This window comes from Malus domestica, chromosome 01 (assembly GCF_042453785.1).
Source record: "Malus domestica chromosome 01, GDT2T_hap1".
Classification (NCBI taxonomy): Eukaryota; Viridiplantae; Streptophyta; class Magnoliopsida; order Rosales; family Rosaceae; genus Malus; species Malus domestica.
The window spans coordinates 30140270-30275510 of NC_091661.1; the positions used below are offsets into that span (position 1 = coordinate 30140270).

At 37.9% G+C, this 135241-nt stretch overlaps 25 protein-coding genes, 1 long non-coding RNA gene and 1 pseudogene across 33 annotated transcripts in view; 14 read left to right on the plus strand and 13 right to left on the minus strand.

Annotated features, from left to right (window-relative positions):
• Window positions 1-9183: 9183 nt before the first annotated feature.
• On the plus strand, window positions 9184-11837 carry LOC103443044 (scarecrow-like protein 8). Its single transcript, XM_008381834.4, has one exon. It carries the CDS (start codon window positions 9685-9687, stop codon window positions 11626-11628), a length of 1944 nt encoding a protein of 647 aa, XP_008380056.1. The 5' UTR covers window positions 9184-9684; the 3' UTR covers window positions 11629-11837.
• Window positions 11838-16958: 5121 nt separating this feature from the next.
• LOC139195205 (uncharacterized) lies at window positions 16959-17754 on the plus strand. Its single transcript, XR_011579843.1, has 3 exons — window positions 16959-17123; window positions 17216-17289; window positions 17557-17754. It is a non-coding gene; the product is annotated as an uncharacterized lncRNA (long non-coding RNA).
• A 2861-nt stretch (window positions 17755-20615) lies between these two features.
• LOC103443018 (uncharacterized) lies at window positions 20616-27136 on the plus strand. 3 transcript variants are annotated; one of them, XM_008381810.4, is made up of 5 exons: window positions 20616-21988; window positions 22160-22251; window positions 22409-22731; window positions 22910-25437; window positions 25519-27136. In XM_008381810.4, exons 3-5 carry the CDS (start codon window positions 22540-22542, stop codon window positions 26741-26743), a joined length of 3945 nt encoding a protein of 1314 aa, XP_008380032.1. In that variant the 5' UTR covers window positions 20616-21988; window positions 22160-22251; window positions 22409-22539; the 3' UTR covers window positions 26744-27136. The 3 variants fall into 3 exon arrangements, with proteins under 3 accessions (XP_008380032.1, XP_008380026.1, XP_008380038.1); XM_008381804.4 differs by having other exon boundaries at window positions 20616-20977; XM_008381816.4 differs by lacking the exon at window positions 22160-22251 and having other exon boundaries at window positions 20616-20977.
• Window positions 27137-27421: 285 nt separating this feature from the next.
• LOC103445229 (ferric reduction oxidase 2-like) lies at window positions 27422-28749 on the minus strand (annotated as a pseudogene).
• Window positions 28750-29269: 520 nt separating this feature from the next.
• On the minus strand, window positions 29270-33874 carry LOC103445220 (ferric reduction oxidase 4-like). The gene is made up of 7 exons (XM_029104026.2): window positions 33545-33874; window positions 33327-33432; window positions 33046-33243; window positions 32691-32925; window positions 31107-31434; window positions 29725-30651; window positions 29270-29615 (listed from the first exon to the last, which is right to left on the minus strand). Exons 1-7 carry the CDS (start codon window positions 33702-33704, stop codon window positions 29476-29478), a joined length of 2094 nt encoding a protein of 697 aa, XP_028959859.1. The 5' UTR covers window positions 33705-33874; the 3' UTR covers window positions 29270-29475.
• An 818-nt stretch (window positions 33875-34692) lies between these two features.
• Window positions 34693-37643, minus strand: LOC103406560 (uncharacterized). Its single transcript, XM_070820365.1, has 7 exons — window positions 37360-37643; window positions 37196-37298; window positions 36501-36727; window positions 36267-36377; window positions 35683-35838; window positions 35324-35565; window positions 34693-35194 (listed from the first exon to the last, which is right to left on the minus strand). The coding sequence occupies exons 1-7, from the start codon at window positions 37598-37600 to the stop codon at window positions 34871-34873; spliced, it is 1404 nt and encodes a 467-aa protein (XP_070676466.1). The 5' UTR covers window positions 37601-37643; the 3' UTR covers window positions 34693-34870.
• Window positions 37644-38160: 517 nt separating this feature from the next.
• Window positions 38161-40789, minus strand: LOC103406559 (uncharacterized). Its single transcript, XM_008345546.4, has 6 exons — window positions 40364-40789; window positions 40020-40249; window positions 39377-39487; window positions 39124-39279; window positions 38730-38971; window positions 38161-38649 (listed from the first exon to the last, which is right to left on the minus strand). Exons 1-6 carry the CDS (start codon window positions 40660-40662, stop codon window positions 38326-38328), a joined length of 1362 nt encoding a protein of 453 aa, XP_008343768.1. The 5' UTR covers window positions 40663-40789; the 3' UTR covers window positions 38161-38325.
• Window positions 40790-42722: 1933 nt separating this feature from the next.
• LOC103443110 (uncharacterized) lies at window positions 42723-44711 on the minus strand. Of its 2 annotated transcripts, none has more exons than XM_008381897.4 (5): window positions 44570-44711; window positions 44280-44399; window positions 43487-43560; window positions 43266-43392; window positions 42723-43188 (listed from the first exon to the last, which is right to left on the minus strand). In XM_008381897.4, exons 2-5 carry the CDS (start codon window positions 44280-44282, stop codon window positions 42907-42909), a joined length of 486 nt encoding a protein of 161 aa, XP_008380119.1. In that variant the 5' UTR covers window positions 44283-44399; window positions 44570-44711; the 3' UTR covers window positions 42723-42906. The 2 variants fall into 2 exon arrangements, with proteins under 2 accessions (XP_008380119.1, XP_008380125.1); XM_008381903.4 differs by having other exon boundaries at window positions 44280-44391; window positions 44570-44710.
• A 3221-nt stretch (window positions 44712-47932) lies between these two features.
• Window positions 47933-50755, plus strand: LOC103443100 (probable receptor-like protein kinase At5g24010). Its single transcript, XM_008381888.4, has one exon. The coding sequence runs from the start codon at window positions 48020-48022 to the stop codon at window positions 50480-50482; it is 2463 nt and encodes an 820-aa protein (XP_008380110.3). The 5' UTR covers window positions 47933-48019; the 3' UTR covers window positions 50483-50755.
• Window positions 50756-52857: 2102 nt separating this feature from the next.
• Window positions 52858-55407, plus strand: LOC103443092 (deSI-like protein At4g17486). The gene is made up of 4 exons (XM_008381879.4): window positions 52858-53326; window positions 53818-54079; window positions 54346-54413; window positions 54949-55407. The coding sequence occupies exons 1-4, from the start codon at window positions 53192-53194 to the stop codon at window positions 55228-55230; spliced, it is 747 nt and encodes a 248-aa protein (XP_008380101.1). The 5' UTR covers window positions 52858-53191; the 3' UTR covers window positions 55231-55407.
• Window positions 55408-56087: 680 nt separating this feature from the next.
• On the minus strand, window positions 56088-58815 carry LOC103443071 (uncharacterized). Its single transcript, XM_008381860.4, has 2 exons — window positions 58527-58815; window positions 56088-57435 (listed from the first exon to the last, which is right to left on the minus strand). The coding sequence occupies exon 2, from the start codon at window positions 57019-57021 to the stop codon at window positions 56377-56379; it is 645 nt and encodes a 214-aa protein (XP_008380082.1). The 5' UTR covers window positions 57022-57435; window positions 58527-58815; the 3' UTR covers window positions 56088-56376.
• Window positions 58816-60253: 1438 nt separating this feature from the next.
• On the plus strand, window positions 60254-61869 carry LOC103443054 (septum site-determining protein minD homolog, chloroplastic-like). Its single transcript, XM_008381843.4, has one exon. It carries the CDS (start codon window positions 60617-60619, stop codon window positions 61613-61615), a length of 999 nt encoding a protein of 332 aa, XP_008380065.2. The 5' UTR covers window positions 60254-60616; the 3' UTR covers window positions 61616-61869.
• An 86-nt stretch (window positions 61870-61955) lies between these two features.
• LOC103443061 (uncharacterized) lies at window positions 61956-66732 on the minus strand. Of its 2 annotated transcripts, XM_070820394.1 has the most exons (13): window positions 66376-66732; window positions 66021-66226; window positions 65423-65493; window positions 64929-65017; window positions 64642-64692; window positions 64123-64295; window positions 63605-63770; window positions 63396-63470; window positions 62945-63195; window positions 62781-62850; window positions 62611-62706; window positions 62354-62432; window positions 61956-62238 (listed from the first exon to the last, which is right to left on the minus strand). In XM_070820394.1, exons 1-13 carry the CDS (start codon window positions 66676-66678, stop codon window positions 62156-62158), a joined length of 1713 nt encoding a protein of 570 aa, XP_070676495.1. In that variant the 5' UTR covers window positions 66679-66732; the 3' UTR covers window positions 61956-62155. The 2 variants fall into 2 exon arrangements, with proteins under 2 accessions (XP_070676495.1, XP_070676503.1); XM_070820402.1 differs by lacking the exons at window positions 61956-62238; window positions 62354-62432 and having other exon boundaries at window positions 62781-62839.
• A 5754-nt stretch (window positions 66733-72486) lies between these two features.
• LOC103406562 (beta-carotene hydroxylase 2, chloroplastic) lies at window positions 72487-75059 on the minus strand. The gene is made up of 7 exons (XM_008345547.4): window positions 74455-75059; window positions 74272-74331; window positions 73865-73936; window positions 73556-73690; window positions 73329-73454; window positions 72911-72967; window positions 72487-72741 (listed from the first exon to the last, which is right to left on the minus strand). The coding sequence occupies exons 1-7, from the start codon at window positions 74851-74853 to the stop codon at window positions 72655-72657; spliced, it is 936 nt and encodes a 311-aa protein (XP_008343769.2). The 5' UTR covers window positions 74854-75059; the 3' UTR covers window positions 72487-72654.
• A 2818-nt stretch (window positions 75060-77877) lies between these two features.
• LOC103443124 (probable polygalacturonase) lies at window positions 77878-80792 on the plus strand. The gene is made up of 5 exons (XM_008381910.4): window positions 77878-77966; window positions 78378-78701; window positions 78910-79205; window positions 79707-79777; window positions 80012-80792. The coding sequence occupies exons 1-5, from the start codon at window positions 77946-77948 to the stop codon at window positions 80722-80724; spliced, it is 1425 nt and encodes a 474-aa protein (XP_008380132.2). The 5' UTR covers window positions 77878-77945; the 3' UTR covers window positions 80725-80792.
• Window positions 80793-81033: 241 nt separating this feature from the next.
• On the minus strand, window positions 81034-83068 carry LOC103445249 (probable serine/threonine-protein kinase At1g01540). The gene is made up of 6 exons (XM_070813253.1): window positions 82411-83068; window positions 82241-82342; window positions 82043-82165; window positions 81775-81964; window positions 81238-81457; window positions 81034-81092 (listed from the first exon to the last, which is right to left on the minus strand). Exons 1-6 carry the CDS (start codon window positions 82980-82982, stop codon window positions 81034-81036), a joined length of 1266 nt encoding a protein of 421 aa, XP_070669354.1. The 5' UTR covers window positions 82983-83068.
• Window positions 83069-83973: 905 nt separating this feature from the next.
• Window positions 83974-86811, minus strand: LOC103443133 (glutaminyl-peptide cyclotransferase). Its single transcript, XM_008381921.4, has 11 exons — window positions 86412-86811; window positions 86260-86316; window positions 86133-86168; window positions 85874-85938; window positions 85646-85709; window positions 85293-85410; window positions 85050-85147; window positions 84761-84831; window positions 84604-84631; window positions 84354-84408; window positions 83974-84233 (listed from the first exon to the last, which is right to left on the minus strand). Exons 1-11 carry the CDS (start codon window positions 86688-86690, stop codon window positions 84121-84123), a joined length of 984 nt encoding a protein of 327 aa, XP_008380143.2. The 5' UTR covers window positions 86691-86811; the 3' UTR covers window positions 83974-84120.
• A 1085-nt stretch (window positions 86812-87896) lies between these two features.
• On the plus strand, window positions 87897-91154 carry LOC103443172 (heat shock protein 83-like). Its single transcript, XM_008381972.4, has 4 exons — window positions 87897-88211; window positions 88548-88689; window positions 88995-89275; window positions 89364-91154. Exons 1-4 carry the CDS (start codon window positions 88074-88076, stop codon window positions 90912-90914), a joined length of 2112 nt encoding a protein of 703 aa, XP_008380194.2. The 5' UTR covers window positions 87897-88073; the 3' UTR covers window positions 90915-91154.
• A 1835-nt stretch (window positions 91155-92989) lies between these two features.
• LOC103443163 (uncharacterized) lies at window positions 92990-97314 on the plus strand. 2 transcript variants are annotated; one of them, XM_070820418.1, is made up of 10 exons: window positions 92990-93011; window positions 93251-93443; window positions 93737-93835; window positions 93946-93995; window positions 94164-94303; window positions 94476-94584; window positions 94748-95031; window positions 95118-95196; window positions 95350-96741; window positions 96873-97314. In XM_070820418.1, exons 2-10 carry the CDS (start codon window positions 93355-93357, stop codon window positions 96986-96988), a joined length of 2358 nt encoding a protein of 785 aa, XP_070676519.1. In that variant the 5' UTR covers window positions 92990-93011; window positions 93251-93354; the 3' UTR covers window positions 96989-97314. The 2 variants fall into 2 exon arrangements, with proteins under 2 accessions (XP_070676519.1, XP_070676523.1); XM_070820422.1 differs by lacking the exon at window positions 92990-93011 and having other exon boundaries at window positions 93224-93443; window positions 94751-95031.
• Window positions 97315-97399: 85 nt separating this feature from the next.
• Window positions 97400-101420, minus strand: MYBR12 (protein REVEILLE 6-like). 2 transcript variants are annotated; one of them, XM_070811507.1, is made up of 8 exons: window positions 100468-101420; window positions 99689-99746; window positions 99404-99527; window positions 99148-99318; window positions 98932-99048; window positions 98268-98377; window positions 98034-98093; window positions 97400-97892 (listed from the first exon to the last, which is right to left on the minus strand). In XM_070811507.1, exons 1-8 carry the CDS (start codon window positions 100695-100697, stop codon window positions 97794-97796), a joined length of 969 nt encoding a protein of 322 aa, XP_070667608.1. In that variant the 5' UTR covers window positions 100698-101420; the 3' UTR covers window positions 97400-97793. The 2 variants fall into 2 exon arrangements, with proteins under 2 accessions (XP_070667608.1, NP_001281009.1); NM_001294080.1 differs by having other exon boundaries at window positions 98932-99039; window positions 100468-100720.
• Window positions 101421-104450: 3030 nt separating this feature from the next.
• LOC103406563 (heavy metal-associated isoprenylated plant protein 39-like) lies at window positions 104451-105951 on the plus strand. Its single transcript, XM_008345548.4, has 3 exons — window positions 104451-104986; window positions 105187-105262; window positions 105425-105951. Exons 1-3 carry the CDS (start codon window positions 104981-104983, stop codon window positions 105721-105723), a joined length of 381 nt encoding a protein of 126 aa, XP_008343770.1. The 5' UTR covers window positions 104451-104980; the 3' UTR covers window positions 105724-105951.
• Window positions 105952-111854: 5903 nt separating this feature from the next.
• On the plus strand, window positions 111855-113081 carry LOC103443180 (heavy metal-associated isoprenylated plant protein 39-like). The gene is made up of 3 exons (XM_008381983.4): window positions 111855-112050; window positions 112306-112381; window positions 112562-113081. The coding sequence occupies exons 1-3, from the start codon at window positions 112045-112047 to the stop codon at window positions 112858-112860; spliced, it is 381 nt and encodes a 126-aa protein (XP_008380205.2). The 5' UTR covers window positions 111855-112044; the 3' UTR covers window positions 112861-113081.
• A 2290-nt stretch (window positions 113082-115371) lies between these two features.
• On the plus strand, window positions 115372-116604 carry LOC103426485 (heavy metal-associated isoprenylated plant protein 39-like). Its single transcript, XM_070820427.1, has 3 exons — window positions 115372-115571; window positions 115815-115890; window positions 116071-116604. Exons 1-3 carry the CDS (start codon window positions 115566-115568, stop codon window positions 116367-116369), a joined length of 381 nt encoding a protein of 126 aa, XP_070676528.1. The 5' UTR covers window positions 115372-115565; the 3' UTR covers window positions 116370-116604.
• Window positions 116605-120101: 3497 nt separating this feature from the next.
• LOC103426484 (uncharacterized protein PAM68-like) lies at window positions 120102-120927 on the minus strand. The gene has a single exon (XM_008364563.4). It carries the CDS (start codon window positions 120888-120890, stop codon window positions 120336-120338), a length of 555 nt encoding a protein of 184 aa, XP_008362785.1. The 5' UTR covers window positions 120891-120927; the 3' UTR covers window positions 120102-120335.
• A 3881-nt stretch (window positions 120928-124808) lies between these two features.
• Window positions 124809-127764, minus strand: LOC103445268 (DUF21 domain-containing protein At5g52790-like). The gene is made up of 13 exons (XM_029106803.2): window positions 127482-127764; window positions 127319-127395; window positions 127144-127227; window positions 126914-127027; window positions 126694-126780; window positions 126465-126604; window positions 126271-126358; window positions 126097-126170; window positions 125811-125944; window positions 125512-125720; window positions 125364-125410; window positions 125008-125206; window positions 124809-124865 (listed from the first exon to the last, which is right to left on the minus strand). The coding sequence occupies exons 1-13, from the start codon at window positions 127660-127662 to the stop codon at window positions 124809-124811; spliced, it is 1491 nt and encodes a 496-aa protein (XP_028962636.1). The 5' UTR covers window positions 127663-127764.
• A 1824-nt stretch (window positions 127765-129588) lies between these two features.
• Window positions 129589-132991, plus strand: LOC103445258 (uncharacterized protein At3g49140-like). Of its 2 annotated transcripts, none has more exons than XM_029104078.2 (11): window positions 129589-129820; window positions 129944-130028; window positions 130144-130366; window positions 130511-130613; window positions 130711-130778; window positions 130898-131056; window positions 131141-131260; window positions 131497-131838; window positions 131929-132081; window positions 132409-132504; window positions 132629-132991. In XM_029104078.2, exons 1-11 carry the CDS (start codon window positions 129742-129744, stop codon window positions 132662-132664), a joined length of 1464 nt encoding a protein of 487 aa, XP_028959911.1. In that variant the 5' UTR covers window positions 129589-129741; the 3' UTR covers window positions 132665-132991. The 2 variants fall into 2 exon arrangements, with proteins under 2 accessions (XP_028959911.1, XP_028959909.1); XM_029104076.2 differs by having other exon boundaries at window positions 132708-132991.
• Window positions 132992-134632: 1641 nt separating this feature from the next.
• LOC103417906 (uncharacterized) overlaps window positions 134633-135241 on the plus strand; it is a 1196-nt gene continuing 587 nt past the window's right edge. Inside the window, exon 1 of the mRNA XM_017327463.2 lies at window positions 134633-135241. This exon is cut by the window's right edge and continues 357 nt beyond it. Coding sequence (XP_017182952.2) covers window positions 134633-135241 — 609 coding nt within the window.

A 135241-nucleotide genomic window follows, 5' to 3' on the forward strand; every position in this document is an offset into this window, starting at 1 on the left:
CACATAACTGATACTTCTTGCATGAAACGCTTTAAGTGCTTTTGGAACTCATATTTTTTTTTTAAATGCTTTCAATCATTTAAAATATATCCAAATGAGCCCTAAAATACCTTGTGTTATCGTGAATGCTAATTTATATGACACGAATGTAATGTTGTAGTGCCCAATACTACTCATACAATTACAATATAAGAATTTTTTAACTTAACACTTCTACTATTAGTACGAAATGTCACATGTCACAGTAAACTTCATTTGCCGCTATGTGGCGTCCAGAGTCACTAATACGAAGATGAGAGAAAACCTTTTCTACTTAAAATTATATTGCCACGAATTATGATGAGTGATTCCTTCTCTGTTAGCTCTACCAACTCCTAAACAGACAGCTTTCCCTAATAAAGTAGTCGAGTGTGCGATTACGGTTTTGACCTCGAAATATAATTAATTATTGTTGTAGGTGGAGGTGGTGGGTGCACCGGAAAGAAACGAAGTTGCAAAGGAATTTGGTAAATTTAGATAGAGGTGTGCTATCCACACACTTTATTTTATTTTTCACACATTCTTTGATAATTTATGTCCATTAGATCTTATTCAATTCATTCGATCTGACCACCGAAAATTAAAAATGTGTGTAAGAAGTAAAATGGGATATGTGAATATCACACCCCATTTGGATACTTTGTAGAGTTCGTTTTTCTCAACCTCCTAACCAAGTTTACCGTTATTCTCCATTAAAAATCATGTCACGTGTCTTTTTAATTAATCATGGTTAATCAAGGCGTTTATACATTCTTACAGTTTTTTGCTCTGGTGAAAGCATGAATACAGTTTTACAAAAAAATCATAAACTCTTAATTCAACGTTCATATGATTTTAGATTTAGATAATTTTTTGTATACATGATCTTTGAAAGAGTACTCAAAAGATAAACAGTTCGAATCGGTAAAATACATTACAAAATAGGGAGACTATATTCACACATCCCAAATTACTTATCTCACATTCTTTTAATTTTTTAATATTTTTCTATCAAGTTTGGTGGTGTGTAGAAAATATTAAAAAATTTATAAAGTGTGAGAAAAGTAATTTGAGATGTGTGAATATAATCTCTACGAAATAAGCCCTACAAAAAATCTGGACAAAATTGTGTCAAAAAAGTGGTGCCACGATCCGGTTCTTATATTTGTATGATAACTATGGTTAATTAAAATGACACATATCATGATTTTAGAGGAAGGATAACGATTAGTTTGTGTTAGGGAGGAAGCAAAAACTGACTTTATTTAGAAAGTGCTTCTTGGTCACAAAATTAGATGGATCTGGCTTCTCTGCCCTCCCATTTCTCATACACTCTCATCCTCTCCTATTTATATGGCTACAGTTAAGCCACTTCAACATTTTATACTATTACTTTTTGTCTTATTATCTCTATAAAAAAATCAATATAAAATGTTAACATAACTTAACCGTGATCGCAAAAAATAAAAAAAGATTGAAGTATGGAAAGTGGAAGGGCAGAGAGGCTGGGTCCAAATTAGATTCGAGAATACACATGGTACAAGGAGGTTGAGTGAGGCAAGGGACGAGTGGCACACATGTTGTGTGCTTGACACGTGTCGAGTTCTAGAGGCATTTGGTTTTTGTAGCATAGATTCTTTAGTTGCTCACCAAATTCTCATGCATTTTGCTCCACACGAAACCCTCCTTTGAAACATCAAGTAGTTGGTGGTATGAGTATAACTAGTCAAAATTTTCACATTGCATCAATTGCACACTATCCAAATTAATTAAAAACACAAAGAGGACATTTCACAATAGTATGGTAAATATTTTACAAAGTTTTTTTCAGCATTACAGTCACGAGTCTCTTTATATGAGAAAGATCTCTAATTACCAATTTGCACTACCACAGGAAGCCTCCTCTAGTCCCAATAATTTACTCTTGTTATAACATGCGAATATACCATGGCATTTCGACTTTCTCTTTTCCCCATATTACATGTGGGTTAGTAAGATTAGATGACAATGTTATTTCCCTAATAAAAAATCTTCCATATTTACATGATTTTGGTGCAAAAAATTAATGGGAAGAGAAATCCGAACTTCAGACTCTTCTAACACACACAAAAAAAACAAGATACGACTAAAACAAGAGATGGTTGCTACTTCATGAGTTTGTGTGACATAGTCGAAACTAAAATGGCTAACAATGTAGTTATGTTCTAAAACTTCCATTTTTCAATTAATGACATGTGTAATTATTATTATATTTGCAAAAAATATCAATGAAATTCATTGAAAAAAAAAATTAGATTTCATTATAAAATAATTAACCAACAATATAAAAAGTAACTCAATTACTTTTAAGCAGGTGCAAAATCCCATTTTTTTCTTGATGTGAGATTCATAATCTCAAAAATCTTGTACAAGAATTACTCAACATAGGATGGTCACTAAAAGTCCACCATGAAAAAGCATAGTTGACCAACATCTTACCCCTTCCAAGCATGAGGGATCAGTTTTGTAATTTTCGTTGTGTACAAGATAGTTGGTGATTAGAGGTTGAAACTTGAAAGGGTGGTGGCGGAGTGACTGGGATTAATTAGTGGTCAAATACTTTTCGTTCTAATTAAGAAATTGAATTAAACATGACCAGACGAAAACAGGAATCTAGCAAAATATTAATTAAAATTCGGATCAAATTGTATGATTATTTTTTTAATGAAAAGATACTCAAAATTTAAATTTAATTAGCTTTGTATTTAAGCCAAATTAACAAGTTTAGATAGGGATTCTTTTCTGACTTTCTTTTTTCTTTTTGTTTTTTTATCTTCTGATTATGAGATCGAGACTCAGAGCGAAATGGATAAAAGAAAATCTAAGAATACATGGAAAGAGACTCTTAAGGAAAGATATAGAGTACCTAGAGCTAACGAAATGTTTGACACAAAACCGAACGCAATGGCGATATATAATTCATATAGTCGACTCTCACTTAATGAGATAAAGCATTATTTTTGTTGGTTTTTTTGTTTTTCATTCTCCTTTTTGGGTGGGGGGGGGGAATAATTGAAGGCTTTAGCATTATTGTAAAACAAATGTAAGAAAAGAAAAACAAAATGTGGACCTTATTGATAATTTATCAGCATCCTATGTGAGGTAATAGGAGAAGTATTTTATACCATATTGGTACCAAGTTAGGTAGAAATTAAAGTTGTATGTGTCAATTGATTTATCTTTAAAATAAATGAGTTCAGCAAGCTTAGGCTTAGTGGAGTCTTCAGTACTCCAGATTACCAGGTAATTTGGTTTTATATGTATTTGATTAACAAGTAAGCAAACATAATATTTTTTTTTCTTTTTTAATTTAATCATTGATCGTTCATTTTTTCGTACTACTAACTACTAAGTAATCTGGACTATTGAAGAAAAATTGTAATTACATTCGTTGGAGCAAATATGTTTTTCATTATGCATTCAAGTTTAGATATTTTCTCTTGCTAATTTCGACAACAGTCAATAATTAAATTGGAATATTTTTAATTTTTATTTATATAGTCATAAATAGTTATTGTGGTAGGATTTTACTATATGCAGTGAGACCTTGAGTATGTTGCAACCACTGATGCTCTGATGGACGTATATTAAAATTGGGTACCAACAAATTTATGGTGAACGTCTCCCTCCTCTTTATTCACTAAAATCCACTTTGTCAGTTATACAATCAATATGTCTATAGACAACATGATGGAAATTATTAGTTTCTCTCTGCTTGTTCCTTGTTCTCTTTGGGCTTTGCCCTGTTAATATATATCTTTATTTAACAAAAAAAAGAAGAAATTATTACTAATTTTTATTCTTCATTTTTTCATAACCGTTCATTATCTTTATTATCACCTAAAGATCATATATACAAACAAATATTCATTTGGAATATCGTTTAGTTATCTATACGTGTTAAACCTGTGAACAATTTTGATAATAAATAACATTCTCATGATAAACAGTCCATTTGTTTTATGCATATGAATGACTAAAAAATCTCAAAATTGAATAACTTTTTAGCATATATGATCTTTAAATGATGTTAAAGAGAATGAATTGAATTTAGAATTATAATCGTATTAGACTTCGGCTATTAAAGTAAATGCTCTAATTAACTGAGTTACAAGCTCATCTCAAATGAACGATATTTATTCAAAATTTTTGATAATACATTAATGAACGATGTTTATAAGACACGAAGACATGATAGATAAACAACAAAAAAAAGGCAAAAACGAACAGGGACAAATATACTCAAACAATTAAAAATGGACATTGGAAAATTTTGCATAATATGTATCCAAATACATGCATCTCAAAACAACTAAACTCTGAACCTAATTGATAAGTCTAAATCATGACCGCAAAATTGAAGCAGTGTCGCGATAAGCTTATATTATAAAACACTGCATGATGTCCTTGTCCAAAGACATATCCTTTGAGAATATAATGCTTCATTTGTTTTTTATTTTAATTTTTAATTTTTTTAATATTTTATATTTTGCGAAAGAGTGGGTGGGTTTAGGAAAGCATGAAATGAATATAGCAATCTTCATGTTAAAGATATTAGATTTGCAATTTAGTAGCATATATATATATATATATACAGATTGCTTAAGAGAAGGTATCCCTATTTTTTGAAAAAAATGGGGATTAGGTATGGGGCCCACTTCACATCGAATTTCAACGATCCTAACCGTTTATTTTGTTAGTCTCGATTTATAGATCATCCTTGCAAAAATTCAATTCAATCCGAAACCGTTTGCCTATTTAATTATTAAGATCAAATTTCATTTTTTCTTATATAACAAAGTATTCGTTCATTTCCTTGAACCCAATTAGATGTCTTAAACATTTCCGATTTAGCTAATATTTTGCAAGGATGATCTATGAATCGAGACTAACAAAATAGACTGTTCGGATCGTTGAAATTCGATGTGGAGTGGGCCCCACACCTAATCCCCATTTTTTTCAAAAAATGGGGATCCCTTCCCTTAAGCAATATATATATATATATATATATATATATATCACATCCATTCACATCTTCCGGATCCTTCTTCGTTAAAATCCAAGTCGGTGTTGTGGCTTCTTCGGAGCTGGTTATCGGCAAAAGCGTTAATGTCTTCGAAGTTGGCAACATCGTAGTAGTCGTTGACGCCATACTTCAACTCGTTGTTTTGAAATTGCGCCATTTTTTTACTGCAAAAGAACTCACAAATTAAATGAAATCCACAACGAACATTGAATCAAAACCCACTGTGAGAGAAAATAGCGAAGGAATTACCTAGTATTGGGCGAAGAATTCAGTTGGGCGAGTGAGATCCCGAGGATCCAAATGGATTGGATTCGGAGAGCAGTGGTAGATCCAGGAAATAATATTAGGAGGATTAGTAAGAATAGCGTGTGCAGCGCACAAATTTTTTTTACCAGAAATAGCATGTATATCGCTATTTCATCGAGCTTTAGTAGGCCTAAAGTCATTTGGAAAGACATATTGCACTTCTGTTAATGTATGCAAGGGGCAGCACCCAAGGTATCCATGGACATTCACTAAGTCTTGGTAGGCCTGAAGTCAGTTGGAGGACATGTATGAAGCCAACTCTAATTTTCAAAAGGGTAGCACCTAAGGTATCCATGGACATTTACCAAAGTTCCGAGGGTCAGCACCTAAGGTATCCATGGACATTCATTGAAAATCGGAGGGTCAGCTAACCCTCCTGCCCCTCAATGCATCCGCCACTACCGGAGAGGATCATATTCCCTATATATATAATACATACATATATATATATTCTTAAATATGGCATATTTCAAGTTAAAGCTCCTCTTCAAAGAGTGTATATAGTAGAATTGGAAGGGATAACATTAATAATCACCAATCTACCATGTCTCACTTTATAATTTTGTTCCCAAGCAAATATCCATTTTTGGGGTCCCATATAAATAATTGAGTAATATATGCTTGTGTTACCCAAAACAAGTTGGATTATGTAAGAAAATTTTGGATGATGTAATGATGAACCATGAGTTGATTCTCACATCAATTAGGTAAAATGATATCTCATTCAACAAGCGACATATATTATCTCAGAAAAAAAATAAAAAAAATGAGAAAAATGTATGAAATGACTCGTTCCAGAAAACGAATAAGAAAATATTTTGACATGAGCTTTATATTCTACTTATTCACTTGCATTTGAGAGTAAAAACCCAAATACCGTGGGTCGGAAAGAAGTGGCTAACATATATGTTTACGTAGAAAACGGTTGAATTTTTATGCTTTTTCATGATTCATTTGAATTTTTACTAAAGATTTGTTCTAAAAAGATTTTCGTCGGAAACTCTTTCAGCCATTTTAAAAACACTTTTAAACGATTTTCTAAAATAGTTTAATTTTAAGTTCAAGGAGCAATACATAAGTTTAGGACTTATCAAACAGGTTATTTATTTGCTTGTAACTCCCCAAAAATATTAATTACACGTACAACATTACTATGCGCTTAATTTGAACATAATTTGAATGTTATGAGTGGCCACACACATGCAATGGATATTCATGTACCTAATATATAAACCAAATTATTCTAGGTTCGGTTCACCATCATAAAGTTGTAACTACAAGAACTTGGCCAAACCCATCCATGATGGTGGGTCATGAAACTTCATTTCTTTAACACACTATAATATATTCGGAAAATTTATATAAACATAAACCATCATTTCATCAGGTAACAAGTTGTGTGACAATTATAATGTAACAACCAAATTACTAAATTTTTAATTTTTTAGCGATTTGGAGCAGGAAAATCCATAAAATTTAATGTCAATTTTGCATTAAGATGTTAAAATAAGTCTTGAATACTTACTAGGGGTACACTTTGGGCGGGTTGGTCAACCCAATTGTAACTCAACATTACTAATTCGGTTTGAGTTGGGTTCAGGTACATATTTAAATTGGGCTTGGACTTACTCGTGTTGGATTCGGATTTGCCCAATTTTATTAAGTTCAATCTTGTAAAACATTATTTTGTAAGATAAATCTCAAATTTTGAACGTAGTAATGTCAAAATTATTTAAAATTTAAATTTACACGTCACAACCATTCATCTTCAAATGAAGATCAAACAATGAATTTCAAGCATAGCCCTCTTAAACTTGTATATAGCTTATGTATTATGAAGTGGGACACGTAATATGTGCATGAACAATTCGAGTTAGAAATCGGGTTAAGTTTGGGTTGACATGGGTTGGTAAAACATCAACCCAATAATTAATCGGGTTGAGATCGGGTTGGATTTGGGCCCTTTTTTACTTCATTTTAACGCACCCAATCAATTAGGTTTGAAATCAGATTGAACATGCACATTTTCAGTTTTTTTTTTTTTTTGGGGTAAAATGCACAAATTCAGGTTGAATGAACTCAAATTGCACTCTTAATGCTAACTGCATTCTTCATACCTTAACTGACTATTACTATTTAAAATTGTTATTCATCTCATTCAAGTATTGTAGCCATATAATTGACATGCCGAAGCATTTAGATATAAGCGATAGAAGAAGAAGAATCGAACTCAAAACTTCAAATGCAAAGATCAAACCAGCTCTTAATCATCTACTTTGTCAGTTACACAACCCCTTGTGACTTTATGTTCAAGCTTAAAAGAGTTGGAGCAGCTGTATATTTTAGCAAGAGATGATGTTCGTCGGATTCTGTTTTTGAGGATCTCAGAGATCTTCCAATCACATCTGTTTATCGTGCATTATGTGATCAATTTTCATTAGATATTGTTTATATTCAATTTTAAATACAAAATTTACAATGATTTATGATCATATGATATACGATGAACGAATATAGTTTAAGGATTATCGGAATCCTCGTAAAGAGTATCCGGCGAGGATCTTCCTCTGTGTTGGCAATATATCGTTCTGTTTTTATTAATTAAAAAAGTCTAATAATGTCAGAGACAAAAAATTCTAATGGTTGGGGGTTGGCGACGTAGACAAAATTCAGGTTAAATCACCACATTCATACGTAAACCCCTGCTACAGAAACCGACGCGTGTCCGTAAACCCGCCAAGAGTCAACCGGGAATCGTCCGTCACGACAAACCAGCAAGCAGAATTTCGAATCTGCGAACTAGCACAGCGTGAATTCTCCAGTGACGGGGGCGGTCACTTAACGCAGCCTCACAGCTCAACGCCATTCGCCACACGTGGTTGGGGGGGTCGCTTCCGTGGTGTTCTGGATTTGGATTTCGGGGCTCCGGTCGAAGGCCTTTTGGAATACTTCGTAACTGTCGTGTCAAATGATCACTGCCGAATAAAGATCATCTTATTCACTCAATCGAAATACACAACCCCCACCTCGCCAGGCAGAGTGTGAGGGCACGCTCCTCAAATTCCCCCTTTACAATTTGGAATATTTTGTCCATTTTTCATTAATCGAAGGACCAATTTGTGACTTTGCAACGATAATTTACTTTTTTAGGATTGAAAAAAATATAGAGGAATTTCATCATCCTTATCATCATCGTGTGATTTATCGTCGTCAGGAACTGTTATGATTACCATTTAACTACTATTTTGATCAAATTATTCTAATCATTAATAAACTTTTTTTTCCTCAAATGTGGTAATATCTACTCATAATTTTATGTATTTTTCGTTAAAAAAGAGTTAAATTTCAATAAAGACCAAGTATAAAAGTATAAAATAACATTAAGGAAGGATGACAAACAAATAATTTTAATGACAATAATATGACTTTATGGAATGAAAATTTGGTTAGAATATGAGTAAACATGTCGACATCTGAGAAATTAGTCATTTACAATAGCCAAGAGGGAAATTAGGTAGAAATCGACTGTGGATGACAAGTTCTTGGAGGAAATAGAGGAACTACATATAAAATAAAATAAATGACAATAAGAACATAATAAAATATAGTGTGTTCGAGTAGAAATAAGTGTAAGTTTAGAGATCATTTAATAACCATTTAGTTTTTAATTTTCATATTTTTTAAAACTAAAATCTTGTTTGGTAGCCATTTAGTTTTCAATTTAAAAAAATAAATATACTAAAAGCCAAAAAGTGAAAAGTCAAGGCCAAATTTTAAAAACTCAAAGAAAGCAATTCAGAGTTTTTGGTACGTGCATCCACGCTCCCTTCAATCTCGTGCGGGTCCTCTGATTGTAAATTCAAAACGGAAAGTATGAGGTGCGCGTGGAAGAGTACATCTACGCGTAATGAACACCGTCCATCGTCACAGATCGAGCCCCAAAAGAAAATCCAACGGCCGGAATTGGATGGCGTACATACTCGCGTGGACGCATTTCGGAAGTTCAGATTTAAAAACGAAAAGGAGACAAATAAAAAACCAAAAACCAGGACGAAAAGCAACTCACTTTCTCTCTCCTCTCACTTTCTCTCTCTAGAGTTGGAATCTGCCCGAGTTGTAATCAATTTCATCGCAATTACAAATGAATTCAAGGCGATAGAGAGAGAGAAGAGAGAAGAGAGAGAGAGAGAGAAACCGAAACTGTCTCTTCTTCTCCTTCCATGCGTTTCTTCAAAACCCACCACTTTTAGCCTTTTTCCCTTCCTCGCTCTCAGAAACCCAGACAGGAAACAAAAATGCAATCGGGCGGTTACAACGACGGAAGAGGCAGCGGCGTTCCTGACTTCTACCCAAACGGCCGATCCATCTCCATCGCCGCAGCCATGAACGGCCACAACCCATCTCAGAACAATCCCTACCACCGATCCCAGCTCCCCGGCCTGTTCCTCGACCCCACAGCATCTCAGATCGCTCGCCAAACACAATTCCAACCCCAAACCCAAAACCCAGCAGCCGGTCTCATTGGAAAGCGGACGCTGGCGGAGTTCCAAGCCCAGCAGCAGAACCACTACAACCTCCACCAGAATCCGAGCCAAAATCTCTATCTACGTTCCCTAAAGCCAAGAACTTTCCAGCACTCCTCTCCGATTTCGCCGTTATCTCCGATAGACTTCTCATCTGGGTCATCAATTTCAGGCTCCGAGTCTTTGTTTTCGTCCACCTCGATTTTGCCTCATCAGCGATTCGGGTTGCCTATGCTTCAGCAGCCCCGCCCTCAGCCCATTAACCAGCCAGCACCACCGGCGATGTCGTATGTTAACAATCTGGTTCCCAACAATCGGGTTCAGAACAACCCGGTTCAGACCCGAGGTGTGGACTCCGAGAAGATGTTTAGCAACAGGCTGCAAGAGTTGGAGAAACAGCTTCTCGACGATAACGACGAGGACGACGAAGGCGACGCTGTTTCTGTCATTACTAAAACCAACAGCGAGTGGTCCGAGACGATACAGAATCTGATGGGTACGGCGGCTCCGAGTCAGAACCAGAAGCCCATTTCGCCGTCGCCTACTTCGTCGTCGTCTTCCTCGTCCTCTGTGGCGTCTCCTGCTACCTCCACGTGTTCCAAGCAGTCACTCATGGAAGCCGCGACGGCTATTTCTGATGGGAAATCCGAGGCCGCGGTGGAGATCCTCACCCGGATGACTCCGACCCAGGTCGCGAATCCTAGACCCAGTTCAGAACAAAGGCTTCTGGAGTTCATGGGTTTAGCTTTGAAGTCTCGGGTCAACCCGATTGATAACCCGCCACCGATAGCGGAGCTTTTTAGGCAGGAGCATACCGGGTCGACTCAGTCGCTTTACGAGTTATCTCCGTGTTTCAGACTCGGATTTACGGCCGCTAACCTCGCAATCCTAGAAGCGACCATGACGGACCAATCAGCGACCAGTAAGGTTCATGTGATTGACTTCGACATAGGGCAGGGTGGTCAGTACGTGCATCTTTTCCACGCGCTCGTCGCGCGTCAGAATGGCAGGCCCGCTGTCGTGAAGATCACCACCGTCGCGGATAATGGTGGGGAGGAGAGGCTGAGAATGGTCCATCAGAAACTGAGTCAAGCCGCCCAGCGACTCGGGGTCCGTCTGGAATTCAACGTAGCGAGCCAGAAAATCGGCGACCTGAACCGGGAATCGCTGGGTTGCGAACCGGACGAGCCGATCGCCGTAAATTTGGCTTTCAAACTGTACAGCATGCCGGACGAGAGCGTGTCCACGGACAACCCCCGCGACGAGCTCCTGCGGCGCGTGAAGGGACTGGCGCCGCGTGTGGTGACGCTGGTGGAGCAGGAGCTCAACACCAACACCGCACCCTTCATGGCGCGCGTAAACGAGTGCTGCGCGTACTACGGGGCCCTGCTGGAGTCGATCGAGGCGACGGTGCCGAGGGAGAACCCGGAGCGAGTCAAGGCGGAGGAGGCGCTGAGTCGGAAGGTAGCGAACTCGGTTGCTTGCGAAGGGAGGGATCGCGTGGAAAGGTGTGAAGTGTTTGGGAAGTGGCGGGCCCGCATGGGGATGGCGGGGTTCGAGTTGAGGCCCATGGGCCCAAACGTGACCGAGTCGTTGAAAAATCGACTGGTGTCGGGAAACCGAGTCAACTCGGGGTTCACGGTTAAAGAAGAGAATGGAGGGGTTTGTTTTGGTTGGATAAGCCGCACTCTCACCGTCGCATCCGCTTGGCGTTAACTTCACTCATTTTTCTTTTATTTTTTTATTTTTGTTTTTATTTAATTTTAATTTCTGGCTAATTGTTATAAAAAATACTTTATTTTCTGATTATTATGTAGGCTTTCCTGAGAAAATGGAAAGGGGAAAAATGCTGCCAAAAGGAGAAAAAGGCCCCACCAAAACGAAAATCAAATAAAAATTTGAGAAGTGTTTGGATTCCATGAAAATTCTTGTGCCCACAGCATTTGTGATACTGGTTTTTTTTTTCTTTTTCTTTTTCCGTAAAAAAAAGAATAAGTTGTGGTCTCACGGCAGCTTATTCTCACATAAACATTTCAGACTTTTTTTACCATTGTTGTGTGATTCATCGGTATCAAGAATCGAACTTAAGATCCGTCGTGTAGAATACGAGCTTGAAATTCGTTTACAATCATTGAGCCACATGTGATGGTACATTTATGGTTCTCGTTTGGTTTCGAGTTTTTGGTTTTGGGCATGTGCGAGTTTCGAATTCTGGTATTTGGTATATTGTAGTTAAGATAATGGTATTCCAGACTAATTATGCAGTCTCAAAAAAGAAACTCAAAACGTAAGGCGTTTGAGTTATTGAGGAATGAGTCTGGCCTTGCTTTGCTACCAACTACCAACCATGGATGCGATGGCTCCACTTATGTATTTTTCCTTTTGTTTTTTTATTGGATATTGTGTGCTTTAGGAAAACCTAGTTATTTGTTCACGGACGTGTCGGTTTCCTATTGGATACTAGGAGAGCACAAATGTGGTATGGCAAGGAAGTTCTTGACGTGCGTTATTCACCTTGTACTCTAAGATTTTGCTATGCAATTGCTTACGTTGTAAACAATGTTACGTGTGTTTTGTTCATACCATAAAAATCTCTTGGAGCTATGTGATTTATTCTTGATTTGTTTAAGAGTTTGTTTGGATGTGCTTTTAAAGTGATTGAAAACGTTTTTGATGAAAATATTTTTTGAACCAATCATTATTTAAAATGCAAGTAAATCACGGGAAAACACTTAATTGATTTTTTTTTTGCAGAAAACACTTCAGGTATCTTTGAAACAAAAAAACATTCATCTAAAAACGCTTTCAGTCATTTTAAAAACACTTCCAAACGAGTCTATATATATATTGGTAAAAAATATGTCGCTCGTGAATTGGTTGGGGAGGATTTGAGGATCTTTTGGTATTAAATTAGAAGATGGCATGAAACGGAGATTATGTATGATTTATATTATTTATAGTCCAATAGGAAATGGTTTAATTGATTTTTAATATCACATGATTTCTATTGTTATTAATTATTAAAGAAAATAAAAATATCACTTTTGTGATATATTGTTTTAATAAATACCTTAAATAAAGAATGGGTTCCAACGGTTATGTCAAATTAAAATTAGGGAATTTTATCGAAAAACTCCGGTACTATTCACTTTAACGAAAAATCACATTTTTACATAAAAAATCAATCCTTATACTATTCATTTTACTCTTTATTTTGTCTTTATCGTTAAAACTCAAAGGTTTTAAGCCCCTTTTCATTAGTTTTTCTTTAAAATTAATTAAGATGTGATTTGTGCGATTAAATGTATCTTGTTTGTGCGCGTATGCATGGAATAAGACTTGGCTGCTGAAATTTCAGCAGGAGGTAATCAAAACTTGGACACATGTTCACTTGGGTTTGGCTGTAAGCAGGACCTCCTGCTAAAATTTTCAACAGCGAAGTACCCTCTGTATGCATGGGTGGAGCTCACTGCCATTGATTCTATTGGCGGAAGTATATTGGAACCAAGGTAGTTTCAGGATCACTTGGAATTTGAAAAATATACATGTGAAATTCTTTCAAGAATTCTTCAAATGTTGATACTCATCAAGTATTCGATGAAATGCCTCAGCGAATAAATTGAAAATATTTTGTGTTTCATGCTCAGTTTTCATTAAAAAAAAACTCAGAACTTTAACGCTAGAATTCCTAATATTCGAATTCTAAAACTGCCAATGTGGATGTGTTTTTAAATGTTTATGGATTCAGTAAATAATATGTCTCTCGTGCCGATTGGGTAGTACCACGTCACCTTTTTTTATTGTCACGTCATATGTCATCATTCCCTCAAGACTATCTTTCTCAAACTTGTTCTTTAATTTATTTTTACTTCGTATTTGAAGAATTTTGTTGCAACTTGCCAATGCCAATATATTTCTGCCCCAAAACAATGAGATATTTTTCAATGTAAAGAATACGAACTGATACACAAAGTGTAATAGTATAATTGATTGAAAACTTGAAAAAAAATTCAACCAATTATATTATGACACTTAGTATATCAGGTCATTCGTATTTGAAGAATTTTGTTGCAACTTGCCAATATATTTCTGCCTCAAAACAATGAGATATTTTTCAATGTAAAGAATACGAATTGATACATAAAGTGTAATAGTATAGTTGATTGAAAACTTGAAAAAAAATTCAACCAATTATATTATGACACTTAGTATATCAAGTCGTGTTAACAACGCATGAGAAAAAATATCCAAAACAAGTGTCTTTTTCACACAAGGTGCTCACTATACACACTTGTTTTTTAGTTGTTGGCAATCCATTTAAAGCTAATATCATAATTATGGGATGTTGATAATTAAATACACATTTATAGAAAGGAGGAGGAATTGATAAGGTTGGCGATGTCGTATACGGAGAGTGCATGAGTTGCTGGCTACTTGCTAGATGATGCTGATGCTGCTACAGAGAATTACTCATTTTATCCTAATTAATTTCGGAACGTCGGCAACTTTCTCACTCGAAGATTTTTATCTTGTAATGTTGCTTGATTGCGGAATTGTGTAATATATAGGTCACTCTTTAGCCAACTTTGTAAAAAGAAAAAAAAAATACATTAATAATTGTGAAAAAAGTTGAGATTTCACTATAAAAATTGACAATTTGGAGAGTAACTTAATTTCTTATAAGCCTTTCTAAGGTTTCCCCTTTCACCGATGTAAGACTCTTTTACCTTCACATCCTCACACACCACCACCTCACGTGTGACTCATTTTCAAGCCTAACATGAGGACAACACAAACCAAGTGAAGTGGAGCACGTGTGGCTGTTAGGCTTCTCACATGGGACAACCTGCTCTGATATTATGAAAAGGTTGAAGTTCTACTATAAAACCAATTGATAATTTGGAGAATAACTCAACCTCTTATAAGCCTTTGTAAGATTTCTCCTTTCACCGGTGTGAGATTCTTTTATCTTTATATTCTCACAAATCGTTTAACCATTTGATTAACATTGTTAAAATTTCAACATTCAAGTAAGCAACATAGCTCGTTAATTTATTCGATGACAGTCGGATTGCCTAAAGATTTCAAATTTAACCAAGAAAGTAAAGAATTCAAATAATGTACAACACTGCAAGATAAGAATGAAACCCAAGAAAGTAAGATGAAAGTATATCTGGTATTGTATTGTATGGGTAAAAGTAGAAAAAAGAAGAAGAAAATTAATAGCATTCATAAAGAAATAAATATAGGTGTGGGAGGGAAGCATTGAATTACCATTTTAAATGAGGAAAACTAATGAAAATGATATGAAAATTTTGAGTTTTAACGATAAAAACAAAATAAAAGATCAAGTAAATAGTACTATGATTGATTTTTTTAAATAAAAATATGAATTTTTGTTAAAATAAATAATACTAAATTTTTTTCGTTAAAGTACAATTTTAAATTGAGGTAAGGAAGAAAATAAAAAGGTAATAATGATATGAGAAGTGCTGGATTTGATGGGTTGAATTATCACTCACTTGTTGTGTCACCCAAAAGTGAGGTTGAATTAAAACCCTATTCACTGCTATCTCATTGCAAAAACGGAACCCACCAGCAGCAGCAGCAGTGGTGGCAGCTCCCCTTGAAGTCAAAATATCTTTTTTGTTTGGCAAAAATATTAAAAATATAAATTCTTTTCCACAAAACATACTTTTCAGGCAATTATTGGACTTCAACCTTTTTTCTTACACAAGGGGCAGAGGAAGACGAGATAAATAGATAAAGGCTTAAGAGCTAAAGGGATTGAGGAAGATGTGGAAATAAACTCTAAGAAAAAACTTTGAGTACTTAGATCTAACGGAAGATTATGCATAAAATTGAATACATTGACATTTAAGGATTTCATAGAATGACCTCATTTAGTGGGATAAGGCTTTATTGTTGTTGTTGTTAAAGATAGATCACCCAATATTTGAAACTTCTCAATATCATCGATATTTTTTATGGAAATATCGAAAAAATTAGAAAAAAGTCATAGGAAGGGGGTTGAAGTCTTAAACTTCATCCCATATCAGAAAAATTCTTAAATTTCAACTAAAATAAATATATTTGGTTGATAGTTCCAACATATTGGTTAATTATCAATAAACTGACATGATATTCTCCAAAATTTCATTTTAAATTTCCACGATTTTAAACAAATTTCTATAATTTCCATTGAAGACAATCGATATTGATATATTGATCGATATTTCCACAAATTTGTATATCAATATTTCCACCGATACCTATATTTTAAACATTGAGGTTACCCAAAAAACTAGCTCAAAGACTCATTACATAAAAGTTTTAGTCCTATGACTCTCATCATATCATCAAATAATCGAGTTTCCATCCAATCAAAATGATTCTCAAAATAATAGTACTTAACATCCATATTATATTGGACTTCAACCCTTGTCAAACAGAAGCTGCCAAGTTTTCTAAGGGGCTTCGGTTGGATGAGTTAAGAAACAAGGCCCAATCGACCTTAACACTAACGCCTTGGACTTGGACCCTAACTACAAATTCAATAGTGCATCCTCTCGCATCCCACCTTGGACTTGGACCTAAAAGCTTAAATTCCGAGTTTTTTTTTTGATAAATTTGGAATGCTGCAGTTTATACCTTACTCGTTTGCAGGGAAAGAAGCTAGCCATGTTGGAATTAGCACTTGTGACCACAGGAGGAGGAAGGAGCTCGAACAGAAACGTGTCGTATGTATTTCCATCAGTAACTGTTGTCTCGCATTATTTGTATTTGATTGTATATGTTATTGAGTACATATGATCTAAGGTGTTAGCTTTGATTGTTGCACTTGTTGAGGCTCCAGCAGGTTCGAGGCACGAGCGAAACCATGGTCAATCACATCTTCCCCTTATGGTAAACCAGGTACCGCACTTGCTTTGATATTTTCATTTGAGTAATTTTTTGTATAAGCTTTGGTCTTGATGAACTGATGTCTAATCTTCTTCAGCGGGCAAATGTCACGAGATGGGAGATGCGAACGAAACCTTTCGTGAGGACTCTTGAGTTTCTATGGCAGGAGGGACATAATCGAAACATTTGCTGGTGCTGTTAGGACCTATACGAAAAGGATATGATGAGTGACCGGAAGGCATTACAGCCTACAGGCCGGAACCAGCCATAATCTTGGGCAGAATTTTTCTTGTACCTTCGAAACACAGGTACTTCCAGATGCTTCAACAAATCAAAGCCTCATTTATACTGTTCCTTCTGAGGCACTGGAACATAAATTGACCAAAATCTATGCATGCAGTTTACTGATGAAAGTAGACAGAGGCAACATGTGTGGCAAACTTCATGGACTGTCAGTAAATTGCACCGATACAGGTGAAGCTCTAAAGTTGGAGATCTTTATGCATTCTACAAAAATATGTAGACGTCGGTGTTTTCTTGCTTTGGCGTTTATTCCTCATAATACGCTTATGACGCATTCTCCTCCTCGGAGTTTTATAAAACATCTCTGTAGTTACCTTCGTTACAGGAACTAGTAAAAAAGCCGGGTTAAACAGGGCCTTGCCTATGCTCTCGGTTAGATATCGGTTTGTTTATCGGAAAGTTAGTGGAGGCATTGACAATAAGAATGTTTATTTGCAGCAATATTGTGAATGTGAATTCATATGATGAACTCAAAGTTGCAATCTCCCAGGGCAAATGGGCGAGAGATCCTTGGTCGGCTAGGTATTTGTACTTTTGAAAGCTGCAAATGATTCGCACAACAACGAAGAAGAGTTCAAAGCAAAAGAAGAAACCGGGGCAACGATCAGATGCTTTCCTTTTGAGCTGCCGCACGCAAGGGATTAAAAGATGCTTGATGACTGGTAACCCTGCCGAGGAAGTTGCCGTTCTTGCAAAGTCATACCAAGATTCAGGTTTCGCTTGGAACACAAGCATCCAACCGATATTGTTCAAGACAGATGCTACATGTGGTCTGTTCTGCCATACTTTCTTCTTATACCCTACAGTATATTACACCAATTGACGTAGCATACCATTCGCCGTAAAACGCCGGTTTCGGTTGGTTTCTGATTCTTCCCCTCTTTGGAGGCTGATTGAGATGCGTTGTTAAGAAAGTACATTTGTTCTTTGGTATATGGGTGTGGCCATCTGATTCTCTAGAAAATTGTTTTTTTCTTAAAGCTGGTGTTGTCTACACACTCGTTTTTACATTCCATACAGACCTCTTAATTTCCGATCGTCGAGTTGTGTAAAAAGTGAAAAGGGATAGCATCACCCTTTCTTAAAATACTTGCAGATGTTCCTTTCAAAGCGGGTTGCCCGATTCAGTTTTATTTTTTGTCACAAAGTAGAAAATAAATACAAATATGGGCACAAACTTTTGAAGCACCAAATTTCAGGGGCTCAGAAGCAAAGTCAAAACTCTAGGAGGACTAGTTGCTTACACCGAAAGCGATCTTAGGGGCTCAGCAGCAAAAGTCAAAACTTTAGGAGGACTAGTTGCTTACGCCGAAAGCGATTTGATGATTCACCGTGGGGTTGCATATTGTGGAAGTTTGGTTTGTTGACTGTGGAGTCCGTCTTGGTGGAAGCGATTTGATGCTTCACCAATGGGGTTGCAGATTGTGGAGTTTGGTTTGTTGACTGTGGAGTCCGTCTTGGTGGAAGAATTCTTAGCAAGATAGCGACATCGTCATGTGATATTATTATATGATTGGATGATACGGTAAAGTTGTAGAGTGCAACTTACTTCGTTAAACAAGTTATAAGAACATCTTACTTAGGGCCATCATGCATTAAGCCAAAACACCGTCTTTTGGTGCCACCTGATGAGCCTTGGCCAAACAACCATGTGATGAGTGTTCAAAACAAAGAACTCTTCGGACAAGTCACTTAGTACTACGGTTTAGTAATATTTCTTTTAATTTGCAAGTGAGAAATCGTAAGTTCGATTCTCGCCAACGACGAATTTGAATCACATTATTGCTAGCCTATTACTAAACTAAACACATCCCCTCCCCATCCTATCGTTTGTTCAAAGAATAGAAGAAAAAAAGGAACTCTTCGAATGATGAAGTTGATAGATTCAAGTATCGTAATATCACGTGGCAGTGTGACACAATTTCTCTTATTTAGTGGGGGCCGCAGTTGGAAGATGCTAGTTGGCTGTTTCCTTTGGACGATAGTGGAAAGAGAATAATTTGTAGACATTTCGGGGCGAGTGGGGCCCACTGGGCTTGTGCTTGCGGTTGTTGGGGTTCTTTCCGTGGAAAAAAAGTTAAAAAATGCGTAGTGAGATGTTTAGGAAATTTCCTCTTCTAATTTTTATTTTCTTTATTCTTTTTCTTTTTACTAAATTATACATTTTATTGTGGAATTTGGAGTGGAAAACATGGAGAGATTTAGATGGATTTCACTGGCCAATGAAATCCTTCCATTTGTAAAGGGGTTGTGGAATTTAGTAACCAAAAACACATTTCCTCAGATTTTAATTAAATGAGAATCTAATTAGTTTTGTTTTCTAAGACAAAATATGATATTCATTATGTATTGCGTATGGTAACTTAAAAAAAAAAATCAACTGGTGATTTTACCGTTGTAGTTTGTCTTTTTGGAATTGAGAAGATTTACAGGCATTTTAACCTTCTCTTATCACTATTGTGTTATTAGTAATCGAATCATAATATGTAATATAAAATTTGTTCCTAACTATTAAGTCATTCCGTGATAGTTCAGTATCGTAATTTGTTTAGTATTACTTTGAATACTTATAAATTTCTCACCCTTCAACCGATGCATCAATTTTTATTCCAATTTATAAAAGAAATAATAATATAAAAGGTCACTCATACATAACCCTTTTTGCAAGACAATTTCATGATACAATAACTAAAATGATGTGACAGAGTTTCTTACATCTTAAATGATGTTGGGATTACATATAATACAAGGAAAGGGAATAGGTCTTAGTAGTTTAATTTTAATTCAAACATCTCGATTGTCCGTCAATTAAGTTAAAAAATTGCGATATTTGTGATATATGATTTTCCTAATTTTTTAACAAATATGCCATCAATTAATTCTTAAAACGGGATTAAGATTCCTAACTTGCTGATGAGAGTAATCAAATAAGAGAAGAAGTATGAAAATCATTGTAGAAAATGACATTAGTCGACTCCATACACAAAAAGATTTGGACACATTTTAATGTGTGATTCAGCAATAAGGAAGAATTGCTCGTTTTTACGTACCAGGAGCCAAATATTTTTTGGTCTAAAGTAAAAACAAACTTTATTTTTCCCAAGATAAAAAATTAATATAAATTATGGGTGGTCCTGTACTCATTGGAGTATCATTTTTCTTTTTATAAAAAAATTAACATACTATAATCGCATGCGTTCAAATAAAAAAATAGTAAAAATATGAAAAAATTAAAAGACGAGAGAATCCCGATCCTTACTCAAAAATCTAAATTCACAAATATCCAAAAGTCAAAATTGCCTTTAATTCCGAAAGAAATTGGCCCCATTATTTGACTATTGACTTCGAGATTTGTGTTTCGATTTTGATTTTTCTTTATTCCCATTTTCTTTTGAAATTTCAAGAAATACAAGGGTATTTTGGGAAACAAAAGATAAGGCGGAGGGCAGTCTCGGCACAAGAACCACCATAAATACGTGGTGCGAGAGTGCTCTCCCATCTGTGTTCTCCCATCCAAACAAGAAAGAAGAAGTAGGGCGAAGATTGATAAAAAAAAGAAAAGGGGAATTAATCGGCGGCGGCGAGGTGCAGCGACTGTTCTCCGAGGGACCGATAATCGGCGGCCCATATATAACGATCAAGATCGGGACTGAAACTGGTCTTCTCTGATTGAAATCTAGAAGAAGAAGAAATCGGATTCGAAAACCGTTTTTTGAATCGCTTTCCTTCGGCGAGGTTATGAAGGATTTTGATGTTGTGAGGTGACGGAATCTCTTCGTTGTTGATCGATTGGATTCGTTTTGAGACCACCGCGGCGGCGGAGGCGGCGGCGGATTTGTTGAGAGTTTGAAGGAATCAGGTATTGAAAACCCTAAAAGCTTTTGATAATTTGCGTTTCGCCATTTTTTATGGTTAAATTTTATCTTTATCATCAATCAATCATCAATCATCATCATCAAGGACTGCGAAGCGAAACGATGAGGAGGCTTCTGATCGGCTCTGGATTTGTGAAAATCGCCGATTTATTGGGCTCTGTAGTCACTGTCTTTGATAAGGAACTAGTCCGATTACTGATCCTGAAGGACTGCAGATTTTTCTTCAAGTTGTCCCGCTGGACTGGACTGGATGTCATGGAGCTTGGTCCTGATGGGCTCTTAGGATTGTATAACCATAGGTAGAGGCATAGGGCCGAGATCTCCGAGTCTTCTGATGTCGATTTCGATCGACTGTGGCTGCCAAATCTTGGTATTTGGATTGAAAGTTTTCGCCGTCAGCAGTAGAGGAATAAAGTAGTTGGGCTTTTCTCCGGGAGCCATGCTTTTGCTGTGGTTGATAAAATTGTTGATAGGGAATCTGAACAAAAGTATAGTTTTTAGTTTTATATGGCTGGATCTGTGATGGGTTATGGGTGATCTGCTCTTTAGCAGAATCCCCTTGTCCTTAGAACTTCACCATTCCATTACTGATTCATCCTGTATGTGCCCATCGGTATCGATCGAAGAAACCTTCACAAGATCTGGAAGAATTTTGTTTCTACTATGCAAAAGTTTTGTGGGTCTGTCGTAAATCTTAGTTCTTTCGAGGCCCAGAGACTGCCTGCTCTTGTTGTTGGTGATAATGAGCAAGACAATTTGAATTTCTTGTTAGGAAAAAAACTTTTGTGCTGAATCTCTTTTTTGGGCACATTAAACTCAGTCTACTAGTTTGAATGATTGATGTTAGAAGAAATATTTTTGTTGTCCTAGTACTTTATGGTTACAAAAAGAAGCCTGATTTCGAGTATTAGCGACTTGCTAATGTTCAATTCGACATTCTGAACCAAGGGAGTTTTTGCAGTCCTCCAAAACTAGTTAACACGATCTGCCTCAAGGTAATGGCCTCTGGAGGTTATGCTGGCAGTATAGTTATCATCTTTTGGGCTCAATAACATTGTTAAAGATTTTGAGACTTGATTTGTTTATCTGCTTTTGTTTCAATGATTATCGTTGTTTCTTGTTTATGGTCTAGTTTCTGTGCTGATCTTCATCTTTGCTGATTTTAGGTTCATTAGGCAGAAAACTCTTCAAAAACGTATTTCCTTTGGAGGGTTCTAAGAAAAATTCTTACAGAGTCCTCATCAGAAACCAAAGCATTGTAAGAATCTAGGATTTCTGATGGTTTTTACTTTATAGTTTCTACAATTTATTGAAACGTCTCAGTTTTTCATCCTGCACCTTCTTACCATGTATGCCGAAGCTTTTTGGCACTTATAGACCGAGTAGTTATATTTATGTCCTTTTCTGGTTTGCAGACTCATTTCTGTGCTTGCACTGGGGGTGTACCACCTCTCTGGTGCAAAGTGGAAAGAAAGTAAGGACTGCACTGTGCAGAACTTGTGGTGGCAGACAAACAGTTGATGGGAGTACATCTCTCTGTCAAAGCATGATGAATACAGTGCGTGTAGAACTTACAAAATCTATTAGTCCTGACTTGAACTGGAAGGTTTCAAAGGGTTATCGGAGTTCTTCAAGGCGGTCAAGGAAACCTGTTGACAAAAACCAAAAATTGGGTGCAGAGCTAGCTGAGAAAAGTGCTAGAAGTGCATCAGAAGCAACAGTTTCTGAATCAGACAAGGTTAATACTTAGTGATTTTTCCTTTGTTGTTTGTATGTACCATTCTTTCTAATAAGAGTGCATATCTGATTAATACTTCATGATTTTTCCTTTGTTGTTTGTTTGTACCAATTTTTCTAATAAGAGTGCTTATCTGATTAGGCTTTTCATGTTGCTGATATAATTGTCTGTTTTGCAGGGTGTGGCTGTATGTGGGAGACGATTGGGTGACAAAATTGAGCATGTACCGATTAAGAAACGGAGACTTATGGTCCGGTCTCCATCACCCCCTCCACACCTTGAAGACAACAAACCACTATTGGATGGCCGTCATTCTTCAGGTCATAAGTCTTGTGCAAAATCAGTTGGCAAAAAGCATCCCACAAGGAGTGATACGTCTACCCTGACTAGGGTCAGCCATAATATAGCCGGTAGCGGTGTTATTGAGAATTTGAATGAGGTGACAAATCAAAAGCCTGGTGACGTGGATGACTTCTCCGGTATTGAGATATTGGCAGCTGCTGCCTGCAACAACAGCATAAATGATGATATCAATCATGCTGTGAAGAATCAAGTGGGTGAAGATTCATCTCGGGATGCAAAAGATGCATCAACGTCTGCAAGGCCCTTGGAGCAAACCACCAATGCGTCAACTTCTTCAACAGTCATGAGAACTGCTTCAGAATTTTCAGAAGCAAGAGATGCATCAGTCTCTGCAATCTTGGAAGAAAGTAGTGCGTCATTGGAAACAGTACATTCATCCCCTAAAGATGTACGACGAGAAGATAAGGTAGGGAGCTCCTCTTTTGAGGCTGATGGGATTAATACCACCAAAGCACAGGACGAAGCAGAAGCAAGATCCAGCTCCTCAAAAGATGTTAGGTTCCACTGGGACCTAAATGTTGGTATAGATGCTTGGGAGGAACCTTGTGATATGGCGATTGCTGATCCTCAAACAACTGCTGCAGATGATATCTCCATGGATAATAAGCAGGGTGGTGCAAATTTCCAGGCTTCAGAAGCTAATGAGATACCAAAGGAGGAAGATGCAAAGAATGACATTGCAAGCACAGTGAAGAAGCCCATGTCTGACAATGAGGAAGAGGGATTGAAAGCGTGCCCTGAATTTGAGTTGCGTTATGGTAAATTTGTTTCTACTGATAATGCTTTGGGATCTTCAAAAGATTCTGGTAGCAGTGCAAAAGCTTCCTCTCAGGATGCCAGTGTGGATGCATGCATTGATCCTTCTCTTTGCCCTGAGTTTGAGTTGAGTTATGGTAAATGTGTTTCTACTGATAATGCTTTGGGATCTTCAAAAGATTCTGGTAGCAGTGCAAAAGCTTCCTCTGAGGATGCCAGTGTGGATGCATGCATTGATCGTTCTCCTTGTGGCATCGCAGTCACATGCCCTGTGTCTGAGGAGACCGACAAAACACCGATTTCCAGCTTTCCTGTTAAGCATATGACAGGAGATACTGCTTCTGGTGAACTACTGGGTGAAACTGTCTGTTCAGAGAGTGTTAAGGTTGAAAACCCTGCTTTAGCTTGTGTGCCAGAGGGGGCACCTTGTGAGATTGAAGGCACTGTTCTAGATGAAGATGGGAAGTGCTCTGGTGCAACATCTAGCGTCCATGATGATCCAGAATCTCCGGAAGAGACGAAGGGTGTGGAAAGCTGTCAGTCACTCTCTCCCGTTCTCCTTGATGTCAAGCCTGTAGCTAAAGCAGAAGATGTGGCTATTCACCATTCCAAACTTGATGTCAAGCCTGTAGCTAAAACAGAGGATGTGGCTGTTCACCATTCCAAGCTGGATGTTCAGCCTGTAGCTAAAACAGAGGATGTGGCTATTCACCATTCCAAACATGATTCTAATGATAAATCTGCATCTGGTGCAGCTGTTGGAGAAGGCCGATCTCTGGTGACTGTAATTGCAAAGCAGCCAGTAGAAGCAGCCTCTGACACTCATACTGTTGATTCTCTGCCAAATGATGGTTCTGCGGAAGTAGTGCATAAACCTTCAGGGAATCCCATGATGAATCCAGCAGCTACTGCTGGGTCTTCTCTTGAGCAATGCCACTATGGTGAAGGTACCTCACGTAGCTCGGGTAGAGCCACTGAAGATCCTTCCAGTGATGATTATGACTTGAATACTCGTCAAGATGATAATGATCACATGGTTGGCGAGGGAAACACTAAGGAACCTGAAGCTGGTTACGACTCTCAGTATGAAGATGGGGAGCTGAGGGAGTCAGATGTACCATATTGGGAGGAGAATGAAATTGATGACTTAGAAGTTGAATGTGTTGACTATGGTTCTGATACATGTGACAGTGAAGCTGCTGATGACTCTGTATCAGGGAAAGTTGGAATGGAACTTGAATGCAGAGAAACTGAATTATTTGGGGAGTCGAGGAAAATTAACAGTAACATGAAGCTTGTGAGAGGATTGAGTCCAGGATCTGATAATACGTGTGAGAAAAATGAACATGCTTTGAGACAATGTTCCGTTGGCTCGAAGACGAAAACTTCTGGATCTGATCAATTACCTGGTGATTCTGAAGCTTCTTCAAACAGAACTGCAGAAGCAATTGAGGGGTGCACTGTAAGGAGACATGCTGTTAATAGCTTCGATTGTCATGATGCCAAACATTCTCCTGCCAACGTGGTTGGATCAATGGCATCTGACTCCTCAAATAAGATGGGTACTGAATGTGCAAGAAGGAGGAGGTAAACTCTATTGATTCTTTTATTCTCTTGAATGCAACTTTGGTTTTTCTATTTTGGTTACTAATTATTCGTTTGCGTCAGGTTGGGCAACTTTGATTCTATTCGCTCTGAGGAAGCTGGTTCCGATCAGTCCATGGGAAGGGAAAAATCTGATTCACGTATGCAGGGTAAAAGTTTCGGAGGTGTGGTTAATTCTTCGGGGAGTTATTGGGATTCCAAGCGCCGCGAATCACCCACTTATCGTGGTTCCTTTGGTTCTGGACGCTCTAGACCAAGAATTGTTGTTGAGAACCATGGTTATGAGATGGAATCAGACGTCACATTTTCAGACGCAGCAGGAGTTCACAACCGTGTTCGCAGGCAAGCTATTACTTTTTCATCAAATCGTTCGTATCATCCCGCGTTTAGAAGATCATCGCCATCTGAAAGGAATGATGCACACAACATACATAGGGGAATGATACCTATGAGAGATACAAGTCCTGATAGACGGAGGTTTAGACGATATCCGCAAGGGGTTAACAGAGGCATCAGGGAGGAGTACCACAGGCCCATACCCGATGATCCCAACGAATGCTCTTATAATGTGCCACGACGAATGCCCAGGAGAGAACAAAGCACTTCACCCCCTGGCAGAGGACCTATATATTATAGTAGACCCTACCAGAAGCCCCAGTCTCGATGCAGAAGTCGCTCTCCTCTTGGATGGGGTTTACCGAGAGAACGGAATGATATTTCAAGACATCGTGGTAGCAGGTCTCCTGATTATAGGTTTGATTCTAATATGGAGCTGAGGGTGCCTTTCCAAAGGCAAAATTTCGGAGGCAAGTATGATGTAGGGTTCGTGTCCCCACCAAAGCGTCGGTTTTCCCCACAACAGAATTCCAGATGGTTTGATGATTCACATAGAGGTGTAGATCACAATTTCAGGGGCGGGAGATTTGCCGGAAGACGGTTCCAGCCAGGACAGAGGTTTGACTCAGAGCGTTCATCTCGGAGATTGAATCAAGATGGTTACTCTGAACCCGTGATGCGTCCTGCAAGATACTCTGAGTTGCCCAGTGGTGGAAGGGAGTGTAGATACGAAGGTAGTGATGATGATAGAAGGAAACCTGATGGAAGATATGAGATTGTTCATCGCGTGAGGCGTTTTGATTCAGATGGTGGTGTGCGTCAGTACCGTTATGATGAAGATCGTTTTGCATCTCACAACACGCAGAACTACGATGAATCTGACCATAGGGCGGCCGAGAGGCGGCCTCGAGAAGCTTACGTAGGAGAAGTAGCGAAGAGGAGAGTAAATTAAGGTTCCAGTGCTGACTCTGTATTAGAACTCCGGCTTCTGGTGGAGAAGCCGGAGGTCAACTCATTTAAACTGAAACATACGTTATTCGCAAGGAGAAATCTTCCATCACCCCTGCCGGTATTTCATCAAATCGATGTGTTACTCTCTGGCGGATAGAGTTCTTCCGATTTTTTTTTCCGGTGATAGTTAAGTCGAAATATTCGTGCTCTTCCCAGGCGGCGGCCGGCGCTGCTTGTGGAAGCTACTCTTACCGTTCTGATTGCGCTTAGGCAAAATTCTTTTTAGGTTAGGGCCTAATGTTGCTTTCCTTCATCTTGAATTTATTTTCCTTTCTTTTTGTTTTAGGCATTTTTAAATGATTAGTGAAGAATCTCAAGCTTTTTTGTTTTTAAAGGCTTCTCTCGTTTCCTTGTTATTGCTGTTTGCTTTTTTCTCTCTACTTTCTCTTCAATAATAATTTTCCTTTGCTTTTCTCGAACCAATTAATTTTCGTATACATGCATTAATATTACTGTGACGGTATTTCAAATTAGTGTCACTTATATTGCTGTGACGGTATCTCAAATTAATGTTTGGACGCAATGACATACATACGCGGGTAGGTCAGGTCCTCAATCATCCATGACAACATTTTCCTTTTCTTGTATTTGAGGTTTACCAAGTGAAGCTCTTGGAATGGTAATGTAGGTTGTAGGCCAAGCCAGATGACAAATTGCAGCCCACTTTTTGCCTCGTATTTCTTGGGCCACTGACAAGAACCCCAATACTTGAACCTTCACTCTCAAATCGTATCCCAACAAAAATAATCAAATGTTAAAGCCCTAATCTTTCTCCGGTGAGGAAGGCTTTCGAGTTCTTGCTCAGCAACGGAAAACCGCCCACTTGGAGAAGCAGTCGTCGCAGTTGGTGTGTCCAGGACTTGAATCTGCCCCATCTCCTTGCGGCTATGTTCTTGTTCCACAAGAAAACTACCGTTGCAGATGCTATAGAAAGGCATAAAAATAACATGTTCAAGGCAGATCTAGCTGAGTCGGAAAATATCACGTTTGGAGTTGTGGTCAATTGGGTTGATGCAATATCTAGTGAGGATTCCCATGAGCACAAGAAAGATAACGAAAGACGATGATATGATCATTCGGAGCCAGAACCAGCTGTTTTGTCCTAGAACTGCAGAAACCAAATTGTGTGGAGGGGTTTGTAGGATTCTGAGATGGGTTCTCTCTCATCACATAAGCTTTCAATTTGCAACTGCAAGCAAGAAATGTCTAGGTTTGTGCCCGAAACGGGGAGGATGAGGTCCAACATGGTGAGGTCTAGTGTTTTCCTGAAAACCGATATTAGGAGAATTTTTGGAGCCTCGCTGCCTCAGCTATTGGCTTCGAAGAGGAGCTCTCGGATGACGGAGATTAATGGAGTAATGCCGCTTCCTCCGCTCACCATCACTATCATGTCGTGCCTGCACTGGCATGTCATTTTCACCATGTCAGTCAAATTAGCACACACATTTGGCATACTAAATATTGGGGAAATGGTTTACAATGTGAGCACCTTAGCATGTTGCTTGAGGCGGGTCCCTACGGTCCTTCGACTGAGACCTCTAGGCGGGTGGCGGGCACAGAGGATGACAATTCCTGATACAATTACAAACACCATGCTTGTTGGAGAATAATTGAGTTCTATGGGAAAGCTCGATGTAGTATTTATTTAGAGCTCATTTGGGGCGTAGGATTGATCATCTTTGTTTTCTCACCTGGACTCTTGGAGAAGTTCAACTCAACAGCCTCACACGGAAGAACACGGGCTGAAACCACGCGAATTCTACGCTGACATTCCAAGAAACGCAAGAACCTATCAATCAGGAAGAGGTAAAAGCCCGGCAGCATTATGCAAGCGTAGGAGAAACCCACGCGAAACACGAAGAAGACAAGGAAGACAATGTAGAGATGATGAGTGTATAAGAAGAGCTCAAAGATCTTGCGAAACACCTTCCTTGTTCCATTCAACATCTACACCAGCACGAAAAAATTGCTTCATAGTGAGAATGGCTCATTTCTAAATAGTGTTTTGAAGCTTCGGAAATTTAATTACCTCTGAAATTTGGTTTGTGCTCCCCCAATAGAAACATAAACCGTGTGCCGAAAAGAGCATCATGGCAAGATGCCCTAGACAGATATGGTACTTGAAGCTTGCCTCTGATGCAAGGCCAATGATCCGCCCGCACAATGGAAGATCCTCTGCTCACAGGGAAAAAGAGAGGCTAGACAAATGCTCCCAACTATCCCTAGTGTTAATGCAACACTTCCCAACTTTGATTCCCACCGGCCAAAAAACAGTACATAAATAACAGTTACAAGGTTTGAGGGGTTCTCTGATATGTGAGTGAGTAGCTAGGTAGGTGCATGTAAATATATGAATATTCCTTTATTATAAACCTCATTGTTTTTCTGCAAATGATCAAGTGCCATGGCTGATGGCTACATAGTAATTAACATTAATTGTACAATTAGAGCATATGTAGATTCCATATTATGATAAATCTAGTACTAATTTATTTCCAACCACCCAAAACAAATACAAATCCATGAACATTTTATATACATTTACACATCTTTAAAGACGACATGAGAGGTGCTGAAAGCAAATCTTTCAGCAAATCTCTTGAACGACAATTATTTGAGCGTTATAATTAATACAAGCTGAATTATATCACACAACGGTAGTTCAGGCATGCATCACCAGTTGAAGCTAATGGACTCGAAGTGCAAATTATCTGCCGAACGAGATGAACAGATTTTGGCAACATCATGTCTCATCTTCCTTGGCCCACACACCAACACTCCAATATCAGATCCCTTGGACGCCAACAGAATTTCTGGGTTGCAAACAGAAACAGTAATTAATCACTTATCCAAAAATGTGTTACTACAAGAAGTAAACATGACAATGGTCGTTAATACTAGAGAGATAATTAATTAACTTACTCTTGAGATCAGGCCTTGTTCCATAATGCACCAGTGTGGCTTGAGCAATTAGGGTTTCAGGATGATGTGGAAGGCCTTCAAGTTCTATTTCATGAGCTGGCGCTTCCCCATTTTGGATTTGTTTCCCTTCCAAGGCATTTAGTTGTCTCTTGCACCAAAGAAAAGTTACACTAGATACCAGCAAAATACAAGAACAGACCAAAAACATGTACCAGAGACAGATAAAAGACTGGTGATAAACTTCACCAGTGTTGTGGTCAATCGGGTAAATGTAGAAACGAGTGGTAAGTCCCAAAGTAACGAGAAACAAGACGAATGAGGACGAGATTGTTGCACCAAGCCACAGCCAACTGCTTGGACCTAAAACCCTAGAAATGGGTGAGTCCAATGGGTCGGCCTTAAAGGACACTGTTTGGATGGGCTTCCAAGCCAATGCCGGCGGCTGTTCTGTCTCTCTGGTGACATAGGCTTCAATTTTCAAATCTACATGGGAAAAATCGGAAGGGGTTGAAGAAATAGGAAGCAAGAGTTGTAGCATGGACAGATCATCTGTGTTCTTGAAGGCACATATGAGCCGTACACGTGGCAAATGGGAATCGGGTTTGGTGGTTTGGAAAATAATTTCACGGATTATGGAAATGAGAGAAGTGATTCCACTGCCTCCACTGAACATCACCAGAGCCTCGTGCCTTAGAAAATGAGATGAAATGGGGCCATAAGGTCCTTCGACAGAAGCTTGGACATGATCCACATTTGAAGACAGTTGCTTGTAGAGTTTTTGAGACCAACTTCCTTCACTCTTGATAACAACACTGAGATTGTGTGGCTCCATGTTAGGGTTTGAAGTCACTGTAAATGGGTGCCATTGCAGCTTGGATATGCTTGGCACGTTTATAAACAAGATGCTAGTGGGATTATAATCCAATCCTGAAACAAAAAAATAAAAAATAAAAACAAGGTTACTGATTCACGTTTTATAATATAAGTGGATATACATTCATATTTTCAAATGTTAGGATGTAATATTAATAAACTAATACCTAACACATGGCAGTGGCACGTACCAGTGCAACATATTTGATGGTGGTTAGAGATAAATGCGTTATTAATTCATGCGTTATAATATGAGTATATAGTTAATATTTTCCAAACCTAGCTGGGGTATAATAGCTGATATTTCTAAACCTAGCGTACAATATAATCAGACAGATATATACACACTATGTGAGAAGTATAAATGTGACATACATATTTAATGGTGCTTAAAGCTAATAATGTTACTGATCCATGAGTTATAATATGGGTTAACAACAAAGTTGATATTTTCCAGCACGTGACATGAACTCAACGTATTTAATGACGACTAGAGCAAAATTAGTTACCTTGGGTCTTGGCGAAGTTGAGCTCAATGGTACCACATGGTAAAACGCGAGCTGAGACTAACCCAGCTCGTTGGTACGACTGTAAAAATCTCAAGTATCGATCGACGATGAAGAGGAAGATGCCGGGGAGGAGCATGCAGAAGTAGGAAGCACCGACATGCAGTGCGTAGAAGAAGATGTAGAGTGCGTAGAGATGGTGGGTGTAAAAAAAAAGTTCAAACATTTTACGCCTAAAGCGAGGAATGCTTGTGATCCACATGGCCATTGCCAACACAATTGCAATCTCCCCAGCTACATTTGATACATAGGTTTTGCTCCACTCAAGCAGCTGCAATTAATTAATGTCCAACACACATTAAAGGATTGACCACAACAGCTTAATTAGGTAATTTTGTAGTAAATTAGTTGGACAGAGAGTGCTAGTACTGGTAGTTCTTGTACTATACAAACGTATGTGAGCGGCTGCAATATATGTATGCTTGCCTGTATATTAAATAGCTCCATTTTCTATTCATTTCGATACCATGCGGATTGATCAACCCGCATTTGGTGATATTTCTCTTCCTTGTTAAGATGGAATCAATTAATTAATAAGGGTATGTAGAAGAAAAAAAAATTGGTGTTTAAATAGCACTCCCTGTTTAGGGTGGTGCTATCCACATTATTGTCATGTTTATTGACGATGAAAACTAATTTTAGCATTACCGCCATTTGTATATGGAGTTAATCATGTCGACGAATCAATCTAGATGAAGTTGCATTCACATGTATATCCGATGGACTAGGTGAATATATAGCAGTATTCATGAAATTTATATGATGAATAATGTTAATCGAAAGAAGTGAGATATGTGCATTCCTTCTTGTTGGTACGCAAGTCAAAAGCAATGGCTAATCAACCTATTGGGTTGTTAATGAGTACCCATTAAATCCCATTTAATTTGATTTCACATTACACCATCATCATCATCACTAGCAATTTCACTCATATATTATATATGGTGTATCAAATTAAACGGGTCTTAATGAATGCCCATTAACAACCCAATAGATTAATTTGCCACCACTATGCAGTACTACTTAGAGGAAAATATATACATAATAAAAAATAAATCATGATGCATGAAGTCATTTGGTTAGGAATATATCATCATCATGAATTGAATATGGGTGCAGAAATCACGTATGAGAAAAATGCCAAAAAGAAATATATCTTCCCTAATTCATGTCCTTGTTATCTATATATGTTTCCATATTATGATTCCTGCCAACCAGCCTACAATACCTAGACATCGACATGATGTCGAATTTAAGTTGAACCACTCAATTCTTCTAATCTCTTCCTTTTTGAAATTATTCTCAAGCTCTAGATATTCCACAGTATACTACAAAACAAGAAGAAATACATAAAGCAACATAATTCCGCATATTCTCTTCTCACAACTAGAAAACAAGACAATCGTTTTCATGAATCCCATGCATAATACAACCAAATTAAGATAAAAGATATTAGCTATATACAAGATTAATTGAGACAATGAATTAATTAAAGATAAAAAAAAGATGATTGAATTAGTTAATTACCAGAACCATCTGATTAGTCATGGTCCAGTAGATGACGAACCCTAGGGTATGTGCAGCAAAGAGGATCATCGAGAGATGGCCGAGCCAAATATGATACTTAATACTTGACTCAGATGTGAGCCCGAAGAGAGGTAAAATCGATGATCCTCGAGTTACAGGAAAGAAGAGAAGTGCCCAGCAAATGTTCCCAATGTAACCTAATCTCAATGACACACTTCGAAACTTCGCTTCCCACCTGTCATATAATTAATCTTAATTAACATGAATTTAATTGACTAAAATCAAGAGAATAAAAAAATTAATTGATCGTTCTTTTAAAAGTCATGTAAGAAAGGATATATATGTATATGCTTACACTTTCTCGCCAGGCAAATGCATATGGAGGTGGCCGAAGCTGACATATAAGTAATTGGTAAGAGACCAGACCAAGAGTGCAACAAACATGAGTCCAAAAGCAAGCTCCATTGCAGTGACAATTCCCAGAGGAGCCTTCACAATTACCGGACGTTTCCAAAAGGCTAATCGTTTTGTAATGACGCCGGTAGTGGTAGTACTGCACCAGTCAAGATCGATGAGCATATTAACGAAATTATCATTTGTTATAAATTGTATAGAAGTTGTATTATAGTATTAAACCTTGTGGAGGATGACGACCTAGTTGATTTGTTTTGGAGATGGAGATAAACACAGCTCAAAGCTGCTATTAACATCATTGGGAATGAGAAGAGCAGAAGATTAACCCCTGTAAATTATTACATGACACAACACAAGGTTATGTTATGAACTTATAAGCATAATATCAACCTTAATTAAATTGATTAAGCAAGCAAATGTAATTAAGGAAGAGAAAAAACCTTGCTCTCCAAAATATGTAGAATTGAGCTTGCTTTGTAAGTTGGGTTTCCAGTCATTTTTGTAGGTTTTTGTAGGCAGCACAATCCAAATCATAAGCCATCCAAGAAACACCACAAGGAAAATCAACCTTAAAATTAACACTACTATCTGACTGCTCATCCTGCCGTTTGAGAGGAGTGTCAGTGAGAAGCTTAGCTATTCGGAAAAATACAACCTTCTGCTGTGCAACTAAAGCAATTTATAGGCGAGAGTCGTACATAAGGTTGAGGAGAGAGGCATTTTTCATTCCCATTTACAACTCCTTAGTAAACGCCTTACGTGACGATATCAGGTAGCGTTATTCACAGTCCAAAAAAGTCATCATACGCTACTTTTAATTTGCCAATTCAATGTACAATGAACTAGTGAGTGGACTTTGAAATACTTACAAATTAATTCAAGTGATATGTAAGTATATTAGGAATGCACATTGGGATTAATATGAGAAAAATTATCAGATAAATTCAAGTGAATCGTGAAGAGTGCATAATGACGTAATGAAATTTTATTACACGAGAGCAAGTGTCAGTTAACTTCAAGTGTCTTATGAAGAACTCACAACAACTTTTAAAGTGAATAGCAGTTCCCACTCGAATCCAATAATTCAATAACTTCTCCATATGAAATGATTTTAGACTCTAGCCTCAGAAAAAGGTCTGTCGTGAACATAATTATTTAATTTTTGACAACTAATTTATTCCTTTTCATTTATAAGTGAGAAGTTTTAATTTCAATTTCGGGATACTCGAAATCGATTTGATAAATTAATTCGCATATTAAAATTTCAATTATATCTTGGTTTCTGTACTTGCATGACCATATGGAATGTGTCTAGATTAGCAAGAAGAGTAGACTTTTTAGGGCGTAATGAAAGTACAGTTGACCAATGGCTGAATTCGGGCAATGTAGTACAGGTGGTACAAATAGTTGACATAAACAGAAGATCAGTACATTAATCATGTTTTGGATGTGATATTATAAACAGACACATATAATAACGTCATTAGATTGGTAATACTATGCAGAAATGTGATTGTCGCATCGAATAATTATTGTTTTAATCAATATTTAATTAATGGTCAGAATTCTTTATCCATGGTCTCCGTGCTTATTGCAAAAAATACATCATATTTGATGGTCAACATTCATTATTAATTAATTAATTATTCCTAAGCTCAAAGATTTCCCGTTTGGATACAACTACCAAACCTTATCCCACTAAGTGAGTCAGTTGTATAAATCCTAGAATGGCATTGTTCTCGGTTAGAATATGTAATCTACATTTTCTACAAGCGTCTGAGGACTATCATTCCAAAACCAATGCCAAGAAATGTTGCAATGGCAATTCCAAATATGCCTGCAAGGATTGCAGGAACAACCAAAGAATCCCATCCCTTGGTCCCGGCCATGCCGCCTGCTGTCGTTGGCCCTCCGATATTGGCGTTGGAAGCCAAGAGTAACAGTTTTAAATCCAAGTGAAATAGCTTTCCCAATCCAAGTACCACGGCAAGATGGACGGTCACTTGAACTAGAGCAAAGAAAAAGATACTAGGTGCGGTGTTGATGACATTCCATATGCTCCCGCTAGCCCCCAACACTGCGAAGAATACCTGTTGCGAAGCGCCCCATGTAAAAACAATATCGTTTCAAAACGCATACTAGAACTGAATGTGGACCAACAGAGAAATGATTTAGATAGGTAGTTTGATAGAAAGATAGAAAGAATGATTTGCAGTTACCTGCATCAAAAGCAAAGCAACGGTATCCCCAGCAGGTGCAAGGTAAGCGAAACGTGTCGGGAGAAGAGTTGCTAATATGACAACAGCGGCTGTTATCATTGGCAAGCTGCCTCCTGGAATTCCACACAATCCTGTGAGATATGTGGAAGCCTTGCATATCACAAACGATGTAGCAAGAGCAGTGGCAGTTTCTACAACAGGCAGCTTTCTGTCGTAATTGGATTCCGTTTGCATTGAAACATCTGCCAATTAGAAATATCTGCAAAGATTATTTAAAGCTGGCATGCCTTTAGATAATAACAGGGAACGAAAAATTATCATCAGCCAAAGAAGTTCGACGCAGGATGAGAAATTCATACCATCAGTTGATGTTGAGGCCTCGGGAGGTATTTTAGAGGCCAAGGCAAACAACACCATGAAATACAGAGCACAAATAACATTGTCTGCTGCTACTCCTGCAGCCATGACCGATGGAGAAACACCGAGAGCCTCTGAAATCGCAACATAATTAACAGCTACAGCAATAAACCAAACAGAAAAAAGAGAAAGAAAACGTTTTAGTCATAACTATATAAACTCGTACGGTTAAACACACCGATTCAGAAGCACCAAAACTAAGCTTCAAAAGACAAACGTAGAATCATGTGTTCAGTTGTAGGATGCATAACATGTTCATTTAATAGACATGATAACATGGACAGACAGAAAGGCTACTTTTTCTTGTGTATTGGTTAGCTCCAAGTATACCAAGATCCAAGAATCCTTGATTTCCTTTCCCTTGAAATGCCCGTAAGAGAATATATGCAGCTTGAGTGTTCAAATTATAACTGGCCAAACTGACGATGATGAGATTGCTACTTAGAGATCAAGAAACGTATTACAATCATACGATCTGTTTACTGAATATCCATAAACATAAGCTGACATCTCCAAAGACACTTACATCCACCAATATAGCTACCCATGAGAGCAGAAGCTATTTTCCAATTATCTGGACCAAGTGATCGCATGGGCACCATTTGAAATGCCACGAGAGTTCCAACCATAGTCGCAACTGTTACATACATGAAGTTACAAATAATCAGTATGAAACTTCAATGCCACTAGCTCATACAAAAAAACCGGTCAAAACTCAACATATTGATCCCGTTTAGAATCACGAGCAAGAAAATATTACCTGATCCAAGCACGAAAGCTAAGAGCAAAGTCCCCGTGGACCGCATCACACTGCGCAAGTCAGCTCTATATAATAGCAATGGAATAGATAATGGTAGAAGGAACTCCAAGACAATGGAATATGCAGGCGCTTCAAAAGGAATTATGCCAAAATTACTTGCTGCAAGCCCAACCAAAGTGCTTACAAGGGCAGCACTCACCATCCCACCAATCTTCGTCTTCTCGGACCTTGAAATTGAATCCACAAATATACATTCGCTCAATGTAAGCTCAAATCAAGTCATTCATTATTAGCAAAAATCTCATTTCCCAGCATCAACACAGAATAAAAATTTCTCTTCTCGAATCTCGGGCGTCCAATAAGAACATGGGCATGTTTGGTTTGATTGCAATTATGATTTCCAGACAGTGAATTGGTCAAAGCTCAAATCATTTTCTTTCGACCGATGAAATTTTCCCGGCAACCAAACGGATATATGTAATTAGCAAGTGTGAACAGGCATCAAAAGAAATTATAATTTGTATTATCTGGTGTCAAACAAGAACATGGGCATGTTTGGATTGATTAGAAGTATGATTTCCATGCAGTGAATTACCAAAAGCTCAAATCTTTTTCTCTACGATCGATGACATTTTCTCGGCAACCAAACAGTAACTAAAATGTGAGAAAAAAACTGAAGGGGGTATTAGCATTACCAGAGACCAAAAGCACCGGTGGCGAACAGGGCGGTCCATAAGCCCCAGTGGTCATCCGGAGCGACGATAGGCTGCCTGAGCTGTGACGTAATTACCCTTGTCGCTTGGACGCATTTGCGGCTCCGAGGACGAGTCAACGGCAAGAGAAGCGTTCCATTAACGGCGTGAGACGGAAAAGGGTTGGGTTTGACTCGTTTGACTGGTGAGAGTGATGGAGTGGGAGTGGCGGGAAGGTGGAGTAACGGCCATGTGACGGGGAGAGAAGCCATTAACGTTTCGGGACGGAGGTTTCAGTGCATGAGCTCTTCTGAACCTCTCTGGTCTATTTGGTACTTTTTGCAGTTGAGGATGACGTGGCAGATTGTGAGCTGATGAACAGTGCACTTGTGGATCACTTCTAATCATTAGTATGTTTGCCCTATGAATATTCAAGACCGCTTCATTAAATGCAAGTGCTTTTGCTTCCTCAAAAGCACCTACTAAAAATGCCGTTTCAGAATTCGTATCTAAATTCAGCAACGCTTTTTAAGTTTTTCTGTTAAACATACACTTTGTTTTGTGTTAATTTTTCCGTTAGTTTTAAGTACTCTATATTTTTTCTTAAAGTCTATTTCCAAGTCTTCTTAGGTCTTCCGCTATCCCTTTTGTCCCCGCCTCCGTCTTATAGTCACATCTTCTAAGCGGAACATCTATACGTCTTCTGTTCACGTTTCCAAACCATCTTGACCAACTTTCTATTATCTTATCTTCAATTAAAGCAACTCCTACTTTACCTGACATACTCGTTTTTAATCTTGTCATTTCTCGTGAATCCGCACTTTAATGAAACATCCTCATCTCCATTGCATGTTTCTTTTTGACAGCTCAACATTCTATGCCACAAAGCATTGTTGACCTTATTGTCATCCTATAAAATTTTCTATTAAGCTTTAGTGGCAGACTACGATCCTACAACACACCATATATACGATGACTAGGATTCCGTTGGTTTATTACATACATGTATATTGCAATGCCAGACATGGTGGTGAGTTATCTACATATCTTCCAACTTACCCCTATTGTCTGCCTTGTTCACATTTGTTACAGATTTGAAACATTTCTGCTAATCATCAATGGAAAGTTTCACATTACATGTATTTTAGAACCGCAACCCCAAATCCAATGCCGATGAAAGTTGCGATCGCAATGCCAAAAATGCCGACAAGAATACCAGGAACAATCATAGAAGGCCACTCTTTGGCCGTAGCCATTCCGCATGCTGTTGTAGGGCCTCCAACATTGGCATTCGACGCTATAAGCAACTGCTTTAGGTCAAACCCCAATAGCTTTCCCATTCCGAGTATCACAGCAAGATGAACAGCAACCTGGATTAAAGCGAATAAGAAGATACTAGGAGCGGTGTTAATCACACTCCATATGTTCCCGCTTGCTCCCACGACTGTAAAAAATACCTGTTTGCCAAAATCAAGTCAGTTCGTGTAAGACATCCGCCCGCTAGACCTACATTAGAGAAGACGAGAATGTTCCTTACCTGCATTAGGATCATAGCCATAGCCTCACCAGTTGGTGCGAGATACGCAAACTGTCTAGGAAACACAGTCGCCAGAATAACAACAATGGCTGTCACAGCTGGAAGGATACCTCCTTGAATTCCATAATATTTCGTGACGTAATGGCCAGCCTTGCAGATGGCTAAGGACACGGCAAGGGACGTAGCAGTTTGTATCAGAGGAAGCTTGTTTGCAGGCTCAGAGTCTGCATCCTTTGCAATGCCTGCCAATTAGATTTCGAGTATCTGTTAGTGGCCACAAGTTCCTTCCGGCTATATGTTCAAATGCATCCATTCAAAATAAGGAAGCTTAACCAACAACAAATCCACCTTGATATCCCACAATTATGCCATAACAAGGTAGAAATTTACACACCATCGCCAGATACTGGAGGCTCAGGAGGTACTCTAGAAGCCAACGCGAACAATGTTGAAAAATATACAGCACAAATGACATTATCTGCGGCTAGGCCAGCCGCTAAAATTGACGGAGAGACCCCAAGAGCTTCAGATATGGCAACATAATTGACAGCTACATAAAACAAATTGCAAATACTTAGTCCGCACAACCAAATAGGCTCAATTTGTTCGTGTGAGGACATAAATCTATAAAGTTGTAAGTACATTACCTCCACCGATATGTCTGCCCATGAGTGCAGCTGCTATTTTCCAACTGTTTGAACCAAGCGATCGCATTGGCACCAATAGATACGCCACCACTGTTCCAACTGTTGTTGCAACTATGGTACACACAAAGGGGCAAGAAATCAAAATCAAGAGGAAGCAAAGACCAAAACCAAAAACCCGCATCAAGTTGAGCACATATTCTTATGGCTGCATATATTCGTGTACTAACAATTTCTATGTCATGAAATAATCGTTGCATATATTCGTGTACTAACAATTTCTATGTCATGAAATAATCGTAGAATCGTTCATATTATGAATCACTCTGTAAAGATCCTCACCGGAAAAAGTCAATTAAAACTAGGACTCCTTAGTCATAACTGCATAAAAACAGATGAACAAAATTGGTAAAAGCATTATGAACCGTCTATATATTTGCTATAATAGATTGACTAAACGATCTTAGTTTTAATTCATTTTTGCCGAGTAGCCAAGCATTGTTTTTTAGAATAAAAGTAACTTCCTTTCTTTTCCAATTAGTTCAATTTACAATTTCCACAATGCAAATCATCAAAATTTAAAAAGAAAGAAACAAATAATTAAACAAGTACACAAGAATTAGAAAGGCCATGACTTTCCGAGTACCTGATCCAACCAAGAAGGCCAAGAGAAGTGCGCCGGTTGATTTGACCACGCGGCGCAAATCCGCCCTGTACAGAAGCAACGGAACAGCCAGCGGGAGCAGGAACTCCAACACAATCGAATACGCCGGCGAATTCGAAGAAATGATTCCCAAACTGCTGGCTGCAAGTCCGATCAATATGCTCATCAACGCCCCACTCAATGCGCTCCCAATCTTCGTGTTCTTCTCCGACCTTTAACAACAAAAATTAAATATAAGGACTCAATTTTTTGAGCTCAACTGAACTGAGCTGAATTTTCCCTTGTTTGGGAAGGACGAGAGAGAGAGAGGGTGTTGTGGGGATTACCAGATACCGAAAGCGCCGGTGGCGAAGAGAACCGTCCAGATGCCCCATTGGTCATGAGCAGAGATAAGAGGGGCGTTCACATTGAGCTGGAAACCGGCCTTGGAAGTAACAGATCGGTCCCGCTTGGGAGGATTCGGAGGGGAGAGAAAGCTCTGATTTGTGCCGATGACGGTGGCGCCCGGGGAGGAGGCACGCACACTCAGGCTCAAGTTTTGGCGGGGAGGGAAATGTGACAGTTGGAGCGTCGGCAACGGGGGACGAGAGGCGGGTGAAATGGTGAGTTTCAATGCCATGGACATCGTCTCTCTCTCTCTCTCTCTCTCTCCCTCCCTCCCTCCCTCCCTCTCTGCGCTGAGAGAGATTCGTTCTTCTGGTTGAGATTCAAGGTAGTGGACTCTGGGGGAGCGAGTCACTGAGTTAACTAGTATAATCATCTAAATTTAATAATATTAAGTAATTATTACCTTTTTCGGAAAAGAAAAAAAAATCTCTTTAGGAAAGAATTTCTATTTTTTTTTAAATAAGAATTTATTGTGGAACCCACTCTACGTCAAAAGTTACGACCAGTCTATTTTGTAAGTTTCAATTCATAAATTATTCTTACAAAAATTCAATTTAATTTGAAATCATCTGTTTGTCTAATTATCATGATGAAATTCATTGATTCTTATAGAATAATTGTTCGTCAATTTCTTTGAACTTAATTAAATGTCTCAAATATTTCTTATTTCGCTAATATGTTGCAAGGACGATCTTAGATGTGCAACTTGAAAAATAAACTGCTCGAATTGTTAAAGTTCGATGTGATGTGTGCTCCACAACTAATCCCTACTTTTATAAAAAAAAATGAAAATCTCTTCTCTTAATAACCTCTGTATCTATTCTATTAAGAGGATAGGGCTTGTCAAATTTTTGCCCCTTTTTCTTCCAATTTTGCCCTCACTTATGAATACACAATGTTGACATGAGGAGGGCAAAATAATAATTTTGTACCTTTTGACAAAATGACAACCATATCCTTACTTTTCTTATTTTACCCTCTTTTTTTGAGATAATAACAATCATATTTTCTAATTTTACTCACTTGTGATACACAATATTTACATAAAGAGGACAAAACAGTAATATGTAATATTAAAAAAGGGACACTTTGGATGCGGTCTCTATCTATCAATATTCTTTGATTGAAACCTTGTTAGTTTTTAGTTTTTGATTGATGTCCCTGACATTAATGTAATAATGTAAGTTACTATATTTTTTTAATTAAAAATTAAAAATTAAAATTTGTAATTGTTTATATTAATGAGATTTTAAATAAAACCCATAATTTATGGGATTAAAAATAATAAAATATAAAATATACTCTCTATTATATTGTGTGTGTGTGTATATATACACACATATATGTATGAGTACATTAACCAAAATTAACAAAAAAAGTTATTGTACCAAAACATGGATACATTCTCAAATCAAAGAAAAAGAATGTACCCATATAAGTTTAAACATGGATTAAAAATTTTGAATGGATTTTATATTAAAAAAAGGGTACATTTTACATATAACAAATTGATATATTTGAGAATTGGTACATTTAAGATTAAAAAAATTGAAAAATTATATGAATGGGTACATTTAAGATTAAAAAAATTGAGAATCTTTTTATATATAAAAAAAAAACTAATAGGTACAAACTTAATTTAATTTAATTTTTTATTATTTTGGAAATGTTTGAATTGAAAATTAATTAGAAGTTTAATAGAGGTGTGAGTATTAAACCCTAAATTAATTACTAATTTTTATATTAAAAAATTATATAATAAACATGTAAATTCATTATCACATTAATGCTAGGGACTTGAATCAAAATTTGAGAACTAATAAGGTCTTAGTCAATGAACAATAAAAACTAGGGATGAGATACTAATTTTTCCATTAAAAAAATATACACTTCAACAACAACAACAACAAAGCCTTTTCCCACTAAGTGGGGTCGGCTATAAAAAATAAAATAAATAAATAAATAAATAAATTAAAAAAAAATATATATATACACTTATTAAGAGAAATTGTTCACACGTTGTGTGTGTTCTCTGCTAGTATATATTGGAAAATGATCCTTCCTAGGGATCTTAGGGATCTCGCAATCATGTCCATTTATCGTACATCGTGTGGTAAAAAATAATTTAAAATTTAAAATTCAAATAAAAATAGTATTTAATGAAAACTGACCGCACGATGTACAATGAACGGACACGATTGCGGGATTCATAGGTGTCCATACTTATTTACGTGTATGTACCCTAAAAACACCACAGATCGATAGCCTTAATAAAACAGCCTCAACAAAAAGCCCTGCTGAATCAACAAAAATAATTCCAGAAGCTGGATAGTTTTGTACCTGTTAATTTAGCCATATTGTATTATTACATCTCATGTTTCACCCGAAACAGAATCAACTGTGTTATCACTATTGTGTTCAACTGGACCAAGTTTAGGAAGATTACAACTTGAAATTGAGCAGATTTTAGCGTCCTAGTTTGTTACCTTCTGTCGATGGACGTGTCGGCTTCTTGCTTCTGCTTCTTGGCGCTGAAGCCCTCCTCCTCCAGAGCCTTCAATTTGTTCTTGATTGCTGCTATTTTGGAGCTCCTGCTCGTCTGTCCTGAGCTAGTGCCGGAAACGCTTGTTTTGGTTGCCTCGCCCACTCCTTTGGAAGAATTGTCTGCTGGTTCTACCAAGTACTTGTCACTGGAAACACGGACAACCAACGGACGTCCACATGCTAGTCTCCCATGCATCTTCTCCTTGGCCAATCTTGCTTCCTGCATGCTCACTTTAACGGTGGAGATCAGGAATTGCTTGAAAACATAACTGATAGAAAAATAAGCGACTGACTTACCTCTTTGTTGCTATACTGGATGAAAGCAAAACCCCGTGGCTCTCCGCGCTTTCGGCCACGAGTGTGCCACAGAAAGTCCTCAGTTATAATCTTCCCAAACGGAGAAAACATCTTAATTAGAGCAGCCCTGGAAAATGCAAGAGTGGGATCAATAGTAAGTCTCACAGCCTCACTGGTACTAGACTAGAGCAACAAAGATTCAACTCCGAAGGTTTACTTACTCCGTTATTCTCAGATCAAGGTTACCAATGTAGATTCTACTTTCACTCTTTTCATCGGAAGAACCATTAGGATCCTGCATTAGTTATCACCACCCAATTCAGTATTCCAAAACGCTGTCTAACATCAAATATGAAACAGGTCACAAATTTAATCCAGCGGGTTGATCAGATTGTATAGCATCTTTATACTAACGGTTTTTAATAGTGGAACAATAAGTAATCACTTTTTTCTCTTTTTACTTTGGAAAGGAATCATGTTCAAGGAGACTCCAGTGCAAAAGCTTTGTTGGGGCCATACAAAAGTGCCAAAGCGAGAACCTTCGTTACGAAGATATAGAAATCCTATCACCTTGGATGCAGATGCGACTATAAGGTCTAATGGCCTCTAATTCAGGTCCAATGTTCATACAGAAGACAACCAAATAAAGGGGCATTTTCGAAGTTACCAATCACCATAAGCAGCCCCAAACAAGGACCACACAGAAACATGTCTCCCCCACCAACCCACAGAAACATACACAATCAGCAAGACTCATCAAATAGCAGGTACCGCGGGAAATAAAAGCGTTGGATTGCATTTGATCATGCTAGCAAGAGTTTAAAGAAACAGTCTTTTTCAATTCATCAAATTACCCCCTTCTCTTTCCCTCCCTCCATCCCTCCATCCCTCTCAACGTTCGATTTCCAACTCTAACACCTACCTATACTAAAGAACCCGGCAATGCAATAACCGAACGGTAGAAACGCAATCATATGGTGCATGTCTTAACATAAAAAGCTTGGAAAAATTTACCATTACAGTGAAAGGGGAATACGATGAAAATCCAACTTCAAATTCCGGGCTTCCAGCACACAACAAGCATATAAGAACCTTCCGAAATTAACAAGAGCAACTCTTTGTTCACCTGCAAGGCTGCAAGTAAATAAATTTCAATAACAGTAAGAGCCCCCTTTAGTCAGATGCACTGACCTGAGGCCATACCCTAAATAAGGGAAGCTAAATTATGCATTGATCTGGGACGAAACCCTAATTACAGCATCTGAAAATTGAAAAGATTGAAACTTTTTGAGAGAAATTTGTACCTGCGTGAATTATCCAAAGCAAATCAAGCCGCCCGTCACAGAGAGAGTCGAAGGTTAGCGAGGTAGGATGCGCAGCAGCCAGCAGGGAAGCTTTGATGCTCCGTCTACGAAAGGAACATAGCAAAGGCAAAATATATTAAACGACATCGTTTATCGTTGTTTTTCTTTTTGCTCCCTTTCGTTTTCTTCCTTTTTGCAAGTTCTTTAATACATTTTTTATTAGGGGTTATGATATCCACACACCCCTTTTTACTTCTTCCACATTTTTTTAGTTTTCGGCTGTCGAATCGGATGAATTAAAGAAGATCAACGGACATAAATTAACAAGGGGTGTGTGAGAAATAAAAGAGAGTGTGTGAATAGCACACCCCTTTATTAGAAGAGACTAACAATTGGCAGTGGCTTGGTTAAGGGAACTCACTAGGGCTGTAGCAAAAGCGAGTCTTTATAGGGCAATTGTTACTGCTTATGGATCCAAATTTGGGTGATTTATCCATGATCAAGATGAAGCTTAAGTGAAACTAAGTGAATGTCCAAATCGACTAATCTTGAGTAATCAGTGGATGAGTTGTGGTTAGGGGTGAAATGCTGCTCAAACCCAAAGCTAGTCAGTTATCCCTGAAATGCATTGAGGCGCAACAGTTGACTGGACCTTTAGAGGTAAAGCACTGTTTCGGTGCGAACTACGAGAGCGGTACCAAATTAAAGCAAACTTTAAATACTAGATATAATATCAAAATAACAGAAGTCAAAGTTAACGAGTATATTTCTAATGTAACAAGAAAAACGAGTTAGATGATGTGAAACTCTATTAAACCAATCTCTACTGATGACTGACATCATCTAAGGAGCAATAATTGTATTGTTGTGATGATATATAATAATTAACAATATTAAGCAAGTTTCTTTCTTTATATATTAGTGATAGTTTGTAAGGCAAGGCTAAATTTTGATGTTATATTTGTGATAAGTGTCAATTTATGAATTGCAATGTCCTTAAGAAAACGACATCCACCCACTAACATCCCACCTCCATTCACCTCCATTTAGCTGGCATGCATCAATGCTTTTCGGTGCTTACCGCTTAAATAGAGCGTTCTTATTAACACTGAAAAGCGACAAAATATACGGTCGATAGACCCCTAATATTTGTTGGTGCATGTGCTGAACAATGACGGCTTATCTTGTTCTTATTAATTTTGTTTTGACAATGTAGGGGGTGACGTTTTTGCATGGTTGCAGCATCCTTCTTCATGTACCACTTTGCACTGTTTATTAATGCTTTGTTAGCTTTAGCTTGCCTCGTTGTAGGCTTTCCCTGTACGTTCTGACATCTTTGCCCTGGAATATCATTCTCAATTTACCCAAAAAAAAAAAAGCTACAAAATCTACGATGTGGCTGAGTGTATACACATTTCTTCTTATAATGCATATTTGTTGTCTTTATGATTCACGTGATGAAGGAGACAGGCAGATGAGTGTATACATTTGGAAACATTGTAAATTGCGTTACAAGCCAATTTTACCTTTAAAAATAGCTTATACAGTGAAAAGAATTTTAAAACAACCACGGGGCACCCTGGTGGTTAAGACAAATTCCATTATCGTATTTCACATTGTAGTTCGATTCCTGGTGCTGGTGAATCACACGATAATGGTCAGATGATGCTGAAATGCCTTAATGAGTCTTCCCAACCTCCGAAACAATCAGCTAATGTCATTTTTTTTTTTGAACTTTAACGAAAAGCTCATAGTACTGTTTACTTTAATGAAAAACCACATTTTTACACTAAAAAGTCAATCAAGGTACTATTCATTTTACCCTTTATTTTGTCATTATCATTAAAACTCAAAATTTTCAAGTTATTTTCATTGGTTTTTTTTTTTTTAAACGTATATTTGAAGAAGGTAAAGATTCATTGAATGCCCTTGGATGCCAAACAGTTAACAGGTACTTGGTACTGTAATGTGAATTGGGGCTTGGAGGTTGGATACATTTTTTTGTTTTTAGGGAAGTTGGATAATTGAATAAATAAGATAAATGTGAGGGCCATGCTGTTTTTTATGTTTAACATCACGTTACTAGAAGGAATTCTTGGACTGTGCAAAATCTTAAGCGTGAGTATAACACATCGAATTATTTATCGGTAACATACAAATTTATGCATATCACACGATAACAGGGAGAGAAAGAGGTATACTCCCGATTAAATGACGGAATCTCGGAATCATAAGTTTGCATCAAGATTCAAAACTGAAAATTCAAGCATAATATGAGAATTCGTTGTGGGAATTGCAGCATTGCATTGTGAAATGCAGCTCATCAGCATTCCCTCTGGATGCTGGAATTCTATACAATTCATGGGAGTTGGATCCTCTCTTGAGTAAAAGGAGAGGATCCTCTGACCAAGTAATTTGGACCGTTGGATTTTCATTCAATGACTATAATTAATATAATTTTAAAGGGATCCCTTATTTGTAGCCGTTGAATAAAAATTCAACGATCCACACTGCTTGTTCAGGAGGATCCTCTCCTTGGGCTCAGAAGAGGATCCAAATCCCAATCATGTACCCACTTTGGCCACTCAAAAGAAAAGAACATATCTCTGTGTCAGAAAGAGATCCTCTTCGGATCTTTCCTTTCAAATCCTAGGGATCAAGTGATCCGGACCTTTAAATTTTGATCAAACGGCTAAAAAATATTATAGCTTTTAAAAGTTTTTACTAACTTCTCTGTTTTTAGCCGTTGGATCAAATTTTAAAGGTCCAGATCACTTGATCCCTGAGCTTTGGAGGGAAAGATCCGGAGATGATCTCTTTCCCTTTGTGTCCACCAGATAAAAAGGGAGAGATGATCCTCGCCGAATCCTCTTTGTGAGAATTTCGGGAATCTTTCGATCACATATGTTCATCATATATTGTGTGGTCAGTTTTCGTCAGGTATTTTTTATTTTAAGTTTTAAATAAAAAAATTACGCTAATTTCTGACGAGACAATATACAATAAACATATGTATTTTTGAAGATTTTCGGGATCCTCACAAAGAAGATCCAACGAGAATCCTCACTCATAAAGAGGGTCCAATAAAATCTTGAATAATATAAAAAAAATTCAAACAGAACACCCTCAATTAATTGGACTTGGATTGTCTGCCCTCCTAGTTGTGGTGCCCTTCCATGCCCTCCTATTTTGTGCGGTCACGGTTAAGCCACGTTAATATTTTATATTAATTTTTTAATGAGATAATAAGATAAAAAATAATTAAAATATAAAATATTGACGTGGTTTAACCGTGACCACACAAAATAAGAGAGCATGGAAGGGTACCACAACTAGGAGGGCAGACAATCCTTGTCCCAATTAATTTCACACTTCCACTTTAGTCAGAATCCACTGTGCCTCTGTTCCTCCAACTCCTCGTCACTCTCTCATGAGCTCCAACCTCCTTCCATGGGCACCATGAACTTCCATTTTCTCTCTCTAACCATTCTCTCTCTCCTCCACTTCTCAGCCTCCTTCACTCCCTTAGACAACTACCTTTTCAACTGTGGCTCCTCCACCAACGCCTCCGTCTTCAACCGGGTCTTCTCGGCGGACCCGTACAAGTCCGGGCGGGGCTCCATTTCCCTCGCCGACCAAAACCCACCTCCCAATTCACCTGTTCTCTACCGCACAGCCAGAGTTTTCACCAGAGCTTCGAGCTACACCTTCAGCATCAAGAAATCAGGGATCCACTTGGTACGTTTTCACTTCTCGCCGTTTGTAGCTCAGGGTTTTGATTTGAAAGCTGCAAACTTTAGCGTTTCCGTTAATGGGTTTGCTCTGTTAAGAGAATTACATGTTAGGGAATCTGTCATTAGAGAATTTGTTATAAAATTTGATGCACATGTGGTTGAAATTTTGTTTGCGCCTGTGGGTAATTCTGGGTTTTGCTATGTAAATGCCATTGAAGTTTTTACAGCTCCTGAGGATCTTGTTGTTGATTACGGTGCTAAATTCGTTGGTGCGAATGTTGTCGAATACAAGAATCTGTCTTCACAAGTTTTAGAGACCCTTTATAGGATTAATGTTGGAGGTTCGAAATTGACACCTTTTAATGATACTTTGTGGAGGGATTGGGTCCCTGATGTCGATTATCTTGTTCTGGAATCCGCTGCGAAGTGCGCTTCCACCACGGATACTCCCAATTATCAGAGGGGCGGTGCAACTCGAGAGATTGCGCCGGATAATGTATATATGACTGCCCAGGAGATGAATACGGATAAGGCAATTACAGGTGCAAGGTTTAATCTTACATGGAAATTTCCAGTGGATACGAATTCCGGGCATTTGGTTAGGTTGCACTTCTGTGACATTGTTAGTTCTGCACTTAATTTGTTGTACTTTAATGTGTATATCAATGGGTATGCTGCGTACAGAGATGTTGATCTGTCAGTGATGGCAGCCAATGTGCTTGCATCTCCTGTCTATATTGATTTTGTTGTGGATTCGGATGGTTCGGGGATTATAGAAATTAGCGTTGGTCCTTCTGATCTGAGTAGTTCCGTTAGGATTAATGCTATATTGAATGGGGCAGAGATCATGAGAATGGTGAATGTTTCCAATTTATGGGCTGGAACTGGGCGTAAGAAGAGGAGTATATGGATTTTGGTGGGCACAGTTGTTGGAGGCTTTGTTATTCTGTGTTTTGCAATTGGTGCATTTCTGCTTGCTTTGAAACGCAGAAAGAGGAAACTGAAACCCGGCCCTGCAGAAAGTGCGGTTTGGACACCTTTACGCGTATATGGAGGTAGTTCACACAGTAGAATGTCTGAAAGGACTGCACTTGCGTCTCCAGGCGCAAATGGATATCATTGCTTGAAGATCCCTTTTGCTGAATTACAATTGGCGACAAACAATTTCGATAAAAGTCTAATTGTAGGCTCTGGTGGTTTTGGCATGGTTTATAAAGGGTTCCTGAAGGACAACACAAAGGTTGCTGTGAAGAGAGGTGTGCCTGGATCTAGGCAGGGCCTTCCAGAATTCCAGACTGAAATAACGGTTTTGTCCCAAATTCGCCACCACCATCTTGTATCACTTGTTGGGTATTGTGAAGAACAATCTGAAATGATACTAGTTTATGAATACATGGAAAAGGGGCCGTTAAAGAAACATTTGTATGGTTCGGGGATCTCACCTTTGTCCTGGAAGCAACGACTTGAAATTTGCATTGGATCAGCAAGAGGTCTTCACTACCTTCATACAGGTTTTGCTCATGGAATCATCCACCGTGACATTAAATCAACTAACATTTTGCTTGACGAGAATTATGTGCCAAAGGTGGCCGATTTTGGTCTCTCAAGATCAGGTCCGTGTCTCAGTGAAACTCATGTAAGTACCGCTGTTAAAGGTAGTTTTGGGTATCTTGATCCTGAGTATTTCCGGAGGCAGCAGCTTACTGATAAGTCAGATGTGTATTCATTTGGGGTTGTGCTCTTTGAGGTTCTTTGCGCTAGACCTGCTGTGGATCCCTCGGTTGACAGGGAGCAGGTGAATCTAGGTGAATGGGCATTGGAATGGCAGAAGAAGGGCATGCTCGAGAAAATTATTGACCGCCACCTTGTTGGGAAGATCAAACCAAGCTCTTTGAAAAAGTTTGGAGAAACGGCAGAGAAATGTTTGGCTGATTATGGTGCCGATAGGCCAACCATTGGTGATGTATTGTGGAATTTAGAATACGCGCTTCAGCTTCAGGAATCTCGACCGCGTGGAGAACAGCCTCAAGACTGCGACATCAATGAGCCTCCGACAAATAACGTTGTTCCTGGAGATCCCTCTACCAATGTAAGAACAGAGGAAAATGGCGGTAATGGCAGTTCGGAGATTAACACAAGCCTAGTTTTCTCTCAATTGATGACCAACGCTGGCAGATAGCTTTCGAGCTTGTGCCAATATACGATCAATATACCATACAAGAATTTTAAAGATCTCCACCTTAGAACTACCACTGTGACAAATCATACAGGTATGTTTTTAAGGTTTTACGTGCTTCCACTCTTTTTTTCTCTATTTTCTTACCACGATTATATATGCAATCCGCTATTTTTGTTTCCATATTATTGTTGTACCATGTTTGTAAGTGAAGGGAATTATAGAAGCTGCTCATGCTTGGTGTATGAAATGTAAGAAGTATTGTATTTGTTTGCTTTTTTGGTGTTTTTTCCAAGTACCAAACCTATGCATGGCAAACAGGTCGTGTTCATGTCATACTCGTTATCTTAGCGAGTCGTGTCATGTGAAACCCGTTACCTTAACGGGTTTTTATCAGGTGATCCGATAACTACCTAATTCATTAACAAGTGTTGTTTCGTTTCTGGTAACAGGTCATGCAAAAAATTGTTATGTCTAATATCCAAATCATATCTTATAGGGTTTTTAAAGAGTCACCCGATAACAACCCGACTCGTAAACATGTTCCTAACAGGTGATCTCATAACGACCTAAATCGTTAACGGGTTGACTCAAAACATATTATTTTTGTATCGTTTCGTGTTAGTTAACGGGTCGTGCATTAACTTTACCTCACAAATCTTCGAAGTTTTGTTGATTGAATCTAATATTTACACCCAAAATACAGATCAAATCATAGGTGGCTAATTGCATATCTTCCAAAAAATAAAATTTCTAGTTGGCTATCTAGCTGTTATGCACTACAATATCTTCAATGATGCATGCATAGATTTGCTTAAGCAAATACCAATTGCTAGTGTGATAGTGGGAGGAGGTTGTCTCTCCACTCAAAGTTGTCCTACCTAAATCATTGGTTTAGTCACCGACCTCAAGTTAACAAGACTCCTCGCTTTGCGAAGGTAGGGAGGCACGTCTATCGTATGACCTTACCTTTACAAAGAGACTGGTTCTACAACTTAAACCCGTCACCTCTTGGTTACAAAAAAGCAACCTTTTTGTTGCACTAAGATCTGCCCTCATCATTTTATTGTTCATTTTCTTGTCGGAAAAATCAGGTCATACTCAACAAAGTATCGAACTTAAATATCGGGTTGGCATCATTCATGTTGCGTATGTAAGCTCTTGTGATAATAGACGTCAAACGGATCACTTAACTAAGTATCGAACTTGATTATCGTTTGTAACATTCACATGAATTGGATATGATATCTCATTCGACTAAGCATATACAACTACTAAAAGTTATATGGCTTGTTTGGATGTGTTTTTAAAATGATTGAAAGTTCTTTTGTTGAAAATGTTTTTAGAATTAATCCTTAGTAAAAAAAAACAAGTAAATCCTGAAAAAACCACTTAAAATGCTTCCAGGAAGAATTGGTCCTGTAGAGAGTTTGATCAGTATTAGCATTGCTATCAGATTCTAATTCTCTGTATACAAGTGGCATTTGGACCAAAAACACAAGGATATGGATAGTCCATGAGAATATTGATGACCCCAACTAAATTGGGATGGGCAAGCTGGCCGTTCGAGCCATGAAATAGATTTCAAATTGGATTTTGAAGTTGGTTGGCCCGAGTCGTGCAAGTATTTTGTAAATAAAAATAGTTTGACTGTATAATTATTTTTGTTTATGGCCCAATCACAGTTATCTAAAATGATTATAATTTTTTGATAAAATAATCAGGCTTGTTTGAAAGTGCTTGTGAAATGACAAAAAACGTTTTTGGTGAAAATGTTTTTTTTTAAACTAACCCTTAGTAAAAATCAAAGTGAATTTTAAAAAAACATTTAAATATTTTCTGCAATAAGCATATCTGATGCTTCTCCAAAATCAATTTCACCAAAAACGCTTTCATTCATTTTAAAAGCACTTCCCAACAAGCACAGATGATTGAATCGAGATTTCGTCGCTGAATTAATCAAACTCAAATCCTAACTAGCTAGTGACAAAGTTCCTAAAATACAAGAATAAGATCCATCAAACAAGAACAATAAAAGACACAATGAGGAATTCTTACGAAACGACGTCGGATGCCCAATTGTGTCGCGAAGCCGAAAAGATCTTGGATACGCGACGTGTGGCAGGCTTTTCTTGCGGCACGGGAACACTCGTTCGAACAAGACAAGGGCAGGTCGGTCATTTGACAAAAAGCGGTCGGTGTCATAACCTTTAATAATTGCGTGGCGTGGCACGTTGGCCCACTTATCCACGTCGCGCTAATCATAACCGCAGCGGCGGACAGCTGTGCTAACTGGGATGTCAGTTCCGTAATTTCGCTCGACTTCCGGGGTCTGTTCCGTGTCCGAATTTTACCCCTCGGCCCGCGAAAATTACATTACGAACCCGATTTCTGAGATTTTGCTAAACATACCCACACAGACACAGACGCTGACTTTCTCTCTCTATAAAAACTTTCTCTCTCTAAAGTTTGAAGAAATTGAACCAGTTTAGAGCGAGAAAGGAAGAGAAAAGCAATTGAGCAATTCGAAACGAGAAAGTATTCATATTGTAATCGCCAATGCAGCGAAAAGTGGTTGGCTTTTTGTTCGAATTGAAGTGGATTGTTTCATTTCTGAGAGGATTTGGATTAGGGTTAGGGTTTGTGATTTGAATTGGGAGGAGGGAGGGGGGATTTGGGATTTGCAGTTTTTGGTGAAGAATCTGGGGGGAGATGGCGGAGGTGGTGCTGCATATATACGATGTGACGAATAGTGGATCGGACAAGACGAATAGCACCATTCTGCAGATCAACAAGATCTTCAAGGACGGTATCGGCCTCGGCGGCATCTTCCACAGCGCCGTTCAGGTTCCTCCTCCTCCTCCTCCTCTCTCTCTGTGTCTTCCTCTTGTGTACTCGCGGTTGCATGTATGTGTATGTAATCTCAAAGCGGACGTGTAATTGGTAGTTGGAGTGCTGTGAATTTGGGGGAGATTTAGGGCTTTAATCTGAAAGTGGACATGTAATTGCTAGTTGAAGTTAATAATTTTCTTGATTGATTGTAAACCTTTGATTTGAGTTTGATCTGAATACTGAAAAAGTTTTAATTTTCGCTATTACCTTTATGATTTGCGTTTGCGGTTTATAATTTTCAGTAAGCTGCTTTATGTTGCCTTAATAGATGTTTCACGATACAATGCCTTTATGTTGAATCTTCGTTGCCAGTCAAGAAACTCTGATGATTCTTATATGGAGAATGGCTAGAGTTTGGCTCTCTGTTTTATTACGTAAAGACAGTTAAAAGTTGCAACGTAGCGGCTTATATTTCGGTTTGTAATTGTTTATGCTCTATTGGACAGGTTTATGGAGACGATGAATGGTCATTTGGGTTCTGTGAACAAGGATCTGGTGTGTTTAGTTGCCCTTCTGGGAAAAATCCAATGTACACATATCGTGAAAGCATTGTTCTTGGGACAACGCATTGTTCGATCTTCAAGGTTAACCAAATCTTGAGGGAACTGAGTAGAGAGTGGCCAGGGTATTCGTATGACCTGTTATCAAAAAACTGCAATCACTTTTGTGATGAGTTATGTGAAAGGCTTGGGGTGCCAAAGCTTCCAGGTAACTTTGTGAGATCGTAGGGTTTACCGGCTATACTAAAGATTTATTTTCTATGCAATTGCGCGTTTACTTGACCGATCATAAGTACAATGGCCGGTGATTTGTTCTTGTTTCGGTCAGTTCCCTAATATATGGTTGTGCGTTTATGATCTTCGTGTTTAAGTTGTGCATTTATGATCTTCCGTGTTTTGTATTGTGCCTCTGAATTTGAAAATGTAGTCTTGTAGATAGATATATGGCATGTATTCTTATAGCTTCTTTTACAGGTTGGGTTAATCGTTTTGCCCATGCTGGTGATGCTGCTATGGAAGTCGCAGGAAACACGGCAGAACGGGTGAGTTATTTTATGCAGAATGCATAACTTTTGTAATCTCCCAGAAGAACAGCTTATTTCATAGTAATTTGGATACATGATTTAACTGCGGTTTTTGTTGGCTTTCTACGCATGTTCCTAGAAACTAGAAAGGGAAAATTGCAGCAAGTTTCACATTTACATATTTACATGGACATTTCATCTTTAATGGAAAGGGCAATTGCATCAAATTAATCTTACACACATCCACATTAGGTTGATCCACAGACTGTACTGATCTGTTCACTTTGAAGTTACATCTAGTCTCATGTGGCCTATTTCTTTGTTTTCTTCTTTGCCTTGGACTCGACTTTGATGATACCTTGCCCGGAGATGTGGCTAACCGTACATGCTCGGATTGAATTTTCCTGCAATTTAGTTTGGCCTCTATACTTCTTCGTGTTTGACCTTCCACTCATTGTTGCTTTGCTTTAATGTTATTTTCGTTATTAGACGAAATTTTGCTTTTGGTTGCTTAGGTGCATGCAAGTCTGATACTTTTCTTGCGTCGTTGCAGTTTAGACAAGCGAAGACAGAGATTGTTTCAGCTAGCAAAGTAGCGTATCGTTTCCTTGTGGGTGTTACAAGCAATGCCATAGCTTCTCCCGCGTCTCCTGAAAATTCAGACACAGGTACTCCTAGATTTCAGGCCGCATGGTTTAAGAATCTAATCACAACGGGAGCAAAGCCTTCTAGTAGTTCAGATTTCGAGAACAAGGAAGAAGATGTTCGGCAGAACCAGCAACCGCATGAAGAGCCGCCGCTGCAGCAGAATTCTCGAACATGGCAAAGTACGTAAATCCGAGGACACTTTGCTAGTGTGTACTAGTCAAATCCAAGCACAGGTCGATGAGTCCTGCGTCGTGTACCAATGAAGAAAATTCTTTTGTTTGTTGAACAGAAGTATGCCCCATTCATGCCCCCAAAGAACTGGATTACATTCAATAGATTGCCCAGCTTGTAGTTGGTTTCATTACGTTACGCGATTTGTTATGTTATTCAACGTACGTTTTAGCAACGAAGAAACTTGTCCAACTTGACGGTAGAAGATGAAATTTTCATTCAGAAAATGCATCCCTTTTCGTCTTCACAAAATAGTAAAATTCAAAGGGACAGCTCTGAACTATACGAGTTATTCAATTCAATCCAATCTTGAACACCAAATGAGCTCCAAACTTGATCACAAGGTTTAATGGCCCGTTTGGTGAGCCTGTTGGTATTGAATTTGGCGGTGATTGGTTAGGCAGGACTTGTAACCTGTGTATATAGATAACTTATTTTATTGTGAATTCCTTACTCATCTCCTTCAGCCATGTCCATTTCAAATTTTGACACAACAATTAACAAACTGGACTCAAGTCTACTTTAATCGATCACAAATCCTATTCAAATGGCCCACCAAACAGGCCTTAAGTGGGAAAATCAAGATAACTTTTGGTTGTTGTAAAACCAGGAGGATCTCATCATCCTCTTTGTGAGAATCCTCGTCGGATCCTCTTTGTGAGGACCCTAAATATCTTCTATTCACATCCGTTTACCGTACAAAATAATTGTAAATTTTTTTATTTGAAATTGAATATAAGCATAAAAACTGACTGTGCGATGTACAATAAATGAATGTGATTGAAAAATGCTCTCTCGTAATAAAGTTTGGGATAAGGTTTAACTAATAATTTCATACCACAAAAGATGTAAACATTATTGAAACTACATTAGTTTGATACAATCCACAAAAAAGAACAGAAAAATGAGTCAGCTGATGCCTCAAGGTCATGAAATGTTACTGCACGTAAAATATATAGCAGCCTCTCGAAGGGAAAAAAGAAGAACACGCAAGAGCATGAGACTGCAACATTCTTCAACGCGAAATTATATACAGAACATTGTCATCGAAATACAGCCGAGGGCTCTTCCAGTAACATAACAGCTTGACTGAAACGTCCATCTACCGCCTTAGCATTCCGTCGAGCACAATTGTGCCTTCATGTGCATCCTCTGCAATCCGTAGAGATGAAACAGCCTGCGCCGCAATGAGCCCAGCAGCAAATCCGGCGCTACCCCAACCTCCATCGTCACAAAATGATTCTGGGTAATCTCTTTCATAAGGTCCAGATGAGAGTGACCATTCACTGTTCCCTAAGCCGCCCAAGTTGTATCCCGATCTGTAAGCACCAGACACCCACCCAATCGTTTCGAGTGAATACTTTGCAGAGTCTTGATAAGGAAAGCATGTCCTCCTTCCACCCATAAATACGTCGATGTTGCCAGGACAATCCCAATGATTGAACACTTGATCTTTGTTCAGAACGATCTCACATGTTTCGTCCGAGTCTTCTTCACCAAGAAGGACACGCAACGCAACAGCCTCCGCAATTGCAGCGCCTTCTTCATCAAGCCTCTGTTGCTCTTCTTTCTTCTTCTGTTTTTTCTTTTCTAGTTCAGAAATGATGGCTGCTGAAGTAGCAAGGGCTTTCTCCAAACGCCTCTTCTTTTTCTCAGCCTGTTTTTGACGATCCAACTCGTCCTTCACCTGCTTTTTCTTAACTTTTCTCACAACCGGTTGCAATTTATTACAATCCATGCTATCCATTAAACCAACAACCTCCAAAAAGTTGCCTTTGTTTAACTTGTTTTGAGAATTTCTCTAAAGTGTATACATTTCCCTATAACTGTGTTCCCTTACTTTTCTATATTACTAAATAAAATTAATTACTTTTCTTGCTGAAAACTAATATAATTACTATAATCCTAACAACTACACCCACTCAGGTCTATAGGAGTACCTCATTTTGCGAACGATGCAATCCCACACGGAAACAACAGGTGACAACAGAAGGGAAAACTGATATGCACTCACAGAGCCACCCCTCGGCATCATTCTTCCTAGTTTCCCACAACCCTTGCATTTACCCATCTTGAGCATACAGAAAAACTGATCATCCAATACCAACTGTGGAAGCAATAACGAAAATCTATTCCAAATAGCTCACATGGCCTTTCCCAGCTGAAAAATAGCAAAGAGGGTCACAAGCTAAACCAAAACTTCTACGTCAGCAAAAATAGAATGCACACATAAAAGTAACGATATAAATAAGCATACAAGACACGCTTAACAGCAACTATAAGACAACACGAGTAACACCGCAATCCACAAAGAGCCCAATTGAAGAGACTTCCGAAAGCAGTATCCTCAGCCTAGTTGGGAACCAGAAAACCACTGCTTCCCAAGTCATTATTCAAAGAAACAATAAACAAGAAAACACCTCTGAATCATGAACATTAACAGACTGGATGCGCCATTGGAAAGGAATAAAATGGATGCTCGAAAGGCAGAACACACATGCTACCAAACACAAGCAACGTAAATCATGGACGCATCCCCTACTATGCCTAACCCCAACTATCATCATAATTAAAAGTGAAGTCAAGCTTCCCAAATAACTGGATCCAAATAACGTCGTCATAATTCATAAACCTCGCAAGCTATATCCCAAGAAACACTTAGTTAATGATAAAGCTCCAATGATTTCAATTAATGGTAAATATATCCATCCGATACTTGTTGGTGACAAAACTCTGGACCAAGAGTAGATAAAAAGCTCACAAAATCAAGAGATACCAATCGAGTCAACTCATGAAACCCGCTTCGATTATGAATTACAAAACAACACCAATCCAATTAATCCAATCTTAATCGTATTGGGGAGATGATGAAATAACACAAAAACCGACATCTAAGCCCTCTCACTTAATTCAATAACCAGAAATTCAACTTCCACTCAATTTTCTCATCAGCCAAACAGATTCCAGTATCCAATTCGTTCAAATCCAATCTTAACCAAACAGATCCGTACAAAAAATCAACAAACAGATCCGTACAAAAAATCAACACAGCTCCAACAGCTCATCACAAATCCGTACATATAACAGCGTGATCTAATCAGTTCGAATACAGTATCATCAAATTCAAACACCAACCAATCCAGATCCAATCACAGACTAATCTAAACAGATAAATCGAAACAAACACCAACAATTAAATCCAAATTCAAACACGCGAAATCAAAGACGAACAGAGGGAGAGAGAAAGCAAACCAGATTGAAATCACAGGTAGAGGAAAGGGCCTCGAGCTCGGAATCTCATCCGCGGAGTGAAGAAATCGGGAAAAACTCGGACGAAATCGGATCCGGAGAGAAAAACAGAGGAGGAAGAAACCGGGAGTCGGTGGTTGTTTTGTAAGTAAAAAGGAAGTGGAAATTTGATAACCAACCGACCAGAGAGAGCGAGAGAGAGTGAAGGGGGGTAATTTTGTAATTTACAGATGGGCGGAGGACACGTGTCGGGAAGACGGGAGGGGGGAAGTTGATCCGAAAGGGTAAACAATATCTAGAATCTACGACTTTTCTGTGGCCTTTCGGGATTACGTTGGGCCAGGAGGATCCTCGCTGGATATTTTTTGCGAATATTCAATCATATCCGTCCATCATAAATTATGTGTTCAGAAATTATTATATATATTTTATTTAAATTTGAATATAAACAGTGCAAAAATTGATCGTACGATATACGATGAACGGATGTAATTAAAGAATTACCAAGATCCTCGTAAAGAAGATCCCACGAGGATCCTCTCTCTAGGTTTGGAGGCAATCCATGGTGTCTCTTGCTTTCCGTCAGTGTTTCTATTGGTTTGTTTATTAGACGGTCAAGATTGTAGATCTGAAGACACTTGTTTTTTGGATCGGACGGTTTAGATTAAGTACAGGAATAAGAAGGTGGGAGTGTAATGTAGACTGTAGAGTGGGTAATGGGCCGACCTGGGCCTCTACATTGGGCATGTTCCTCGGAATAAGGTGGGTCTGTGATGTTGAGTGGTAGGGACTATTGTTGTTTATAGTTGTGGAAATTATAATAACGATCCTTTAACTTTAGAGTAAATTGTAGCTATGGTCCCTTAATTTTAACTCAATTGGAGCAATGGTCCCTCAACTAAAAATCCATTACCTTTGGTCCCTCAACTTATCAAAACGTGCAGCTATGGTCCCTCAACTAAAAATCCATTACCATTGGTCCCTGAACTTTAATTCAAGTGGAGAAATGGTCCTTTAACTTTAATCTAATTGTAGCAATGGTCCTTACAATATAACTCGTTTTGACAAATTTTTTGACATAGTTGACGAAAAGAACCATAATTATACACTTTGATGAGTTGAGGGACCCTAATTATATAAATGGTCATTCCAACATAGCTTATTTTGACAAAATTTTGACAAAATTGATGAAAATGACTATAGCTACACATTTTGATAAGTTGAGGGACCAATGGTAATTGATTTTTAGTTGAGGGGCCATTGCTCCAATTTGATTAAAGTTGAGGGACCATTTGTACAATTTACTCCTAACTTTAATCTAATTGGAACAATAATCTATCAACTAAAAGTTCATAATCATTGGTCTCTTAATTTATCAAAATGTATAGTTATGATTATTTTCGTCAACTCCGTTAAAACTTCCGTTAAAATAAGTCACGTGCCACGCACATGAGGTTGAATCAAGAAGCAACTATAGAAAACCAAATCAAAAAAATTGCAGCAATGGTTCTTAACCTTAACCCAATAAGAGAAATGGTTCCTCAACTTTTAACTCAATTGGAACAACGATCATTCAACTTTAACCCATTTGTAATAATAGTCATTTCAACATGAATCATTTTGATGGAATTTTTATGGAATTAACGAAAATGATTATAGCTGCACGTTTTGATAAGTAAAAGGACCAATGGTTATGAATTTTTAATTGATGGATTACAATTTTCTCAACTATAAACAACAAAATCATAAATAATATAAATTACATTAGTCGTTACAATTTATACTGTTTGATTTACAACCCAGTTTTTAGTATATGATTAGGTCTTAAACCAAAACCATTTCAAGGCCGTAAAAAACCAAACAATTCAATGCGGTTCCCTTCAATACGACTTGGGATTTCGATTCCAATCACCCACCCACCCACCTCCTATTTCCCTGTTGAAGCGTTCTCTCACGGTCACAACTCACACTCTCCCTTTTGCTCACTAGTCACGCTGTCACACACACATTCCCCACCAAAATGTTCATCTCCTTCTCCTTTCTTTTGTTTTGATGATCCCACCTGATCTAATCCAAGGGTCACAAAAGCCGCAATGGTCTCTCTTCAACTCCTCCCCGCCATCCTCCACCCCAAGCCCTCCACCTCCACCTCCTCCTTCCTCAACGCCGCATATCCACTAAAAGCCTTTAAACCCAAAACCCTAAAACCCAATCTTTCTTCTCCCTTCACAGTCCGCGCCGTCCTCCAATACAACAGGAAGCCCCAGTTGTCCGGCGACACCCCCCGCGTCGTCGTCATCACCTCCGGAAAAGGCGGCGTCGGCAAGACCACCACCACCGCCAATGTCGGCCTCTCCCTCGCCCGCCTCGGCTTCTCCGTCGTCGCCATAGACGCGGACGTCGGCCTCCGAAACCTCGACCTCCTCCTCGGCCTCGAGAACCGCGTCAACTACACCGTCGTCGAGGTCCTCAACGGCGACTGCCGCCTCGACCAGGCCCTCGTCAGGGACAAGCGCTGGTCCAACTTCGAATTGCTCTGTATCTCGAAGCCCCGGTCCAAATTGCCAATGGGGTTCGGCGGCAAGGCCCTGGTCTGGGTCGTTGACGCCTTGAAAGCCAGGCAAGAGGGCTGCCCGGACTTCATTCTCATCGATTGCCCGGCAGGAATCGATGCCGGATTCATCACAGCCATTACGCCGGCCAATGAGGCCGTTCTGGTGACCACGCCGGACATCACGAGCTTGAGAGACGCTGACAGGGTCATTGGGCTGCTGGAGTGTGACGGAATAAGGGATATTAAGATGATGGTGAACCGGGTTCGGACGGACATGATCAAAGGGGAAGACATGATGTCGGTGCTGGATGTGCAGGAGATGTTGGGACTGGCATTGTTGGGGATGATTCCGGAGGATACGGAGGTCATCAGAAGCACCAACAGAGGGTACCCTCTGGTTTTGAACAGGCCACCCACATTGGCAGGGCTGGCTTTCGAGCAGGCGGCCTGGAGGCTTGTTGAGCAGGACAGTATGCAGGCTGTCATGGTGGAGGAAGAGCCCAAGAAGCGCGGGTTTTTCTCCTTTTTCGGAGGGTAGGAAGTGCGCCAATTTCGAAGCTTGCAAGTATTGTTCTGCTTGTGCTTTTATCTGCAGATGACCGTTCAGTAGTAGAGAAAAAAGTGAGTGAAGCTGTGTACAGGGTGAGTCAGTTCAATTCTCCGATTGTGTTTTTGTTAGTGATAGCTTAAAGTTTAGATTTCTAGTCTTTCTATGTTTTTAGGGAATGCAAGGATTAATGTGATGTATTTACTTGATTGAGAAACAAGGAAAATTGGTACCTGTCTTTCGAATTTTCCGGATTGAGAAGTTCGTGTTTGATCTTTATCTTTTGATGAATTGTGCATTGAACAACTCGTTTCCTTTCCATCCTTTGGTAAGTACGCATTGCAGTTTGCTCGGAAACGAATGCTTAGCTTGCAAGCCGGTCACTTTTGTTAAATGGCTTCTCTTGACGTAGTTCAGAACGGGGTTACTACACCTTCCACCTCCGGTTTGGGGAAGTTCGGCTCAGTGACTGTCACTGATGCATCAAACACTTGAATCTTCAAACTTGATGATGAAGCCACGGAAGGTAGATCAGTGGGGAGCAAGCTGCGAATTCACTTGTAATCTCCTTCTCAATTCATAGAGCAGCTTTGGGCCGACGGTAGTTATATTACCTGAAAAAATCGAATAATTATTTGATTCGTAAGTTTTAGTTCAAAGTTTGTCCCTTTTTATATGAACCAGAATGATCTGAAATTAGTGAGATTAGTTTCATCAAGATTTGAGTACCTGCTCCAAGTGTTAAAACAACGATTTCCCGACGAGGGTTCTTGCATATTTGAGATGCTAACTTCTCTACAACATCGTCCTGCATATTCAACAATCTTCAAATCATCCAGTTACCCGAATCCTTCCTAGATAACCATTTGAAGCACTTATGGGTTTTTATTCGATCCTGGTATGCGATTTTTTATCGTTTACAGTCATGTTTCGAATGCGATTTCAGACATAATTGTACCTAAAAGAACTTAAAACTTGGGTATTACCAGAGAAGGGATGTATTCAGATGGCGGGCCAATTATCGTAGCAGCTAACTCTCTTCCGCCAACATTCTCGACATCTTTCTCTCTAGCGGCATACACCTGACATCATACTTCCAACCAATTAGCCCTTTGGCTATAAGGTAATCCAAAGACTCTGTGCTATGACAACTTACCTCTGTGACTACGACTTGATCTGCATCGCGGAGAGCATTGGTGAAGTCATCCTTCAGTGCTGTTAAACGGCTGCAAACGTATCAGTCAGTCAGTCTAGCACAAATCATACGAATCATGCTAGCGATAAAAGACTCTGCGCATTGTTCTCGTGTTGAGTGAATACCTGTAAGTATGAGGCTGGAACACGACCAAAAGAGACTTGACAGGGAACCTCTGGCGTGCAGCTTGAATTACTGCACTAACTTCTGTTGGATGATGAGCATAATCGTCATATATATGGCATCCGCATACGGCGCCAATCATCTCAAAACGTCTTGAAATGCCTATGAAATTGTTTAAGTGCAACCTCACAAGATTGATTGTATTGTTGATTTGAAATTGGTCACTGAATAATGCCATCACAGTGGCAATAACCTGCACAATACAGCACAATTAACAGCCACAATAAGTTTACACATTACAGGGCTTGTAGTTCATTTATGCCAACAGACGAAAATCCAAAACACGAAAATCCGCCTTTAAAAATATCGAGCAAATGATGGTTATAAATTATAATACAACACAGAACAGAAATGTGATGAGGAAAATTATACTCAGAACAGTATGCCACTCACTGCCAACGAATTAAGGACGTTATGAACTCCTGGAATCTGTAGACTGATGTCTGCCACAGGGTGCCCGCAATGACACTGCAGGGGAAAGAGTGATTAACCAGGGAAAAGAAATTCAGTTAAGTTTCCTACACCATTTTTTTCCAGAAGAAACTGAATAATGTAGACAACAGGGGAGCATCCCGGCATGATAAGAAACCATCTTTACGTACCAGTGTATAATCACTACCACCCCTTAAATTTGGCCTGATCGATGATGCATGCCATTCATTAGAACTTGTGGTTCCATAAGTTGTTACGTTGTAGCTATCAGAACATCTCCAGTTATCGGATCCACCTGCCCGCTTTCCATCAGTCAGCAATGAAAATGCACCTTGACTGTTGCAAACGGGAAACATTTACAAAGAGTATACTACCAAATAAATTTACATCTGTAAGAATGGTGAGCAGAAAATACAATAGACATGTATATTGAATAACTAATGCATGCAACCGCTACCAAAGGACCAAACCAAAAATCTACACACGATGAACCATATAGTTTTAAGTCGAATTACATCCAAAATAAGAGTTACACAACCATAAGATAAATACGAAAATGAAGAGCAGCTCGTGTAATATGCTGGATGACTTAGGAAACTGTCATTTCTTTTGTGGTATAATGCCTGCCACTTGAACTTTCTGCTGCACCAGAAATGCAATATGCTGCCAAAATAGTCGAGCAATGTACCTGTCCCCACATAAAATGAGATGTCCACCGACCCTGATACGGTTCAGGAATTTCCTGAAAGTAGCTTTAACCGCCTCCTCGTTTGGAAATATGTCAACATGCTCCCAATCCAAATTTGTTACAACGGCTATAGAAGGTGATAATCCCAGGAAACAGCAATCGTATTCGTCAGCCTACTACAAACATGAAATATGTAAGTAATCTTTATGAGCAATTGAACATGAAATCGATCTACTATTGTCGATTAAGTATTAAGTAGTACAGGTTAACTAAAATTCATTTATTCCAATCAATAATAGGTTCCTAATCATTGTTACAGAACCATGAACGGAAAATTAAATATTAGATATCTTCAGGTTTTGTTCATGCATGCTATACCATTTACTACCTCCCTTGTTTGGCCTAAACAGAATAATGTATTCCATTAAAATTTTATAGCATTTCAACCTTTAATCCTTAAAAAATACATGTCATCCTAGATTTCAAATCAAAATTTTCAACCTCGAAGGAAAAGTATACCTCCAGGACAAAATTACGACCATCACCGAAGATAATGTTTCCTCCTGAGAACTGCAAAAGACAGTTTGAATCATTTCCAACATATAATTTAAGAAAGCCAATTCCAATTACTAATGAAACGACAATCAAACACTTTATTGTAAAAGCTAATTCAAAAGAAAGTAAAAAACTATGATTTAACCATGGTGAGTGGACCGCACAAGAAAGAGTTGTTTCACATATTGCATCTGCTAAGCTCGTATTTTCTCCAAAGCTGTATAGAGAAGTAAAAGAATTGAAAATGATACCTGCGGCACATGTGCTCCAACTACTGCGGTAAGACTATCACCCATGGCATCTAGAACATAAGCAAGCATACTTGCAGTTGTACTCTTTCCTGTAAGTATTAATACTTATCATTATTATGCAATAATAGAAATGAAGACAAGCCAATAGTATCTTAGATTTCCCCACATTTAAATCACTACTATCACTATCATTGCATCCGTCGCATGATTTGATATGAAGCACGCACCCTTAGCTTCTTGGCAATATCACATTCAAGCAAATAGCCATCACATTTCACGTACTCTTTTTTTTTTTTTTTAATAAGAACTGCATTACACTCTACTGAAGCAAAAGGAAAGGGAAATCAACCAACTTATTCACATTGACAACTAGATAAGCATAATAGATTAATAATAGATAGACCAAAGAAGACATTCCGTAAACTGATTTTGAAAATAATGTGCAGATAGCATAACAATGATTGGTGAAGATAACAGCACAGAAATATTCTTACCATGGCTACCGCTTACAGCAATGAGATTATAGCTCTCTGTCAGCTTTCCTAACCACTGGTCTCGCTTGTACCTGTAGAAGAAAGAGGTTAAGATATGAAATCAAGCAAAACAGTGAATGCAGCATACTTAGATAAGCAAACACTAAGTGCTCGTTTGGAAGTGCTTTTAAAATGACCGAAAGTGCTTTTGGTGAAATGTTTTTGAAACCAATCCTTAGTAAAAAACTAAGTGGATCCTGTAGAACCACTAAGTGCTTCCTGCATTGTGCTTCTTCAAAAAAGCACTTAAAGTGCTTTTGAAACCCAAAATCTATTTCACGAAAAGCGCTTCAGTCATTCTAAAAGCACTTCCAAACGAGCCCTAAACTGTTAAAGTAACATACATAATAGCCTACTTGGTTATCCATCAACATAGGAAGCCTAGGAACGGAATAGACAGTTGCGCACAATCTACAAACTTAGCCTATAGTAACTGCTAACAATTCGTAATTCCTACTACTACTGCTAACATGGTAAGAATATTTCAGTGTTTATAACATTACACACCAAAAGAAGTTCCAATTGCTTCAAATGCTAAAGTGAACAAAGATATACTCACACAGGTACTCCGACGGACTTTGCATACAAAATCTCAGCATTGTTTTGGGGAATAGCACTTGAAACAACAATGGCATCAGGTAATCTCGAGGCCCCGTTCCTTTGCAAATTGATCACCGAATGGCCTATATGCAAAAATGCCCCTGCTTCCTGCAGCCCATCCATGAAGCTACTCCACACAATATCCGAGCCACTAACCTCATAAACCTACGAAATAAAAAACAACTCTCAAAATTCAAGAAACCCAAAAATGGTCCAGTTTTCAGAAGTCTAATGACATTCTAATACTTCCACAAAATTTCCACCATTTTCTCGGCAACCAAACAGAGAACTATAGGGTTTCAATCAAGCATTACCTGTTTGAGTGCAAGCATGGCCAGCGCAGACAACCCGCAACCTCCAATCCCCACAAAGTGAATCCAACCCTTTTCGTTTCTCAAACCATCGGATTCTCGATCGCTCTCGTCCGTGAACGCCGGCGAGTTTGAGATGCTGCCGCTGTTGTTTTTACTCGATGCTTGCACGGATTTCGCAATGCGATTGCGTTTGCACTGGGCCGAGCTCTCCCTCACAAATATCTGGAAGTCGATCTTCGGTTTTCCGATGATATTTGCCGGAAAACGGAGGCGTTCGGACGTTGACATCGCCGGGAATTCCATCGGTGTGATGCTTTTCCCGGGAAAGTGACGGCTTTGAAGTTGGATCGTGAATTGGTAGAAATGGAAACGGATAGTTTAAAATTACAAAATGGGCTTTGTTAGGCCCATCATATTGACCCATTAACGCCCAATACCTTTTAATCACTTGAGTTGATATCCAAAATATTTCAAATAACGTTTTTATTTTCTATGATTTTAAATTTTTCATACCTTTTATTTTCTAATTTTTTTAATTTTTTTTTTAAATGGACTAGCTGGTGGCTTTGCCACGACAGTTCATCGTTTGAGGCAGGAAATCATCACAGAGGCATTTCAACCCCCCTAGCTACTATTGTGATTCACCAGTGCCAGAAATTGGGCTCAAAACTTGCTAAAGTTTTTGAGAAATAACACCATAAAATGAAGAATAATTCAATTTGTTTCCTCGTCCACCCATACTTGTAACCACACGTGGCATGCTTAGAATGCAATTATGCAAAACCTTTTTAAAAGAAAGAAAATTAAAGGCTCGTATTTCATACGGCACGTTATGATTTGATTCGTAGCGCTGGTGAATTATACAATGATGATTAGAAAAATATTAAAATATCTTATAAATTTTTTTAACTTTTGAAAAAATAAACTATCGCGACGAAGCTTCCATCTGGACCTTTTCAAGAGAAATATAACTGAAGGCAGTGGGAGACCAACTGACCAATGTGTCCACTAAGCACCGCCTGAATTGGCTTGTCAATTAAATTTGGTTAGACGGTTGAGAACATCAACCGACCTTGGCCACATGAAACCAATATATGAAATTATGAATACAAAGATAAGATAAAAAATACTAAAAAGAATTAGAACTTTTCAAAGAGGCACCATTAATATGAGATCAGCTGAGTAATTGATAGTTGTTGTTTCCTACCGTCAAAGGAGGAAGATGATTTGTATGAAACGGAGATGTTACAACTAAAATTACTTGTCGTTTCGAGGGGACGACATACTCTTTGTATGGTTTTGGCAGTACTAGATAAGCAAGTCATCGATCCAAATCAGGCGTGGCTACCGTTCCAAGGCTTTTATGCCGTTGGTCAAGGGTTATTTAAGATAGGAGAATGAAGTTAAAGCCGGCTTTTGCCTAAAGCAAGTAGCATACTCTGGTTTTAGTGCACGTGTAATCGCACTTCTAGACTATCTTTTAGTGGTTTGTATTGTATAAATTGAAATGCTATCGAACCTCGAGCATCTTCTTTTTTATTTGAAAATGAAAAAAGGAGTTAACTTATGACTTCAAAATCGATCCACGAGGCGGACTGCCCTTCTTACTTGGTTTGAATTATATTATGACCTATTAACGATACTCAAAAGATCTGGTATTTCAAACAACACATTCACAAGTTCATAATGCTTAACTAATAGTTTGGATAATCCAAATTCAACTCGAATCAATTGCAAATAGAATTTTTTTCAAACTTGAATGCAAAAGTGAAGCTCAATATTCTAGTTAACTTGATTAAATTCGTGTTTATCATGTTAAACATAAATTGAGTTTACTTCAACTTAATCAAGTTAATCAAATGTCGCAAAAAAATGAAATATATTAGATTGGATTTTAGATTCACGTCTCAACCAGTTGTATGACTAACACTACATCATTGGTATGAACACGTTTTTTTGAACAACAAATAGTTTCTCCCTCAATTGGAAGTCAACTATATATTAATCCAATATTCAAATTATTGGAAATCTTACATCATCATTGTGATACATTCTTATCCCATATTAGTATACTTTTTCCTTTTTTTAAGGGATTAAGGTCAATATCAAATAGGTCTATTTGGTGGGCTGGATGAAATATGATTGGATCAAGAGACATGTAAGACAAGATTTGTAACACATGCATAAAGATATGTTAGATAACTCATTTTATTGTGAATTTGTAACATATCATGTCAAGTCTTAACCATCTCATATTTTTGACACAACAAACAAGAAAATGAACGCAAGCCCATTTTAATTAATCACGACCTATTCAACCAGCCACCAAACATGCCCATAAAGATAAAGGAAAATTAATGAAAATGGCTTGAAAACTTTGAGTTTTAATGATAAGGACAAAATAAAGTGTAAAGTGAATAGTAACAGGATTGACTTTTTAGTGTAAAAATGTGGTTTTTCGTTAAAGTGAACGGTACCGGGTGCTTTTCGTTAAAGTTCCCTAAAGATAATGGAGTTGAAATCTTCTATACCTGTTTTGTGTATGGCCTTTTTATGGCTCCTATTATTTATTGACATGTTTTAAGTTTATGAAAACATAGTTAATGAGGATTAAGTTTATAAGTGCATATCAATCAATAATCAAGCCACAACCACCCCATCGTGTCCTAGTGATTATGACGAATTTCAAACCTATATTTTATATGACACATTCTGAGTTCGGATCATAATAAAATCACTAAAAAAAACTCACACAAAATAAGTACAGAATATTTAAACGCTGCTATTAAGAAAAGCAAAGGTGATGTCGGAAGCAATATACAATATGCTCGACAGATAAAAAGTTTTTTTTATCTTATTTCCGACCTCTGTCGAGAAGTTGGGTCAAGTAGAAAGTAGGTCCCCATTTTTTTTTCCTGTCAAATTTTGACAGGTATTGGTACACTCCAATTTAAACACTCCCATTGACGGCCGAACCAACAAGGAAAGTGGAGCTCTTAATCTCTTGGAAATGAAAATTTGGATTGGAAATTGGAAAAGATCATACGTATTAATTGTAAAGGTAAGTGCATGAGCCACTAAGGTTGCGTTTTAATATTGGGGTCTAGGGTTTCAATACATGTTGCATATTCCTGCTTTTTATATCTTTTTCGTCACTTGATGATTGAGATAAACAAAAAATAAAGTTGTCAACAATCACATAGTCGTTGAGCTAAGGACCAAACCCTAGTTATTGTCGTTATACATATAATTCTTTTCTACATCTCTCATCACGTAGCAAGTAATAAGAGAGATATGTGATAGTTTCGTCCAAGTTTCTTCTCAAAGATGGGGCATTTGGGACGATGGCACGACCCTCCACACGTCGAGCAATGGCATTACCAAACAAAATGGACGAAACGCGGTAACTTCAAGAGGCAACAACGCACACACACGACACGATATGGAAATTAGGTCAAATTATATGCATGGTTGGGTTGAGTCAGCACCACGATACCCACAGTTTGGGGTATGACCTCTATACAATAGGTGGCTTCAGAATATTGGATGTGAATCTGAATAGCTATACTTTATTTCATGTCAGAGACTTTTGAATAATTGAATCACACATAAACCCTATTCATTCGAAGAGGACGTTATCAAAATTCAAAACTCTTCAGATTCAAGGAGTCATGTATATAATCATACTTGTTATTTATCCAAGGGACCATTTATCTATTTATGGCGGACGATATTGCTTACTCGACCAGTGAAGAATGTATTTCGGGACCAAATTGGTCTTAGGATCATTTGAACTTTAAGAAATATACATGTGAATGTTTTTCGATGATCATTTGAATGTTTAGTATGAGTCTTTTTTGGTATGCACAACATAGTTCGGTGACAACAACAAACGTATCAAGTGTTCTGTGAAAATATGCTTCAATGAATAAACTGAAGAAAAAAACTGCGCACTGCGTACTTCTCACTTTGTTTCTATTAAAAAAAATTAGAGATTTAATAATGAGACTAACAATGTTCGAATACTAAATCAGCCTCTGAATTCGACTAGACTAAGTTGAGAGAAATAGTTCAATCCAGGGCACAATGAGATTAAAGAAAAATACCATGAACGCGGCCTTTTTCAATGTTTTTTATCTGAGATTATATTGTGGTGGAGTATTGTATACAAACTTTTGACGCGTGGGAATGCGTGACAAATGTTCTACCTACCAAACACAAGCTCCTCGATCCTTCGTCTTCGATCAACATAAACGGAAGAGGATCCTCTCCTGAGCTCAGGATGAGGATCCTCCTAACCACGAAATTTAGACCGTTCAAATTTAATTTAACGATTGTAATTATTATAATTTTTAGAGAATCCTTCTATTTGGAGTCGTTGGATTAAATTTGAATGGTCCGGATTTTGTGATAAGGAGGATTCCCATCCTGAGCTCAGCAGATGATCCTCTTCCAACATAAACTAAACCTAAATCTTGACTTTTTCGAGTGTCAATCGAGTTACTTAACGGATAAATAGGTTTAGAGGAAGATAAAGTGCCCTCCAACTAAAATAAACATCATGGCTTCGAAGGAAAAGTAACCAATCAATCCCTCATTAGTAAAAACACAATCACTTACGTTTACTGTGAAGCAACTCGACAACGTAGTAAACGACGAAATGCTTTGGCAAATTAAAAATAAGTGCAAATTCGGAGATTCTTTTTCTTGTAAATTGTATATGGGTGTGTTATCGTCAACAAAGATATAAACGTTCACTGATGTACAGTTAAGCTCCTCCCATAATGTTTCACGCATAAAATGTATAAATTAAATTTAAAGAGTCCTACCAAACATTCTCTCTTAATTTTCCTCACAAATGTAAATTTTATACAATAGATGTAACACACGTCAATGAACAAATGTCTAAAGTTAAAAGTCTTCCGTAATGTTGGTCCTCCTCAGTCTTCATCGTGTTCCATGCACCGTCAAAAGTAACATTTTATAATAAAGTCGGTGAAAGTGATAGCATTAGGCCATGGGTGCTATATTCCATGAACAAACTTCATCTTTTGACCTAATGAAAAAAGATAGTTACCATCCTCATTTAATTTGGGTAACAATCCTCTTAAGATATATGTCCTTCGGATCTGCCGACCAAGTTATCTTGACCGTCACATTCAAATCTTGCAGTTGGAGATCTTTCTTTCCTTTCCTCTTTCTTTTCCTTCCTCTTCTCATGTGTAGATTTTCCTTTCTCTTCCTCTTCCTCTTCGGCAGAGAAGAACTCTTGGGTCATACATATTGGGAATACATATTTGAGAAAAACCAAGCGATTCCGAACAAACGGATAAAAATGGGCATGTTAAACTGTCACCATCAGTGGTAGCGAGAGAAAGACGAGCATGTTGGTCGCAACGACGAGGGTTAGGTCATCTCCAATCAAATAAGGTCAAATGGTCATGTTTAACAATATAGTCATGTAAGAATTATATTTTAATGAACGCCATTCATATTTTATATCATCTCTAACTGAGGGGGCCAAAGGATCATAGGCCAAACATAGCTTTTTGACAAAAAACTTATCTCTAACCAAGAAGGTCAAAGAGTCATATGCTAAACATAACCCCCTCAATAATTTATTATTTTAATTGAATTAATATGGTTAATTAAATTAAACTACTATATGAAAATAAGATTTTCGAACATATTTTAAATGTCACTTACTACAATAACGTAGAAAGCGTAATATTATTGCACCTGCCACAAAATTAAGCTTGACATTGTGACATTGGAGGGCTAGCTGGCTAGAAATGGCCGACCAGCTAGCCTGATTTGAGGACTTTGGCCCAGTAGGGCCCATAAGCTATTTGACCTAACTCTCGGTCGAAGACGATTTTCGTGTTATTCCAAGTTCTTTTTAACCTTATAATCATTTGGACGGATCGGTTGCAAATGGCCTTACAAGGTCTGCACTGATTGCGAGTGGAAAAGATCATTACCCAAGGATCCGGAGTTAATTGGTCATAAGAGGATCCTTGCCCACTCAATTTAGGGTTTAAGGTTTGAATTCAATGACAAAATGGTGGTCGCACGTCATAGTATGTAAGTGGAACAAAATACAAATCCCCATAGAAAATATACACATGTCCTCCTCTTTCTTCATTGCAAAGACTCTCTGGCTGCCCAGAAAATTGGCAAAAACATACATACATACAAATGCATGTAACACAAAATTGATCACCGAAAACCCATTTAATTTAATTTATCTATCATTTTTTCTACACTGAAAATTTTGATCTAGTTAGAAGCCCTTGTATTGTATGCTTTGATTCTTCTATTGATCTCCTTGTCCAACTCATCTAGTCCTCCCACTTCTTCGAGTTCCTGCGACCCCAAATCACACGATATGTAAAAAGCAGACTTGAAATTAGATAAATCATTTTGTTTCTCCCTCTGCACTCAAGTTCGAGATTAAAATATCGCTTGCTCGAAAAAAAAAAAAAATCCTGCAATTAAAACAAAATTTTCAAGGCAGAAAAAATTGATGACTAACCTTAGGTCCAAGAAACAACCCATATGGGACACCCTCGAATTTCTCTGAGTGGTGGAGCTGAGGCCAAAACATCCAAATCAAAACCAAATCTTTGACAGTTAGATTCAGTCGAACAGAAATTCATACTTAAATGCCTAATCTTGTTTCTAATCAATAATAATGGAGCTAATTCATATGATAAGTATTATTTTATAGTGTCTTGTTTGTGTGGTGATGGAATGAGATCCTCTCCAGATCTTATTGTCGGATTTCAAGAACCAAGAAATCCAGACCACTTACTCCTTAATTCATTCAGTCATTCCATTGGCTCACCTAACACAAATCAAGAGTTCTAATCTCTTTTTAACACAAACCAAGAGTCCAAATTTCGTAATTCTTAAACTTCGTAGAAGATTCAAATTATGCGGTGATTGTTTACCTGATGAGCTGCAGCAACCTTTCTCAAATAGGGCACGTTGGCTATGGGCCCCACTGGGAATCTTTTATGCACGAGACCATCGTGGACAAACATATACGCCATGCCGAACACCGTAATTCCAAGGCCCTATTATTCCAAGTCAATATATCAACAACAAAAAATAGATTAATTAATTAATTATGATTAAAGTCGTTAATTAAACAGTAAACACAGTGAGAGGGACTTACAGCACCAAAACAAAGACCAGGAACCAGGCCTTTGTGGAAGAAACCGTAATTAAGGAGGGCGATTGCCGGAACCGCGTTGATTATCGCAAACACATCGTTGAGCTCGAACGGACCTTCTCTAGGCCGGTGGTGCGACTGCAATTAACGTTCGTCCCACGAGTTAAATTAGTTTAAATAGAATATCGCTCATATTAAGTAAAAATCCAATCTTGGCATGTTCCTCTCATTAATTGCTGGGTTTCTAACGAATGAAAAGCAGCAAAGAAAATCAAAAATCAAGATTTTGTTGGCATCGAAGAGAGAACAAACCTCGTGCATATGCCATAAGGAAGCGTGCCAGAGAGCTTTATGTGCCCATCTTGCCCAAAACTCCATTCCCACCTACAAACATAAAAAAACCGAATTCTACTCGGCTTGAATTCCTCTTTCATACCCAATTTGGAACTTAGCTTTTGTCAGAAGCACTTCTGCTTATAAGCGTTTTTGATTAAAAAAATACTTTTAGCTTTTTTCAGAAGCACTTCTGCTTATAAGCGTTTTTGATTAAAAAAATACTTTTGATGCAAGTGATTTTCATCGGAAATCTAAATGCTTTCGCATGTTAAGCTTTTGGTTGTCAGAAAGCGCTTTCGATTCTAACAGAAGCAGTCCCGAACAAGCACAAAAATAGTATAGAATATTGCTTTTGCTAAAAAAGAAGTGGTGATTGAACTTACAGCAGCACCAACAGATAGAGCAAATGTACCCAGCATTTCAGACATAGGCACATTCCCACCCTACAAACAGAAACACCCAACTCAAAAACTCAATCAAATAAATAATAATAATAATAATAATAATCTGTGATTTTTTTGTGGGTTTTCGAGAGCTGAGAAAAGCTTGGAAATTTAAAGATTTACCTCCATTTGCCAGTAAAATCTGTAGTAAACAGCCATGACAGCCATGGAAGTAATCCCAAAGCTGGACATCACGGCAGCGACAAGGTAAGTGAACCTCTCCGACTTCTTCCTCGACAGCCTCTCCGCCACGCGAACCGACGGAATTACGATTGGGATCTGAGAATCATCGGCTTCCGGGGCTTTTCCGGCGGAATTGTCGAGGTGGGTTACCTGTTTTTGGCCCTCCATCACTACATAGACGGTGAAACAGAGTTTCCGGCGAGTCCTGTGGAGTGCCGACTTCTGGTGGCGGAGATTTGGGAAGAAGACGGTGGCGGGGTTGGGTTTTGGAATGACGTAGGAGGACTGGATTAGGCGGAAGGGGGTGGGGGTTGTGGCGGCGAAGAGTCCGACCGCCATGGAAGTATGCTTGTTGGTGAGGTTGAAAGTTGAGATAGAGAGAGAGATTTGAGCTGAAGGTGAGTGGAGTTGGGGTGAACAAAGACCACAACTTTCTGTCCCTCAAAATCTCTTGAGGCGCAGACCAAAACGCCTTTAAAATACTACTCGGATGGACAAAAGCACAAAAACTTTAAAATTTGATGCCATTGATTGTCAACAAAATTACAGCTAAGCCATTCACACTTCTCTTTTCACACTCCTCTCCTCTTATTTAAATATTTCGATGGATGGCTTTTGAGGTAAAATGATCTCGTAAATTATCATAACTTTTCAAGATTTAGAATTGATAATATCTGTTCATAGGATTGGCCATCGTCAATTATTTTAGTTATTTTGTGAAAAAATTTCGTTAAATTGAAAAAATTACTAGTTTAAGATTGACAAAAATGCTCTCAATTTAACAAAGATTTCTCATAGAAGAATTGAAATGATTGACGGTGAACAACCTTGGAGACTATTTCAATCGATTTTAAATTTTAAAGATCAAAATGAAGAGTTACACTAATCTCAAAAACTATTTTAAATAAAAAAAACCTTTGTTAGATATTAGATAGAAAACGGCACAATACAAGATCGTGTTTGGGAAGTGCATTTTGATAACTGAAATTTTTTTTAGAGAAAATATTTTTGTGTTCTAAAAACACATGAAATGGGTCCAAATAAAGTACTAGTTATGTGCTTCATAAAAAAAAACTTCCCAGTATATTTTTAAAGATTAACTTTCTTTTTTACTAAAAATTAATTTTAAAAACGTTTTCAATTATTTAAAATTACTTTTTAAACGAGCCTACATTAACACATAAAAAACAATACGTGGCAATAATTTCATCGCAAGGATTGCGAAGGAGACGACAGCGAATCACAACAGCATGTTGCAACAAACGACACCTGGACTTTGGCTTTTTTTCGGGTACCAGTTTACTATCTGTTACATATCGCCACGTAGCAGTTTACGTATTCACTCACTAACGAGTCGATAACTTTTCGGGATGTTAATTGGCGGGAACAGCTCCACAGGTAGGTAGGTAGGCGTCGTGGCAAATTCTTGGTCCAGAAGATCGGATTTGGATCCTCTCCTGAGCTAATGGAGAGGATCCTCCTGATCAGTTATCATGGGCTGTTGGATTTTTATTCAACAGTTACAAATAAAGGATCCTTTTAAAGTTGTAATAATTATAGCCGTTGGATTTTTATCCAACGGCTCATGATAACTGGTCAGAAGGATCCTCTCCATTAGCTTAGGAGAGAATCCAAATCCCAGAAGACCGACCTAGCATCATCTCTGGATTCATGAGAATTATAGATAATCGTGAATCGTGTTTTTTAATCATATATCATACGATTAGTTTTTGTTAATTACTATTTATGTTTATTTTTAAATAAAAATATTTAAAATAATTTCTGATCGTATAAAATACAATGAACGGACACGATTTACAGATTTTCAGAATCTTCACAACTAGAATCCGGCGAGCATCCAAACTCCAGAAGACCGAAACGTAGTACAATCTGTGGGCCATTCCGGTTTCAACCGGGGTTTAGTAAAGGACTATTAATAATGGCAGTCAACGGTCTTTAATTTGTTTTGTCCATAATATTACGAGGAAGCAAATAAAAGTGCATGATATTTTTGGTTGAAAAAGATACTTTGTTTATGAAGCCCTAAACAAAGAATTAATCCGAACGAATTGAGCCCAAAAAGCCCAAAGAGAATTGGTTTTCAAGTATTTCACTTGGTAAACAGTGATATTCACACTCTCGTTTTTTATTATGCATATTTTTACTTGTTTATGTTCATTAATTACTAATGATTTGTTTAATTCAAGAGAATTGTTATTAGCACTCTAAAAATCTCATTCTACACTCCAAACTTTCTATATTAGGAAAGAAAAATACACTTGTGAGAAGTGTACAATGAGATTTTTAGAATGTCAATAACACTTTCCTAATGGTGGAAAAGAATTCATAAGGAAAAAAGGAGAATGTGAAGATGCGGGTTCTTGTGATGACGCTTGAACTCGCACTGAAAACGAAAGGGGAACAAACAGAGGAGGATCCACCTTAGGGCAAGGTGTATCAGTTGACCCAGCTCAGCTTAGAAAATCCCTCATGAAAAAGTTGGGTCTTGCCCTTTAAAAGTATAAGATGCCCTTAAAAGTTGTCATCTAGATGCTCGATGAATTGACTTTATGAGCACGGGGTAGGATAGCTGCTAACCTCATGTCTTTGTATGTGTTGCTATGGGTATATGTCAATAGGCTCACTAGGCATATGTTGTCGTTTGTCGACATGCTCGCTCAAAAGCTATTGACATAAGTCAACATGCTCACTTGAAAGTTGTTGGCATACATCGACAAACATGCAATATAACTTCGCAAATACCATCATACCCACCAAAACTCGATGAAATACCAATTTGCAAGCTACTTCGTCTAGATCATATTTCTTGGATACTCTATTGGGTGCAAAGGGATGCCCAACTTGTGGCTGCCCGCTTCTTTGAAATACGCCAAACCGTCTCACGGATCTAACACCCATCGTGCGCAAGTGCTTGGTTGCTTTGCTTTGTGCGGTAAGTTTTGTGTGGCCCATACTCAAAAGGAAAGCTGAACTTTCCTTGCACGTAATGGTTTAATTTGTTTACGTAAATGGAGTTATTACCTTTAATTCCAGGTGGTAATTAATTCGTATCCGCTCTTTATTCTTTATTAGCCTCTTGCTACATACTTACGTGTCTAGCAATTAACTTTTTTTCTTTCTTATTTTTCCCCCTTTTTTAACTTATTTTAGATGTTAATTTTTTATTAAACTAAATTTTGAAAAATAATGAACGTAACCATCCATATTCTTATTATGTAGGTTTTTTTTGTGATTTTTATTTTTTATTTTTCAAATCTTAGTAAAAGAAGGGTGAGAAGTTTCACCATTTTAACCTTTCCTTTTATATATAGAGGTTTAGATATCCTACCCATGTATAGGAGTCCAGTGCACCCTTATAACTTCTTCCTAAGCTCTACAACATTATTCTACAATTCCTCAATCTTCAGACAATGGTGCCCTCAAAATTTCATGTAAGTACTCTTCTTTTCCACAAATGATTTCAATCCTATTTTGTGTGTGTGTTAATTTGCTTGTTTTTTGGGGTTAAACTTTCAACTTTTAGCGGTGTCATTTTCATTTGTCAAATTTGAAAGTGACGTCCCAGTGTTTCAACACCGATATTGCTCCCAACCTGAATTATTTTAAAAGACTACAGTGTAATTAGGGATGAAACCATGTATGATATGCTGTAATTTGTTTTTATCAATTTTCCCAATAGGGAATTTTCAAAATCATTCCCACTTTTTAAGTTCAATATTATATTTTAGTCTAATCTAAATTACTGGGATGAGGACGCTCTTGCCACCGGTCCAGTTTGTTACATATTTTGTTTAGAATGCCATATTTTATTGACAAATTTATGTTGTTTTTAACAATTACAGGTTGCTTCTGCGATTATTGCTGTGTTGGGATTACTCTTCCTAACAGCGGCAGAATGTCGAAAACCGATTTCGAACACGGTCAAGTACTCGGCCATTAACTGTAGAAAACACAGTGCTCTTTTGACTGACTTTGGAGCCGTTGGCGACGGAGAAACTTCCAACACAAAGGCCTTCAAGGCGGCCGTCGGTCATCTAAGCCAGTTGGCATCTGACGGCGGAGCGCAGCTTATTGTGCCGCCAGGGAGGTGGCTTACCGGGAGCTTCAACCTTACCAGCCACTTCACTCTCTTCCTCCACAAGGATGCCGTTATTCTTGCAACTCAGGTTTGAATGTGTTGTCTTTGTTTTGTGTGATATTTCTTCAGTTGTTTTTCTTTTGGTATATATATTTTGGGCTTGTTTGACATAAGTAAGGTTCTAAACCGTGCTAGTCGAAAGACGGATAGGGTTTCACGCCTAGGTTTTAAGCGGAGTTTGGCGCTAGTCGGGTGACCGGTAGATAATGATTGTATATTTCTCATATTAAACACAGGATGAGTCAGAGTGGCCTCATCTTCCGGCGCTGCCTTCATACGGGAAAGGCAGAGATGGCCCCGGTGAAAGGTTTAGCAGTCTCATCTTCGGAACAAACCTCACCGACGTCGTAATTACCGGTCACAACGGCACCATCGACGGCCAAGGTGCTTCCTGGTGGGCAAAGTTCAAACAAGGTCTGTTGAACAGCACCCGACCATACGTGATCGAGCTCATGTACTCTGATCAGATCCAAATTTCTAATCTCACTTTGGTCAACTCTCCTTCGTGGTTTGTCCATCCCATATACAGCAGGTAATTTGACTCTTTTTTTTAACTAACGCACGACAGCCGCATCAACATGTAGTAGTGTTACTCACGTCACAATGATGGCTACTCTCAAAAATTCCTTGCACTATACATGCATATATATATTATATGTGGATCCGTGACATTATTGTTTTTACACAATTTTTGACACAAGTTTTTGTGAGGTTTAATTTGTAATGTATTGTAGCAATCCGAACGGTCTTCTCTCAAAGATTATGTCTATAGTCAACCTAAAATCACCAAAATCTGAAAATATATCATCAATGGATTAAGGGTTAAGAGTTTCTTTGTAAAATCTTATGCGTTCATTTTTTTTTTGCTATAAATGAATGTTTTAATGGTTTTGGATTTGTCTAATTTTGTGCATAGATGATCTATGAATGATGTTTAAAGAGAGATATGGTTTGGGTGGTTAAAATATATTACGGAGTGGATACCCAAAAACCTAAATGTGTTTTTACCATTAATCTTGTTCTAATTTTGCAGCAATATAACAATTCAAGGGCTCACAATCCTTGCACCCATTGAGGTTCCCAACACCGATGGGATTAACCCAGGTTTGTTATTTTTGCTGCCAGTTAATTTGTTCTTGTTGTTGCTCATTAGTGCTTAATTGGGAAATGAACATGATTAAAAGGCGACTCTAAGTCAACAAGGCTCATTGTTTTGCAAGGCTCAGGGAAAACGTCTATCATACGCTGCCTTATCCTTGTTTTGCAAAGAGACTGTTTCCACGTCTCGAACCCGTGACCTTTCTGTTACTTAACTATAAATCTCTATGCTTCCTTCAGATTCTTGTTCACAAATTAGAATTGAAGACTGCTACATAGTCTCTGGAGATGACTGCATTGCGGTAAAGAGTGGATTTGATGAATACGGAATCAAGGTCGGAATCCCGACGGAGCACCTTGTGATCAGAAGGCTCACTTGCATTTCCCCTTCCAGTGCCACCATTGCCCTCGGCAGTGAAATGTCAGGCGGAATCCGCGACGTTAGAGCTGAGGACATCACAGCCATTGATACTGAATCAAGTGTGAGGATCAAAACTGCCGTCGGAAGAGGAGGTTATGTCAAAGACATTTATGTGAGAAGAATGACCTTGAAGACGATGAAGTACGTTTTCTGGATGACCGGCTCTTATGGATCGCACCCTGACCCCGGCTTTGATCCTAAAGCGTTGCCTGAGATTACAAACATCAACTACAAGCAGGTTGTGGCAGAAAATGTTACTATTTCTGCAAGGCTGGACGGAATCCATGATGATCCCTTCAAGGGAATTTGCATTTCGAACGTGACCATCACACTGGCTGAGAAGGCGAAGAAATTGCAATGGAACTGCACTGATGTCGAGGGAATCACAAGCAACGTGACCCCAAAGGCGTGCGATTTGTTGCCCGAGCAGAAAGAAGCGGTTGATTGTGCTTTCCCTGAGGATAGGCTGGCGATCGAGGATGTTGAGTTGGTGACTTGCTCTGCAAGCACCCCCTTCTTCCGAGTGTGTTAGATGGGAATTGTTATACGTTTAAGAACATTGCAGTATGAATTTTAATAAATGTAACAAAAATTTCGTTATTTCTATTTCCATAGGCTATGTATGCTCCATCGTTTCACTAATTAATCACCGCAAGCAGTCTTAATTGGTCGAAAACTAAGCAAATTAACAATCTCAACTGCATAAAATAAATGTACAAGAAATCTTCGTTCTACGATGATTTTCGATTATTCCATTTATCTTATGGATGAACGTCCCTGATTGATGAATGTTATGTCTGGTGAGGAATCTCATGAGAGTTTGAGGATTATTCGTTTAACTTCAACGGATTTTCTTGTGCCAATTTTGCAGATGCTTTGTTCTTGCAGAAGCTTTCTTCTCTGCAAATAGAACGAGAAGAAGTTTGTCTCTTAAGCCATTGGTCCTTTTCATTGCAGAGAAGGAAAAAATAAACACATCATATTCAGAAGTTAGGCAGAAATTAAATTCCGAATCTACGAATTTAGGCTAATTGAAAGGAAATACCTGTTCTTGAATCGCAGAGCATCAAGTCACGGAGCTCAAGCATGTGAATAACTTCTCCCATTTGAGGCCTATGTTCTGAATCGGGATCAACACAACGAAGAGCAACCAAAAGTACCCTTTTGAGCTCCTTCGGAGATGGCTTCTCTGGCATTTTAGGGTCAACCACGCAAGCAATTTTCTGTCCCGCAACCATGGACTTTAACCATTCAACCACATATGGCTGCAAGCGAATAGTCATTGTTTAAGTATTCGCATATTGAACCGAAAAAACAAACCCTTACATCTTACATGTTTCGAAATTAAGAACTTATACATACTTGGGGTTGACTGCGATCTATAGGTCTCCTCCCCGTTATGATCTCCATTACGAGTACTCCAAAGCTATAAATATCGGACTTCTCAGTGAATTCACCGGTAGAAGCATATTCCGGAGCAATGTAACTGAACTTCCATGCAATTCGAGAACGATAATAAAATCATTGACAACTGATATTGATAACGTTCCAATAGCGAACATCAGCAGGCATATATGCATACAGATTTTTCCAAGAGCAAAGAAACTAACCCTAATGATTCCATTATAGTGATTCCCCACTCGGGATTGTAGAGCTTAGCTAGGCCAAAATCCGAGACCTTAGGATCCCATTGGTGATCGAGCAGCACATTGCTAGATATTAGGCTTCTGTGTAGGATTTTCGGTTCTATATCCTCGTGCAGGTAGGCCAATCTGCAGAAACACAGTCACTTCAAATTATATAACCACAAATTTGTCTAATCAGATAAAATTAGATACGCAGGATCTCACCCTTTTGCGATTCCTCGGATTATTTTCAACCGAATGCTCCACGTTAGAGGGCTGACTAGTTTCGAGCATTCGTGAAGCCAGTGGTGCAGACTTTTATTATCTACATACTCATGCACAAGCAACCTGGTAGAAGAAAAATCAAATCATTGGCTGCCTTTCGAACATCTAAAATTGTGCAATGACGAAAAATTTGCATACCTGTAGGCTCTTTCAATGTGGTATCCAAGCAACTTGACAAGATTTTTGTGCCTCACAAACCCAATTGCCTCCATTTCTGCGATGAAGTCGTCGACTTGGAATCTGTTCATTGAACATTTTAGCATTCACTTTAATTGTTGAAAATATATGGATTCGATGAACTTGAGTACCTGTCACTCACTAGCCTTTTCACTGCCACGAGCGTATTATCGAACAGAATGCCATGATAAACAATTCCATAGTCCCCATTTCCAATCAGATTTTGTTTCGAAAATCCATTCGTTGCAACCTCAAGCTCCTTGAGACTAAACTTTTTGCCCCTCCACACATCCTGAACCATTTGTGAATACATAGAAACCGGTCCCAACTCCATCACATTACTATTTCGGATTCTCCCACTAGCCTGAGGAGATGCGAACTGACCGGAAAACACACGCCCGTGCTGCTGCAGCTTCCCGCTGTTCATCTCAATATCAGACATGTTACGCGAAAGCAGCCTCCGGTCCAGGGATGAATTACAATAACCATTGTGTGTAGTTTTGGAAACAATGGGAGTCGGGAGACGGAAGTTGGATTTGGAGGATTTTCGTCGACGGTAATGGATGACACAGAGCAGAGAGATGATGAGAGTGATAACTGTGAATAGAGCTATGAAGATTACAAGCAAAACCCATGATTTGACACCGAAAAATGAGGTCGGCTTCAAGAGCTTTTTCTTGAGAGACAAGGCACTGGAGGACATATTCACAGAGAGAGAGAGAGAGAGAGAGAGAGAGCAAATGGAGATGGAGCTTGGTAAATAGCAGTAAAAAGAGATTTGACACAGGAAGTTGGGATCATCCAAATCACTTGGGTAAAATTCAAATATTTTCAGGTACCAACTAACCAGCGGGAGCAGCGAGAAAAATCTGCAAGGATTTGGTACCAGATTTTCTTCCCAACAAATCAACCAATCGTCTTCGGCCACTTCAACAGTGCCCATTTCTATTTGGCTTAAATGTCATAACGGTGTTTGTGTTTCATCCCAATCGGTCATTTTAGTTCCTGTGTTTTTAACTTGGCCAAATTGATCCTCATGTTTGTCTCTGTTAGCCAATCTTAAACGATCTATTAAGGGACCGTTAAAATTGATATGTGTGTCTTGCATTTGAGAGGACAAAAATGTAAAGCCATAACCCCATCATTGCAAGGACAAAATTGTAATGCCATGAACCCCGTCAACTCCGTCTTGGGTAGTCTTTCAAATCCTTTGTTTATTTTCCAAGAGAATTGTAATCCTAAAAGCTATCGTGCAACTAATTTGCAATACTCTAGGCATGAAAATATTTTGAGGCATCGTCGTCGATTATCTGATTTCGCTGGCATTTAATGGATCTACAATCAAATTATATTTTTGTCTCAATTATAATGATCTTTTAACAAGTTGGCTAACCGAAGTAAACACGGAGAACAATTTAGCCAAATTGAAAACACTGGACCAAATTGACAGATAGAATAAAATAACTAAACCATTTTAACATTTAAGCCGCTCAATGGGTTTTTTTCTTTTTCTGAATTTCGTTCTTCTCGAAATTTCTCCAAATCAATCTGTATTCCGGCGCCACCCACCCCGTTCTAGTTCCATCCGATGAGTCCTTGGACGGACAACCATGTGATCCGGCGTCCAGAACAAAGAACTCCCCTCATTGATAGTTTGATACTTCCCCGCCATACCAATAAATCGACACGAATACTTTTCTTTTTGTACAAATTTTGCTTCTTTCTCTACTTCCACATTTGTTTGTGACCAAATTCATGATACAAGTAAGGGTTTTTACAATAAAAAACTGTTAGAATTAGAATTCCAATACCACAAATTGGACAACAATAGCCGAGTATCTTCAAAAATTGAATGGCCTCCGCATGCAAAGCCGCTCAATGGCCCCGTCTTTGAACTGTTTCTTCATCGGATGTAGCTTGATCTCGTAAAGCTTTGGCCATAGTTTTCCGGTCACTGCCAACACACAACACGTATCAATAGAAGTGACTGCACAACACAATTCTATCCTACTAAAAGAGTAAATATCAATTCTTCCTAACAATGGCGATCGCTTCCAGTTCAACATAAGCTTACCAAATATACGGTTTTTGTCACTGTCCCATGCAATGCCGTTTAGAACATCTATACCCTGTATAAGTATGTCAAATTGCTAATGAGTAAATTATTAGTTTGAGATGTATGGTTCTGAAAACAAACGAGCTGTCACTTTCAAGGAAGCCATACAGAACATACGTTGTATACCAATCGACATTTAAAAAAAAAAAAAAAGCAAAACCGTGAAAACATAAACGGAGAACTTATTGTTTTTGGTTCAAGGGCTTACATGATTCCCAGAAGCTAGTAAGCCTTCCCTGTAAGTGATAATATAACATATAAGCCATTAAATGAGATTCCCGAGAAAAACGAACAGAACATGATAAGTCTCATAATTAGACTAAAAACTAATGATTAAATAAAGGAAAATGAATGCACAGAAAAACCTTAATTTTGGAAGGACGATCCATCCAAGCACCCTACCATCTTCATGCGAGATTCTAGCTATGCAATCTGTCTACATAAGTAGGATCACAAAACTTTAAGAAGCCAATCCAAGGCAGAATAAAGCATTCTAATACGCGTTTTTTTTTTTTTTTTTTTTCCATCTGCGCATCACAACTGATCATTTCTATTGTCCACACGTAGCAGAGATACTGCTCTAAGGAAGTCACGTCATGTCATATGCCAATGCTCCATTGACATGGATTTATATGTGCTGATGAAAAGACTGACCTGATATACATTTGCCCAAACTTCGCCGTTTATAAACTCTAACTCGTTGAGGTTGTGCACTTCTTGATCTTTATATTTGACCATATGTCTGTCCGTAACTGCATGAGATATGACACAACTATTATTATAAATAAAATACACAATCATCAAGAAAATTGTCCTACCGCTAATTTGGAGGAGATAAAAAGATCAGGTACGGGCTAACAATGAAACAATTATACATACAGGAAAAAACAAAGAAACCTTTTAATGTTAGAGGGTCAATCTTGTACAACACTGAACTGCCATCACTTCCAAACAACACTTTTCCATCAGTAGCCAGTCCCCAGCCATCTTTCATCTGATGCGTGAACTTCTCAAACTGCGTTGAGCAAAATGTAAAGCAAGTTATTAAGGATTAAGACCTACATTTCACTGGAATATCAATTCTCAATTGAAGGTCAAAATTACTAGAATTGATTGATGCTGATCAATTTAGCATCCGAGAAATTGAATATGTATGCACTGAACCTAAAAATACTGCAGATGCAGAATCGTATAATGAAACTATACATCGATAAAAGTATTTTCAAAAGGAATAAAGGAAAAGCACAAACTTTGGTTAAATTTTTTCGGTCATATATGAAACCAATTTTCCTCAACCAAGTTACTTGGAATAGCCTACAAAAGAACATATAAATGACTAGATCAGCACTCTTGGACTCCTTAGAGGTCAATCATATACTAAAAATACAGATCGAATGATCAAAACACCAAATCCGCTTTCACTTCACTATTAAATAAATCAACGGAAAAACGTAAGTAACATGATTTTCTTTTCAGACCTTTCACCAAGGAGAGTTAATCCCTCCCCAAAGTAAGAAGGGTCCATCTTCTGAAGTGCTTCAACCTGTACGTATCAAAAAACAAAACCGGATTTACGCATAAACAATCTCAATTTAAGCAATGTCACAACCAAGCATCAAACTAAATCGATTTCCCAGCAATAACAGATAACCTGACCAGAAATTTTCATATGTCACTTCCGATAAAACTTGTTACCCACTTAACTACAAATCAAGAAGATCAATTGAAAGTCTTTACCTTTCCGGTTCGAATCGCAACCTTGCGCACTGATGACTGAAACAATTGAAAGAAAAGATGAATCCAAATCACATAAACAAAATGTATGTCGAATTTAACACCAGCAACCAACAGGGCGCAAACTCACCTTCCCGTAAAGTCCAGTCGACTCGAACAAGCTGTCATTTCCAGCATAAAGTAGCCCCTGAAGAACAAACAATCCAACAAAAACCCTAAAATTCCAAAAATTGAAAACCAATTTCCAAATCCAAAATCTAAAAATTAAGCATCGAAGATTACCTGGGTGAAGGCGTCGGGATCGTGAGGGAACTCATGGACGACCTCGATCGAGTAAAGTCCAGGGGAGACGTCGGCGTAGATGACGGTGCTCCACATGTTCGACGAAATGCCGAGGAGAATAAGAACGCCGAGCACGAGAAAAGCGGCGAGGATCAGAGAGGTTTTCCTGTAGTTCGGAAGCGACCTGGGCCGAGAGGCCGCCATGGGAGCGTTATTGTATGGCCTGCGGTCGGACCGCTTATTGTTATTCAGCTTCTTCCTAAGCGAACCGGTGGCCATGAACCGGTGGATCAGAAAGGGGGTTTGAGAACTTGAGGTAAAAGGCTGTGCTCGAGTGGTTTGCCGGTGGAAACGGCAGGCTTGCGGTAACACGCGCCGAAATATTTATTAGGCCAAATTTGTAGACTAATGGAAGAAAAAAAAGGTAATGTTAGGGAGATAATATTTGTAGATTAAATTTTACAAATTAAATCACATAGAAGTTGATTAGATTATGACTTAAGCGTTGACAGACGTGTTTATTTCAATTGGTATCACATTATTTAGTTTACAAATTTAGTCTTCCTAACATTACCCATAAAAAAATAACTCCCGTGGTAAAAAAATTTGTTAAATCCCAGTCAATATTATGTACGTAAGCTTTATGTGTGAGATTAACTTTGTAATTTAAATGTCGTCCTGTATCGTGAAAGCGATCCTTTCCTGCTCTGTTATTGTAAATTTCGATTAACTATGAGCTGAGAACAGTTTAATCAAATTATCATCCCCTTTCCCTTCCAATGAAATTCAAAACCTAACGCCCCTTATTTGTTTACATCAACGAGGGAAAATCATGACATGATAAAATTAATCTCATGCATAAGGCTCACTCACATGCATGCTATTAGCGGAAAGTTAACGGAAAATTTTAATTTTGTTAGCTAACAGACTTTATCACAAAAATTTCAATCCTAATTTTCTTACCGCAATCACTATCTTTCGAAACCCCCTGCCACAATAACCAAATACCCAATTCAACATATCTATTATTTTTGGTAGTTTATATTCATTAATTTTAAGGGAACTATTCATTTTACTATCTATTTTGTCCTTATCGTTAAAACTCAAAGTTTTGAAACCATTTTTCATTAATTTTTCTCCATTTTAAACTATTTATTTCGAATACAAATTTTGATGAATTGGTAGGATCAAGTTAACGGATCGGGTTGAAAATACCAGGTCTAGCCATTAGCCCGTTTAGCCCTCGAAGGTGCGGGAGAGCCCGCGATGACGTCATATAAAAGCGGTTTTTCTTGGGTAGGAACGTTCCTGAGCAATCGACAAAACATAACGAAGCAGAACATTCTCGATTTCACATTCCCCCAAATAAAACCAACCCCAAACGACGCCGTAAAACCATCAAATCCCAACATTCTCCCTGAAACGGCAGCGTTTTGGACCCCAACATACGCGGGAGATTATACAAGTCGAGAAAAGAGTAGAAGCATCCAGAACCAGAGTCCTCTTCCTTATAAGAGCCTCCTCAGTCCCTCCCCCAACCATCAGACAATCGCAATCGTCAATCTCTTTCTTGCTTTCTTTCAATCGCGACGCTTCGAATTTTCTCGCAAACAAGCTCGAATTTTCTCTCGCTTTCTTGCATTTTCTCGGAAAACTTGATCGATGGCCGACGTTCAGATGCACGACGCTGAGACCTTCGCCTTCCAGGCCGAGATCAACCAGCTTCTGAGCTTGATCATCAACACTTTCTACAGCAACAAGGAGATCTTCCTTCGTGAGCTCATCAGCAATTCATCTGATGTGAGTCTCTCCTCTCCGTTTCTTGCATGTTTTCGTTTCGATTCACCGTATAAATTTGTACGATTTTCCTCCCCAATTTTCCGATAAATCGCTGTGTTGGCGTTTAAAACCCTGATTTTCGAAGTATAATACGTTCTGTGACAATGTAGTATTGGTTTTTGCTCTTTAATTTACAACTAATATTGATTTGGTTTCATTTTTTTCCACAATTTAATGATTAATCACTATGTTTTGTGGTCAATAATCTTGTTTCTGGATTAAAATTTGTTTCCGCGATAAAGTGTGATCTGGAATTTGTAGGATTTTGAGATTGATTGATTTTTGTTTTTCTCTTAGGCTTTGGACAAAATTCGTTTCGAGAGCCTCACAGACAAAAGCAAGCTCGATGCTCAGCCGGAGCTTTTTATCAGGCTGGTGCCTGACAAGGCTAACAAGACCCTCTCAATCATTGACAGTGGCATCGGCATGACCAAAGCAGGTATGTATTTGTGTAAATTGCACTTCCTTACTTATCTTATCGATCTGTTTGGCTTTCGAGAAAATCCAAGAAAATCCATTAGCATATACCTTTTGATTAGTAAAATTGTGCATTCTGTATTTAAGCTGGCTCCCCTGTTTATATGTATTGTATGATTGTTTCTGTAGACGCTTACAATTGTTCAAAAATCAGAACTTTGGTTATGGAATGCTTAACTAATTATTCTTGGCGTTTTGTTAATTACGTAGTCATCGTTTATGATTATGTTAATAAGCTGTGAATCTGATTGCAATTGGTTTCTGTAGATTTGGTGAACAACTTGGGTACAATTGCAAGGTCTGGAACCAAAGAATTCATGGAGGCATTGCAAGCCGGAGCCGATGTGAGCATGATTGGTCAGTTTGGTGTCGGTTTCTACTCGGCCTATCTCGTTGCTGAGAAGGTCATTGTGACCACCAAGCACAATGACGACGAGCAGTACATCTGGGAGTCACAGGCTGGTGGTTCCTTCACTGTCACAAGGGATGTCAATGGCGAACCGCTCGGCAGGGGCACCAAGATCACCCTCTTCCTCAAGGAGGATCAGGTAAAGAATTGAGCCAATGTTTTAAGTCTTTAATTATATAATTAAGAAGAAGAGTTGGGTATTAATTCGTTTTTGTGATTGTGATCAGTTGGAGTATTTGGAAGAGAGGAGGGTCAAGGATCTTGTGAAGAAGCACTCTGAGTTCATCAGCTATCCAATCTATCTCTGGACCGAGAAGACTACCGAGAAGGAGATCAGTGACGACGAAGACGAAGATACCAAGAAGGAAGAGGAAGGAGATGTTGAGGAGGTTGATGAGGACAAGGAGAAGACATCAAAGAAGAAGAAGATCAAGGAGGTTTCTCACGAGTGGCAGCTCATCAACAAGCAGAAACCCATCTGGCTCCGAAAGCCCGAAGAAATCACCAAGGAGGAGTACGCTGCCTTCTACAAGAGCTTGACCAATGACTGGGAGGAGCACCTTGCTGTCAAGCATTTCTCAGTCGAAGGCCAGCTCGAATTCAAGGCCATCCTCTTCGTCCCGAAGAGGGCTCCTTTCGATCTTTTCGACACTAGGAAGAAGATGAACAACATCAAGCTCTATGTCAGGAGGGTGTTCATCATGGACAATTGCGAGGAGCTGATTCCGGAGTACCTCGGATTCGTGAAGGGTGTCGTCGATTCGGATGATTTGCCTCTCAACATCTCTCGTGAGACGCTGCAACAGAACAAGATTTTGAAGGTGATCAGGAAGAACCTTGTGAAGAAATGTATTGAGATGTTCAATGAGATTACTGAGAACAAAGAGGATTACGCCAAGTTCTACGAAGCCTTCTCCAAGAATTTGAAATTGGGCATCCATGAGGACAGCCAGAACAGAGCCAAATTGGCCGATCTCCTCCGCTACCACTCGACCAAGAGCGGTGACGAGGTGACAAGCCTGAAGGACTACGTGACCAGAATGAAGGAGGGTCAGAAGGACATTTACTACATCACCGGAGAATCGAAGAAGGCGGTGGAGAACTCTCCGTTCTTGGAGCGCCTGAAGAAGAAGGGCTACGAAGTTCTTTACATGGTGGATGCCATTGACGAATATGCCGTCGGACAATTGAAGGAATACGACGGCAAGAAGCTGGTGTCCGCCACCAAGGAGGGTCTCAAACTCGATGACGAGACAGAGGAAGAGAAGAAGGCAAAAGAGGAGAAGAAGAAGTCATTTGAGAACCTCTGCAAGACAATGAAGGACATTCTGGGAGACAGGGTCGAGAAGGTGGTGGTTTCCGACAGGATTGTCGACTCGCCCTGCTGCTTGGTGACCGGAGAATACGGGTGGACGGCCAACATGGAGAGGATCATGAAGGCGCAGGCGCTGCGGGACAACAGCATGAGCTCCTACATGTCGAGCAAGAAGACGATGGAGATCAACCCGGACAACGGAATCATGGAGGAGCTGAGGAAGAGGGCGGAGGCTGACAAGAATGACAAATCCGTGAAGGACCTCGTGCTGCTGCTGTTCGAGACTGCTCTGCTGACCTCCGGCTTCAGCCTGGATGACCCCAACACTTTCGCGGCGAGAATTCACCGGATGTTGAAGCTGGGGCTGAGCATTGAGGAGGAGGAGATCGGCGGCGATGATACTGACATGCCTGCTCTGGAGGAGGACGGTGCTGAGGAGAGCAAGATGGAGGAGGTGGACTAAGCCAGTTTCTGCGTTTTGGAGTCAATTGGGATGTCATTTGAGTTTGTGGATATTTCGGGTATTTTGGTTTACCTAATTGTTGGTAGGTGTCGCGGTCTTATTGGATGAAAGTTGTCCCCGTGGTGTGTCAATCTTGTAGTGTCTTTTAATTTTGTGTTGTCAGTTTTCAGTCCGTGTCAAAACTTGATGGTGGTTAATTCTGAAACTCGATAATGTTAATATAATTTTGAGTTTCTCATATTTTTTGTGCTTTTTCTTTTTCACTTGTATTGTTACCTACTCTCCTTGGCTTTAGGTTAAAAATCGATTTGGGTTTGGGTTGAGTTCGGGGTTTCAACTTATTACATGAGAGATTCGAGTTGGTCAAGTTAGGTTTGGACGAGTTTTTACTTGTTTCGATCAGCTCAATGGCTCAATGAAACTAAAATAGGTTATTAGGTTATTAGGTTTTAGGGACTCGGTGTCGGTGAGAAAGTTACATAATTAAATATTTTTTTTTTGAAGTTTAAAAAACAAAGTGTTTTATGTAAAAAACAAGTTTATTATAAAAAATACATAAAATGCTTTTCAAGTTTAAAAATAATTTCATCAAAAATGGCTTCATTAATTTTAAAAATCCTTTCAAACAAACTGTTTAAAATTGGATTGAGTTGAGAGCGACTGAGTTCCACAGCCCTGTAATGTGCAAATACGTCATTTGCTGGCTTAATCTAATGTAATATGCGACATGTCGTACTCTAGTTTTGGGCCCAAGCAACATGTCCAATTATCATGTTGTCGTTTGTTTATGCCTTGGACTGACATTAGAAGGCCACATGAATTTGATGGTAGGCGAGGCCCAGGGAACGCTTGCTTGGGGCGCACGTTTTCTCTGCTCGGGGGCGGAGGGTGGGGATGTAATTTCCATGAAACGTCATGTTCTACCAGTCAATTAACTCGATTTGAATTTTTACAGTCCTTTTGGTACAGCCTGTCACTTTCCGGCTACCTTTTCAGTGTACAATTTTCAATTATGCAGTGATTGTTTCCCCTGCGGAACGAGAATCCCCGGATCTTCATCTCGAAAATTCTTTCATCATATATTGTGTGGTTAATTTTCGTCAGATACTATTTATATTTTATTTTAAATAAAAAGATTTACAATAAATTATAGTCACACGATATAAGAGAACAATTGTAATTGGAGAATTTTCGGAATCCTCATTCTCCCCTGCAACCACGTTTCGTCTTATTTATTTGACGGGGAACAATAAGTTGCAGGTCTCCATCAACCTTCCCAAAAATGGCAAATGCCTTCATACTTTCTACCACTCCAATTAAGGTAAAAACTCTATGGTTAGTATTGGTTAAACAAAAATATTGGTTAAGTTTTTTTATTTTATTTTATTTTTTTATAACTTCCGTAAGGCCAAAATTAGGTAGTTTGCTTGCAAAGTTGCAAGAGTGAAGGAAAGGCAACTCGAATAAGTAAACAATCGGTAACAAGTAGTTCCGAAATAAAAAGAGTACAAGTGAGCATACGATTTCATGTAAATTTCCGTCTTTATTGCGTTCAATTTTTATTAAAGAAAATTGTTTATAAAAAATGAAACCATCGATAAATGAAATTATTATGTTTTCGGGTTGATCAAGAAAATATTTGATGATTGTCTAATTAGACGAGCTCTCATATAAATTAAGTACCATTTGTAATTAGGTTGAATCATCACACACAAAATTTACGTTTTGTGGAAAATGTTGTACAAATGACGTGGTTAGGATTTTTTCCCACTTGGCACATATTTTTTTGTTTATTTTTCAATGGATCCGGCCAAATCGGAGTTTTGGACAAGGACATATTTGGGCGCTGCAATGCTCCTCAAGGGGCCAACCAATGTGGTCTTCCCATGTCACCAAGTCAAATACCCAACCAGGTCAAACAGATTCAACTCGGGCAACTTCGGCGTTTCTGTCCCACGTGGCAAGCCCCCGTCAAAGCTACACTATGTACGTCCTCACCCGCTCCGCAGCGGATTATTCTCCCGCAAAACTTGTATGCGTACATTATGCATATTTCCCCTATTGGCGATAGCTCTGCAGAAAGGCAACACAAACCAGGTAGTGCTCATCATAATCTTCTCTCTCAAGAATTTTCTCTCACTTTCTCGCCAACCAAACACTCATTTCGCCAAACCCTAAGATATTTTCCCGGAAAATTTTGCACACGAAGAGTTTCATACTTCACTGGAAACTCTGATTTCGTCAGCATTGTCAAAGTTTTGCTTTCTTTTTTTTTTTTGTAATTATTTCCTTAATTTTCTAGTAATTTTTTGCTTCTTATTTCTCTGTCCGTACAGAGAAACACAGAGTATTGAAGATTTTGCATATTTTTGCATCTTGATCTTTGAAGGTTTGTGGAGGAGGCAGAAAATCTGCAGTTGATTTGAAGTGACTGGTTAAAATGCCGGATTTTCCCGGGAAAATGAGCTCGGAAAGTGAGGACAAGGGTCGACTTCCGCACTCTGAATCTGACGCACAAGACCTCGCCAAGTAATCTAATATCGCTTTTTAAGTATTCTTTGCATTATTATAATCTTTTGAGCTGATCTTCCTAATAAAATATTCAATATGCTACTTTTACTGTTATATTGTTATTTTGCTGTTTGGATACCGAGAAAATGGAGGAAGTGAATTAATCCTGCTCAAATTTTCTGTTTGGTTACCGAGAAAATATTCTCGTTTTTGTGATTTTGTTTTTACTGAAGTCACTAAACCTGCTTAAATGCCGTGATATTAGCCTAATTAGCTGATAACTTGTTTTTTATTTTCTGAATTTTATTCAGACATTCAAGGATTACATATAGTAGGGATATTTTGTTCTCTCTAGCAAATGTGGATGCAAGCATAAAACTTCCGAGTGGGATCGAATCTTCGATTTTAAGGTACAATACTTAATGCTTGGTTGTTTACATATTTTTCGAAATTATTCTGTGTATAGCTAGCTATTGGTTCGTGCTCTTATGCTTTTACTTTGATGATTGTCCTGGAACAGTGAACTTTATTCTGTGTGTCCTCGTTCGTCACAACCTTCTCGTGATTCAGGTGTGTAGTTTATGGTTTCCTAACACTGTTTTTAGCCCTCCGCATTCTGCGAACTGTTCTCTCTGTATTTGGAGAATACTCTTGCATTTTGATTCTGTTTACAATGAGCGTCCATGTGAAAGATGGCATGACAACGTACATAAATGACATGTTTGTTGCAAAACTCAGAATATCGTGGACTTCTGGGAAACGGGCACGAACTGGGAGTATATGGACGCTTTCCTGGGGATTCTGCTTCCATGTTGCAAAACAGTCCTCACCTACTCCATAAGAGCAAAGAACCATATCGTCCTCGACAACTCTATAAGGTCCGATTGATAACTTTCTTATTCTATTTCAAACTACGGCATTAGCCAAGCCTGTATGATGTCTTTAATTAAGTAATTCTCATTAGCCATTTTTGGTCCTTATATATTTGCATGGATTTAGAAGGTGTTGCTAAAGACATCTACTTAAAAGTTTTAATTTATAACCTTTCAGGCAGTGAATCGTTTGGGGACAAACCCTTGGAATTCGTACAATGATGAGACTTTTGGTTCTTCCGAGTGTCCAAGTCAGAAGGAAGAAGAGGAGGGAAACATTACAAGAGGTGCGACGATCTCCTTGTGCTATTGCATTTAAAAATACTGGAAGTTTTGGGTTGTAGTTATGTAGTGCATTCTTGCCTTTTTAGTTTGCTTCTTCGATAGATTACTGAAGAAGTTTCCTAATGCAAATGTAAACTACTGACCATCAGTTTTGTTTGGTGGCAGAAGCACATGAAAAAGCCGTCCAAGAGAAGCAAACTCAAAATTCAAACGAGCATGACGAAACTTCCAAATTTGGCTTGTCTCTTGAGGATTCTACTAACAGTACGAGAAACAAATGTGAAACATCAGAGGAACATGTAGTATCCCCTGCTTCACCTGTCAATTCTTCCAACAGTGCATCACAACAAACTCCTGTATCTGGACAAGAATTATCCCCAGGTCTCCTGGCCATATCCGTTGACGAGGATACTGAAGCAAAATTCTTAATTGATTCGATCATACCAGAGGTATGCGTGATGCTTAACTAACTTATTAGTCTAAATTTGAACATCATTTTTCTGTCTCACCCCTTTGTTAAATGTCTTGCCCGCAGCATTCTGATCTGACCACAATTCACCCCGAGGACCCTGAAATCTGTTGTTCTAAATTTGTTCACCAGTTTCATGTTACAGGTAGAGTTGCAAATGTTGATTGTTCTTTAGTAGCTTAATATTTTGTGGAAATTGTGGTTTCAACTGAACATTTTGACCTCTGTCCATTAAATTTTAACTTGCATTAGCTGCTGAAATATGGAGAGAAGCTAATGTTTTTTTGCATTTCTCCAGAGAAAACGCCTAGCTATGGCATATCTTGCTGTGAACGGTCTGAATTTATAGCTCATGAAGTTTCAGAGGACCTGACTCAAGAACCATCATACGGTGGTTCCGGAGAGGGATTGCAATCAACTGATGCATCTTCTTTCATTCAACAAGGTTCTGTTGAAAGGTCAGGAAAGAATGGCATTTCAGAACCGTGCAATTTGCCACTTCCAATTGCAGATAAATATGTCTTTCCTTCAACCACTGAAGAATATGAACTCATTTCAATGGATGGGGAAGACAGCTTGTCCTCAAGCTCTGGTGAACAAAGTAAGGGCAGGGAAACTCAGTTAGTCTCTGATGATTTTGTAGAAAAACTCAGATTGGGTGTTCAATTTGACCCGGGATCAGAATCTATAGCTTATGGAGTGTCAAAGGACTTGACCCGAGAACCATCATATGATACAGTTTCTGGGAAGGGATTGCAATCAACTGATGCAACTTCTTTAATTCAGCAAAGCTCTTTAGAAAGGTCGGCAAGGAATGATGTTTCAGAACCATGCAAGTTCCCACTTCCTATTGACGAATATGCACTCATTTGGCTGGATTGTGAAAATATGCTGTTTTCAAGCTCTGGTGAGAAAAGTAAGAGCAGGGAAAGTCGGTTGGCCTCTAATGATTTGCTCGAAAAAATGAGATCCGGTGTTCCATTTGACCCAGGGTTGATACACAATCCTGTCAGCTGCATTGATGATCTGGAGAGTTTTCCCATTGAGCTTCTTTTGCCCGATGAGGACAGCCTAATTACAGCGGATGACTTCAAGTTTACACCCGAAAAGGACAATAACACAATTGAAGGTAGTCCAGTCAAAGCTGATGGGGTAAACTCAAGTTCACCGTTTGCTATTTCCACGAATCTAACAGGCTTGAATATTTTCAAAGATGAAAAATCTACTCAACGGAGTTCAGAAGATTCCACTTCCTTCTGTAATTCGTATAATGTTGTCACTGGCTTGGGGACTTACAGTAACAGTCAAGAACTACAAGCATACAGAAGCCCTGCAACATTTCATCGGGTACGAACCATACAATCAAGACAGACGAAGCAAACATCTTTTTGTCCATTAGATTCTCATCCAGCTCAAGCTCGCAAGGCCTCCGTCCCATCCCACCATCCTTTCTCTACTAATATACTCCCCAGCACTGTCCATCACTCCCTTGCAAAACAACACCAGCAACTGCTGCAGATGCACGTTCCAGGAAGGATTCCACAACACCAACTTAGTGGGTGTCCCGGAGGTGCAATGACTCATTGTCCTTGTGATCAATCTCGTTACTTGCAGGAGTTCGGCCCTACTCAAGATTTTCCTTTGAACTACCAGCCACCAAGTCATGGATCTTTCGAAATGCCAGGTCTAGGTACGATGTGGGAAGTTAGTTAATCTGATATTTTGGCATCGAATCTCTTTCGAGCTTTCTACCTGCTGTCATAATTCGGAAAAGTATGATCCAGTAGTAATATTTGTTTCCGTTGCTTTTGGTGTTTTCAGGGTTTCGTGTCTATGGGAGCACCGATGATCTGACTTTCAACACCCCTCTGCAAGAAACTCAGCGCAAGGCGGGGACAGGCTTCTACCTTGGCCGGCCATACTCGGACAACCTTTGAGAAACAAAGCGGTTAACGAACATCTTTACGGCATCAGCTTATACGTTGATTCTACCAATCTGTAGATGATGCGACTGTAAATATTTCGGTGTTCACTTCAAGTTTGACTATTAGTTTCTACTGAAATATGACTCTGTACAAGGAAAGCAACGACGCGAAAAAGGCGAAAATAGAACAGCAGCTTAAGAAGCTTAAAGAAAAGGGGGAGAAAAGTTATCTTTACGATTCTGGCTCGATTTTGCTTGTTAAAATTTTATGTTAGGTACTTGCTTTACTGTATTCTGTTGTGACAACCATTTCAAGTTGAACCGAAAACTGCCGGAGAATGGTTCGAGAGCCAGATGAATGACCAGGGATCGCGCCCAAGCCGCAAGGGCTTCTGGCGCGATTATTGTACACAAAAAACCGAGATTACAGTACACAGAAAGTCGGACGCATCCAATTTCAAGAGGAATTCAAACAGGCATGCAAACACCATGCCAACATCGCATAATCAACAACGAAAACTTGAATACAACGGGATGTACAAAATAACTTGAACTAACTATACCGAAACCCGTTACTTATATCTTGATGTATACAACCACAGCAAAATGCCATACAAGTGACATGTTTTGCGGTCGACGAGCTCACTACACTTACAACGCAGTATCACGAAGAGTCAATACCTAGATGAAACCTGACGCTTTCTAATAGTTGCCGTTTCATCTGCTGGATGCCAAGACCAGTTGGGCAAAGATTACATTTGAAATTCAAGCACCGCCAACGGGATGAGAAGAAAGCTTCCAAGCTCCAGAACTACCACTTAAGAAACTTTCTCGTGTTGATTGTCACAACGGCTTTTAGTTTCATCACTGAGATTCCCTGTATCCGCATCCATCTTGTGGGATGAAAGCAACTGTCTCTGGATCCAATTTAAAAGTTCATCAATATACTTGCTTTTAAGAGATCAACTAAATAAACTATAGCTTGTTATGATAAATCTTGCTCCAATAGTAAAAGCAAAGCTAAGAATAAATCAGAGGTTAGTGGAAGGGAAATTTACATGATCCTCGAAATCAGGATTGGTCAAATTCATGGACAGGTTTCGCATCAACAGTAACACCTGAAGAGGAGCCAAAGAAAAATAATAAGATCACAAGCCAATTACAATTACAAAAGAAAATTGTAAATCTATACGAGGCAGTAACCGAACACTAGTTTAGATAACAAACAAATATATAGACTACACTCAAAACTTAAAAGTGATTGCACATGAGGTCAGAAGGGAGAAAAGTACCGTTTCAACATCTATCGGATCCATCTTCTTCAGATTCTGCATATGACCTGTAACATTGGGGTCAAAGACGCTGCCAATGAATCCGTATACTTGAGTAAAGTCGGGAAGAACTGCAGAAAACAAGTAAGTGTCACATTCATGGAAAAACACTTTTTTCTAGCTATAAATTTGTAATCCATAGCTCAGGCCACGGCACACAGCAAACAAAACGGGTGACATACAAATTCAAGAGTTGCAACTGTGCATTGCTAATAAAAATCCAGATTCATTACTGGTTCCAACTGTGACAAGCCGTTAGACATGTAGTCTTATCCAGAGAAGAGAGTACATAAATAGTGCAATTCCTCGTCTATGACACATACAAAATGAAAACCAAGGCCATGACGACAAAGATGTGCACTTTTCCGGTGTTTAACAGAACAAATGAAGGAAACATACACATAGCTGTGTTTATCTCCTAAAAGTTTGATACATTGAGTATCCAATTACACGTTGAAACAGAAAACCTGTGCACACATACAAGAATGAAATTCCATGTTCTTGCCACATTATATCCCACTTCAAGGTGACAGAGTTCAAATTCAAGATCAAAGAATTAGAATCATTATGTGACTAAAGTTGTCGGGTGAGAAAAAAACTGCAAACAGGAAGACTGAAGCCTCACCTCTCAATGCATGGCTATGGTTCACTTGATCAGTTGTTCCACCAACTGGTTGAGCTTTAGGGGTGCTTTCTGGGGTGCTGCAACTGTTGTTCGGCACAGTTGCTGGCCCTGAAACAACCACCACATGAAAAAGAAATCATCAAATTTGTGAACGACAGCATTAATGTACACTGAGATCAAGTCATTGTGATGAATTAAACTATTTAATAGTCGCACCTTTGGACTCGTGAGATGGATTGGCTGTTTGCACAGAACCATTAGTCCAAGAAGTGGCTACAGGGATGGGACTCATTAGCATTGATGATGAATCTGGCCTTTGATTAAACCCAGATTCAAGTAAAGCAGATGAAGACTGACATGACACAGATACCGGCGGAAGTGCCAAAGCTGGAAAACATAGCACATATGAGCAAGGGTTGTATAGACTTTGTCATATGAAAAACAGGATACACAAAACAGAAACCATTCACACCATTTTTTGAAGCTTTTTGAGGATACGGATGAGCAGCTTTCCTTTTTGGCCTAGGGGGAGGTAGATGCTCGCTTGTCCCATTCTTTTGAACCTTTAGAAAATACTTCTGTGCATGACTACGTATCTGCGAAAAGAATCCTTCTTATGAGTAAGGGAGTTCATTATTTCCTAATTGATGAATTTGTAGACATAAGACTAAACCAAAAGCATAAGTTGGTGATAATTGAAACTCAAGCAGTCTTCCTCTTTGCATAGGAAACTATAGAACGAATCAAGAAAACTAACCTGTATGACTGTCTTTGACCCAATGAAAGCCTCAATCTTTTTCCAATCGCGATCGAAGCTGAATACAACAGAGGGTACATTAACAAAATTAGGGAATAACCCAAAAATTTATACCAAATTGAGCTAAAACTCAAATGGGCTGACCATCATAACAAATAATAATACAAATCATTATTGAGAAAATCAATTGCCACTAAAATCCTACTCTTTTTCCACATTCCCGAAACTTCTATCTTCTTTCTTTCCTACTAAAATCCTACTGTTTCTCTACAACCAAACAAATCCTACTCTTTTTCCCACTTAAGTCCTACACTTTCTCAACAACCAAACAAGTCCTTACAAACCTCAAAACACAAACAAAATTTATACCATTTCTTTCCCCCACATTTTAAACCCAATTCAAAACTAAATTCCTACTCTTTTTCCACATTCCTGAAACTTCTTGTTTTTTCTTCCTTTCCTAAATTTTCTCAGCAACCAAACAAATCCTACAAATTTTAAAACCCAATTCAACACTAAATTCCTACCCTTTTTCCACATTCCTGAAACTTCTCGTTTTTTCTTCCCTTCCTAAATTTTCTCAGCAACCAAACAAATCTTACAAATTTCAACACACAAAATCTACACCATTTTTTCCCCACATTTCAACACCCAATTCGGAACTACAACTCTGTCCCCCTAAATTCATATGTAACATATACAGAATTGAAGAATTAAGAGAATTTAACAAAAAAATAAACAAAAAAATAATTAAAGAAATTAGGAGAATTTAAATTTACAGCTGGAGGGCTTCGAGGAACTTGTCGTGCTCCGGTTCGCTCCAGCTCTCTCTGGACTTGGTAATAGTGTAGGGCTTCCGAATCTTCTTGCTGAGATCCTCCGCCGAAGACGACGTCGTTGACGCCGTCGCAGTGACCGAGGCGAACGGCCCGAGTCCGCCCAACGCCATGCCGTTTACGTCCGGATCCAAGTACAAGCCCTCTGGCAGGTTCGGGTTTTTGGATACCATAAATTGCGGAATAGTCGGATTCGGGTTTTTTTGATGAAAGAAGCCGCGGCTCTTCTGGAGGCGGCGGAAATTTTATATAAGGACTCGGGGATTGTTGGATGCGGCGGAGATTTAGGTGGGTGTGCAGCTGGCCAATAGTAACTCGCCACGTTTACGGTCGTCAGATTGACTGATTGGTCCTTTCCAATTTTAGGAAAATTTGGGAAATAAGATTAATATATATATATATATATATATTATTAATAATGAGAAAAAGAAGGTGTAAAACTATTATAATAATTTAAGAAAAAAAGTGTTACGAAACGCATGAAAAATTCAATAACTTAACATGAATAATCACCATCGTGAACACAACCAACATGCTCAATAGTTCATGAGAAACAAAATTAGGATTAGAGGTGTTGGAGACTTCATTAGAAAAAGAAGAAACGAGAGAGGAGATGAGGCGCGGGAAAGGGATCGGCAAGAAGGAGGAGATGAAAGAGAAGAAACAGAGGGGTGAAGGGGAAAGGAGGAGGGCATAGGGAAGAAGGGCGGGAGGCTAGAAGGAAGGAGGAAAGGGGCTACCACCAACTCCAAGCCAGAGCAAGGAGTCGTTGTCTGTGATCCCTCTTGAGACATCTCGAGAAATGCTGGAAGCTAAAATTCCGCTTAAAATTTTCTTGAGATAACACTTGGACAAAATACATATTCAAACTCCCCTTCAATCATTAAAATTTTAAGAGTAAAAATAGGATTAAAAGTCATATACATGAACAACTTTGGCTATTTATCAAAAGCGACCAACAAATTAAGTGCAATGGGTGTTCCAAGTAGGGAAAGATGGTATGATTTAGCAAATTAACACGTGAACAAAATGTTTAAGTTGAGTGACCCAATTAAGGTACATACCGAATTAGTGACCAACTAAGAGAACATGAGATGAGTAGACTTCCTTACCAAAAGGAGAAGGAAACCATGTTGATCGTGGATGATTATGATTTGATTGGTTTATACACAATTTTTCTCACCCAATGCTCTTTCTTTTCTTTTCCTTTTTTTTTTCTTTTTTCTTTCTAGTTATTGAATTAAACAATGACACACCCCAACTCGAGTTTAGTAGGCTTTAGAATCCTTGATGTCGAGGTGTGGAGGCATAATATTCCCTCATTAGTATAGGGGTTATTCATAATTTTGTAATTAGCATTTTTTGTTGTGGACCTTGTGGTACATTGTGTACTTTCACTGTAGATATTTAGTTGCTCTAATTTCTCGTACATATATTTACTAAAAGTTCATCACACTCATTGAACACTCTACTTTATTTTATACTATTTTTTAATTTATTCATACTTTTTACACATCATCTTCACATTATGATTTCGTCATCTTCAGAATTGGCTGACACACCTTAATTCTAGAGTCCACCATGTCATCGCGGTCGGGATGTGTCATAGAACTTTGTTCCCATCCACAAAAGTTAAAGTAATTTTGGTTGTTTGTGGTAACGGTGGACTTGTGTGAACCAGGAACCAGTGCATCACCTCTCTATGATTTGATTAGGGTTTGCAAAATAGGGACCCCAAGTGAAGCAGACACATGGTCTTTGGACCTGGGAGCTCAAGGTGCGTGACGTATCATGTGGCTGAGTATGTGGCCACTCATTGAAGCTAATACATTGAGAGCGAATGGACCATAGATTTTTCCAGATATTTAGACGGCCAAGTTCCAACCCCACCACATTTTGCTTTCCACGCGACTTTGTTTCTTAATTTTGAGAATTTTTTTTTAATAGTCCAGAGAAACAACGGTTTAATTTTGTATTTAGAAATAAAAATAAAATTTCGCAAGGATTAGGTCTTGCATGTAACTTATACTTCTTTTTTTGTTGGAATTGGCATATGAAATGAAGTATGATGTTTACATTATTAAGTGTACTTATATCTCTTATATCAAATGAAGTGTTTTTCTTCCTTTCTATTAAGTGTCTTTGCCTACTGCATATTTTTCAAAAACTCTGAGGTTGGTGTAGATATCTAAAGAGAAAAGAAGGCAAAATCTCAAGTGCACGAATCGGCTATTGTTTTTTGCTTAAGAGATCGTTAAACGTAACTTGACTATTATCACGTTGAAAATTTTCTTAAACGAAAATTAAATGGAAAGAAAACATATATATATATATATTATATAAGGATAATCACTGGGGTGTGTGAGAAATGTTTGAGTCCATAGAGAAGTTTGATAGGTTTTATCAAGAAGAAGAATGTGCTTGATGAACACAAAGATGCCATGAATTATATTAGAAAGAGATGAAAATTAAAAATAGAGGAGATGACTGTACAGAGAAAGAAAAAAATTGATTAAGTAAAAGGCCAATTTTGAAAAATTTTAAAAATTATTTTAGGTCTCCAAAGAAAGTGAAGAAAAATTTGAGTGTCCAAATTATATGGGTGTTCAAAAACAAAAGTTAGGTGTAAACAGAATTTTTTCCAAAATTCTTACGTGCAACTACTTGTATACGCTTGCGGATCCCCGGACTCTGAATCCAAGCCTGTCGTATATCAAATAATAACTTTTTATATCTTGCTCGAATTAAGCATGTTACTAGCTTCGATTAATGCAGTGAGAATCTTAAAACTAGAGGATATGGTATATATACCAGATGCAGAGATGCAGACGTAGAAACCCAGCAAAAGATATAGGCTATCTAGACTATACCTTCCACCATGTGACACTAACCCTTAACTTAATCAAATTATTTAAGAAATACAAGAAACAATAAAAATACCGTTCACACTATGACCATGATGCATCCCTACCACAAGAAATTTTTTTATTTGTCTAATAGCTGACGGGACCACATATGAGGACGGGAGAAAATGCAATGTAGGGGGCTTGTTTATGCGCGTGGAACTGCATGGGCATGTGATCCGACGAGTAGGCCTTCAAAAAGTTACCTTGTTACAAATAGAGAATCTTGAGCACGGGCTTTTTTTATGTGTGTGTAATTGTATGAGCACATGATCTGACGGGTAGACTTTTAAAAAAAGTAGAATTTGCCTTGTCGAAGAGAAAGGCTCTTGAGTACGGGCTTTTTTTATTTTATGTGTGTGTAACTGCATGGCCACGTGATCCGACGGATAGACCAAAAAAAAGTTAGAATTTGCCTTGTCGCAAGGAGAGACTCTTGAGTACGGACTTTTTTTTATGTGTGTGTAACTGCATGGCCACATGATTCGAAGAGTAGACACTATAAAAGTTAGAATTTGCCTTGTTGCAAAGAAAGACTCTTGAGTACGGGCAACAACTCCTCACAATGAGTGTGAAACTTCGTATCACATGGTCAACTCTCATTGTGAGGAGCTGCCCTACGGGTCAAGAATTTCTTCATTGTTGAATTTCTCCATGGTTGAAGTCATATATTGTACCTAACGAAAATCCGAACTGAAGCCTTCTTCTAGTGTCTCACTTGACATGGTCTGAAATAACGCGTGGAGATCGCAGAAATGAAGAAAATGTGGCTGTGGGGGATATGGAGACCTACCATCGACGACGACCCACAAGAAACTAGAGTTGTGCCAAAAATGTGTTCATCAAGCCAACGACTCAGAATTAATGTGGGTTCCTTCACGGAAGGAACAAACACTATGATTGCAGATACTTTTCATAAACCATTAAACTTTCAAAATGTGCTGGAAGCAATTACGGTGTCGTTTGGCAGCGAAAGATTACTGATAACACAGTTCTTAGGTCTCGTTTGGTTTTAAAATAATTGAAACCATTTTAGGTGAAAATATTTTTAAAATTAATATCTTGTAAAAATTCAAGTGAATTTTAGAAAAACATTTTAAGTTTTGTAAACCAAAAATTAATTTCACAAAAAGCAAGTTCAGCCATTTCAAAAATACTTACAAACAAACTCTTAAACTTCTAGTATTTGGTTACATGATGATGATGTAAAGAAAATTAAAATTTAATTAATTTTCTCTTGCAGCCGAAATTTGCACATGATTTTGATGACCGTAGACTGAACTTCTTGCGTCTTGACTCTTGACTAGTTGCGTTGACTCAGTTCCTTCGTTGTAAGTTCTTCTTCCCTTTCCAACCTTCAATTATTCAGTATAAATTGCGGTCCCCCAAGGACTCTTCACTTCACCAAGACACTTTCAACGTCTCTCTTCCTCTTAATTACTTCTACCATAATATAATCTCGTTTTATTTTCTTAATTTCTTGGATTCTGCTGAGATATTTGAAGTGTTTGATTCAACTTCTTGCTCTCAGATCACTCAAGCTCCACAGAAAAATGAAGGTAATTAGGTTTCTCTTTCTGCAGACAAGTTTTTTTTTGTGATTTTTTTACATAAAAGATATGCTTGCATGAGTGATGATGCTACTTTTGGGTAAACCCAAAACTTACTTTTGGAAAATCTTGGCTACCCTTCACTTTTTATATTTATATTAATTTATCACTTGGTTCTGATTTTGATCGTTGCTTATTTTTTCTGACAGAAAGTAGTGTTGAAATTGGAATTATACGACGAGAAGTGTAAGAAGAAAGTCATGAGGGCCGTCTCGGGGCTTGAAGGTATAAATTCCATGGCCATATTACTCTCTTTTACTCCGATTACAGTAGTTTCGAATTAGCAGACCCAAGCGTAGCCAAGTCAGTAAGAGCACTCAAGTTCGAATCCTCATCTATTGAGTAACGAACTAATTTAATTGTGTTCCTGGAATTTTCTGTTTGCAGGCCTTGATTCAATTTCTATGGATATGAAGGACAAGAAGTTGACGGCCACAGGGGACATAGATCCCGTGCATTTGGTGGGAAGATTGAGGAAGCTTTGCCGGACGGAGATAGTCTCAGTCGGACCGGCAAAGGAGGAGAAGAAGAAAGAGGAGCCGAAGAAGGAGGAGCCGAAGAAGAAAGATCCAAAGGACGAAATGCTTGAGCTTATGAAGGCCTACCCAGCACTTTATCCTCCAATGCCTGCGTATTATTACGTAAGAAGTTCAGAAGAGGATCCCAATGCTTGTGTCATTTGCTAAATGGTTGGCAAAATTCAGTTGATACGGTGTTTTTTCAAGGAGAGAAATCATATGTACAGTGGTTGAAATTGGGATAAAATTTTGGTTAAAATATTGTGGTTGGTCTTGAATTTTCCATGATCCAGAAGTCTTTGAGGTATTTTTGATGTATTACTTTGTATTTCTTTTATATAGTATTTACTCGAATAATCAGTGAATGAAAATCAGCTGTCTTAGCAATTTCATTAATATTTATATGCTATCATTTTTTACTGCACTATTCTCATTTTAATCCCTCGTTATACTTGATTATAAACTTGAAAATTTTTCATGTCCTTTTTGATAGATCTCAATGAATACATAAAAGTTGAGTATTATGATCGGTAAACAAAAATTTTAAATTGAATGATGTTTTACACGAATAAGCTGATAACTTGTGACCGCAACAATTAATTGTGGAAAGGATGAGGAAGAGAAAGAATGCAATCCGATGTCTATCTCAACTATGAATCTTAACTTTAACTCAATTCAATCAGAACAATAATTTCTCAACTAAAAGTTCTTAAGCATTGATCGTTTAATTCATCAAAACATGTAGTTATAATCATTTTCGTCAACTTCGTCAGATTTTCATAAAAAATAATTATGATGAAAGAATCATTACGGCACTTGAGTTGTACTTGAGTAACCTTTGTTTTAACTTTTAATTGGGGTTAAGGACCTACCAAGAACGATGACCCACGAGAAATTAGAATCGTTCCAAAGAACTGTTCAGCAAATGCCAACGACTCAGAATTAACATTGGCTTCTTCCCGGAAGGAGGAAACAAACAGTACGATTGCAAATACTTTTCAAAAACCATTGAAATTTTCATAAAATGTTCGAAGCCATTACGGTGTCTTTTGGCAGTGGGAGATGATAACAATGTTTCTTATATCTCGTTTAGAAATGATTTTAAAATGATTGAAAATGTTTTAAGTAAAAATATTTTTGAAACCAATCTCTTGTAAAAATTCAAGTAGATCCTAAAAAAATACTTTAAGTGTTTCCTGCAAGAAATACATGTCTAGTATTTCTTCCAAAAAACACTTAAAAGTGCTCTTGAAACTCAAAATGAATTTCACAAAAAGCGGTTTCACTTATTTCAAAAGTATTTTCAAACAAACCCTTAAACTTCTAGTATTTGATTACATGATGATGTAAGGAATATTAAAATTTAATTAATTTTCTCTTGCAGCCAAAATTAGCACATGATTTTGTTGATTGTAGAATGAACTTCTTGCGTCTTGACTCTTGACTAGTTGCGTTGACTCAGTTCCTTCTTTGTAAGTTCTTCTTCCCTTTCCTACCTTCAATTATTCAGTATAAATTGCTGTATTGAAGAAAGATGGACCTCCTTGCCCTCCATAAACTTTTTTAGTTCTCCCCGCAGTGGAGGGAGCGACGCCTTGCTCTTGGTGCAGCGTCTGTTGGTTATTTACCCTCCTCTTTTGTTTTATGTTTGTGGTTCCCCGTGTTGCCCCTCTTTGTAGGCTTCCTGTATCTTTGGCTTTGGCCCTGATTATGCTATATTTCCAATCTTTCAAAAAAAAAAAAAAATTGCAGTCCCCCAAGGACTCTTCACTTCACCAAGACACTTTCAACGTCTCTCTTCCTCTTAATTACTTCTACCATAATATAATCTCCTTTTATTTTCTTAATTTCTTGAGTACGAGCTCTTTTTATGTGTGCGTAATTGCATGAGCACGTGATCTGACAAGTAGATTCTAAAAAAGTTAGAATTTGCTTTGTCCCAAAGAGAGACTCTTGAGTACAGGCAACAACCGCTAACAGTCAGTGTGGAACTATGTATCACAAAGTCGACTCTCATTGTGAGAAGCTGCCCTACAGGTCAGTTTTCGTATCCAAGAATTTTCCCATGGTTGAAGTCATATATTGTACCAAACCAAAGTTCCAACCCAAGCCTTTTTCTACAGTGTCTCCCTTGACATGGTCTGAAATAACGCGTAGAGATCGTAGAAATAAAGAAAAGGTGGCTGTGGGGGATATGGAGACCTGCCAACTTCGACGACCCACCAGAAACTAGAAACGTACCAAAAAACTGTTCATCAAGCCAACGACTTGGAATTAATGTTGGTTCCAACAAACACTATAATTGCAGATACTTTTCAAAAACCATTGAACTTTTCCAAAAGTGTTTGAAGCCATTACGATGTCGTTTGGCAACGGGAGATTACTGATAACACAGTTCTTAGGTTTTGTTTGGAAGTGGTTTTAAGAATGATTAAAACTGTTTTAGATGAAAATGTTTTTGAAATCAATTTCTTGTAAAAATCCAAGTAGATCCTAAAAAAAACACTTTAAGAAAAATTAATTTCACAAAAAAACAAGTTCAATCATTTCAAAAACACTTCCAAACGAGTTCTGAAGCTTCTAATATTTGGTTACATGATGATGTAAATAATATTAAATTTAATTAATTTTCACTTGGTCCTGATTGTGAGAGGACAAAGAGAGACTATTGAGTCTTGCGTACGGACTCTTTTTAAATGTGTAACTGCATGGTCACGTGATCCGACAGATAAACTTCAAAAGAAACTAAAATATGTCTGATCACAAAGAGAGACTCTTGAGTACGGGCAACAACGACTCACAATAAAGGTCAAACTACATATCACACAATCGACTCTAATTGTGAAAAGTTGCGCTACGGTTCAATTATTCGTATTCAAGAATTTCTCCATTGTTGAACTCCTCCATGCTTGGAGTCATATATAGTGACAATATTGTACCAAACCAAAGTCCCAACTCAAGTCTCCCTCTACTTTTCTCACTTGACATAATCTGAAATAACGCGTGGAGATCGTAGAGATAAAGAAAAGGTGTGTGGGGATGCGGAAGACCCACCAACAACGATGACCCATGAGAAATTAGAACCGTTCCAAAAAATTGTTCATGCAAAGCCAACGACTCAGAATTCCCGAAGGAGGAAACAAACACTATGATTGCACGTACTTTTCAAAGGAAAGGGATTCGGAGAAGAGGATCATTTTCCCTTTTCAAAAGCCATTAAACTTTTCAAAAAGTGTTTGAAGCCATTACGGTGTGGTTTGGCAATGAGAGATTATTAATAACACCGTTTCTTAGGTCTTATTTGGAAATACTTTTAAAATAACTGAAAACGCTTTAGGTAGAAATGTTTTTGAAACCAACCTTTTGTAAAAATCAAAGTGAATATGTTTGGATCCAAAATTACACCATCGGCCCGAGTAGTCAAGGAGAAAAACTTGTGTGGGGTTTGACTTATTACTGGACTTTGCTGAGAGACACTACTATCCACTAAAAAATCGTCACGTGACAAGTCTTAACTATAATTTTTTTGCCCATTCTTTTATATTTAGGATTCTCATAATTATATTTCTCACTAATTAATATACCTCAATCTAATGGATATTTTTTTGTTTTCTTTCTTTTTAAAGAAATGGGTCAACTGGTGGTAAGTCACGGTTATCCATCCCAAATATTCCCTCCAATTTATGTTGCAGGACTCTTTCACTTTCTTCTCTCTCCCACTTCTTTGTCTCTCCGACTTTTTTCTCTCACTGTTCTTCAAAAAAAATTCTATACCCTAAACAAAATCACTTTCTCCAACTTTTGTCATGGAAAGCTATCAAGAATCTTTAAGTTTTTTTGTTATTTATACAATACTTGATTTGATCATGTGAATCAATGTTAATCTAATTTTTTATTTGTTTTCGTTAACATGTTAATCTAATATTAGGGCTCAAATGTTAATCAATGTTATGGTTAATATGTTAATACAAATTACCCACATATTTATACAATAGTTTTTTCCGTTCTTTACTATGAGTATTTTATTAATGTGGTAGTCTTTTTTTTTTTTTTCATTCAATTGGTAGGTTGCTGCTGAGACAATGAAGTTTTAAGAAGATGTAAAAATTAGAATGATGGTGAATTATGATGCTAAAGCCTTTCAAGTACGCAATGCTTATGCTATGAGGAAAGAGTCTTCGTAAGAGCATATTCGAAGAGATAAATAAAATAATATTACACAATGAGATTGTTTGGGAAGTTAAAGAAGGCAGCATGCCCTGCAACATAAACTGGAGGGAATATTTGGGAAAAGGTGGGGGGGGGGACTAACAAAATATAAGCCATTAAATTGATGCATATTAATTAGTGAAAAAAATAATTATGAGAATTTTAAATATAAAAGAATGAGAAAAAAAATTATATTTAAGACTTGTCACGTGATGATTTTTTAGTGGATTGTAGTGTCACTCAGCAAAGTTCAGTGGCATGCCAAGCCCTACACAAGTTTTTCTTGTAATGAGATCGAGGCCTTTGAATGAGCAAAATTTTAGACCGTTAAATGATAAAATGGTTGAAATGATCTTTAGTTATTATTGAGAAATAATATTGTGGTTTTAATCATGACATTATCTCTTAGTAGTATATTAAATTATTTAAACCTAATATTTGTCTAAATCCCATTTGAATGATGATGGAATATGGGGATATGCACGACATCAGATAATGAAGCATGCATGATGGGATGATTATCATATACGTACAAATGGTATATGCTTTTTGATGTTGGCCACGTGGAATGCATCAGTCGGAGATTATATTGGATGGATTTGATAAAGGACTATGATTCTCTCCTCTCATCTTTCCATTCTCTTCCATCCCCTCCTATCACATTCTCTTATTTTGTCTTTCTCTTGCTATAAAAAATTTATATAAGATGTTGACGTGGCTTAACCGTGACCGTTCAATTAGGAGGGGAGGGAAGGTGAGAAAAAAAGAGAGGGGAAAGAATCCTACTCGTTTGATAAATGTGCTATGGATAAAACATTATGCATGGGATAAAGGCTACTGATGGAGTTTTGATGATGAGGTAAGAAGCCTAGGTGGGCTAGACTTCTAATGTGATGTAATAAGCTTATATAGGCTTTTATTTTGTTTGAAAAGTTAAGCATCCGGAAGATAGGCTTTAGCCTATTCCACGGATCAGTCTTTCATTCTACGAGTTTGAGTTTCAGTTGGTTTCTACGAAGTTTTCAGGCTGTGCCAAGCAAAAAGTATGGATGCTATAAATACAGAGTCATAGGCAACATTTAAGGTCCCTCCAATTCAACGTATAAATTACTCTACACAAACCTCTTAATCACCTTGAGATTTTTATTTTCTTTTTCCGCCAACACATCTTCAGTTTGGATAAACAACACTGTGAAGGCAACCAACGACATCATCTTCAGTTTGGATAAATAGCACTGGAGTCGTAAAATCAGTCGATAAACAGCACTGGAGCAGTAAAATTGGCTGATTAAGGAGCACATTTTCAGTTTGGTTAAACAGCACTGGAGTCGTAGAATCAGCCGATCAAGGATCAACTTCAGTTTGAATAAATAACACTGCTTCGAGACCGACTGGTTATTTATCCAAGTCTTAGTCGACAAAGATTTTCAAGTCCTTGTTGGTAGAGGTCATTTCATCAGCCTTCTTAGCAAAGTGAGGTGTTACAGATTACTACATTAGACACATTGAAAGCTGAATTTGATATTTGAACTTCACAGAACTAGCAGCCTTGTCTTTAGACTCTAGAACCTAAAGGCCGAGACGTGTTCCTTTCTCGGTCGCAATCGTGAGATCAAGAAGTCAGCAGTGCGCCTAACACCACATCAACATATTTTACTTCCCGGTCGAGTTCGACGGACGAGTTAGCACACCCCGCACATAACCGAATGACGTAGTTAGCTTATTAATTACTCGGCATGCGCACTAGGATTAACAGAATCCTATAAAAGCACTTTAAATGCTTTCTATAAGAAGCACATATCTAGTACTTCTATCAAAAAGTACTTTCTAAAATTAATTTCACAATAAACGACTTTAAGCATTTTAAAAACATTTACAACCGAGCTCTTAAAGCTTATGGTATTTGATTATGTGATAACGATGATGTAAATAATATTAAGATTTAGTTTCTTTTCTCTAGCAGCCGAAATTAGCACATGATTTTGTTGACCGTAGACTGAACTTCTTGCGTCTTGACTCTTGACTAGTTGCGTTGACTCGGCTCCTTCCTTCGTAATTTCCTCTTCTCTTTCCTACCTTCAAATTCAATTATTCAGTATAAATTGCAGTCCCCCAAGGACTCTTCGCTCCACCAAGACACCTTCAACGTCTCTCTCCCTCTTAATTACCTCTACCATAATATAATCTCCTTTTATTTTCTTAATCTTTTGGATTCTGCTGAAATATTTAAAGTTTTGGATTCAACTTCTTGCTCTCAGATCTGTCGAGCTCCACAGAAAAATGAAGGTAATTAGGATTTCTCTTTCTGCAGACAACTTTTTATGTGATTGTTTTACATAAAAGATATGCTTTCATGACTGATGATGCTACTTTTGGGTAAACCCAAAACTTAATATTTCGAAAATCTTGGATACCCATACTTTTTTTACACTAATTTGTAACTTGTTCTGAATTTTGAACTTCGCTTTTTTTTTTTTTTTTTTTTTTTTTCTGACTATAATTTGTTGTGAGTCTAAATTCTAATATCTTGTTTCATGACAGAAAGTAGTGTTGAAATTGGAATTACACGACGAGAAGGGTAAGAAGAAAGCCATGAGGGCCGTCTCGGGGCTTGAAGGTATAAATTCCATGGCCATATTACTCTCTTTTTCACTCCCATTTCAATAGTTTCGAATTAGCAGACTTAGGCGTAGCCAAGTTAGTTAAAGCAATTTGCTGGTCTGCACTCAAGTTCAAATCCACGTCTATTTGAGTGACGAACTAATTTAATTTTGTGACTGGAATTTTCTGTTTGCAGGGCTTGATTCAATTTCTATGGATATGAAGGACAAGAAACTGACGGTCACAGGGGACATAGATCCAGTGGATTTGGTGGGAAGATTGAGGAAGCTTTGCCGGACGGAGATAGTCTCGGTCGGACCGGCAAAGGAGGAGAAGAAGAAAGAGGAGCCAAAGAAGGAGGAGACGAAGCCGAAAGATCCAAAGGACCAAATGGCTGAGCTTATCAAGGCCTACCAAGCTTATTGTCCTCCAATGCCTGCATATTATTACGTAAAAAGTTCAGAAGAGGATCCCAGTGCATGTGTCATTTGCTAAATGGTTGGCAAAGTTTAGTTGATATGGTGGTGTTTATCAAGAAGAGAAATCAATTCAAATGTACAGTGGGTAAAATTGGGATAAAACTTTGGTTAAAAAACATGTGGTTGGTCTTGAATTTTATATGATCTACAAGTCTCTGTGGTATTTTTGATATGCTACTTTGTATTTTACATGATCTAGAATATTAAAATTTAATTAATTTTCTCTTGCAGCCAAAATTAGCACATGATTTTGTTGATAATCTCCTTTTATTTTCTTAATTTCTTGAGCACGGGCTCTTTTTATGTGTGCGTAACTGCATGGGCTCGTGATCCGACATGTAGATTATAAAAAAGTTAGAATTTGCTTTGTCGCAAAGAGAGACTCTTGAGTACAGGCAACAACTGCTAACAATCAATGTGGAACTACGTATCACAAGGTCGATTCTCATTGTGAAAAGCTGCCCTACAGGTCAGTTTTCGTATCCAAGAATTTCTTCGTAGTTGGAGTCATATATTGTACCAAACCAAAGTTCCAACCCAAGCCTTTTTCTACAGTGTCTCACTTGACATGGTCTGAAATAACGCGTGGAGATCGTAGAAATAAAGAAAAGGTGGCTGTGGGGGATATGGATACCTGCCAACTACGACGACCCACAAGAAACTGGAAACGTACCAAAAAACTATTCATCAAGCGAACGACTCAGAATTAATGTTGGTTCCAACAAACACTACGATTGCAGATACTTTTCAAAAACCATTGAATTTTTCCAAAAGTGTTCGAAGCCATTACAGTGTCGTTTGGCAACGTGAGATTACTGATAACACAGTTCTTAGGTTTTGTTTGGAAGTGATTTTAAAATGATTAAAATTGTTTTAGATAAACCTAATATTTGTTTAAATCCCATTTGAATGATGATGGAATATGGGGGATATGCACGACATTAGATAATGAAGCATGCATGATGGGATGATTATCATATATGTACAAATGGTATATGCTTTTTGATGTTGGCCATGTGGAAGATTATATTGGATGGATTTGATAAAAGACTAGGATTCTCTCATCTCTTCTTTCCATCCCCCTCCATCCCCTCCTCTCACATTCTCTTATTTTGCCTTTCTCTTACTATAAAAAATTAATATAAGATGTTGACGTAGCTTAACCGTGATCGTTCAATTAGGAGAGGAGGGAAGGGGAGAAAAAAAATAGGGGAGAGAATCCTACTCATTTGATAAATGTGCTATGGATAAAACATTATGCATGGGATAAAGGCTACTGATTGAGTTTTGATGATGAGGTATGAAGCCTAGGTGGGCTAAACTTCTGATGTGATGTGATAAGCCTATATAGGCTTTTATTTTGTTTGAAAAGTCGGGCATCCAGAAGATAGCCTTTAGCCTATGTCACGGATCAGTCTTTCATTCTACGAGTTTGAGTTTCAGTTGGTTTCTACGAAGTTATCAGGCCGTGCCAAGCAAAAAGTATGGATGCTATAAATACAGAGTCATAGGCAACATTTAAGGTCCCTCCAATTTAACACACAAATTGCCCTGCACAAACCTCTCAACCACCTTAAGATTTTTATTTTCTTTTTCCGCCAACACATCTTCAGTTTGGATAAACAACATTGTGAAGGTAACCAACGACATCATCTTTAGTTTGGATAAACAGCATTGGAGCTGTAGAATCAGCCGATAAACAACACTGGAGCTGTAGAATCAGCTGATCAAGGAGCACTTTCAGTTTGGTAAATAACACTGCTTCGAGACCGACTAGTTATTTATCCAAGTCTCAGTCGACAAGGATTTTCAAGTCCTTGTTGGTAGAGGTCATTTCATCAGCCTTCTCGGCAAAGTGAGGTGTTACAGATTACTACATTCGGCATATTGAAAGCCGAATTTGATATTTGAACTTCACAGAACTAGCAGCCTTGTCTTCAGACTCTAGAACCCAAAGGCCTAGACGTGTTCCTTCCTCGGCCGCAGTCGCAAGATCAAGAAGTCAACAACGCATCCGACGTCACATCAACATATTTTACTCCCCGATCAAGTTCGACCGACGAGTTGACACGCCCTGCACATAACCAAATGATGTAGTTAGCTTATTAATTGCTCGGCATGTGTGCCACGTATGTTTGATAGTTTTTAGGATTAACAGAATCCTATAAAAGCACTTTAAATGCTTTCTATAGGAAATACATATCTGATACTTCTTCCAAAAAACACTTAAAGTGCTTTTAAAATTAATTTCACAAAAAAAGACTTTAATCATTTTAAAAACATTCACAAACGAGCTCAACTTTAATCATTTTAAAAACATTCACAAACGAGCTCTTAAAGCTTATAGTATTTGATTACGTGATACCGATGATGCAAATAATATTAAAATTTAGTTACTTTTCTCTTGCGGCCAAAATTAGCACATGATTTTGTTGACCGTAGACTGAACTTCTTGCGTCTTGACTCTTGACTAGTTGCGTTGACTCGGCTCCTTCCTTCGTAATTTCCTCTTCTCTTTCCTACCTTCAATTATTCAGTATAAATTGCAGTCCCCCAAGGACTCTTCACTTCACCAAGACACCTTCAACGTCTCTCTCCCTCTTAATTACCTCTACCATAATATAATCTCCTTTTATTTTCTTAATCTTTTGGATTCTGCTGAAATATTTAAAGTTTTGGATTCAACTTCTTGCTCTCAGATCTGTCGAGCTCCACAGAAAAATGAAGGTAATTAAGGTTTCTCTTTCTGCAGACAACTTTTTATGTGATTTTTTTACATAAAAGATATGCTTTCATGACTGATGATGCTACTTTTGGGTAAACCCAAAACTTAATTTTTCGAAAATCTTGGATACCCATACTTTTTTTACACTAATTTGTCACGTGGTTCTGAATTTTGAACTTTGCTTCTTTTTTTTTCTGACTATAATTTGTTGTGAGTCTAAATTCTAATATCTTGTTTCATGACAGAAAGTAGTGTTGAAATTGGAATTACACGACGAGAAGGGTAAGAAGAAAGCCATGAGGGCCGTCTCGGGGCTTGAAGGTATAAATTCCATGGCCATATTACTCTCTTTTTCACTCCCATTTCAATAGTTTCGAATTAGCAGACTTAGGCGTAGCCAAGGTAGTTAAAGCAATTTGCTGGTCTACACTCAAGATCAAATCCACGTCTATTTGAGTGACGAACTACTTTAATTTTGTGACTGGAATTTTCTGTTTGCAGGGCTTGATTCAATTTCTATGGATATGAAGGACAAGAAACTGACGGTCACAGGGGACATAGATCCAGTGGACTTGGTGGGAAGATTGAGGAAGCTTTGCCGGGCGGAGATAGTCTCGGTCGGACCGGCAAAGGAGGAGAAGAAGAAAGAGGAGCCAAAGAAGGAGGAGACGAAGCCGAAAGATCCAAAGGACCAAATGGCTGAGCTTATCAAGGCCTACCAAGCTTATTGTCCTCCAATGCCTGCATATTATTACGTAAAAAGTTCAGAAGAGGATCCCAGTGCATGTGTCATTTGCTAAATGGTTGGCAAAGTTTAGTTGATATGGTGGTGTTTATCAAGAAGAGAAATCAATTCAAATGTACAGTGGGTAAAATTGGGATAAAACTTTGGTTAAAAAACATGTGGTTGGTCTTGAATTTTATATGATCTACAAGTCTCTGTGGTATTTTTGATATGCTACTTTGTATTTTTATTTTGATATAGTATTTACTCGGATAATCAATGAATGAAAATCAACTATATTAGCAGCTTCATTAATATTTGAGCATAAAGTGATTTCGATGCACTCTTTTTTTAGTGCACTATTTTTGTTTTAATCACTCGTTATATTTGATTGTACACTTGAAAACTTTCAAGTCATTTTTAATAGATCTAAATGAATGTACCAAAATAAAAGTTGAGTATTATGATCGAGAAACAAAAAATTTAAATTGAAAGATTTTTTGACACGAATAATAGGACAACGAGCGACCGAGATAATTAATTGTAGAAAGGATTAGGAAGAGAAGTGCAACCCGATGTCTATCTCAACTATATATTAAACTTAATAGTTTACAATTAATATATAATTTCCATGACTCACTTGAAATATGATTGACCTTACTCTGAGTTAATTCAAATAAAACGACAAGGAAGGAGTGGCTTTTAGCCCTTAACTAACAAGGCCGTTCTGCTACTCAAGTTGAGATCTATAGCTACAATTAAGAGAAAATTGTAGCTATAGATCTCAACTTTAACTTAATTTAATTAGAGTAATGGTTTCTCAACTAAAATTATTAAGCATTGATCGCTTAACTCATCAAAACGTGCAGTTATGGTCATTTTTATCAATTCCGTCAAATTTTCGTCAAGAAAGTCATGATGGAATGAACATTATTTCACTTGAGTTAGAGTTGAGGGACATTTGCTCTAATTAGATGGAAGTTGAGGGGTCATTGCTATAATTTTTTCATTTGGTTTACATTATTTGCATCTTGATTCAACCTCATGTGTGTGGCACGTGATTCAATTTGACCAAAATTTTGAAATTGACGAAAATAAACATAGTTGCACGTTTTGATGAGTTAATGTAACAATAGCCACATATTTTTAAATGAGATAACATTACTCCTATTGATTAATTGTATAAAATGCGATGAAGAATTCCATATGTGCAAACAAATACAATAAAAAATGTCTCAATCAGAAAAGAAAATAGGATTCTACGATGGATTGGTATAATAAGAAGACGTATCACATTAGGCTTCCTGTTGATTAATTAAACTGCTAATACCCGTTGATTGATCTAATGATCTCTATCACATCAACATAGAACATAAAACGTCGTCGTCGGTTGGTAAAATGCTTCCATCATGTGAAAGTCGGCACTAATTAAGCATTATTTGTGCGGTATGTATTGTTACCAAGTTTCTAATACAGCTTGGTTACTGATGAGTATATTTTATATTATATATTTTACCCTAATCTTAGTATATTTTGGTAAATATTTTGAAAGAATTTTGATACTTTGAATTGTATTTTCAATATAGGACTTTCGACTTCCTCTGGAGCAAAACAGGACCAAATGGACGAATTTTGGAGTAATTCCAATTGGAGGACGTTCGTGAGTCACTTAGCTTGATCGTATCAAAATTTGGGATTTTTTCACCAAGCGGTTATTTTCTGGCGATGGAATAAAGAAGCAGTGCGCAGTGCTGGAAAATAACGTTTTTGGGATTAAATGGCGTTTTTGGGATTAAATGGCGTTTTTGGAGCCCAAGATGACCTCAGATGGGTTCGTGGCCTTCTGGAGAAGTGTTCAAAATATTCCAAACATTAAATCCAGCTATATTGGGCCAGTTTTGGAGCAGCTTATGGGTCTAAAACGTGGGTGTTCAGATTTTAGGCGAATTTTACCATTTAATTTAGGGTTATGTTTCCTATTTTATTTAATTAATATTATTAGTTTCCTAGTGGAAAGAAAGGACCTGGTTTTTTTTAGGGTTTGTGAGGGGGTTCAGCAAATATATGGCTTGGCTGTCTACAGTTGAGTCTACGCTTTCTTTTATACAATTTTGGAGACAGAGAGAATCGTTAGGGTTTTGGAGACTTTTTACTTGAAGGTGCTTTCAATCCTTGTCTTGAATATATTTTCTATGATTTCAATTATGAGTATGCGGAACTAATTTCTTTTGCTAGGGTGAAGCCTTGAGCCTTAGCATGAATATGTGATTTTTATTTAATTGCTTATAATTGATTGTATGCATACTTTGAATTGTTAATCACCGGGATAAAAACTATGTAATTTTCTTAATGCCTGATCACCATTAGGATCTTTAGAAAAGTAATTTGATGCAATTTTGGTCGGAATGTTCCTTGAAATTGACGCTGGCTTCTTGTGATTAATAATTGTAATTTCACTTAGGATGAATATCACTTCTTAAGGATTGCATGGTTTTTCAAAGGATTTCATAAAGCATAATGAGTCTTTCATGTTCAGATTTGATCCGAACGTTCGGACGGGTTGCATGTTAGATATACGTTCTATGTTGGAGGTTCCAAGTAGAATATGAATTAGGAAAATCTAACCTTCAAAGTGGCATGTGTAGATCATAAGTAATTGGTAAAATATTCATAGGATTGCTAGATGATGGTGGAGCCCTAGTGCTTTCTTAATTTTATTCTCCCAAAACTGTGTTCTTTTCTCTCTAGCTCTAATATTGCAGATTGTTTATTTTAATTCATTAATTTCGTTTTTATTTTAATTAGGTTATAAAATCAATCACCTAAACTTCTACTTTACAATAATTAAATGGAATCTGATTAGTTTCGAATTATTTAATAGTCCATGTGGAGACGACCTTGCGAGATCCGTTTATACTACAATAACCTTGTGATTCTTGCAAGTAAAATAAGAAATTTAAGCCCGTTCACATGAGTAGTAAAAATCCTATCAGTTACTGTTTTCTGAGTTAGTTTTGTCTAATTAAGTTGTGTATTTTGTTTTACTTCTTCTAGCTAGCAGATTGAACCACGGAATAAGAAAATAGAAAACATAATACTTAATTAGAGCAGATAATATGATCGCTGATTAACTAATGATAATTTAGAAGCATTTTATAACTTTATAATATATGCTCAAGAGATGACAACTATCCATATGTACTGTTAGTCTTAGACCTCAGATCTTAAACACCTACTTGTATTACAACTTGCAGTGTCATCAACTCATATTTTAATAGCATAGTAGCGTAAGTTAATACATCTACGAACTTAATGCTAGATAGATCATTTACTTAAACCATATTTAGATTTAAAAAATAAATATAACCATCAACCTTCACATTATTAAATTTTTAAATAAAGAACCAAAATATGATTTAAAAAGATAGTATTCCTGGCATTTTTCAACTTAATTAGGTTTTAAACTTATCCAAGGGTGATGCTAGAGACTGTCTACTTGAATCTATTTTGTATACCGCATGATGCGGCAGTGGTTGAACTAATTGTTTAAATCATTAAAGAATGTATTCAACAATTAATCACTACTTCATGTAATCTACAAAATATAGTCTAAAATCATGATCTACTAACATTTTCCTTAATCCAATGGTTTAATATTTTTCATGATTAATGTGCAAGTTAACGACAGTCCTCAGCTGATTTGAAGTTAAATAAATGTATAGAAATAACAATAGATAACTGCGCAATTCATCACATACTCATGGTAACATACACAGGCAGATTTTAATGTAGTGGTAGTATCGGCATGTATTATTAATTCACTTATATTATTGCACGTAAAAATTTATTTAGTAATAAAGTACATAAATTTATGATATATCAATCATATCATTTACTTATTTTATAACATGTGAATCAATAGCATCATGCGATTGATGCACTTAAAATTTTACACAACAGGATTAAGGGGAGAACAAAAACTAACTAATGGTGCTTGAAGTTACCGTGAAACTATCAATTTACATAGGCCAAAATTAACCCATCATTTATTACTATTATTACTCTCATCTTCCTCCCTCCACATCTCAACCCAATTGCTTTGAGCTTCTTCTAATCCAAGAACTGAACCCTTCTTCTCTGCATCCCAACTTGTAGACAATGCCCCATACGCAATCCCAAGAGCCGAAGCCCCAAAAGTCAACAAGGTCGTCAAGAATGGTAGCCAAAGTGGCACATCCCACAAGTGCTTCTCCTTAACCGCATCAAAAACTTTCAAAAACGCAAAGCCAGTGGCCAAAGGTAGGCCCACAGCGGCGATAATTCTCACTAGCATCCTCTCGAAAACGACCTGTGGAACTTCCTCATCGCCGTCGTTGTTATCATTTTTGCCGGAGTTTTTGCTTGTAGGCATTTCCTTTGTCGTGGCTGGTGGTGCACTGCCAAAGCCTTTTGCATTTGCATGTGTTTTGTATGCACTTCTTTTAAGGTGGCCTAGGTTCTGCAAGGTTGTGGGGTGGAAGGTTAGGGTTTTGGGCTTCCATGGCAAAGAGTTTGGAAGATAGAGAGATGGTTGGGAGGAAAAAATCAGAGTTTTCATGGCTTATGCTAGGTTACTTCACTATAACGCCAAGTCAAGTTGTATGGTCTTATTGCTAAAAACCTTATCCCAAATGGATGGTGGTGACGTGGTCTCTACAGATATTTTGTAACTTTATTTCATTGTGATTTTTCTTTCTGATCACCAAATTAACCTAGCTAGGGTAATTTGTTCTGCACTGAACAAGCAAAACTCTCTAAATCCAATAATAAAGTGAGAAAGGAACCATTTGTGCTCTTGCAAATTAACCACGCACACTAAGTATCGTTTTATAACTATTTCGTTTTTAGGGTTCAGTTTTATTTTTTATACTTGAGATATATGATAAAAATGTAAAGGGAAATGATGGATGAAGAAAAATGGTGTGAGGGAGGGGAAGAATGTGAAAAATTCTCAAAAATGAAACAACTTAAAATGATTTTTGTTTGGCTTTTTAGTTAAAATGGTCTCTAACATTGGCATAACTCATCACTTTTGTCTCTGAGATTGAAAATCAATAGAGGTGGTCCCTGAGTTTGTCCGTTGTAAATCATTTTGGTCATTCGTGAAAAATTTGTCAACACCATTGTTAAATTGTCACGTGAGAGACCATGTGAGCACATTTTTAAGTATATTTTTGTCAAACCAACTGTTTTTAGCCAAAATGGTTCTTGAGATTGACATAAATCCTCACTTTGTCCCTGACAATGAAAAATAGATAGAAGTGATCCCTGGGTTTGTCTATTGTAAATAATTTTGGTCATTTTTTGAAAAATCTATCAATATCCACGTTAAATTGTCACGTGAGCAATCGCGTGACCACCTTTTTAAGAATATTTTTGTCTAACCACCCTCTCCACTTAATGAGAATATTAACAATTTTTTCACAAAATAGTTTTATTAACAAAATCTGTCAATATCCTTGTTAAGTGGAGGGGTTGGTTTCTCAAAAACACCTTTAAAAAGTCGACTGTTGTTGCTCAAGTGACAATTTAACAAAGATATTGACAAATTTTTCATGGAATGACCAAAATAATTTACGATAGACAAACTTAGGGACCACTTTTATCAAATTTTCTTTGTCAATGACCAAAGTAAGAAATTATGACAATCTCATGGACCATTTTGGCTAAAAAGGGGTTGGTTTGACAAAATACCCTTAAAAAGGTGATCACGTTGGACAAACTCAGAGACCACTTCTATCGTTTTCAATTTCAGACCAAAGTGATGAATTAGACTAATCTCAATGATTATTTTGGCTACAAAACCTTTTTTTGTTTATGGTACATTTTGTATATCATTTTATATACATCTCTTCTGCATTTTCCCCCGCCATTCCTCCACCATTCTTCATCATCTTTTCCAGACGTTTCTAGTTGGTCTTGTAAGTATCCTCATGTAGGTCCAAATTATTATTCTATGTGTATCATACCTGTTTGTCCCGTTGTACTTTTCTTTCAACATTACAAAAAGAAACTCAACCTACTTAAATTACGATGTCAATCCATAATACATCTGATTACAATACTTGATTAGATAATTTTCACATCCAAATTAAGCATTGTCAAAACTCGAAGGGAAGATGGAGCTAAGGATGGATGAACCTTTGAAGATGCGACAATCTTAATACGCTGTAGGGCACGTAGCTAGCCTCTAAATGGTGAACATCAAAGGAAAAAAATATTCAGGTTGACCTTCTCAAATATTAGGTTTAGCACACCAAGTATCAAATTAGTAGGTAATCACATATTTTAGTGGTTAATTAATCTCTGATTGGGGATCTCTCAAAAACGTACAGCATGTCTATGGAGCTCAATATCCGAAATTTTTATGGATGTACGCATGCTGAGTGATTTGTTCCTAATAGTTAGTGTATGTGTTTTGATATATACGTGGCTTATCTCTCTAAAGTAATACTTTATATTAGAATAAGTCATAAAAAATTTCGATTCCAACTTGGGACCAGTTATGTAATGGAATAAACTCTACATTATAATAAGTTATAATTTTTCTTGGTCCAATCTTAAGAAAACACCCCTCCACATGAGTACAAAAATATTCAAGAAATAAAACAATTGGCGCTAAGGAATTTTAATTAGGAAATACACTATTCATTAAGGATAAATAAGTCAATAAATAATATTTTTTTTAACTATGCCTTTATTAGTAATAACCTCCTAAAGTTCTAAAATTAATTTGATTCCAACTGCATAAATTCAGAGGGATTATAACTTTAAGGATAATGCTAGGGAGATTAAATTTGTAGACAAAATTTACAAACTAAATTATGTCTCACCAATAGGAATGAGCGCGTTTATCAACGCTCAAGTAATAATCGAATTATCAATTTCCAATTTATTTAGTTTACAAAATTTAATTTCCCTAGCATTACCTTAATTTTAAAGACGTTTTACTTACATTGAAATAGAATACATGCACTAGTAAGAGAAAAGCGAGTTTATGCTGCCCTTTTCAGTGTCTACTATTCCCACTTTGAATAAAACAACGAAAAAAAGTACTTTTTGATGCTTATATATAGCAAGCTTCCTAGTTTATCTTCATATCTTGTAGTACTACAGGAGGGAAATGTCTACCTTGAGATGTCTTGTGATATATGCAGTATTAATGTTGTTTCTTCTTTTTTATTTTAGGTTCGGTTCTCATTCTCTTAATCCTGAGGCCAACTTGATTCGAAAATTATTGGTCAAAACAACCAAGGAAGAAATATATAATATCGGATTCAGAAATGAAGAGGCAAACAGAATCCATGTGGGCAAGTCAAAGCGCGAACGTATAAGCAAAACTCAAATTGAGTCAAAGCGATTGTCTCTTGGAGGTCCTGATCCACGTCATCACTAGCTTTATCAATCAACCAAGGGGAGAGAAGCTTCCTTACCCAAGTGTCATTACCTTGTTCTTATTTATCTCATCACGTGAGATCAGAATATGAAAGTATTTTCTTTCCATCATAAGGTGTGTATTTGAACTTCAACAATATATAGAAGTGGTTGCCACTCCTATAAAATGTGTATTAAATAATAAATAACATGGTATGAACAACGTTATTCATTAAGATCAATTTCTCGTTGATCATAACCAATTTTGAAGTTGTTGCACCTCTTCTCATTTTGTAGAGAAAGTGGTAAAGCGATACATTACAAAGCAATTTTTTTTATATAAATTTTTAATAATATTAAGAGGACGGGAAGAGTTCAAAACTATCATCATAATTTAGAGATAAATTTCATATCGGGGACGCGGCATGGATATAATCCTAACATTCTATCCACTAGGATATTGAACTACATGCGAGACATTGCTTTCTCACTAACGTAGCCAAAACAAAGACAACCTGAACAAAGTCTAAATCAGGCCTAATATGTGATCGAAGATAGGTAATTTACGAATGTTTTGCCTTCGTGCATATCTTCTAGTATAGTTCGAAGTTTATTTTTGGGCCGTCAACAAATTAAAAAGATAATTTCTTCTTCGCATTTATGTTTCAAAGTTCAAACTGAGAGTGATTTACAATTTTGCACGCAGCCGAGGACAGGATCAAATTTGTTTGGTAAGATCTGTCGTTAATTGCGTTGAATTAATTTTAATTTTAGGTATTAAGCACTGTTGTGTTAGTAAGTGCACGTTGTTTCTTATATTTCATCAAGTACGTAATAACTTAATTAAATTGGTTTAATTAATTAAAATTAGGATGGTCTTCAAAAGCGTGCAAAAGGAAGCATAAACAAATGCAAACAATAATTTAACAAAATTTATCGTTTGACAAAAAATTATTGCAAACAATAAAGCTTGATTAATTGTGAAAATATAAATGTATCAGGTGCTTTTTTCTACTGTTGCATGTTATTACAGGTTAAGCATATAAGAAAGTTTAGTTACGTTCGGTTCCATAACTAATTTATTCTAATTAATTACTACCTTTTAAACTTTGTGGTCACTGGGATTTTGCAGCTTCTCATCATTCGATTTTCTTGAGGCCTGCCATGATAAAAAAAAAATTCATATAAACAAAGCAAACCTATTTATGTTACAGAATTATAGTCATGTTACGTCACGTTTGGTGCCTAAAATTAGATTGGATATATTAACTCACTCGATGCAAGGATGGTCAGCTGCGAACCAGGCCTGCAGATGCATGCAGGGCAGGTCTTATGATAGGTTGTTGAGTGTATGGATGAATGGGAGACCCGGGTGCAGAAGTGCTGTATGAAGATAGTAGAGCCGGCTCTGGAGTTCTCCAATAAATCTGAGACGCAGATTTGCTTAGAGTTTTTGAGGCTGATGATCGTCTTGAATATGGTAGGAGGTTGATTTTGATTCTGTGGTACAAAAAAGAAAAACCAAAGCAAGTAGTCAAGATCAAATATAAATAGTATTAATTAAAGTATTAAGAATCATTCGGGTTGAGGGTTTCGCTCTAATTTTTGGAACAGACTTGGAGTTTGCGTAGAAAACAAGAAAAATGTCATCACTTACTTGTTGTGAACATCGACGTATTCATCTGTTTCATCCAGTATATCTTCCTTGAAGACAGAATAAATAGACTGGTTAGTTTAATTTTCAAATGTATATTGCCATAAAAAATAAAAAAACAGTTCATCAATTTATTTACTAACTTGGTTACCTGCAACAGTTCCTCCATGACATCTTCCATTGTTATGATGCCGATTACCTCCTTGTCCCCTTGAAGAGATTCTAAACTTTCAGATGATACATTTTGCGTGCGCAATCCTTGCCTATGTGTCGTATTTGCAGTTTCAGTTGAATATAGAGGTGATGGTATGTCCACGGGAATGCTCAAACGCTCTTTTTGTTCATGCGAAAAATTTAATCCTGTAGAATCGCACTTAACAACCATGAATTCTACTAGCCTAAAGACAAATTTTTGCCCAAAAACCTTATTTTCAGTATAATTTAAATTACCTCTACCCTCAGCCAGTGTTGAAAGTGATCTTGAATTAGTATCCTTGTTGTTACTCTTCACCACAGCAACCATATGACTATGACCTTTCTGGAACTGCTGCAGTACATCGTATAAAGGCGAATTATCATAGACCCTGTTACAGATTATGTAAAGCATTATATTTTACATTAAACATATGTGCTTTTCGGCAAATTAGTTTCTTGGAAACAGTTGTTGGTTTTGCCCAAAACTTGTGTTAGCATGAAGCCAATTGCTAGATTCCATAAGGGAACAGTCATAGCCTACCTTGGAATCCTTCTGATAGTCAAGTATTTAATTGGCGTTTCGTCCTCAGGGCGGCTGAAGATCAAATTCTTCAACTAGTACATTCCGAAAAAATGTGAAATTAGTTACACGTGGATGAAAGGTAGCTTTAAGGAAATAGTAAACGACGAGGCCTGCTAAGTGCGAAGTGCTTACCAGAATGATGCCAATGATGTTTGTTGGGGTTCCCGAGTAGATAGGTATACGACTGTGACCTTTGCTAGTTATTAAACCAAGTGTATGGCTAAAGATCCATGGACCAAAACACACCAGAATGACATAGTACTCGAATGTAATTAGACGTGATTTAATTTTGGTATGAACAGATTCAACTAACCATCGTAACTTACATGTTGAGTTTTGAATTGATGTCAAGGGAGAAAGTTTGAGATATGGGAATCATTGCATCTTTAGCAGTCTTGGAAGTCAAATCCAGAGCACCAGCAATAATCGTCGTTTCATGATGCGATAACTCTCCACCTTTCCCAGCCTAGTGATGAACATGATCATAGTAATTAGACTTTTGACAGCGTCTGCATAGACCCTTACATGACATTTAATTATGTCTAGCAAATTTACCTCATTAGCATGCAGATCCACCAATGTTTTTAGCTCCCCTCGTTTTAAGAGCGCCGAATGCCCTTTGCCAAGGAGGCAATCCAGCAGCTGCCACGGTCAAATTTTCCAAACACGAAAAAGTCTTAATCTGCTCAGTTTATGCTTACACAAAAGAGTTGAGTTATGTGAAGCCAGCGAAACTGGACATTGATCTGAGCTATGTCATGAACGTGTATTTTACCTTACTGCAAGGGTACGACAGGGGGAGGAAAACCACAAGAAGCAATCGGACCAAGTGAGACATTTTCGCGCCTAGACTTAGTCCATATCGAGAACATACAGCTTGAGGAATGATCTAAGAGAAAAGGTGAAGGACAAACGATCTTAAGACAACGATAACGTATTGCCAACATTTAAAGTGCATTAGGCCAAGACAAAAACCAAGTGAATGGCTTAAAACAAAATTTTTACCTCCGTAAATGCAAGAACAAGGGTGCCTGACACAAGAATCGCAGCCCAAACGGGAAGAATCGAGTCCAGGAAAATGGGAAGCGCCTTGTAGAACAATACATTAGTTAACAGGTCAAGTAATTTAGTACTTCAGAACATTAAAACAGCACAAATTACGCATGTCATAGCGGCGTACCTCCATTGCCAGTGATTTTCCTATGAGGAGAGTACATAAAAGTAGATGTTCGTTCTTAACAAGCGGCAGAATCTTCGCTGCAAATTTAGCGAGCTGATTAAGGCTATGCTAGTAATTAATTTTCACAAATAATATTGTAATGAAGTTCACCGCAGCTAGCAACCTGCATTCTTCTGTTCTTGAGGCTGACCGGACTTAATGAGGACTTCAAGATCGACTTGGCTGAAGGAGAGGAGTCCTAAGGCAAGGCCTGATGCAATACCGGCAAATGCCACAAGGACCAAAGATATGACCATAAACACCCAGAAATCGGTCTGACAACATAATATGTCATCGTCTCTCATGGTAGTATAGCAAGTACTAATACTCCAACGGTGAACTGCAATGTATTTATCAAACAGAAGGGTTGGCTTTATACACTTTTGCTTGAACGAACACGCGAAGGACTATCCTTTTTATCGATTGTGCGAGTTACTGCAGCATGAAGAACAAAACCACGAAACAAATAGTGTCAAGTTTTGTGAATTTTGGACAAAGATAATCAGAACACGTAGGAGATGTGAAATATATACAGGTACAGTCTTCTGTCCAAATCCAATCCCTACTGCCGAACACCTCTAAATCTATAGATTCAACAAAAATAGGATAATTAATCTGGTAAATAAAAACCAAAAAAAAAAAAAGACGGAATACCAAATTTTAATTGAAAACAAAACAAAAAAACAAAGAGTAAAAAACGGAACCTAAGTCATCAAAACTTGCCCGTTTGGTGGGTTGGATGAGATTGGGTTTTAGAGATAGAATTGGATTGATGAGGACTTGTAAGACATGACTTGTAACTCATGTATAAAAATAGGTTAGTTAACCACAATATTGTGAATTTGTAATCCATCATGTTCGGTCATATTCATCTCACATTTTAATATAACAAACAACAGACTGAACTCAAATCCGTTTTGATTGGTCACAACATGTCCCATCCAACCCACCAAACGAAGTCTCATTGGATTGTGACAATGTGGAAAGCCAACTAAAGCATGCATATATGGAATGAACATACGTAAATTAACTGGGAAAGCTCAGTACCAACTTCACTACATATGCATCCAATCGCCAAAAGAAATTTCTTTTGGTTCTATTTGTTGAGCACCAAAAGCAAAGATTCCACTACTTGATGGAAAAAAAAACGTGGGAAGGGGTGACACGATCTTTCATGTCGCACCTAAAAGCATGATATTCTCTGTATTTTGGTCTTATTTGACCTCACACTGTCCATACTCAACGTTAGTTCATATGTTTAATATCAAACCGGTGAAACCAATAGTATTCATAAAAAACAACTTGGTGAATCAAACAACCAAAATGTAGAGAAATATTACATAACGAATCAACATAATTTGTTTTTTATAGGATTTTTTGAAACTTGGTGTAGAAGTTAGCAGCGCGTATCGTCACCACCCAACCACATTCATCTCATTCAACCAACTGAGCTCGGTTGCGAATTGACACACCTGCATTTGGTTTAATCCGTGTAATTTTTTGGGTCAACAGAACAATCAACAACTCTTTCTCATTTGGTTTCTGTTCCTCGCCTGTAATAACTTGACTTAACTCTACGTTGGACTTTGCAGTAGTATCAAAAGCTATTTCCAATGAAGGAAACCTCAATTCAGCAAGCATTAGGGAACAATTGTAGGGAACTTGACATAAAAAATAAATGAATTTTTGTATTTCTTCAGTTGTATAATCATATCTTGTATTTACAGGCTCTGAAACGTTTCAGAATACATTTGGCAAAACAACAGATAAATGCTTTTAAATCATAAACTTAGAAGTGGTTTCTTAAAAACACCTAGTACTCGTTGAAAGTACTAATGGCTCATTTGAAGATACGTTTTTAATGAAAATGTTATTGAAATCAATTTTTAATAAAACTCAAGTTGAATTGTTAAAAAAAAAAAAAAAACTCAAGTAGGGTTCTGAAAAAAATACTTCAAAACGCTTTTTTAACTTAAAATATTTTTAAAAACCAAAACTAATTTCACGAAAAGTGTTTTTAATAGTATTAAAAGCACTTCTAAACAAGTTTTTAAAAATTAGAATTTCAGTTATACCAATTGAGAAAATTTTTATTGTAATCGGAACACGAGTGATACACCACGTATTTTTATATAAGTGATGAAATTTTTTATTAAATTATTAATTTTTTAGCACATATATCTCATAATTTGTATAGTAATATATGGTATACCATCACATGTTCCGATCACTCTAAAAAATCTCTCGAACCAATTATTTCTCAGAGAATCGCAGCCCAAACTCCAAGGAAAAAGCAAACCTCATCCTTTCAGATTCTTCAGAGAGAGAGATATTTTGTGGATCTCACACTTGCATTTGCATTAACTACAACCAACTCGAAAACGATGATGATGATCGAGTCAGCCATGGCCGTACAATTCAACTTCGCCGCCACAAACCTCTGCTCCTCCACCTCCATGCCCTGTAACTCCCTCCTCTCTCTGCCCCCTCACTTTAACAGCTCAACTTGCTCTTCACATTTCTTCCCTCCGTTATCTCTGTTCCCAAGCACGACGCTTCTAATTTAATTTCTTTTATTTACTGCAGCCTATCGTCCGACGTGGAGCTCAGACGAGGTGACCGGAGCCGTACACTGCCGCCTTTCTTGCTCCGGCGGGTTCACCGCGCCGTGGTACGCAAATTAGTTCGATTTCTATTGTCCAGCAGCTGAGCTTTTTCTAGCTGAATAAACCAATTTGAATTTCAACGTTTCGAAAGTGCATAAATTTGATAAGAATTTGATACAGGAATCGAACCGGACGATCAAAGAATGGTTCGTTTGCAAAAAGGAGAAATTTGGTAAAGAATGGGATTCAGGCATCTGCCCGGCCGTTAGGGCCCGGTTCGGAGCCTGTGAAGCCGAATGGGAGGCCGGAATACCACCCATTTGAGGATATTGCCGAGTCCACATTAGAGGCTGGTGGCACTGCTAGACTTACAGCTGCAGAATCTGCTAGAACCCTCATTGAGGTAGTACATTGTATTCGATTGTTGATAAATAGGCGAAAGTTCGAATCTTGAGTACTAAATTGGACTTGCTCACTTGTTGATGCTCCGCCATTTTCATTTCGAGGTTCCACCTTGCTAATATTGCCCATAGTATGCCATTTTCAGGTTAACGGCAAAGCAACACTCTTGTTTTTGAGTTTGATCAATGACGAGGTTCACGAAAATATTTTATGTCCGGATTTGCCTTATGTAACTGATGAACATGGAAGTAAGTCAAAGTGTGTGACTTTCACATCGTACATTGGACTTGGCAAATTTTCTTTTCCTTTCAAAGTAAAGATTTAACCCGCTCTAGCATGTTGCAGATATCTACTTTCAAGTGAAGGATAGTGAAGACACTTTTCGTTCCCTAACTTCAGAGAATAACTTTGTGGTATGCAATTTTCATGAACAAATAAAATGATAATGATTGGTAGGGATGATTGCATTCTATCAGCAATCCTATGCTCTGGACTTTTCCTTACGAATTTGTGGGTTATTATAATGATGCAGCAAGTTATTATTGGGTTAGATGCTACGGAAATGATCAATGAGATGGAATTACCAGAAATTGATTTTGAAATGGATGGGATTGACGATGAAGATAGTGACGTTGACGATGGTGATGATGACGAGGAGGACGATGATGAAGAAGATGGTGACTACGATTCGGTCTGTTTTGTGTTTTCATTTGTTTAGATGTGGATGCATGGATGTTGTAACGCATTTCTAATTATTTAATAGGTTCATGTTTAGGATTGGGTTGCTGTTCTTGAAGATGAAGACGAAGATGATCTGGATGACTCTGACAACTGGGCAAAATTGCAGACTATGCGTTACTCTCACCCAATGAATTTTGCCAAGAAGCTAAGTGAGGTAATTGTCCATTGTAATTTTCTTACCCTACCATGGAGTGATGTAGAGGTAATTGAAAAAAATTAACTCGTGTGTTCTGTTTGTAACAGCGGGGAATTCTTGAGCTTTTCATTTGCTTACTTGTAGTACCTCTTTTTCATTTGAAGTGTCTAGCTGCAATTGTACCCCATTTCAGGGTCTTTCATGAAGTTGTCATTTCCGTTTCTCATATTTCCGCTTTTGGTTTTACTTTTCAGGTTGCTTCTGATGATCCTATAGATTGGGCGGAGCAGGCTCCAGCTAGTTTGGCTATTCAGGGCCTTATAAGGCCTGCACTTATAGAAGAACATTCTGTTATCCAAAAGCATCTGTCTGATCACCAGTCTTGTAATGATGGCGTAGATGAAGTTGGGAGGACTGTAGAAGATGATTTAGAAGATCCTGTTAGGATTAATGGCCATAAATCAGGAATTTCCAAGGATAGTCCAGCCTCGGAAGAGGAATTGGAGAATAAGGAAGATGAAACACCGGGAAACAGGACTACATTTTACAAACTGGGGATGGTTAAGATTCAGCTGTTTTCATCCCATGGAAGTCAGGTTTGTGTAAGGAAGGATTTACTCTTATTTTGTCATCCAAGTTGATGCTAGCTCTTTTTTAACGGTTAATCTTTTGTTCTAATTCTCCAGACTGTTGTTGAAGTAGAAGACTTTGTAAAAGCTCAACCCGATGCCATTGCACACTCAGCAGCTAAAATTATATCTCGTCTGAAAGCTGATGGAGAAAAGACCACGCAAGCTCTCAAGTCCTTATGTTGGAGACTAAAGGGTCTTCAAGTGGAGGTACCACTTCTTTTTTTTGCCGACATATTCAAACTTGTTAAACAAGTTTCCAAATCTGTTTCCAAGACGTGGCTGTAGGTTTTGCACTCCTTTTTTTTTTTCTTATACAATTTTGAACAACTTCAAAACTTATGTTCTCCAGAAAGGTTGTTTTTAGATTGAATGCCCAACTTCTGTGATATATGAGATCGTCTTCAACACCCACAAAGGCTTGAATCTGATAGTAGAATGAGAAAGTCTATTTTACATATCTATCCCAATCTTGTTAAATCCGCCTTTAATGTTGTTGCAAATCAATGTAGTCATCTTTGTCGAATTATATTGCAGGAGGCAGTACTTATTGGTGTAGATTCCCTTGGATTTGACTTAAGGGTATGCTCAGGAACACAAGTCCAGACATTGAGATTCGCACTTAACACACGGGTAAGCCAATTATCTTTAATCCATGGCGTTTAACGTTCCATCTATCTTCCACACATTATTGAACCATCTCTGAACTCTGAAGAACAATAAAACGTAGTTGCAAATTCCTCTGTTACTCTTTCAGAACCATGAAATACAATATGCTTGTGTTGAAAAGTAGCGTTGCCTTTGGTTTGGTTACCTCGTCTACCGTGTGGTTTCAGGCAACTTCTGAGTACAGTGCTGAGAGACAACTCAATGATCTGCTATTCCCAAGGATGCAGCAGAAACCACAAACAGTGAAACAAACTTAGCAAATTGAACGGTAACGTCATCAACACCTTCAAGTGCCATCATTTGGTTTGATTCTAGCTCGTTTCTTCAAGGTGCCTCTCGGCATAGGTTTCGATATATGACAGGAGGGGTTCCGAAAATTTCTTGCACAGTCCGACCAGGTCATTGTATTGTTTATTGAGATTAAGGATTATGAAAGTTCATTATTTTCGAAGCTTGGTGATTCTTTGCCTTGTAAATCATTTTTGTTTTGATCAACTGATTTATAGGTCTCATTGCCCTTGTTTTAGGACAGGGATCCCAGCCGGATCTCCCCCACCAAGTCCTAAGGATCGGAGATCCGGACCCTTGAAATTTGATCCAACGACTACAATTATTATCACTTTTAGAAGGATCCCTTGTTTATAGTCATTTGATCAAATTTCAATGGTCCAGATCTCCGGATCCTTAGGATTTGGTGGGGTGAGATCCGGCTAGGATCTCTGTCCCTTGTTTTAACCTATTGGATCATAACCTCAGGTTAAATATATATAAGTGTGTGTGTTACGTTAAGTTGTTGCGGATAAATGCACAAACGCTACATGTAGAAATTGGGGATGGATCCACACTGAAGACACTTTTAAGTGATCCGCTTCGACGACGGGCAACAATTTGCAATCTTCAAATTATATGTTTGGGTATGTCTTCCTTGTAAATGCGAGTTAATTTTAAAAAGGCATGTAAAGATTGTGTAAATATTAGGAGTCCTTTATTAGGAAGGATATGTGTTTGTGTTCTTTATTATTTCCTTATGGAACAAGGATTGTATTTGTATATAATTGATTATGTAATAATTCAAGTCATAAAATTCTAATTTGGTATCACTAAATAGTTTTCGATTCTCGTCAAAAGTAAATTTGAATTACATTATTGCTACTAAATTATGAGGCTCAACTCATTCCCTCTCTTAGCATAAATAATATCATTTACTAAAAAAAATAAAAAACAAAATTTTGGTACATTCCCTCTTAGTAAAAAAAAAATCGTTTGTTAAAAAAAGAAAGTACACATATCACCGGTTCTTTTGAATTGTGGGTTCAAGTGGGTCCCACTACCTATATTTCCCTATTATTTTGAAGGTCATTTATTATTAGAAATATTGATAACCTTTTTAATCGTTTTATCTTTATCTAGTCACTCAAGTAAACCTCTGTCATCCCAAATCTTATTAGGAAAATCTTGTACCTATTCATTGTGGAAGTAGGAGTGCATAAACCCTAAATCCTATTATTTTAGGGAATTGTAAAAAAATTTATTTATAAATGGAGGGAGAAGAAATGTTTAATCAGTCAATTAGATTATACTCAAGGCTTTTAACGTTCGATAAATTCTCCCATGATCCTTGTAAAACAAAAAGTCTCGTTGGCCTGAGGTCTACCTCTAGCGATTGGCTCCGGCAGACAACTTGCCATCTTGAAATTAGGGGTCCGGGTATGTTTCTCTCAAAATATTTTATTGTGTTCTTTGTGTTGCTTAGCTGCTTTTTTTCTTTTAATTTATTTTGTTCTTTGTGGTAGTGTTCTTCTTCTCTAGCAAATCGTATTCGTTTGAATATAATTTTCTAATTCCAAATAATCCAAAGTGTGAGCCTCTCTCGTTGCATCATGTTGAATCGTTGATAGTATTGCAAATCTCGGACTAACTCGTTATTTATTTATTTTTTCTTTTTGTTTTTGTAGATTGGGCAAACTTGCCTACAGAGGTTGTGGGTTTAATTTCAGAGAGATTGACATTAGACAGAGACTACTTCCTATTCGGTATGGTGTGTAAGTCATGGCATCGTAAAACGAAGAATAATGCAATACGAATTTCTACAATGTCGACTCGTCATCGTGCCCCGATGCTCTTGTTTTCTACCGGCAACAACGGTGTGTGGAGGTTATACGATGTCATGCGCGACAAGGTCCTTGATTTACAGCTAAAATTATCAAAAAAACGGTTTTGTGGATCATCAAAAGGATGGTTAATAGCTGTGGAAGAGGATTTTACGATAACCTTAATCAATCCGGTGTTTAGGGTTAAGGGCAGGAAAGTGAAAGAAAATTCAATCATCCGTCTTCCTCCGTTCAACCCTCCAAGCTGGGAAGACGTATGTATTTGGAGGCCTAACTATGGTGTTTACAAGGCCACAATTACAGCTGATCCAATACTAGATGCAGACAATTGCGTTGTGTTGGTCATATACGAAGGTCGTTGTCAGTTGGCTTTTATTAGACTCAACAAAGACAAAATGTGGACTTACATCGAAGACCTGAGGTTCGTACTTTTCGAAGTTGTTCCGGTTCGAAATCAATTCTACGCTGTTGGTGGTGATGAGTCGCAACTTTTATCTTTCGACATTACTGCTCGTTCCAGTTCGGATATAAAATTTATTACTACAAGGAAACCAGACGAATTTTTTACGAGGCTATATCTCGTGAGTGTA

Bases quoted from the DNA above. Each gene is read 5' to 3' on its own strand.
- LOC103443044 (XM_008381834.4), top strand. From the start codon at position 9,685: ATGCAATCGGGCGGTTACAACGACGGAAGAGGCAGCGGCGTTCCTGAC.
- LOC103443018 (XM_008381810.4), top strand. From the start codon at position 22,540: ATGATGAATACAGTGCGTGTAGAACTTACAAAATCTATTAGTCCTGAC. The intron at 22,732-22,909 runs GTTAATACTTAG...TCTGTTTTGCAG, and splicing joins CAGTTTCTGAATCAGACAAG to GGTGTGGCTGTATGTGGGAG. The intron at 25,438-25,518 runs GTAAACTCTATT...CGTTTGCGTCAG, and splicing joins GAATGTGCAAGAAGGAGGAG to GTTGGGCAACTTTGATTCTA.
- LOC103445220 (XM_029104026.2), bottom strand. From the start codon at position 33,704: ATGAGCAGTCAGATAGTAGTGTTAATTTTAAGGTTGATTTTCCTTGTG. The intron at 33,433-33,544 runs GTTTTTTCTCTT...AATAATTTACAG, and splicing joins TACATATTTTGGAGAGCAAG to GGGTTAATCTTCTGCTCTTC. The intron at 33,244-33,326 runs GTTTAATACTAT...TGACTGGTGCAG, and splicing joins AGGTCGTCATCCTCCACAAG to TACTACCACTACCGGCGTCA.
- LOC103406560 (XM_070820365.1), bottom strand. From the start codon at position 37,600: ATGATTAGAAGTGATCCACAAGTGCACTGTTCATCAGCTCACAATCTG. The intron at 36,378-36,500 runs GTAATATTTTCT...TGTATGTAACAG, and splicing joins AGCTTTCGTGCTTGGATCAG to TTGCGACTATGGTTGGAACT. The intron at 35,566-35,682 runs GTATGAATTTCT...TCTAATTGGCAG, and splicing joins GGCCTCAACATCAACTGATG to ATGTTTCAATGCAAACGGAA.
- LOC103406559 (XM_008345546.4), bottom strand. From the start codon at position 40,662: ATGTCCATGGCATTGAAACTCACCATTTCACCCGCCTCTCGTCCCCCG. The intron at 39,488-40,019 runs GTACTCGGAAAG...TGTGTACCATAG, and splicing joins GGCCTTCTTGGTTGGATCAG to TTGCAACAACAGTTGGAACA. The intron at 38,650-38,729 runs GTAAGGAACATT...TTTGGCAAACAG, and splicing joins TGGCTATGATCCTAATGCAG to GTATTTTTTACAGTCGTGGG.
- LOC103443110 (XM_008381897.4), bottom strand. The intron at 43,393-43,486 runs GTAAGTAAACCT...TGCATTTTCCAG, and splicing joins CTTGATCTGAGAATAACGGA to GGCTGCTCTAATTAAGATGT. The intron at 43,189-43,265 runs GTAAGTCAGTCG...GTGAGCATGCAG, and splicing joins TCCAGTATAGCAACAAAGAG to GAAGCAAGATTGGCCAAGGA.
- LOC103443100 (XM_008381888.4), top strand. From the start codon at position 48,020: ATGGGCACCATGAACTTCCATTTTCTCTCTCTAACCATTCTCTCTCTC.
- LOC103443092 (XM_008381879.4), top strand. From the start codon at position 53,192: ATGGCGGAGGTGGTGCTGCATATATACGATGTGACGAATAGTGGATCG. The intron at 53,327-53,817 runs GTTCCTCCTCCT...TCTATTGGACAG, and splicing joins TCTTCCACAGCGCCGTTCAG to GTTTATGGAGACGATGAATG. The intron at 54,414-54,948 runs GTGAGTTATTTT...GCGTCGTTGCAG, and splicing joins CAGGAAACACGGCAGAACGG to TTTAGACAAGCGAAGACAGA.
- LOC103443071 (XM_008381860.4), bottom strand. From the start codon at position 57,021: ATGGATAGCATGGATTGTAATAAATTGCAACCGGTTGTGAGAAAAGTT.
- LOC103443054 (XM_008381843.4), top strand. From the start codon at position 60,617: ATGGTCTCTCTTCAACTCCTCCCCGCCATCCTCCACCCCAAGCCCTCC.
- LOC103443061 (XM_070820394.1), bottom strand. From the start codon at position 66,678: ATGGAATTCCCGGCGATGTCAACGTCCGAACGCCTCCGTTTTCCGGCA. The intron at 66,227-66,375 runs GTAATGCTTGAT...TTTATTTCGTAG, and splicing joins CCATGCTTGCACTCAAACAG to GTTTATGAGGTTAGTGGCTC. The intron at 65,494-66,020 runs GTGAGTATATCT...TTTCTTCTACAG, and splicing joins AAGTCCGTCGGAGTACCTGT to GTACAAGCGAGACCAGTGGT.
- LOC103406562 (XM_008345547.4), bottom strand. From the start codon at position 74,853: ATGGCGGTCGGACTCTTCGCCGCCACAACCCCCACCCCCTTCCGCCTA. The intron at 73,691-73,864 runs GTTTGTTCTCTC...CGTTAATTGCAG, and splicing joins CCTTATGGCATATGCACGAG to TCGCACCACCGGCCTAGAGA. The intron at 72,742-72,910 runs GTTAGTCATCAA...TTGGGGTCGCAG, and splicing joins GGTTGTTTCTTGGACCTAAG to GAACTCGAAGAAGTGGGAGG.
- LOC103443124 (XM_008381910.4), top strand. From the start codon at position 77,946: ATGGTGCCCTCAAAATTTCAT. The intron at 77,967-78,377 runs GTAAGTACTCTT...TAACAATTACAG, and splicing joins TGGTGCCCTCAAAATTTCAT to GTTGCTTCTGCGATTATTGC. The intron at 79,206-79,706 runs GTAATTTGACTC...CTAATTTTGCAG, and splicing joins GTCCATCCCATATACAGCAG to CAATATAACAATTCAAGGGC.
- LOC103445249 (XM_070813253.1), bottom strand. From the start codon at position 82,982: ATGTCCTCCAGTGCCTTGTCTCTCAAGAAAAAGCTCTTGAAGCCGACC. The intron at 81,458-81,774 runs GTATGCATATAT...ATTCGCTTGCAG, and splicing joins CTTTGCTCTTGGAAAAATCT to CCATATGTGGTTGAATGGTT. The intron at 81,093-81,237 runs GTATTTCCTTTC...TTCTATTTGCAG, and splicing joins GCTCTGCGATTCAAGAACAG to AGAAGAAAGCTTCTGCAAGA.
- LOC103443133 (XM_008381921.4), bottom strand. From the start codon at position 86,690: ATGGCCACCGGTTCGCTTAGGAAGAAGCTGAATAACAATAAGCGGTCC. The intron at 85,710-85,873 runs GTCTGAAAAGAA...GTTCTTTTGTAG, and splicing joins TTAACTCTCCTTGGTGAAAG to GCTATTCCAAGTAACTTGGT. The intron at 84,409-84,603 runs GTAAGCCCTTGA...ATACTTATACAG, and splicing joins TACTAGCTTCTGGGAATCAT to GGTATAGATGTTCTAAACGG.
- LOC103443172 (XM_008381972.4), top strand. From the start codon at position 88,074: ATGGCCGACGTTCAGATGCACGACGCTGAGACCTTCGCCTTCCAGGCC. The intron at 88,212-88,547 runs GTGAGTCTCTCC...TTTTTCTCTTAG, and splicing joins TCATCAGCAATTCATCTGAT to GCTTTGGACAAAATTCGTTT. The intron at 89,276-89,363 runs GTAAAGAATTGA...GATTGTGATCAG, and splicing joins TCTTCCTCAAGGAGGATCAG to TTGGAGTATTTGGAAGAGAG.
- LOC103443163 (XM_070820418.1), top strand. From the start codon at position 93,355: ATGCCGGATTTTCCCGGGAAAATGAGCTCGGAAAGTGAGGACAAGGGT. The intron at 95,032-95,117 runs GTATGCGTGATG...TCTTGCCCGCAG, and splicing joins TTGATTCGATCATACCAGAG to CATTCTGATCTGACCACAAT. The intron at 96,742-96,872 runs GTACGATGTGGG...TGGTGTTTTCAG, and splicing joins TTTCGAAATGCCAGGTCTAG to GGTTTCGTGTCTATGGGAGC.
- MYBR12 (XM_070811507.1), bottom strand. From the start codon at position 100,697: ATGGTATCCAAAAACCCGAACCTGCCAGAGGGCTTGTACTTGGATCCG. The intron at 98,378-98,931 runs GTGAGGCTTCAG...TGTTTTCTGCAG, and splicing joins CCATAGCCATGCATTGAGAG to TTCTTCCCGACTTTACTCAA. The intron at 97,893-98,033 runs GTAAATTTCCCT...AATTGGATCCAG, and splicing joins ATCCTGATTTCGAGGATCAT to AGACAGTTGCTTTCATCCCA.
- LOC103406563 (XM_008345548.4), top strand. The intron at 105,263-105,424 runs GTATAAATTCCA...TTCTGTTTGCAG, and splicing joins GGCCGTCTCGGGGCTTGAAG to GCCTTGATTCAATTTCTATG.
- LOC103443180 (XM_008381983.4), top strand. The intron at 112,382-112,561 runs GTATAAATTCCA...TTCTGTTTGCAG, and splicing joins GGCCGTCTCGGGGCTTGAAG to GGCTTGATTCAATTTCTATG.
- LOC103426485 (XM_070820427.1), top strand. The intron at 115,891-116,070 runs GTATAAATTCCA...TTCTGTTTGCAG, and splicing joins GGCCGTCTCGGGGCTTGAAG to GGCTTGATTCAATTTCTATG.
- LOC103426484 (XM_008364563.4), bottom strand. From the start codon at position 120,890: ATGAAAACTCTGATTTTTTCCTCCCAACCATCTCTCTATCTTCCAAAC.
- LOC103445268 (XM_029106803.2), bottom strand. From the start codon at position 127,662: ATGAGAGACGATGACATATTATGTTGTCAGACCGATTTCTGGGTGTTT. The intron at 125,721-125,810 runs GTAATTTAAATT...GCGATTCTACAG, and splicing joins AACACTGGCTGAGGGTAGAG to GATTAAATTTTTCGCATGAA. The intron at 125,411-125,511 runs GTAACCAAGTTA...TCTGTCTTCAAG, and splicing joins TCATGGAGGAACTGTTGCAG to GAAGATATACTGGATGAAAC.
- LOC103445258 (XM_029104076.2), top strand. From the start codon at position 129,742: ATGATGATGATCGAGTCAGCCATGGCCGTACAATTCAACTTCGCCGCC. The intron at 130,029-130,143 runs GTACGCAAATTA...AATTTGATACAG, and splicing joins GGCGGGTTCACCGCGCCGTG to GAATCGAACCGGACGATCAA. The intron at 130,779-130,897 runs GTATGCAATTTT...ATAATGATGCAG, and splicing joins CTTCAGAGAATAACTTTGTG to CAAGTTATTATTGGGTTAGA.